General features: G+C 55.1%; 6 protein-coding genes across 21 annotated transcripts; 4 read left to right on the top strand and 2 right to left on the bottom strand.

Annotated features, from left to right (window-relative positions):
* The first annotated feature begins 6,650 nt into the window (after nucleotides 1–6,650).
* PAX4 (paired box 4) lies at nucleotides 6,651–14,426 on the top strand. The gene is made up of 5 exons (XM_032221023.1): nucleotides 6,651–6,875; nucleotides 8,112–8,190; nucleotides 10,824–10,906; nucleotides 11,034–11,121; nucleotides 14,359–14,426. The coding sequence occupies exons 1-5, from the start codon at nucleotides 6,651–6,653 to the stop codon at nucleotides 14,424–14,426; spliced, it is 543 nt and encodes a 180-aa protein (XP_032076914.1).
* A 1,313-nt stretch (nucleotides 14,427–15,739) lies between these two features.
* On the bottom strand, nucleotides 15,740–21,700 carry FSCN3 (fascin actin-bundling protein 3). Its single transcript, XM_032220762.1, has 6 exons — nucleotides 21,602–21,700; nucleotides 20,320–21,016; nucleotides 19,282–19,400; nucleotides 18,389–18,548; nucleotides 16,198–16,368; nucleotides 15,740–15,945 (listed from the first exon to the last, which is right to left on the bottom strand). The coding sequence occupies exons 1-6, from the start codon at nucleotides 21,698–21,700 to the stop codon at nucleotides 15,740–15,742; spliced, it is 1,452 nt and encodes a 483-aa protein (XP_032076653.1).
* Nucleotides 21,701–24,434: 2,734 nt separating this feature from the next.
* Nucleotides 24,435–26,763, top strand: GCC1 (GRIP and coiled-coil domain containing 1). The gene is made up of 2 exons (XM_032221022.1): nucleotides 24,435–25,028; nucleotides 25,127–26,763. The coding sequence occupies exons 1-2, from the start codon at nucleotides 24,435–24,437 to the stop codon at nucleotides 26,453–26,455; spliced, it is 1,923 nt and encodes a 640-aa protein (XP_032076913.1). The 3' UTR covers nucleotides 26,456–26,763.
* Nucleotides 26,764–26,864: 101 nt separating this feature from the next.
* On the top strand, nucleotides 26,865–38,140 carry LOC116511820. The gene is made up of 9 exons (XM_032222044.1): nucleotides 26,865–30,977; nucleotides 31,285–31,368; nucleotides 31,844–31,899; nucleotides 31,996–32,127; nucleotides 32,216–32,258; nucleotides 36,026–36,127; nucleotides 36,761–36,887; nucleotides 37,004–37,074; nucleotides 37,165–38,140. The coding sequence occupies exons 1-9, from the start codon at nucleotides 30,900–30,902 to the stop codon at nucleotides 37,318–37,320; spliced, it is 849 nt and encodes a 282-aa protein (XP_032077935.1). The 5' UTR covers nucleotides 26,865–30,899; the 3' UTR covers nucleotides 37,321–38,140.
* Nucleotides 38,141–38,210: 70 nt separating this feature from the next.
* On the bottom strand, nucleotides 38,211–55,627 carry DENND6B (DENN domain containing 6B). Of its 3 annotated transcripts, XM_032222040.1 has the most exons (20): nucleotides 55,476–55,627; nucleotides 55,367–55,405; nucleotides 55,225–55,267; nucleotides 55,024–55,133; nucleotides 54,833–54,913; nucleotides 54,551–54,656; nucleotides 54,274–54,353; nucleotides 54,125–54,187; nucleotides 53,278–53,333; nucleotides 52,878–53,000; nucleotides 52,621–52,716; nucleotides 52,441–52,535; nucleotides 52,180–52,245; nucleotides 51,957–52,021; nucleotides 51,425–51,514; nucleotides 51,246–51,299; nucleotides 39,633–39,742; nucleotides 39,215–39,317; nucleotides 38,912–38,986; nucleotides 38,211–38,560 (listed from the first exon to the last, which is right to left on the bottom strand). In XM_032222040.1, exons 1-20 carry the CDS (start codon nucleotides 55,617–55,619, stop codon nucleotides 38,420–38,422), a joined length of 1,740 nt encoding a protein of 579 aa, XP_032077931.1. In that variant the 5' UTR covers nucleotides 55,620–55,627; the 3' UTR covers nucleotides 38,211–38,419. The 3 variants fall into 3 exon arrangements, with proteins under 3 accessions (XP_032077931.1, XP_032077933.1, XP_032077932.1); XM_032222042.1 differs by lacking the exon at nucleotides 51,425–51,514; XM_032222041.1 differs by lacking the exon at nucleotides 54,833–54,913.
* Nucleotides 55,628–55,699: 72 nt separating this feature from the next.
* PPP6R2 (protein phosphatase 6 regulatory subunit 2) lies at nucleotides 55,700–107,082 on the top strand. Of its 14 annotated transcripts, none has more exons than XM_032222023.1 (23): nucleotides 55,700–55,782; nucleotides 64,974–65,226; nucleotides 68,845–69,031; nucleotides 70,034–70,171; nucleotides 70,778–70,843; nucleotides 71,588–71,700; nucleotides 72,598–72,711; nucleotides 74,635–74,761; nucleotides 76,465–76,617; nucleotides 76,844–77,038; nucleotides 78,412–78,476; nucleotides 79,018–79,133; nucleotides 81,051–81,136; nucleotides 81,282–81,362; nucleotides 82,380–82,477; nucleotides 82,991–83,048; nucleotides 84,477–84,616; nucleotides 86,645–86,814; nucleotides 88,234–88,396; nucleotides 89,285–89,373; nucleotides 89,940–90,147; nucleotides 96,949–97,062; nucleotides 98,762–107,082. In XM_032222023.1, exons 2-23 carry the CDS (start codon nucleotides 65,000–65,002, stop codon nucleotides 98,811–98,813), a joined length of 2,760 nt encoding a protein of 919 aa, XP_032077914.1. In that variant the 5' UTR covers nucleotides 55,700–55,782; nucleotides 64,974–64,999; the 3' UTR covers nucleotides 98,814–107,082. The 14 variants fall into 14 exon arrangements, with proteins under 14 accessions (XP_032077914.1, XP_032077918.1, XP_032077917.1 ...); XM_032222034.1 differs by having other exon boundaries at nucleotides 55,701–55,782; nucleotides 64,978–65,226; XM_032222025.1 differs by having other exon boundaries at nucleotides 55,719–55,782; nucleotides 64,970–65,226.
* The last annotated feature ends 1,376 nt before the right edge of the window (nucleotides 107,083–108,458 follow it).

Here is a 108,458-nt window from a genome sequence, read left to right as displayed (position 1 = left end):
CGGGTCACCCTGCCAGAAGGACACGTAGGCACAGAGCAGCACGTGGGAGACGGGCCACGTGGGAGGCGCGCCTGCGCCAAAGCCGGCCGGAGGGAGAGGAGGGTCCCGGCGCTGCACGTGGCTAGCGGGGGTGGGGAGGGGGAGGGGGGGTTGGCTCGCTTCCCCTTCACGGCGGAGGCTGCCCTGGGGGGGGCGGCGAGGAAGGGCGGGGAGCCGCCCCCACCCGCTTCCCGAAGGCCCCGCCCTGGAGACTCCGCCCCTCCCTGTTGGCCCTGCGGCGCCCCGAGGAGGAAGGGGGCCAAAGAGATCGCTATGGGGGCGAGGCGAGGAGGGTCTCCGGGGGTCCCCATCGCGCCTGGACTCGACGCATCGCAACCCTCCCCGCCGCCTGTTTCCGAGGGCGGCTCGAGGGTTCTCCTTCCATCCACCTGGAAAGCCCTGAACGGCACAACTCCAGGCTACCCGCTGGCGGTTGGGGGCGCCATCCTCCCGCGGGTGATGCCGTCGGCCAAAGAAGTCCGAGTGTGCGGGATGCAGAAGAAGCGCCTCCCCTGGGAACATCCTCTCCTGGAAGTGGGGGGGGGGTTGTCTGCTCTGCCAGTTGGCCTAGGGACCGAGGTTGGAGGGGGGGAGGGGATTTCCACCCTGGAGGTGGCTGCTGAATTGACAGGAGCCTCCCCCTCTCTCGCTCTCTGTGCTCCACCCACCCATCTTTTAGTCCTATTGATATTTGCTTTCTATCTCATTCTTTAATCTATTACTTTACTACTGTTTTTGTCTTTTAATTGATTCCTTTTTATTGTAAGCCATATATAGTAGCCCCACGGGGACCTAGGCACAAATAAACATAACAAATAAATGAACCTCTTGGCTGAAGAGGCTTCTCTTGTATAGAGGCATGCTGAGTTCAAAGGCTCTTCCCCAGTTCTTAAGCCAATGCAAATAAGCAATAGCAGTTAGACTTATATACCGCTTCATAGGGCTTTCAGCCCTCTCTAAGCGGTTTACAGAGTCAGCATATCGCCCCCAACAACAAACTGGGTCCTCATTTTACCCACCTCGGAAGGATGGAAGGCTGAGTCAACCCTGAGCCGGTGAGATTTGAACTACAGAACTGCAGTCAGCTGAAGTAGCCTGCAGTGCTGCATTTAACCACTGCATCACCTCGGCTCTATTGGGACCAGTATTGCTTCAAGAGGCAGCCCCCACAATGCAGTCTAGGACCGGCATGGTGGTCTTGTTCCCAACAGTAAATCTCTGTAGCCCAAATTGACATGTGGAATCCTGGGTGCTCTCTTCAAGCCATTTTCTTACCCAACTAGGTAACATCATCAGTGTTCTGCAAGCCACTAGCAGCATAGAGGACACCACAGGTGTCCTGCCCCTCCTTTCAAATGCCACCAGCCTGCAGAAACGTCGGGGGGGGGGGCTGGGACATGGAGTGGGTAGAGCCTAGGCTTTTCACAGGAGCCTGATACTGGCTCACTAGCTCCGTTGGGGCGAGACTGGCACCATTCGCTCATCTGGGGATCATATCTGGGAGAGAACTGGCTGGAATTTCCGGCATCAGCCCCAGAAAGCTTTCGGGGAGCCCCTTTCCTGCCCCCCCCCCCACTCCCAAAGGCTGATTCCTAGTCTAAGGCAATCTCCTAAACGCTCCAGTGGCTGGGGAGGCAAAGGCTGCTGACCAGGGAGGCCAGGCTGTGCCCCAGGGAGTAGGAGGACTGCTGCTGTGCCCTTCTTTCGTGGTCTCTCGCCGGCGCAGGAAGAGCAACGGTTGGGATGTCCTCTCCGTCCATCGGGCTCCCCGCTGCCCGCACTCCCTGCTGCGGCCACGGAAGCCACTTGGGGAGCCCGCGCGCTCCTTCAACTTTCTTCCTTCGTGCCGAAGCGCCTCTGAGGAACAATCCCGAGTGACTCCTCCAAACGAGCCTGCTGCCTTCGGGGTCGGAGAGGGGGGCGCTGGCCGAGAGCATCGGGGGGGAGCCGAAGGACTGCAGCGCAGAGCGCAGGACGCTTTGCCCGGACTCGCCTCCTTCCTTGGAGTCCAACCGCCTCCGTGGCTGCTGGGCTGGGATGAAGACCGGCGTCCACCGCAAGGTCCCGGGCTGGAGTCCGGCGACGCCAAATGGAAAAGCGGCTGGTCCTAGGAATCGCGCCCCAGGCTGGGAAACGTGAGCCGCAGATCGGACAGGATTCTCTGGCTTCTTGTCCAGTTCAGCGGGTCCCATCGGGTCGGGGAAGCTGGAGGACAGGCTGGAGCGGATTGAAAGGGGGTCGGCTTAGAAATCCCCACCTCCAAAACTGTGGCTCCCAAGAGAACTGGTGGTGGTGGTGATGGGCGGGAACAGCTGTGGAGCTGAAAAGGAGGCGCAAGACGATCCCGGCCCAACAGAAAGGAGTGTTTATATAGGCAGCGCAAGTGGGTCTAGCAGGATATCCCCCCCCCCCAGCCAGTTTTGACAGTGCGGAAAGAGGAAGGCTGAGGGGTGTCTGGGTACACTCTTGTTTCCCCTCTCCTGGGTCCAGGGCAACGGCAGCTGGCACGACAGGGCCAGAGGAAGGAAGGGGAGCTGTCCCCGCAGCTCCACTGAGACAATTGGGAATTCTTCCATTCTGGCTTTCGGGGGGCCAAGGGGCAGCGCTCAGGTGAGACTCTGCCCAGAACTGGGGGCAGCCATTCCCCCCTCCCCAGCACAGATCAACCAGAGCGTAGCTGCACCGATCCTCTTCCGTTCTTCCTTGCGCAGCTCCAGCGCTTTATAATACAGCGCGAACCACCCCCACTCCCCCACCTGGCGCCCAAAGAGCTTCCGAGGAGGCTAGACGGGAGGAAGGCTCAGTTGTGCTGAAATGGTATCCTCCGGGCAAGTTTCTCCTCTCCCAGCGGCCAGGAAGTGCCTCCAAGGAGGGCAAGCGAGCCACCCGCCGCTTCACTTGGGTACCGGCTGCTGACGCTGGAGGGGGAGGCTCGTCTGACTGTTGCAAGGAAGAGCAACAGCATCTGGACCAGATTTGCAGACTAAGGAAAAGTTTTCCCGCTAGGAAGATCTGTCCAATGACGCAGCTTCTCTCTGGGGAGGCGATGGGTCCTCTGTCCCGGGAGGCTTTTAAGGAGGGCTAGGCAATCCCTCCCTGGGGTGGTGTGATTTTCCCGCATACTGCAAATTGAATTACCTTTTGCGGTGATTTCAAGTGTGCCACTGGATGAAAGTAAGAGATCAGGGGTTCCTTCTGATTCGGTGTCCCCTGGAAGCCCAAAAGCAGGGACTCCAGTCGTTCACGTTACCCAGTCAATGGGAAGTCTCCACAGAGAGTGAATCACTTGGAGGGTAGCTTCCCCCCCCCCCCGAGCTTACTGGCCTTTCCTACCGCTTGTGGTGGCAAAGTGTGAGTCTCCACCAGGGTGAAAGAATCGCCTTCCCAGTATCTGCCCTTGATCTCCCCATGGGAATCCCCCCACTCCCCAACAGCACAGGCTCCGTTTCCTCAGGAAGACCCCAAAATGCAGAATTGCAGCTGTATGCACTGTGCCAAACAGAAGGGAAGGGTCTCTTCTTTCCTCAATCAGAGAATATCCCTTGGGTCTCCACTTGCCCTGCTCGCCCCCTTCCCAAGACCCTGGATTCAGTCCTCCGCCTCTTGCTGTTCTTAGCCCGCCCGCCTTCCTTCCTTCCTTCCTTCCTTCCTACCTTCCTTTCTTTTGGCTCCCGGACTCCCCCTCACTTCTCTGCCGGTTTCCCGTGCTTCACTCTGCCTGCCAGCTTCCGCCCACTTTCCCCTGCCAGGAATCCTCCAGGAGAGCCACCCATCCGAGTTTGCTTACAGAGCGGATCTTTCCCCCACTGCTGTCTAAAGAGGCGGGCAGAAGGAGAGCTGAGCCGCAGCCTAAGGGGGAAAGGCTGCCTGAGGCGAGGGCCTTGTCTTTTAGGTGTGGGTTTTACGTCAGCTTTGCTGAGCCCAGAGAGAGAGAAGCAGGGAGGCGCCTCCTGCTGTGCGCCCTAGAGACGCCTCAACTCCGGCCCGCCCGCGATTTTAGATCCCACCCTAGGAGAGGGGATGCTCCCAGCCCCATCTCAGGTTTGGATGCGGCGCAGGCTCAGCTCCTCTAAGGGAGGCCACGGGGGCCTAAGGACAGAGCAACCTGGTCCTCCGACAGGCGAGGGAGAAGCCGCTCCAGGCGGTTGCCAACTATACTGGGCATCCTTGCGCGCACTGGGCTCCCACGCTGTGCGGCTCCTCCGCTGCCCCCTCGGCAAAAGAAGTGTGGGAGCTCCGAAGCTCGAGGGTGGTTGGGCCTACAACCTCCCCCCCCCCTCCGCACTCGTGTGGGTCCCAGGCGAGATAGAGACTGGAAGGTGCTGCGACTCTCGGCGGCCGTTGGGGATGGCGAGGCGGGAGGGCTCCATGGTTAATGTGTAATTGGGGCCAGATGGTCGCCTGGGAGGCAGCCTGTTCGGTGGAGATCCCTGGCGGGAGGGGCGGGGGGGGGCAGTAATGAGGGTCAATTGCTGGGCACCCGGGGCCGCAAAAGAGACTCCTGGCCCCACTATTTGCTCATCAAATATTTTCTCGGCCGGCTTGGCAGCGAGTTGATCCGTCGGCCGAGCCCGAAGCCATCTGGGCAAGTTCAACGGGGGCAGGACGCCCCCGCCCCCGAGCCAAATCAAAATCACCTCTGTTTGCACAAAGCAGCCGCGGGTAGAGCTCGACAATAAAGGAACCTCGTCTTGGCTCTCCTGGGCCACCGCCGCGTCGAGGTCTCCGCCACGGTGTGGGGTGGCGCGGGTGAGTGCAGAGGGGGAGCCCTCCCTCTCGGCCACCCCAAGGGAGCGCACGCCGGAAGGTGGGTAAGGGCCAAAGGGCTGGCATCTTCTGGTGGGCTCTCTGGGTCTTTGGCAGGCGAGGGGAGGCCGGAGGAAGGCCGCCTCCAGAAGCGGCTGCTCCTGCCCAGCTGAGGCCCTCGGCCCTCGGGAGAAGGAAAGCCGCTGCGGCCGCAGCGCCTCAAAGAGCCGCGGATAAAGATGACGGCGGGCCGGGAAGGAGAAGGCGGCGGGGTTGCTGTCCGAGCCGCGCTGGTGCTGAAATGCCAACCGCCGCTCGGCCGGCGAAGCACCTCTGGGTGGCAGCAGGAGAGCCGTCTGGAGGCTTGGCGCAGAGCAGGAGGGAGGGAGGGAGGGAGGGAGGGAGGGAGGGAGGGAGGGGGCGCCTGGGGGCTTGAGGCGGCGGAGGCGCTCCACTCGCCTTCATCCAGAGGGAAGGCTCACCAACCGAATTCCCAGGGCCTCATCCTGTGAGGTGGGGAGGTCAAACTTTGCTCAGGATGGTGCCTCTCCACCTGCCTCTCCGCGTCCCTGTTTTCTTCTCCAGGGACTTCAGAGGCTCCCATCCCCAGCAGACGCTCCGCCAAGTGTCTCCCTTGGCTCCGTGGGGGGTTCAGAAAGGACCAGCACAGGTCAGTGGGCACGGGGGGGGGGGGGAGATAAAAGTGCAAAGCTGGTGGAGACTATGGGCGACAGTGGTGCCCAACTGGTATCCAGGTGCCACACCAGGAAAAGGCAAGAGGGGCACCAGTTTCTCGGTGCCCTCACCCTCAGACTCCTGGCAGCATGTGGGGACATGGCTGGAGTGCTGATTCACCCTTCCTCTTGAAGGCCCAGCACCGATGGCCCAGTGGCGTCTGGATGCCGTCCCACCCTGTGGTAAGCAACGCTTCTCAGACCAGTTGAAGCCCTTTGCTGTGCAGAAGAATGGGGAGACCGCCTTGGCCTCCGGTGGGAGCAGCAGGGCTGATGCTCATGGCAGCCAGGAGGCAGATCAGGGAGCGGGGCTTTGAGACAGGTGGCTTCTCCCATCATTTCTCCACCCAGCGGTGAGTTTACTTTCTGGAGGAAGGATAGAGCAAGCAAGAATAGATAAATATCAAGGGTTGGTAGAGGAAACAGCTCTCCGAGGTCTCTCAGGGCAGGACCTTCCCAAACCTGGCCGGACAATGGAGAGGAGCAGCTTGTCACCACAGCTGGGGCTTCAGGGGGGACGGATTCAGCTGCAGATTGCACTGGCCTTTAGGGACAGGTCCAACGCTGACCCCACAGCAACATAGCTCCATTCTCCGGGGGAAAGGCAAAGAACCCAGCCTGAACTGCCATGCTTCAGTAGGCAGAGGAGAGCGTGGGAGAGGCCTGCATTTGGCTCTGGGCGTCCTCTGAGCTGGGCAGCATCCTTGGCCCAGGCGGGCTGGGGGTGTGGTCTGACCTGGCTCTTCCGCTGCTTGCAGAGCTCAGGAGGGTGAATCAGCTGGGTGGAGTCTTTGTGACCGGGTGCCCTCTGCCTGATGCCAAGAGGAGGAAGATTGTGGAACTGGCCCTCTGTGGGCTGCGGGCTGCTGACATCTCACACCAGCTGAAGGTAGCACCATGTGAGGGTGGGGGGGGAGGTCCAGGGTCCTCATGGGGGGTGGGGGAGGCAGTGCAGACCTAAAGGAGAGAAGAGGCTGCAGAGAACACGAGGGCCAGATGGGCAGCAACGGAGGAGGGGTACAACCCTCCTCTCTTCTGCCTGGTCCGAGTCTTCCTCCCCATTTCCTTCCTCTGACCTTCCCAACATGCCTCGGGGCAAAGGAACACCCAGGCCCTCCTCCTTCTCTTGACATGATCCAGGTCTCCAATGGGTGTGTCAGCAAGATTCTCACCCGCTACTACAAGGTGGGCATTGTCCAGCCAAAGACAAGGGCAGGCAGCCGGCCCCAGATCTCCACTCCGCAGCTGGTAGCTGGGATTGCCAAGCTGAAGCAGCAGCGCCCGTCGCTCTTTGCCCGGGAGATCAGGGAAAAGCTGGAGGCAACAGGCACCTGCGCTGCAAGCGGAATACCCAGTGTGAGTTGTGGAGGGTGCATTGCTAACACTCCCCCCCCTCTCTGTGTGTGTGTGTGTGTGTGTGCGCGCGCAAGAGCAGGCATATGCAGTCATGTATCTATTTTGGGCAAAGAGAGAGAGAGCTGAACCCAGCTGCCTTTTTCTCCCTAGAAAACTTGCTTCACCTTCTCCCACCCATCACAGGCGCTGTCCTCCCCTCCCTCCTTCCATGCACTGCTGAAGCCAAGGTTGCTCCTGGGTGACAGCTCCTTTTGCCAGCACTGCCTGGGTGCCTCTTTCGCTGGTCTTGCTCTCCACTGAAGGGGGAGCCCCCTCCCTTTCCGGAACAAGCTGATTGCTTTTAAGGAAATGGGGGCGAGAGAGCAATGCTGGGAGTGACAGAGCCTGCCTGGAGCGTGGAAAGTGCCCACCCGGTGGAGGCTCAGTGCCTCTGCCAGGGTCTGCCTGGCTGCAACTTGTCCTCAAGGAGGGTCTTTGTCTGATGAGCCCCATGAGGCTTCCTGAGCCCCAGAGAATTCAGCGAGTGGTTTGCAGCCAAGTAGAATTCTCTCCCTGGAGACCCCAACACACTTGGCAACACGGGGGGGGCGGGGGGGGGGTTTGTTACAAAGAAATGCCTCAACCATTTATGGCCATTTCCTTCCTTCCTTCCTTCCATCTCCCTTTCTTTTCCCTTCTCTTTCACTCACTCACTGACTCCATCCTTCCTTTCCATCCCCCCATCCACATTCATTTTCAGATATTCATTGCCTTTAAAATCCACCAATGTACTGGAAGACACACACGCGCACACACACACAGAGACACACACAGAGACACATACACACAAACACCCACCCACACGCATTCACACAATATCCTTCCCATCCTTATTGCCAACATTTCTTCCTTCCCCAGAAGGAAACTGGACTTTGCGGGCAACTTAGGACACTAGGCTGGATGAGAGTGACAGTACAACCCCACTCCCACATTTCCCCAGAGGCTCCTCCTTTCACTCCAGCCCCACCCCATCCATCAAAGGGATCTGCGGGGGGGGGCGGGGGAGCGGCCTTTCTGAGCTCTGAGTCCAGGCCTTCCGCTCGGGCTGCCTGGAGTGGGGCCCCATCACTCTGGGTGCAGCAGCCCCCTACTGCCAGCTCCTGCTAAAGGGCTCCAAAGTAAATTCCAGCAGCCACCAGCACCGGCCTTAACAGAACCTGGGTTTGTTATCCACTCCGTTTTCTTCTGCTCCTCCAGGTCTCTTCCATCAACCGCATCCTCAGACGCCTGGAAGCCCCAGGTGGGTCTCCCTTCCTGATGAAGCTCCCACAGCCAGGTAAGAGGGGGGAGGCTTTGTTTGGGGGAGGAGTCTTCTTTATCCCCCCTATTCAAAGGAGACTGTGTCTCCTCCTCCTCCTCCACCACCCCCCCATGACAGCCCTGGGGGGGCACTGTCTCCCTGTGGGATCTGCTCCACAACCCAACCTGGAGGAGCTCCTGCTGGTCTTGAGGGACAGGAGCACTGGGAATCCTCCCGCCTTGAACTGCCCCACTGGGTCCTACCAAACCTCTTGAGCCTCTTATTTGGAGTGGCAAGGAAACGTGGGCCCCACTTCATGAGTCACTGGGGGGGGGCACAGAGGCTATGAGGACCTACAGTAAATGATGGAATGGCTGAGTCCTGAAGGCATCTGTCCCTAGGGCTAAAATCCCCCTTCCAGGAGCTCCCAGTCTGGACTCTCCCTCCCTCCCTCCCGCTTTGAGTGAGCAGCCTGGAGGCCCCCTGGCTGCCACCGCTTTCTGCCTGGTCAGCGGCAGAGAGAGAATGTTGGCTGGCTCCTGGCAAGGGGAAGGCAGATTTACATTGCAAATTCCTTCCCCGTGTGGCTTTCAGGTGTGGGATGACTGTTTCTCCCATTCTCACGGGACTAATCTCACCAGAGAGGAGCAAATGCAAACTGTGTCAGAGAAAAACTTTTTTTTTCAATCTTGCACATTCAGAGGCAAATTTTCCATCTTACATTAGACACTAAAATGCAAAACTGCTGATAATCAGCAATGAAATCACCACTAAAAAACCCAGAAATTTTGTTTTGCTCCAGACCAGCCACAAGGTGGTACTGATCTGCTATAGATCAGAGGGGAAAACTCCTTTTAAAGAAATGGGGATGGAATTCAAACTATCGCCATAAACTACAAGATTCTAGGGAAATATTGTAACTTTATGAATACTGAGAAATATACCGTAAGACAGAGTTGATCCCAGCAGAATAAACATAAAATGTTTATAGCAAGCTGTTTCAGGAAACAACTGGCTGCCTCAGGGACTCTGGGTTTCCCCCCATTCGTACCCCGTTCTTCCCATGGTGCCTCCAGAGCCCTCCTTTGCCTTTAAAAGTCTCCAAACTCCACCCCCCCCACAATGGCTGGGATTCTTCAGGGGGGTTGTGACAAGATGCTGAAGAGGCAATTTTGCCAATTCCTGGGCAGATCCATCCTTTGCAGCCACACAAACATACACACACACCCCCATCACCAGATCCACCTGTGTCCTCATCCTATGGAATCCATGGGTGGAACCAGGGCCATGGCCATGCACCTGAAGCATTATTGCCTGTGATAAGCGGAGGGTGCGTTTCCCTGGTTGTAAAGGCCCAGGGCACCCTCTGCTGCCCTGCCTCCCCCCACCACAGATCCCCTCTTGGCAGGAGAAAGGGAGAGGAGGGATGCGGCAGAGGCTCCCACCTGCCCATCTTCCTCCCGGTCAGCAGGAGCGGCTGGGCTTTCCAAAACTCGGAGTAGGACTGTCTTCTCTAAGGAGCAGCTGGAGGCCATGGAGAGTGGTGAGTCAGAAAGGCATCGAAATTCCAGATAGCTTATGACTGAAAAAGCAAGGAATGATTTAATTTGTTTATACTTAGCTTAACAAAAGAGGAGTTAAAGCACATATGATGGACGAAGCCAAGTTTCTTTTAGTTTATTTTAGAATATGATTTTTTTTAATATAAATTTTTATTTTTATTACATTATGATACTTAAAGATTTATACCCTGTATTTGCTCTGGGAAGTCGGGTGTGTGTGTGTGTGGAGGTTGGGGGGGGGAGATGGGCTCAGGTGAGGAGGGTTGGGGAGGGAGGTAAATATTTATAAAAGCTTTTTAAAATTTTCAATAAAAAAAAGAAAGGCATCGAAGGAGGGGGATCCAGGGAGGTGGCGAAGGTTTGAGGAGAGCACTTTAGAAAACCATCTTCTTTTGCTTGATTTCTAACGTTGCCATAGAAGCTCTCCCATAATAGGTAACAAAACACAGCAGATTAAAAGAAGGAAATTGATTACTGCAAAGCCACAAAATAAAAGTCATTAAAATAATGGCTTTAGGCTAGATTAAAAGAAATGTCCTGATGCCCTCTGACAACCCCCCACCAAAGAACTGGGTCCTCTCACCTGGAGGCAAAGGCTTCTTTGATAAAGGCTCTTTCCACATGCCCAGGTGCTTCTGGAGATGGGGGAAGAAGATCTGGCAGCGACTCTCAAACCAGATTAGTTGAATTTTGGGGAAGGGCACTTGGTCATCCAGAAGCATCACCTCAAAGGCAATTTTGGTCCTGTCATCTCAGGAAGAGCTTCATAGACATGTCAAATAGAGCAGCAGCCCTGAGTTCATTTAAGGCAGGGGGTCTCCAAGCATGGCAGCTTTAAGACTTGAAGATTGGCTGGGAGTCCACAAGCCTTACGGTGGCGAAGCTTGGAGACCCCCTGCCTTTAAGGCATGGAGGATGCATGGGTGATGCAGATGGGAGAGAAGGAAGCTTGCAAGGGATGCCATCACATCACATTTCTGTGGGGCCAAGAGTGATGTGGCGTCCGCAAACCTCTGGCCTTGGCCTTTGCAGCCACTGGGCAGGACAAGGGCCCCTGGCTTGCTCGGGCCCCTGGCTGTCCTTTGACCTGCTCGCTCCCTCTTCCAGCTTTCCAGAGAAGCCAATACCCGGAAGCAGCCGCCCGGGCAGAACTGGCTGGGCAGTCTGGATTGCCTGAAGCCACCCTGAGGGTGAGTCAAGGGAGGCCCCTCCTGCCCTGCTGAGCTGGACAAGGCTCTCCTTCGGTTTGGGGGTGGGGGCACATTTCCCAAGCAGGAAGAAGCCCTCACTGACCCCCTTTGTCTTTATTTGGATTAGGTTTGGTTCTCCAATCGGAGAGCGAGATGGCGACGGGAAGCCACACGGGCACGGCAGGCTGGCTCTGGGCTGACACCTGCGGCCCCAGGTACTTACTTAGGATTGCAGCAAAGACCCCCCCCCCCAATCCTAGAAAGAGGCTGGTGCAGGACCCTACCCATAGGCCTGTGCCCCTGTCTGGAAAGAGAAGGTGGCACATGGACCGGGGACATGTCAGTTGCCACCAGCTGGCCCCACGGCCAACAGCAACTGTTGGGAGCCTTAATGCCCACCCCAGGTGCTGCCACTGTCTGAGTCAATGCCCGCCTTGGAGGACAGTGGGTGGGAGGCCGCTTTTACTCTTTGCCCCATCACAGCCTTCAGGGGGACAGCACAGCTCCTCCTCCTCCTCCTCCTCCTCCTCCTCCTCCTCCTCCCTCTCTTCCCAGGGGCTGCGTGTGGATGGAGGCTGCCCACCTGGACACCAAATCTGCAGCCTCCTTGTAGCCCTCTGTGGCTAAGTAGCTGGGCACGAGCCACACCTGCTCCTCCAGCTGTGGATTGCTGACCCTGACGGGGCTGCCCTGGCACCCTCCCACCGATGGTCCTGGGCAAAAGCCCCGGCCCCCTTTCCCTGCCCGCCCTTCCGGCCGCTGCGAGGAGGTCCGGCCAAAGAAGAGGGAAGCGAGCCTCTGTTGGGTGCCGTGGAACGAAAGAGCGACGCGGAGCAACCGAAAGGCCGACCGTCGGAGAGGCGGTGGAGTTGAGGCGGGAGAGCGGCGAGGGGCCTGAGCAAGTTTTGGGGAAGCGAGGCGGGGTTAAAAGGGAGGAGCATTTCTACGCCTGCAGCGGACGGAGGTGCCCGGCTTCCACCAGCTGCCATCCGTGGTGGAGCGGGCGATCAACGGCGGCGCGCTCCAGTAGAGGGAAGAGCCGCGCGAGAGCCGCAACCTCCCGGCGCCCGTCTCAGCTCCGGCTCTCCGTCCGCGACAAGGAGCCAGCCGCCGTCCTCCGCCGCCCGAGCAGGGGAAGCCCCGCGAAGGGGCCGCAAAGCGCAGCGCTCCGCCGCCTTCTCTCCCGGAAGCAGCAGCCAGCCCAACGCCGCGGGGAGCCTTCGCACCTCCTGGACTGAGCGCGAAGCTGGGCGGGGTCCCGCCTTCCCAGACCGCCCGCAGCCGCTCCCGGGAAAGCCCCCGCACGCGGATCCCCGCAGCGTCTCCCCGCTGGGGCGCCTGAAGCGTTGGCATTCCAGCAGCTCGCTTCCTTCCTTCCAAAAGGAGGCCGGGAGCGCGTCCCGAGGGCCGACCTGCGCGCGGCGTCGCCCCTCCGGGCTGGGGGGAAGCGGCGGCCTTGGCGCGCGGGGTCTCTCCGCCGGCCTCGCGTCCTCCCTGCAAGGGGCTTCGGTGGGCAGGTCCTCCCAGGGCAGTCTTTTTTCATCTTTTATTTTTAAAACAAACAAAACCAAAACAACACATACAAAAAACTTTCCTCAATTTCGTCAAGCATGGCGTTTGTTTACAAGCTTTTGTGCATCAGTTTTTACAATTAGAAATAAGATCACTGGTTATCCATCAAACATAACTAAATGCATCTCTATCATTGAGCATTATGTGTTCAGGTTACTATTAATCATCCATAGAGAATACAATACTTATAATGTGGCATATTCAATTCCAGAGATAGTTTTCCACTGTTAATCCAAATAGTTATTGAATATTTCAATTCATGTAGGTATCAATTATTTATTACATCATCATTAGTCCATTTGACATATAAAAATCTTTCCAGTATAACATGATCACTACTTACATTTATGCATAGAATTCAAATCATCCCACTCTTATACATTACATTATTGTCCTTTATATATCATGTGATCAAGCACTCTTATTTCATAGGAAAAAACTTTCATAGCAATGACTATAACTTTCTGGTAGTACATAAACAATTTCATTTCCAGGGTTTTTTTGTCTAACCTTATAAAATTGCTCATCCTCCTGTTCTCTAATTTCAAATGTAAGTTTACTCATTTCGGCACATTCCATTATTTTCCGAATAGTTTCCTCCTGTGTTTGTATTTTCTCATTTTTCCAATTTTTTGCAAATACAATTCTAACAGCTGTTAAGACATTTACAATCAAATATTTCAAGTCTTTATTGTATGTTTCTGGTATGATTCCCAATAAACAAAGTTCTGGTTTTAAGTCTATGGGTTTATGTATCATTTTCTCCAACCACATGTGGATTTTAGTCCAATATCTTTTAGCTTCAGTACAAGTCCACCATATGTGGTAGTATGAGCCCGGTATCTGGTGACATTTCCAACATTTTTCCGATTTGTTCTTAGACGTGCCACTTGCAAAACATAAGTGCCACTTGCAAAACGTCTTACACAACTTCTCTTTATATGCAGTTGACATTGTCATTTTATAGTTTTGAGCCACAGTTTTTGCCATTTTTCTAGGTCAATCCCAGGCCCAATCCACCCCCAAGCTAACATAGTTTCTTTAACTTGTTCTTCCTGTAGTTTAACCTCTAATAGGTAGCCATAAAGTTTTTTAATTACTTTTTCATCAGTACCTGTTAAGATTTTATCTAATTCAGTCATTTTATCATAAAACCCTCCATTTTTCGATCTTCGTTGTATCTAGAATGTATTTGCACATATGAATACCAATTAATTTCAATTCCTTCCTGTTTCAAGTCTTGAATGGATTTAAGTTCACCCTCTGTATTTAATAGTCCAGCATATCTAACTGTTTGTTCCTTTTTGTATATTATTGAGTATGAAAAGGCTTCAGTGGTTGATATCCAGACTGGAATTTTTAAATAATGTAATTTCTTAACCTTCTCCCAGTTTAATAGCAGAGCCTCTCTTATATAATGTCTTCTAAAGTAACCGTGTGCTTTGGTTCCCTTATACCATAGGAATGCAGGCCATCCCAGCAGCAAGTTGTGACCCAGGGCAGTCTTGACCCGAAGGGAGCCGCTTGGGTTTCTAAGGGATGGAATGAAAAAGCCAAAGACTTCCCTCCTCAGGCAGGGAAAGCAAGCCCATCCCAAGAGACCCTCCGGGACAAAAAGCCCTCAACATTCTTTGATTTTGAAGGCCTGAAGGAACATTTGCAGGAAGGTAAAATTGTAGGTTAATTTGAGTGCATACAGCAGAGGTGGGTTCCTACCAGTTTGCACCTATTCGGTAGAACCGGTTCGTCAAATCTACTGAACCGGTTAGAAGAGGTTCCACCAGTGGACCCGGAAAGCCAGCCACACTTACAGAAAAGGATCCAAAATTTTTTGAAACCCACCACTGACATACGGAATGATGTTTTCTGCTTCCCAACAGCTTATAATGCAGAAAAGGCCATTTGGTCACCGGAATATGCCAGAATGAGTAAGAATGGGGACTCTTGAATGAATGTTCACTTAGAAAAGGGCTATCTGCAGTTCAAGCGTGAAGTCCAGTTATGCCCAACTAAAATTCTGCCTGATGGGGTTTTCCCAAAAGAGGGAGCCCAAGGTGGGGCTGGCGGTTGCTGTGCAGTGTCCAGAAGGGGATTGGGGGGAGATGAAGGGGGGAGGAGGAAAGGAGGCAGGGCCATTGGAAGAGAAGTAGGGGGAGGCCCATCCAAAGGAGCCCAGAGGGACAGAGGGAGGGTGGGGCATGGAGAGGCAGGGAAAGAGGTTGGAGGGGCCTGAGGAAAGATAAAAACAGGGAGACCCCCCAGAGGGAGGAGAGCAACCCAGAGGGAATGAAAGGCCTGGGCGGGGCTGCTGGGAAGGAAAAGACAGGGGGGGGGGGGTTCCTTAAGGCATGGAAATTGAGGGTGGGGAGGATCAGATTCTGCCAAACAGAAAAAAACAAGCTAAAGGATGGGGGAGGGGAGGGGGGGAGTGTACAACTGCCCTTAATCCCCTTCCCATGGGAAAAGGGGGAGAAAATTGGCCCCGCCCTTTCCAATAGCCCTCCACCCTCCTTCCCAGGTCAGGAGAGAGGCCCAGCGGCTTCCTGGATGCCCTTCTGCCCCCCCCCTCCCCGGCAGTGCTGGGGAAGGCAAAGCCTCTGGGTAGAAGGCAGGGGGCCCTGCCCACACACAGCCCAGGGCTTTCCAAGGCTCAGATGGGATTCTTCCTTCCCAAGCAGGCCATAAAGCTGGGCTGGGAAGCACAAGGCCCCTCTCCCTTCAGACCCCCTGGGGGCTTCTCAGGCAGAGCAACCAGCCTGGTTTGAATTCCTTTACAGCTCCCTGGAAGCCCCCCCCCCCCCCGTAACCCCGGGGCGGAGTCCTCTGCCCCCCTTCCCAAAGTCAGGAGGCGAAAAATAAAGCACGACAGGGGCCCAAAAGGGGGGAAGCCACTTCATTGGTGCAAAGAGCTGACAAGTGGCTCCCCAGGGGATTCCGGGGGCGCATGGAGGGCCCCCCTTTGGCTCACGGGGAGAGCAGCAAGCTCCTCCTCAGCCGCCAGGCAGCCTCCACCGAAGCACCGGGACAAATAGTGGCGGAGCGCCTAGAGGGTGTGTCCAGATAGACCGACAGCCGCTCGGCCGGGGCTCTTCTTTCAGGCAAGGCCTGTGGACAAGGAGGGAAAGTTAGCAATGCCCCATGGGTGAGGGGAGCTGCCCCGGAGGCCCCCAAGAGCACGGTGGGCAGGCCACCCCTTCCTCTCCCTCCACCCCCCACCCCCCCGTCCCAGGAACGTCCCTGGCCTTCCTTACCTTTCCTAGGCTAGAACTCCCAAAGGCAGTCAGGGGCGACCTGCTCACTGTCAGCCACCAGGCAGCCGCCCCGGTCTCCCCGCACGTAGTAGCCGTTGGGGGCCACGATGGCCAGCAGGTTGTTCCCCTGGATCTCCAGGTAGAAGTTGAAGGCAAACTTCCCCCAGGGGCTGAAGGTCCTTTCTGGGGTCAGGGACCAGAAGCTCTTTCCTCGGCCTGTGGGAGAGAGGTGGGGGGAGGGAGGGGAAGGGGCTGGTCTCCTGCCTCCCCCATCCGCAGCAGCAGCCTCCGGCTTCAAGGTGGGGGAGGCGGCAGGAGGGAGGGCATTTCTGCTCCAAAGGAAGCCAGGGGGGCTTCTGATCAGCCGGGAGCAGCCAGGGAGAAGGGAGCCCCGCTGGCCTGGCTTCTTTGGGAGGAAGCCCCCGAGGGTCTCCCTGTGAAGCGGAGGGGGGACCCACCCCCACTTACTCTGGAGGTGGTAGACGCCGTGCTTGCAAGGCAGGATCTCCACAGGCTCCGGCTCCAGAAGGTTGCCCTGCAGGGTCTCTCGGCAGGGGGAGCTGCCCACGTAGCCGTAGTGCCCCCGCAGCACCAGGAAGGAGCGGTTGGCAAAGCGCAGCACAAACTCCTCGTTGGGCCCTGCGGCAGAAAAGGACTGCGGAGGCTCCCCCTGGCCTTGGGGGGGGGAACGGGAGGGGGCTGGCACGGTGCCCGGTGGGGGGGGGGAAGCTCCCACCAGCTCAGCTGCTGGTGCTGCATGTGGGCATCAAACACCCCCCCCCCCCGGCCTACACAGACCCCCCCCCCCTCTCAGAAGACGGCTTCAAAGTTTGCTAATGGAACAATCACTTTATGGGCAGCAAAGTGGGTGGCATATCAATTTAATAAAGACAAACATTGTAAAAAAAAACCCCATTTCTTGTGCTGATGTTTGATTCTGCTTTCTCAATGTATATCTGAATTTTTAATACGGGCAGTCCTCGACCTACGACCACAACTGAGCCCAAATTACCACTGTTAAGGGAGACAGTCATTCAATGTGAGGTTTGCCCCACTTTACAACCTTTTTGTCACAGTTGTTAAGTGAATCATTGCAGTTTTTAAGTTAGTAACCTGGTTGTTAAGTGAATCTGACTTTCCCCAAGGACTTTGCTTGTCAGGAGGTCACAGAAGGGAATCAAGTGACCCCGGGGACACGGCGACCGTCATATATGCGAGTAGCTGCCCGAGATTCCCGTTAAGAGATTCAAATCCAGAGGGCACAGCGGTGGTTGATTGATGGCTGCTGCGTGAGGCGATCTGTGCTGTGATTGGCCGCTGCGGGTGTGGAGGGGGCGGTTCCGTGTTTTCCCGCCTTTTTACCACAGGGCGCTCGCCAGGCTCCTCCGCTGCCGCTGCCGCTGCCGCTGCGGGCGTGGCGGGATGGAAGACCTGCTTATTCGGGCAAAGCTAGGAGTTCCTGTCAGCGCCTCTGCCCTCCCTTGGATGCCAGCTGCCCAAATTCCCTGGCCCCTCTGAAGTTTGACCCCGCGACCCTTGAGATGCAGCAGTGCTTGTCGGGATGGGGGGAGGGTCATAAGCCTCTCTTTTCTGTGCTGTTATAACTTTGAACGGTCACTAAACAAGCTATCGTAAGTCGAGGACTAACTTCCCAAGTCCATTAGAAGACGCTCAGGTGTGGCTGAAGCCACCTGGCAAGCAGAGAGCCTGGAAATGGCGAGGCCGGAGGGGGGGGACGGGGGGGGACGGACGATTCACAATGAAAGCGGGAGGGGAGAATCCTTTATTCATATAAACTGCAAGAAATATTAAAATAGGATAGATGATACCATTAAGATATGTCACTATTTAATAGATTTACAATGATGTGACAGATAGTTAGCATATACATACAGCATATTGTTGTATTGTTTTATATATTCCCCCTCCCTTTTTTTTATTGTAAGCCGCCAGGAGTCTTCCGAGAGTGGGCGGCATACAAAACTAATAAACTACAACTAACTAACTACATGAATTTAATCTTCAGAGTGCATGTTCAAAAGGAAGAAATCATAGGAGTCAATTGAATATATGATTTACAGTGATAATCAGCGTGTTAACCTATATTGGGCTGATAACTACTGATTCTACATGTAATTGAAAGCGGTGATGCACAAATGTTTGTGACCAAAGGACCTGCTAAATAGATATGTAACTGATGATTTTTCTAATGTATATTTTTGTTTTAAAATAAAAACTTTATTAAAAAAAGGAAGAAAGCGGGAGGGGATTCCTCTCCTTCCTGCCTCCCCCTTCAACTGAATCCCACCCGGGTAAGGCCAGGCGGCACCCTACCAGCTCCCCAGACGGGTCAGAGGAAAAATGCGGGGGGGGGAAAGGCTGGGGGGCGCTGAGGGTGCCAAGGGCGAGAGGGGTGGAATTGGCCGCGGAGGCTGTGAGAGAAGCAGGTTGGGGAGGGTGAGCTGAGGGGGGCGGGCAGGGGGGAGGGAGGGAGTGGGGCTGGGGCTGCTGGACCCGGAGGGAGTTCAGGGGCCTTCGGGCAGGAGGAAAGACCTTCCCTGGCCAAATCCTCCCCTCCAAGGCCAAGAGGGGCCCCGGGTGCAGCAGCCGGAAGGGCCATGCAGGTCTGGGCTTGCTTCAAGGCACAGGTCCTCCTTACCTGGGTGCGTGGCTCGAGCTACCAGCAGCCCCACCGGCAGAGTCCCCAGGTAGCGGCCCCCGGGAGCCCTCAGGAAGACTCTCCCGTAATGCCAGAGCACCTGGAACCTGGTCTCGGCCTCCTTGGCCGCCCCGTTGGCCAGCACGCTCCGGAAGGGTCTCTGGGGAGGGGAAAGGCCACGGTCAGGAGGGGCCATGCTTACCGAAAGCTTTCCAGCAGCCCTGCCCCACTGGAGGGCAGCAGGCAGGATCATGCTCTCCCTCGGAGGGTGGCACCCGAGGACTCGTTCCTGGGCCTGGCCTGGGCCAGGCAGGGCAAGTCCCACTGTGTGAGCAGAGGGAGGGAGAAATTAACCCCCCCCCCACCCCGTGCCCAGCCAGCAAGAGAAGCCTCTTCCTATCCAGGGAAGCCAGGGGAGGCTTCTCCACAGATGGGCCAAGTGCTGAGTGGGGGCAGAAGCCACCCCATGGGGGCCAGGCAGGCTCTCCCACAGCTGGCCTCAAAGGTCAGGAACGGTTCCTCCCACCTCCCCTTAAGACGGCCAAGGAGAGGCCGGAAACAGCCGGGATTATCCTCAGGTTGCTCAGCGTCAGGCCCAAGCAGGGCCCTCCAGCTCTAGTCCAGCTGGGAGGCCCCTCTGCCCTGGGCGGACGATGTCTGCTGCTCTGCTCTCCCTTCTCAGCCCAGCCCAGCTCCCCCCCCCCCGCATGACCCAGGCTGACTCCCCAGGGTGTCGCAAGTGGGGACGTTTCCCACTTCCTGGGAAAGTTTGGTGGGTGGCTGCCCAGAGCCCAGTGCTGGATCTCCCTGCTCATCCCCCTCCCTGGGGGTTTCACCCTGACCTCCCACTTGCTGTGGGGATGGGGCAGCCGGGGGGGGGCAAGGGGACTGACCTGAGCCAGGTACTTGTGATGGACACCTTTTAACTGCACCGTTTGGGTGCTGGGGTCCATTTCAAAGAGGAAGGTGGACATTGGGCTCAGCTGCTTAGGACCAGCGTAGACCTCGGAGTCTGAGGGGAGAGCGAGAGTGAATGAGAATCGTAAGGGGAAGGAGGAGCTTTGCTAAACTTTTGTTCCAAAAGCAGCTGGGAACCTCTGTGTGAGAAGCTCCCCTCCTCCTCAGGAAAAACGCTGGGGCCAGTTCAGAGAATGGGGCCAGAATAGCTTTCCTTACTCATTTGTTTATTACATTTCCATGCTGCCCACCTCACTGATAAGAGCTGCACTGGGTGGCTTACAATATAATGTTAACAAGGGCTAAAAGAAAACCCCAATTAGGACAACTGGATAGATAAGTTAAAAGTTAAAAACTAAGATGACGGGCAGCCTGTGGGTGCAATTCTCCTCTATCCCAATATAGCAGACTTCTGATAGGGCCCCAGGCCAGATTTTCAGGCTCTTCCAGAAGGACAGGGGTGCGGAGGTGGACCTCCCCTCTGATGGAAGAATATTCCAAAGGATGGGGGCCACAGCAGAAAAGGCCCTTCTCCCGGACCCTGCCAACTGAAATTCCTTGGCCAATGGAATCCAAAGTAGGCCCTTTCTGCCAGTGCAGGAGGCGACCCCGTTGGATGAGGGAGTTTCTCAGACAGCCTGGGTTTGATGAGCAGTGGTGTCACATGGGCCATCCGAGAGGCCCCATGAAACGCCCACCTCGCTGCATTCTCTACCAGCTGCAGCTGCCAAACCCTCCTCACGGGCAGCTCCCCTGCATGCAGGGAGGCAATGATGATAGCCGAGATATTTCTGAGGTCCCAGCAGCCAAACCCAAGGCAGAGCCTTTGGGGGCAGGAGAGCCCTCCTCCTATCCTCACCTGAATTCTGAAGGGGCTCAGGTTTGTAGTGACCTGGCCAGGTAAGGGTGGGACGAGTCTCTGTTCTCCGGGCAGCTGTTTATTTCCTGGGCTGGAAAAGCAGGGATTTACTTGCCAGAAATGATGCTGACGAATCTATTGGCTCTCGTTCTCAGACTGACCCATGGTGGGCACCGCTTGATGACAAACCACTCCTCGTCCTCCTCTGGGTGGTCCCCAAGGCAGAGGAGCCCCCGGCTGCCCTGCGGGTATAGGATGTGGCCCTCCATGTCCGTGAGGGAGGCCAGGCAGCCGGGCTTCAGGTTCAGGTGGAAGGCCGTCTCCGTGGAGGGCACCGTGGCCAGCTTCTCTGCCCTGGAGACAAACTGGTGGGTGGAGGTCTCCAAGTGGCAGGTCCCCTTCCGGAACCGCAGGAGGAAGCCGCATTCCTCCAGATAGGGCACGGGCGCATCCACCCAGACCCGATTCAGTTCCGGGTCGGTCCGGGCGTAGAGCTGGCTGCTGGGGTTGAAGAGGACCACGTGCATGTGCTCAGCCAGCTGGGGCATCCACAGGTGGTGAGCAGTCAGCCTGCGGGCCACACAGAAGACGTCCTCCCCATCAGACTCCAGGAACTTCTGGCTCTCCAGCTGCTGGAGGGTCCAGGCCCCACTCGGATGGACCTCCAGCAGAAACCGGCTCTGTTTCTGGGCCACAGGCTGTCCACAACGCACCGTGCCATCCGCTTCCGCCAGGAGGGGCTGCCCTTGGTGCCCAACCAGTGCCACCACGTCCTGCTTCCCTTGCTCTGTGGTCACCCACAGCTTCCAGGTCTGGGAGAGCAAAAGTGGCCAGTCACCGGCCCCGCTGAGCAGCCGGGCAAAGCCCAATCGCTCTCCCCTTGTGGGTCTGCTTTTGGGGGGGGGGGGACAAGCAGGCGGGTGAGCTGGCTCCTCCTCCCAACCAGCTCAGCTCCACGGAAGCCCAGAGGGAGGGTCCCCTTCCCTGCAGCTCCTTGGGGAAGCCGGCCTCACGGTGCTGCTTGGGTGGGACTCTTCCAGCTCTACACCCCAAAATTGGCCCAGGAGCCTCCAGGGTCTTCTGCGGAGCCCCTCTGCCTGTTCAGAGGCCTGCCAGCAGCAAGGCTCTCCCTACCGTGAGGGTGGGGGGGGAGGGACAAACTTCAAGGCATCCATAGGAAGTTCCTAAGGAGTGGAAAGCAGCCGTCTCCTCCCAATTCAAACTAATTAAATTCGACCAATGCAAACAAACCACCCCCTTTTAATTCCCCCGGTGGACGTTGGAGGAAAAGGGGCCACTGCCAGGCAGGGAGCAAGCACTGCTGCCAGGGAGGCTGCCCTCCCACTGGCTGAAGGAGCTCAGTCCTTCCCTCTGCCCCCAATTCCTTCACTCCGTACCTGCTTCTTTCCCAGCGAGCTCCCCAAGACGCTGACACCATCCCCATAGCACTCGCAGGTGAGGTACCCCCCGGTCCAGTTGACGAGCCCAATCTGCATGAGGGAGAGCCGAGCAGGAATGGCAGATTCCCCTCCCACCCCCGTCCCCGGGTCTCACTTGGTGCAGGCTCTGGTGCTCCGGGTCGCCCTTCCCAGCGTTCCAGGGCTAGAAGCCCCTGGCAGCTCTGCCCTTTGTGACCCCCTGGTTACCTCACAATGCGGGCACTGAAGAACCGCCTGGCTTCCCACTGCCCTCCTCCGCACTCCCAAACGGGATGCCCTCCCTCCCAGTGGAGCCCCTCCCCCCTCCCCAGAACCCCCAGGCTCATTAGCCGGCTTGCACTCTTGGGGGGCGGCCGTGGGGCCGAGGTGGCAGGGCAGCATCATTCGGTGATTCTGCTCTGGGTCAGGGGGCAAATCGGCAGTTGTGGCCAGGCGGCCCTGGGGGCCTGGAATGGAACCCAAAGATCCTGGATGCTTGCAGAGAAGGCCTGAGCTCTCTCACGGGAGTCTGGCAGGCTGCCCAACTGACCCTCCCACTTGGGGCTCTCTGGGAATTCAGAAAATGGGCAAACTCAGCAACTGGACGGGGTGGAGTGGTGGTGAGCGATGCGCCCAGGAGGCTTCCTTTTTTTTCTGCAAATTTTTTATTTTATTTTTAAACATAAAGAAAAGCAACATAAATCCCCCCCCCCCATCCATTACATACAGCATGTCGTTTGGTTACAACTGTTTTTGCATCCATATTCTCAATTACATTTACAATCACAGATTTTCCATCTACTATAACTAAATACCTCACTTTCATTGTGCAGCGTATATTCAATTACGATTAATATTTTTTTCTTTTCAATAATCCCAATTCCCTTACATTCTTGATAGTCTGTTTAATAACAATATACCTTTATATAATCCCTTATGCCATTCTGAATATTTTTACAATATAAAAAAGATTTACCAACTATTTATATTTATATATCACTGTTTTCAATTGTGTATAATCCCACCAATCATCTATCGAGTATGCTTATGTTCATTATTGTCTTTGTACATCATATATTCGAACAAAGATGTTATTCCTTCATTTTTCAACAAGGTATTCTAAATAATCACTTCATATATATATATATATATATATATATATATATATATATATATATATATATATATATATATATATATACATACATACATACATACATACATACATACATACACACACCAATTTTTAATTACTTCCTTATTAAACTTATTTATCAATAACAAGATATCTTTATAATATATACTTAGAGTTATACATTATATCACCAATCCTCTATCAAGTATACATTGTTATACTTATCCATTTTAATACAAAAAGTTCTAAATTATTCAATATATATATATATATATATATATATATATATATATATATATATATATATATCAGTCTTTCATTGTATCGTTATTGATCTATTTTACAGCATAATTGTATTATCACTTAACTCCTTCAATTAAAATATAAGTAAAACATGCCATTCCAACAGTAAATCATGACCCCCTAATTCAATAATCTAGAGTTTTTTAGTGTTATCCACTCCTTAATCCACATCAAATTTGCTGCTTGGTAATGTAACTCCCAATCAGGTAAGACCAATCCTCCTCTAGTTCTAGCACATCTTGTAACAATTTGAGTTTTATTCTTGCTTTTTTCCCTTGCCAAATAAACTTCAAGACTATTTTATTTAGGTCTTGAAAAAAGTCCTTACCCAATCTGATTGGGGTTGTCTGGAACAGGTATAAAATTCTGGGTAAAATGTTCATTTTAATTGTAGAGATTCTTCCTATCATTGATAGTTGTGGGTTTTCCCATTTCATCAAGTCAGTCTCCCAATTGGTTGATTTAGTCTAGTATAGTTGTCCTCCTTGAGGGTGCTGCAATCTAGGTGATAAATGAATCCCCCGATATTTAACCTTGCTTGCAGCCTTGCCAGGGGGCTTCTGGGGAGACACGCGGGTCCTTTTCTCGCTGGAACTTCCGCAGCTATCCCGCCTGGCGGCCCTTCGACTACCTGAAGCTGGCGACGGGGTCCCCTCCGAAGGCTCTCCGGCGCTGCTTCAGCCAGCCCTGCGCTTCCAGCCTTCCTCGTCCTCAGCTTCCATTCCCACCGTGGGATCCCCCGAGACCCCCACGCCTACTTCCCACCTCCTGCCCCCCAGGAGAGCCGCCCGAGCCCCGGAATCCCAGCTCCCTCGGCCCTTCTGCGCCCGCAGCGATGCTGCCCAGGCTCCGGCGCCTTCTCCGTCCTCCTGGCCCCCGCAGCGCCTCGGAGGGGGACTCTCTGCGGGTCACACTCCGGCTCGCCCGGGGCTCCCTGGAAGGTCGGACGCAACACCGGAGGGAGAAGCGCTGGCGCAGCCGGGAGCGCGTCTCCTGGGTCTCCTGCAGCTGCTGCCTCCCCTTCGGGCTCACGAGATGCCCGGGACCTCCTTGGCCGCTTCGCCGGCTCCCATCGCGCACCCGGTTCTTCCCGGCCTCTGCTCTGCTGCCCGGCGTCGCCTCGCGGAAGGGACGGGGACGGGGAGGGGGGGGGGGGGGCCCGCTGCGCCCCGCGAGCCGGGATGGGCGCCTCCCCCCCCTCCTCCTCCCCCCCCCCCCCGCTGGCTCCCTGCCCGAAGGCGGCTGGGAGGCGGAGCCAGCGGAGGGGCGGGGCGTCCCGTATCCCCGGTTACGTCACCGGCCTCACCGCGCCCCATTCCCTCCCGGCGGCCACCGCGCGCCAGGAGGCGGGCCCGCGCAGGCGCGTGAGGGCCGATGGAGGCGATGGAGGCGGCGGCGGCGGAGGGTCCGGGGCGGCGGGAGCTGCTGGCGACGGTGGCGGCGCAGGAGGAGCAGCTGCGCGAGTACCGGGCGCGGCTGCGGGACCTCGTCCGCGCCCACAAGGGGCTGCTGGCGGAGCGGGCGGCGCTGGAGGCCGGCCTGGCGGCGCTGGCGGGGGAAGCGGCGGCGGCGGCCGAGGGCCCAGCGGCGGCGGGGGAGGCGGCGGCGGCGGCGGCGGGCGGCCCCGAGGCGCGGCTGGGGGCGGCGCTGGCCACGCTGGCGCGGGAGAAGGCGCGGCTGGAGGCCAGCTGGCAGGCGGAGCGGCGCGCGGCGCGGGCGGAGCGGGAGCGGCTGGAGGCCGAGGCGCGGGAGGCGCGGGGGCGGCTGGCGGCGCAGCAGCGGGACCGGGCGCAGGAGCAGGCCGACCACGCCGACATGCTCCGGGAGCTCCAGCGGCTGCTGCAGGACGAGCGGGCGCGGCGGCGCGAGGCGGAGCTGGGCCTGGAGGCGGAGCCGCGGGAGCTGCGGGCCGAGCTGGAGCGCCTGCGGGGCCACTTCCAGGCGCAGCTGCTGCAGGAGGCCGGCAAGGTGGGGGGGGGGGCGCGCGCGGCGGGGACCCCCTTCCCTCCCCCCTTCCCCCCCCCCGGGCGGGCGGGAGTGACCGCCTCTCCTCCTTGCCCCTCCAGGCCGCCCAAGCCGACGAGCACCTCCGGATGGGAGAGCAGCGCGGAGCCGCCCTGGAGGCCCGGATCTCGGAGATGTCTGAGCTGCTGGGCGCCTACGAGAAGGCCAGGCAGAAGGACCAGGCTGCCGTCCGGAAACTGAAGGACCGCCTTGTCCAGCTGGACCTGGAGAACAAGACCCTGGCCGTGGCTGCCTCCGGCCACGCCGCCGTGGGCCTGGCCCTGCAGGACGGCCACCTGGACGCCAACGTGCTGAGCGACAAGGTGGAGAAGCTGGCGGAGCTGGCGCGAGTGGCCGCTGGGCGTGCCCCCTCTCTCGCCGGGGGGGAGGACGTCGAGGCTCTCTGCCCGGCTCAGCCCCCGAAGGATGCGGAGTCTGGGGACGGGGAGAAGGCCGCCACCGTGGCCTATTACCAGCAGGAGCTGAAGCAGCTGAAGGAGGAGTTTGAGAGGTACAAGGTCAGGGTGCAGGTGGTCCTGAAGGGCAAATCGGCCAAGGATGGGAACCTGGCCAAGGAGCTGGAGGAGAGCCAGGAGCAGCTGTCGGAGCTGAAGGAGAAGTACGTTGCCCTCCGCCTGTCCTGTGAAGCGGAGGCCAAGCGGCACCAGGAGCAGCTGGAGGCCAAGAGGCGAGAGGCGGCTCTCCTCCAGCAGCTGCACCGCCAGGAGCTGGAGCAGTGCCTGTCGGAGGGCCGGGAGAAGGCCCTCCGGCTGGAGGAAGAGATGCACAAGCAGCGCGAACGGGCCCTGGCCATCCTGGCAGAAAAGGACCAGGAGCTGCAGCAACTGAGGCTCCTGGCCTTGCCCTTAGGGCTGCAGGCTCCCAAGGCAGCCGCAGGGTGGCCGGTTAACGGTGGCAGCGGCAGCAGCGGCAGTGCCCACAGTGACAGTGGGGTGGGTGATGATGCTTTGGAGCCCCTGGCCCTGCCCCTCCCTGCCCCCAACGAGCCCACCTTCCTGCTGTACACGGAGCAGCTGGCCCGGAAGGAGGTGGAGGTCCTGGCCCTGAAGAAGCAGAAGCACCAGCTGGAGACGGAGGCTCACCAGTTGCAGGAGAAGCTGCTGGAGGAAGGAGAGAAGCACCGAGAGGAGGTCTCTCTGCTCCAGGGACACATTCAGAAGACCTTCAGGGACCGGAGCAGGGAGGGGGCTAACCTGGAGTATCTCAAGAACATTTTCTACAGGTTCCTGACTTTGACAGATTTGCTGGGACGCCAGCAAACCCTGACAGCCATACTGACTATTTTGCATTTCAGCCCAGAAGAGAGACAGGCTGTCCTGAGCCAGGTGGGAGGAGGAAGCAGCAGCTGGTGGCTGTCAGGGAAGAGATGAACCCCCCCCACCCCACCCCCAGTGCGAGGGTTGGGTGGGGTTGGGGTCATAGTGAGGCTGGCTTTCCCATTCTGGCCTCGGAGCAAGCAGGGGCCGTTCCTAGCCACAGGACCAGCCAGGGCTCCCAGATCAGATCCCAGCCTGAATGTAGGGCCTCCCTGGGGGCTGCAGGGGTTCAGTTTGAGGTCTTTGTTCTTTTTTAAAGGGCTCCCTTCGGGAGTCTGGCCAGGGTTTGTTTCAATGTTTGTGCCAAATGTGACGGGGGGGATTAGACTCTGGAGCTGGCCAATAAAGCATCAGCAGTTGAAGCCCCTCCTGTGAGTGCTTGAAACAGATCCCGGCCTTTAGACGGAGGCCCCCGTGTTCCCTCAAGCACTGCTGTCCACCTTGGGGCATGGAGATGCCACAGTCCCTGGGGGTTGGTGAGCTGCTCCGGCCGTTCTGGGCCAGAAGATGCTAAGATTTCACATGACCTCAAGTGTGGGGCTAGGAGCGGAGCTGGGGGGGGGGGGGGAGAAGGGAGGGGAAACGATCCAGAATCCCAGCCCTGCCTGCTTTCCCTGCCCCCCCCCCATGCTCTCCCACCACCAGGCAGAGGTTTCCAGCATGAAACCCCCACACCTCCCCCTGGGAGTGGCTTGTGCTTGGGTAGCCCTTCCCAATGCTGCAGCCTGCCCTGCCGTCATCCCTCCCCGTCACCCGCCAGAGTGGAGCTGCTGCTAAGGCGCTCAGACGAAGCAGGACCGCCGCTCGGCTGGTGGGCCTGTGTTGAAGGGCAACTGGTGCCCTTGTGGCTGAGCGGCCGAGAGGGGTCGCTTGGGGAAGGGGCCTCCTGGGGGAGGAGGGTGGGGCTTAGGCTAACAGCACAGATCTCGGGGCCCCTTCTGATTGGCTCAGTTCGCGTCAGGTATTTTCCTTAAATCATCACTTCCCGGCTTTGCTCCACGCTGGCCGCATCTGCCGAAAGGCCTAGCGGTGAATGTGCCTGAATGGGCCGGTGGAAGACCCGACGCTGGTTACGCCGCACCAAGCCGACCTGTGGCTGAAGAAGCGACCCATTGAGAGGGAGGGGCTGGCAGACTCCCCTCTCACCCATTGTGCTCAGGGGCCAAATGTGGGCACCGTTTCGCTCTCCCTCCCATTGTGCGGCTTTTTAACTAGACGGTTTAGCGCCAAAGGTGGGCCGGGCTGCAGCCTTGATCCAGAGGGCAGCTTGCCGGGCGTGTTCTGCTTCGTGGGACCAAACCGTGCCGAGGCCAGGCAGGGAGCCAGCCAGAGAGAGGCCGGAGTGTCTGCTGGAAAGAGGGGAGCCAGAGGGTCAGCAGGGCGAGGGAGCTGAAGGCCGCAGGGAAGCCTTGAGCAGCCCACCCCTCCCCTTGCGTACACTCAGGGATGTGGCCAGGTGAGGCCTCAGGGGAGGGGCAAGCTGTCATCAGGTGCCCTTGGGGCAGTCTGGGGGGGGGGTGGGCTTGCGCAAAGCAGCTCAGCTGACAGGGAGTGTCCGAGGACAGGGGAAGGTCAGTAGCTGAAGCAGCAGCAGCAGCAGCCCCATGGCTGGGGAAAGCAAGGGTGGTTTGGCCCTGCCGGCTGACCAGGTATGCCCTCCGGGGACTCAGCCCGTTCCTAGGGAGAGGCAGCGGTTTGGGGGAGGGCAGAGGGCACCCATTTTGCCAAGCCTGGATGGTGCTGGCTTGGCCAAAGAAAGCCTGAGAACCGTGTGGATCTGTGCCTTTAGGGTGTCTGGGATGCAGGTCACTCCACCCACCCAGGAGTTGGATGGGGAGCCAGGCTGGCCTAGGCAGGGCACCCCTCACCTTGCTGAGCTCCAAGACCTGCCCCGTCCCCTGCGGGCAGGCAAGAGCTCCTCCTCCCCCCTTTCATTCACACTGCCTTTTCTCAGGCCCACTCGCCCCGCAGCTCCCTCCCTTTGGCTGCCAAGGACAGCCAGGAGCCCACATCTGCCCTGGCACTGCACGGGTGGGGGGGTGGGGTTCTTCCAGGGCAGTCAGCCGGCCTCGCTGATTTGCTGTGCCCAAGAGTGGAGGGGCTCTGGGGAAGGCAGGACCACCTTTCCTAAACAGCTGCCGCCTGCTGCTCCCTGCTCTCCACCAGCTTCCGAACCTCCCAAAAAACCCGGGACCGTAAGAGCCAGGTAGCCGTGGGCCTCCAAAACAAGGCAAGCTTTATTGCAGATCAGCTTGGCTTTGCCAGCAACACATTTTTGCAAACTAACCTGAATTTTTTTCCTTTTAATTGGCTAAACTGCCTTGTAGAGTATTGAAGTAGACTCTGGAAGTGTTTGGTGGAGCACCCCGTGAGGTGCTGCTTAGCTAGCCGATCGAGGGCACTGGTCATTAAGCAGAAAGCGTGGCTGACTCCGGAGCCCTAAGCGCCCCTCCCTCTGCTTCCCCCCCCTTGGGAAAAGGCGCCGTCTCTTTCCACGGAGGAGGACTGGGAGGGAAGGGCGGGGAAAGGCTCATCTGCTGGTGATGCAGAACTGAGAGAGAGAGAGAGAGAGCTCCCTAAAATGCAATACTCAAAATGAGGTTCACAGGTTGCAGATAGGAACCCAATGCCAGATTTATTTGAGGAAATGCCAAATTCTACAGAAACCATCCCTGGCGCAGGTGAGGGAAACCCTGGTGGTGGCATTTCAGAAGCCATGAATTGGAAGTGGCTCCAGAGAGGGAAAGTGCAGTTTTAGGTGGCACCTTCATCAGTGGGAGCCCACCGCCTCCTCGTGCAAGTCCGAATTCTTTACCAAGAGCCAGAAATGGGAAGAGGGTTTCCAAAGCCAGGATGATGATCCAGGCCCTAGGAACGTGCTCCTGTGGGGAGACAGGGTGGCTGTGCAGCCTTGGGAAAGGCTTGCCAGGGTCGGTGGAGCCAGCAGACTTTGGGGAGAGGCAAACCGGATGATCCCAGCCTGTTCTCTGCCCGTCCTGAAGGGAGGGGGAAGGAGGTGCTGAGGGGAACTCCCTGGGGCGCACCTGGCCCAGTTCTGGGGGGGGGGGCTCTCTTCTGGGGGGCTCTGGTTTGGACTGGATGGCCCCTCCCTGAACTTTCTGCTTCTTCCCAAGATCCTGGTTCTGGTGTGCATCTACCTGGTGACCCTCTCCCTCAGGTGAGCAGAGGGGCTGGCTAAACTCCCCTGCCGGACTCCCAGGGGACAGGCTTCCCCGTCTCCAGCAGCCTCGAGGACCAATAAACCCCGGGTCTGGCTCTGGCCTGGTCCTGCCTTCTGTGGGGGAAGCAGGAGACAAATTGTCTCTCCTTCATCTGGCTCCCCTGCGAAGGAGGGTGGGGGCCTGGGCCTGAGCCAGCCAGCAGGGGCTTCCTGCTGTGGGAGGAGTGCCCAGCAGGGTCTAAGGCATGGGCTGCAGGGCAGGGTTGGGAAGGAGTCTCCTCCCGTCACTTGTGGATGGCCCCACCCTTCCTGTGGGGTCTGTATCTGGGTGGGCCTCCTGGGGTGCAGGGCCAGAGGGAGGGGGTGGTTGATAGTTGCTAAATGGGGGCGGAGGAGGGGACTTCTGCCTGCTCCCAAGGCAAACTTTACGGGGGAGCAGAGGGAGGGAAAAGCCCCACCTTGGGTGGATCTGTGGCGGCAGTCGGGCCCACTTGATCCCGTTGGGTCTCTCTTTCAGCCTGCTGGGCAGTGGCTCCATTCTGGCCATGGCCGTCCGCCGAAGACAATGCTGCTGTGACCAGGTTTGATGGGTGACCCCCAATGGCCGCCCAGGGTTTGGTAACCTGCCTTATAGTCCACTCTTTCTCTGGGTCCCCACAGGGCACCGAACTAGAAGACAAGCGGGCTGGGTTGATACCAGATGTTAAGACACACACACACACACACACACACACACATACCAGCCCTGACAGGCTGAGGCTGCTGGCCCAAGCTGAGTGGCGTGGCAGCCCTGGTCTCTTGCTAAAAGGCTGGCACAGCTGGCTAGGACAGACACGGGGGGGGGGGCTCCTTGAAAAAGCGGGGAGGCATTTTCCCTTGAGAAAGGCGTAAGGTGTAAGGACTCCTGCCTTGGCCTGGGGGTGGACTAGAAGGCCACCAGGGTCCCTTCCAGCCCTAGGGGAGTAGGGCAGGCTCCCCTGCAGACGTTTGCCTTTTCCAAACGGGGCTGCATTCGGCTCCCCCCTCCCGAGTGATCAGGGTTCTGCAGAGATTGAAAGGGAAGCTCCGGCCATCCAGTCTGCCTGGGAGGCTCCCTCGGCTGTGGGAAAAGGCTGGAGCAGCTGGGGAAGCCCCGCTTTGGATGCCAAGAGAGCCGCCCCCGGACAGAAGCTGTGCTGCAGGGGGCACCGAAAGGAGGGCAGCTCTGCCTGCTGGTTGGCTGGAGGTGGCTGCTGACCTGCTGCTTGTCCACAGCTCCGTCCTCTCGTCGTCCTCTCACTCGCTGACTTCCTGGGCGCTGCGGTGCTGATCCCCACCATGGCCATCCACCTCCTCCCCGCCCAGCCCTTTGGGGTGGCCCACCGCTTCTGCCCGTATGGGCGGATGTTTGGCATGGTAACTCTGGGGTGGCAGAGTTGGGGTGGCAGGTCTGTGCGTGGGGGGGGGGGGTGGATTCTCTGCTGGCTGAGCCCAGTCCGTGTTGGAGAGGGTGGCTGGTGGGTCAGTACAGGGGTCCCCCAGCCGGGCAGAGGGAAGATCCTTTTGCCTCCTCGTACTGGGGCTGGACGGGTGCGCTGGGGGATTTGGGGCTGCTCCCTCCTCTCCTCTTTGGCCCCACCTAAGAGCCCGAAGCCCAGGGGACAGAGGGTTCCGCAGGGGGAGCCGCCTCTGTTGCAGCCCTCGTCTGCCTCCTGCCCCTCAGATGTTCTACGCCATCTCTCTGCTGATGGTGCTGGTCTACGCCTGTGAAGTGAACCGGGCGGTCAGAGGCTGGAGAGTGACTCAGGTATGGGGGTCTCTGGGGTGCAGCCGCAGTCCCCTTCTCCCCCCCCCACTGCCTTTGCCCTGCTGCTGGAGGCTGTGCCATCTTGCTGCCTGAGGATGTGCGTGGGCAGAGGCTGGAGAGGGAGTTTGAGAGCAGATCTCTGCCCCCCCCCCAACCTCATCCCCATAGGGCAGCCCAGGCAGGAGGGGGACCCCGCCAGTCAGCTCCACCCTTGGGCAAAAGCCCTTGTGGCACCTGGGCTCCCTGCATCTCCAGTTCTCAAGTCCCCATTAAGGGTGTCTGTCTGTCTGTCTGTGTACACGCATGCACGCGTGTCCCCGAGGAACTGCCTGAGCCCCGCTGGTGGGACTGTGCCTGGCATTCCAGTTTAACTGGGAGCTGCCTCTGCCGCCTTTTCCCAAGGGCAACGCTCCTCTCCGCCAGGCTCACAAGAGCATCCTTCTGTTGGTGCTCCAAACCTATTTCTCTTTCCCAGGAGAGCAGCTCCTGCTGCCCCAGGTTCCAGCTGGTTCTGCCCTACACCCTGGCTTGGTAGGTAGAGTGCAAGGGATCCTGCGGATGGCCAGGGGGTGGTGGTGTCCCCGGCCCTCCAGGGCCCCTCCCCAGAGATTTCCCTTTGCCTCCCAGGTTGCTCCCTTGCCTGGTTGTTCTGGCCCTGATGGTCCTAAGCAGAGGGCCCCTGAGTAGCGAGGCCCTCCTCCAGCCTTTGCCCCAGGCAGGCCAGGACCCCTCAGGGGCCTCCAACGTCTCCTGTTCCAGGTGGGCTTCTTCCCCTCCCCTGGGTCCCAGAGGGTTAGGGTGGGTCCTGGGCTGGGGACCCTTCTCACCTTCCTCCTTCCCCTTGCAGCTGCCTGATTCTCATCCACCTCTGCCACAACTCCTGCTCTAAGGTATGTCAGCCTTGGGCCAGCTGCGTCCTCCACTCTCCCTCTGTGTTGAGCCGGGGTGGGGGTCTCAAAGCATCCCTGGCCAATGATGGCCAGAGAAGGGGCAGCCTCCATTGCCCCAGGCAGTTGCGTCACTGGTTGGTTGCTGTTATGAGCTGGAAATGCCTCCTCCTCCTCCTCCTGGGACTTCTAAGTAAAACGGAGGCTGGGACTGATGGCAGGGGAGTGAGCAGCGGATGAGTAGACCCGTAGACCCCTGTTTTTTGTCATTCCTCTCCGAGATGCCCCTCAGGGGGTCCAGGCAGTTGCAAGGCGAGAGTCTCCAAGGGGCGACCCCCATGCTCAGGTTGCGGCTGTTGCCTTTAAAAGGATGCTAGGTCTGCTTGCTTCCTTTCCTGCTCCCTTCCTTTGGGAAATGGCTCACTGCCTTTTAGCCATTGCAAACCTTTGCATCAACCAATCCCAGAGCCCTGGGAAAATCCCCCCCCCCCATACTTAGCAAAAGGAGGTTTAAAGGCAATTTTGAGGAAGTAAAATGTATAGGTTAACATAGGTGGGTTGTTATTTCCCATTACCCTCAATGGTGACATTGGGTCTGAAATGAGGAGGAGGGGTCCGTTTGTGGAAAAGAGATGGGAGGACGAAGGGGTTGCTTGTTCTGCTTTAAGAATGAGGAGTAAAATACTGAGGGCATACTTGGGATACGGGGAATATAAGGGTGTGTATGTAGATAGATGGATAGATAGATATAGATATATACGCACACATGTACACACACACGTGTAGATTTTCACAGGTGGTAGGTATGAAGGTCTTGGCGTATTCAGGTCTTTTCCCGTGTAAGATTGACAGTATCTTGGCGACGTTTCGATGAGGTCCCACTCGTCATCTTCAGGCTGGTGCCTTTGGCTTCGTGCTTGTGCGAGCAAAGCGTGATCGGAGCTGCCGTTTTTCTATAAATATAGGTGTGTGGGTGTGTGGAATGTTGGCTTTGTTGCTTTAAACGGATTGGTTGGCTGTGTTGTCACATCTTGATTGGTTGATGGAATTGATGTTTGGTGAGGGTGATTGGTGATGGTGTCCTGTGTTGTTCTGGGTCCGGTGTCGGTTTTTTTGGCTGGGACTCGTTTGTTGACTAGGGCTGGTTTCCAGATGTCTGGTAGGCGGGAGGTATCATCACGTTAATTCATGTTGTGGGGGTGTTTCTCTATTTCGATGGCTTCCATAATTATTCTCTTATTGAAGTGTTCAGTTTTGGAGAGTAATTTGGTTCCTTCAAAATCAATTTCATGTCCTGTTGCTTTAAGGTTCTGAAAAAGGAAGTTTTTTTTTTCTTTTCTGACTGCGTTCTGCCATGCGTGCATTTATTCTCCTCTTCGTTTGTCCAATGTATGTGGCAGGGCAGATTTTGCATGGTATTTCATAGACTCCTTGGTTTTCTAGCTGGATCTTGTCTTTGGGGTTTCGTAAGATGATGGCTATAGAAACCTCCCACAAGACAGACACACACACCCCAACAAACTCCACAGACTAGAAAAACGCCAGAAGCCCAACCTCCCTCCACAGCAACTCATGAAACGGTACATAGCATATCAGACAGGACCCTCACCACAGCAGAAACCAAGGTCCTTTCCAAAGGATTCAACTTTGCAGTCGCCCCCAAACGCCTCCCCACTGAAGACATCATATGCGGAGTTGAAGCTACCCTAACCAATATATCAACCCAGATGAAGCCAATAAAATCAGACTTGAAGTCACCAACGTCCTCTGCTCCACCAATCCACCCAGAAGAAACTTACATAAAGAAGAACCAAAAACACTCACCAACCTGAGGAAAGACAACATAACCATTCTCCCAGCAGACAAAGGTAACGCCCCACATCTGACTACCAAGCTAAACTATCCAACCTACTCCAAGACCCCGCTTACAAACCTCTCAACACAGACCCCACCACCTACCTGGAAAAAACCACCAGATCCAAAATAAAAGCCTCTCCCATCAGTGAAGAGATCCAGGAAAGAATCATCCCCAGGGAGAAATCTTCCCCAAACTCTATGGCCTCCCCGAGATACACGAAGAAGGAGCACCACTCAGAACCATAGTCAGCTCCAAAGGCTCACCTCCACAGAATCTTGGCAAATTTCTTGCCAAACAACTTCAGCCCTACACAGAATCCATCACCTCACACGTACAAAACTCTCTCCACTTCATAAAAAACAATAAACAAAACGTACAATCCAGCGACCTTCTCGTGAGCTTCGATGTCATATCCCTCTTCACCCAAGTGCCAATTAAAGAAGCCTTGAAAGCTATCCAGGACAAACACGACCCCCCCTAAACACATCCTGGACCTGACCAACTACTGCCTAACCAACACATACTTCATCCATAATGGACAAAGATACAAACAGATAGAAGGAGCGCCCATGGGATCAGCCCTCTCACCTGTCACCACAAACTTATACATGGAACATTTTGAAACTAACGCCTTAGATAAATCTGAACACAAACCCAAACTCTGGCTTAGATATCTTGATGACACTTTCGTGATTTGGCCTCACGGGAAAGAAAAACTGGACAACTTCCTCACAGATCTCAACAGCCTACACCCCAAAATACAATTCACCATGGAAATAGAAGCAAACAACCAACTTCCCTTTCTGGACGTCCTAATCTACAAAAAATCCCAACGGCTCCCTAGGACACACCATCTACCGGAAAAACACACACAACCGCTACTTAAACGCACAATCCCATCACCCCCCTGCACAGATCAACTCTGTAGCCAAGACCCTCATCTCCAGAACCAAACGCCTAGCCGACAAAGACCACCTGGACACTGAATTACACACACTCACAAATGTATTAATCTCCAACGGATTCCAAAGAAAAACAATTACCAACCTAATCCAAAGGGAGACCCCCCCCAAAAAAACCGAGACACAGAACAGGACAACGGCATCGCCCTCCTCCCTTACATCAAAGGCACCACAGATAAAATCAGCAAAAATCTCCACAAACACAATATCAAGACAGCCTCCAACACTGACCAAAAAATAGCCAACATCTTAAGAAACCCCAAAGACAAAATCCAGCTAGAAAACCAAGGAGTCTACGAAATACCACGCAAAATCTGCCCTGCCACATACATAGGACAAACGAACAGAGAATAAATGTACCCATCGCAGAACACAAGAAGGCAGTCAGAACAGAAGAAAAAACTTCCTCCCTTTTCCAGCACCTTAAAGGACATGAAATTAATTTTGAAGGAACCAGGTTAATCTCCAAAACTAAACACTTCAACAAGAGAATAATTATGGAAGCCATCGAAATAGAGAAACACCCCCACAACATGAATAAACGTGACAATACCTCCCCCGCCTACCAGACGTCTGGAAACCACCCCGTCAACAAACGAGCCCCACCCAACGCCCAGGCCGTTACAACACTAAACAACAACAGACACACAGCCAGCACCCATCAGCACCAATCTACCAATCATGATACAACCACACAACCAATCATTCCACCTACTGAAACAAAGCCAGCACTCCCCACCAATATTTATAGAAAGATGGCAGCTCCGATCACACTTTAAGCCCAAAACCCAGCCTGAAAATGGCGAGTGAGACCTCGCTGAAGCGTTGCCAAGACAATCTCAATCTTAAACAGGAAAAGACCCGAACACACACACACATGCACACACAGAGGAGGAAAGCCATTTCTTGATGTATATTTTTCTTTACTATATTCCAATGCTGCTGCCCAGGCCCCCAGGAGCCCAGGCCCCCCTCTCACCCCTCAGCACTCCAGCAAGGAAAGCAGCATCATGTTCCTGGCGTTTGTGGCCTTGGTTGTGTCTGCTTGTGTGGTAAGTGAGGCATGAGGCTGTTCCGTGGACCTCGGGGGTGGGAGAAACAAGGTGGCAGATAGATTGGGGAAGGGGCTTGCGTATCCAGCTAGAATCTGCCCAGCCCCAACAAAGACAGTGAAGGGCACGAGAACAAAGAGAGCAAGAGGCTTTGCTTCTCCTGAAGCTCCAGGGGCCAACCAGAAGGGGCTGGATCCAGGGGCTGGGTTGAAACATCTGGCTGAGGCAGGGCTCGCCCTCCTGTAAAGGGCTGCTGGGAGGCCAGGCCAGCTCACCCGCCAACCCTCCCTCCCTGAGCCCAAACCAAGCCAGTGGCAAAAGAGCTGCCACCTTGTGGCTGGCTTTATTCCAGGGCCAACGAAAACGTCCCTGGTGCCAAGAAACTCGAGTCTATTGTGCTTCAACTGTTACTGCCTGGACTTAAACTTTGAGTTTGTTTTAGGGTGCAGCTTTCCAATCCGTGGCAGAGCTCTGTCTGCAAGGGAGGTGGCTTTGTGGGGGACATCCTCCCTCTCCCCACATTGGCTGCCAGGGCGGGCATGGAGGCTCCCCAAAGGCCCCACAGAGGTTGCCCTCTGCTCCCCCAGGATTGGATGTGGCCGTCCTGATGCCGCTGCCCTCCTCCCTGGGCAGGTTCTCTACTGCAGGGTGAAGAGGTGGCAATGCCGGGACCGGCACGGGCTGCAGAGCGAGGGTCTTGCCGGCAGAAGCCGTGTCATCCACAGCTTCCAGCTGGTCCTCGTGCTCTGCTGGTTGCCAGGTCAGTGGCCCGTACCCGTTTTCCAGCTGGCCTTCTGAGCCCAGCCTGCCTGCGGCCAAGCGCTTCACCCACCAGGCTGAGCAGAGGCAGTGACCGGCCGGCTTTCTTGTCCACAGCTTGCCTCCTTGTGGTGCTATCGTTCACCGGCCTGCAGCTCTCCACCCTTTTCCCTCTCTTGGTGGCCACGGTGAGTAGCGGGAGGGGAGGAGGGACCTCCTCTGGTGGTCAGCAGAGACCCCTGCAGGGGAATCACGACAAACTTCTCTGCCCTGCCCAGGCCCTGACTGCCCCCCTCCAGGGCTTCCTGCACAGCCTGGTCTATGGCTGGTTGAGGGGCAGCTTCCGCCAGGAGGTTGCGGGCGAGCGGCTCCCACTGTATTGCTCGCCGGATCTGAAGGCCTCCTTCGATGACTCCTTGGCTGCGTCTGGCTAGCCCCGAAAGCCTCTCTGGCTCCAGCTGCGCACGAGAGAGCACCCCTTGAATAACAGAGCCGGAAGGGGCCTCGGAGGTCTTCTACTCCAACCCCCTGCTTCAGCAGGAGACCCTGTATCCTTTCAGGCAAACGGCTCTCCTCCTGCTCAATAAAATGTGTACGGAGCTTCACCCCACGGCCTCCCTTCAATGGGGGTGGGGGGCAGCCCTCTAGTTTTGAATCATGGCTGCAAAGTCTCGGGGCTGCTTGGCTCCAGCCAGCCAGGTTCCCCTCTGAGGACAAAGAGTGCAGCCTGTTGGGGCCCCGAATGTGCCTTCCGCCCAGCACCACCCAGACCCTGAGGGTCCATGGAGCCCAGGTCCTCCCGTAACTTCAGACCTGTGGGCAGAGCCCAGCCTCCCCTCCGCCTTGAGGGGTGTCCTGCTGCCTCTGACCCTTAAAAGGGCTTGAGGAGGTGGGAGAGCATTGACCCAGCCCCCCCCCGCTGCCCCCCTTGTTCCAAGCCCTTGCTCCCTCCTGGCCTCTTGGGGGCCAGAACGAATCTTCGTGGTCAAGGCTGGGGGACGGGGTCCTTTTCCACCCCTGGCGGCTCAGCCAAGCAGCTGAAAGGCAGGGGCGGGGGGACGCTGAGGGCGATTCCTCCCGCAGAGGCCCTGGGGTCTCCCAGTTGCCCACGTGGGCTGGAGACGGGGAGAAAGAAAAACTCTTTGTGTCGCACAAGCATCCGCTCCGGGCTTCCATCTGGCGAGCTTTCATTAGCCGACTCCCTGCTGACCCCCAGGCTTTCCCTGGGCCCTTGCAGAGACGGTTCTGCTGCCCTTCTCTGAACGGACGGATTCCAGGAGTAGGAAATGGGCGGAATCTCCAAAGGAAGCTCAGCGGAGGCCCCTGCTGATAATTCAGCTTTATTAGCTCCTCTGGAGGACACACAACCACTGTCCATCGCACAGCCACGCACGTCAACTGCGCCGTTCTGCTTCCACCCAGGCTTGGCACCTTCTCCATTCGAGTCCCAGGACCGATCCTCTGCTATAAAGGCCCCAAAGGGCCCTCTCCTCCCTGAATTGCCTCCCCCCGGCCCCCGGTGAGCTGCCCCCTTCAGCTGGCACTGGCTGTTTCCTGGCCACACAGAATGGCTCGCAGGTCCTCGGGCAGCGACTGGGCCACAAGGGCAACGTGCTGACCCACTCGCTGGAGCGTCTCCTCTCTGGCAGGGAGGCCTCGGCTCCTGGCTTGGACCTGCATGGAGGAACCAACCGGACAGCCAGGCCCCTCCTCCCAGGCAGCGGTCCTGGCTGGAGCCCCTCTGGGCAGAGGTCGGCTGGAAAGGCTTCCCAACACTCTTGCCCCTCCCTCCCCAGAAGGGGAAGCCCCACCCAGCTGCTTTCCAGGCAACGGCTGCAGTTGCCTGGGGTGTGTGTGTGTGTGTGTGTGTGTGTGGTCATCATAGGTGGGGCTAGTGTGTCCATTCCCGGAACGGCTGAGATGCCACACCTTGCGCCCCCCCCCCTTTCTGGCTCCCCTGCAGAGTGACCGGGGGTTGGGGGTGGCAGTGGGGTAGCTGGGTGGGGCTGAGGGGAAGCCGCTTACCAGCTTCTCTTGGAGCTTCAGCACCAGGTCCACGGCCTCGGCCTCTGACTTGTCCATCATCCAGGCCCCGACATCCTAAAGGGAGAGGAGCAGAGAAGGGGCCACTCCTGCTCTTGCTCTGCCCGGGGGGGGGGGGACCAAGCAGGAGCGCCTGGATTGAGACCGTTGAGACTGGGGCGCTTCACCTCCCCCCCCCGGCTGCTCTGGAGCGTTTCCCTACAGCGAGTGGACAGAGACCGGGGGAGAGGCCCCCCTCACCCATTCAAGTGCCAGCCCCCCCCCCCCGGTCGTCTTCCCACCCACCGCTTCAGCAATGGCCTCCAGGTGGAGAGCTTCCAGCTTATGCCGCATCTCTCGGTGCCTCTGACGAAACCAGCCATCGAAGTTGGGTGACTTAAAGAACCGCCTGTTGGGGGGAGGCGAGGACAGGAGGGGGGGGTCAGTCCAGAGGAGCCTCACACTGGACAAGCTTGGCAGGAGCCGACTTGGGCCAATTTGAAACGCCTGGGGACCCCCTTGGGCCTCAGAGTCTGGCTCTTCCCTGGCGCAAGACCTTCGCTGAAGACGTGTGAATGCCGCCAGCGGAGCTTCTGTCTTCCTGTCCCAGGCAGAGGTGGGGATCAGGGGGCAAGGCGGGGTGGGGGCGTCCCATCTCTGGGGGGAATCTCCCGGATGGAGAGGGGGGGGGTTGGCCTCTTTGACCCAGAGGAGGAGGGGCTACCTGTAGAGGGCAAGCCAGTCGCCCTTGAGCACGCAGGTGAGCTGGGGCCCAGCCTCTTCCAAGCTCCTCAGGAAGTCCTCCTGGTGGAAAGGGCGGATCCGAGGGGGAGTCTGGGGATGGGAAAGAAAGAAAGAGGAGGATGGAGAGAAGGCGGGGCTTAGCAGTGAGAAGACGGACTTTCAGGCATTTCCTGAATGACCATCTATACCGGAGTCTTTTTTGGAGGATTCTTTTGAATCTAAGCTGTCCCGAAGAGACAGTGACGTGGGAGGAACTCCATGGTCCCAGAGATGTTCGCAAAATCTCTGGGAACCTAAGGAAAGCCTTCCTAATCCAGTGACTTCCGGATCGGCTCAATGCCGACTGCAACTGCAAAGACCCAGAGAGAGAGAGCTGAATATGAGCATGCCGTTTGAGGTGAGTTTTAAATCCTTTTTTTTGTTGGAAAGAGAACACCCTAAATTTGGAAACTTAGTTTAAAATAAGGCTGATAAGTGAGAAAAGCGGCGGTGATAAATGTTTGCCATTTGGAAGTTTATTTTTCTGTTCCTTTTTTTTTAATTCCTGGGAGCCGGGCTGGACTTTCCTGTAATTTGAATCGGCTTTTTGCGTTCCTTCTCTTTGTTGTCGACACCTTTAACTTTGAATCTATTGGGGCACTAAATCTTAAACTTAAAGTGCTTTGAAGATCTGGTTCTTTTTTTGGTTTGTTTTTCTTCGTTGCCTTTTAGCCCTTTTGATGTTTGTCTTTTTTTTTTTTAACAATTAGTAATTAACAAACGGAACGGACTAAAACAAGCTGTAAATTACAAACTACAAGCCAACACTGCCATCTTGTGGACTCGAACTTTGTCATTAAAATCCCCCCTTGTAATGCACTTGATTTACGTGTTTACGCAGCTGGGAACCTGTGAGATAAAACAGCAAAGCTGAGCGTGACCTTGAAGAGACTCTTATCTTAGGGGGGGGGGGGGGAAAGAGTCCGGAAAAAATCATTTGTTTTAGCTTGTTGGCATCCTTTCATCTCCCAACACCATTCTCATATTACCGGCTGTGGAGATAGCGACACCGAGTTTTTCTTTTTTGATCATCACCATCGACCTTTTGATCTTTTACATTTTTTTCTTCTTCTCTGTTTTGATTATTCTTTTTAACCTTTGGATCACCTCTTGACTATTTACATTTTTTCTGCTTCTTTCTTTTCTCACTTGTAACTGAAGCACCCCTTCTCCCCTTTTTGGAGGGGGGGTATCTTCCTTTTTTTTTTTATTACTATTTCATACTCTCTTACTTATATATATATATTATTGTATTCTACTGCATTTCATCTTTGAAACAAAAAAAAAAAGTTTCCTCTTCTTTCCTTCCTTTTCTCTCCCTTCTCTCTTTTCCCCCCTTTCTTATCTCCCCCCCCTCTCCTCTGTGTACTTTACGTACTTAATCCACCATACTTATAACCCCCCACCCTCTAATACTAATTGGCTATGAGTAGAAAAGCAGCTGCCTCTGGCTTTACATCAACCCCTGCCCCCTCACCTGCGGGAGGCCAGAGGACAACACAGACAATGTCCCATCAGGAAAAAGAGAAGGAAGCCAACTTTGAAATACTTATGCAAATGATGCAGAAAATGCAAGCAGGAAACGATACCCTTGTAAAAAAAAATGGAGGCAATGGAACAACAAAACCAAAGCATAGTGCAAAAAGTTGATAATATGGAAGGGAAAGTAGAAAGTATACACAACTGGATGCTGAAATATGAAAATAGGATTCAAAAAATTGAAAATAAGATTCAAGAAGGAGAGAAGAAAACTGAAAAGCTAGAGATCAGACTAAGTGATGTAGAAAGAGAGAGCAGTGGAATATTAAGATGGGAGATGGACAGGTCTGAATTTTTTTTAAGATTCCAAAACATAGAAGAAGAAAAAGGAGAGGACTTAGTTCAGATAATTTCAAATATTTTGATAGATGTTCTGGGGATGTCCCAGGACCAAATAAAAGAAACAATCGATGAGACTTTTAGAGTATACACAAGGTATGCAATGAGAAATGCTCTTCCAAGGGAAGTGCATGTAAGATTTACTAAGAAAACAATTAAATCACAAATACTACAGAAAATGAGAGATAGAAAATTAGAATATAAAGGAAAGGAGATTGTAGTACTCAAACAAATCCCAAGAGAGGTGAGAGAGAGGAGAAGAGAATATCAATTTCTGACCAAAGTATTGATAAAAAAAGGTGTTAACTACAGATGGCTCATACCGGAAGGTTTATTATGTACTTGGCAAGGACAAAGACACAGGATAGATACAACTGAGAAGGCAGAAGCTTTCTACGAAGAATACTTTAGAGAAACGGCGGAGAAAGCTGGGAAAGACGATGCAGTGATACAAATACTGGAACCACCTGTAACCGCGACCGAAAAAATAGAAGGAGCAGTAGGTGGAAGTGAGAAAGAAGGGGAGATAGGGAATGGGAGCCGCAAAGAAAAACGAGAACCTAGATCCACTAGAGCGATAAACCCTGTATATAAAGTATAAACATGGAAGAAAGAAAAATGATTACAATTAACATTAATGGACTCAATTCGGTAACTAAAAGGAAGAAAGTATTCCATAAATTAGAGAAGTTACAACTTGACATAATCTGTCTGCAAGAAGTACATATTCAAAAGAAATATGAACATTTACTAACTCAACCAAAGCTTGGGAAAATATTTTCATCATTGGCAAATTGTAAGAAAAGAGGAGTGGTCTTCTATATTAAAGGCAACATCCCAACAAAAGTAGTATATGCAGAGGAAGAGGGAAGAATTTTGATGGTGGAAATTATGGATACCAAAAAGACACTCCTAATTGGAATCTACGCCCCTAATGAAAAACAAGATGAATTCTACAAAAAACTACACAAAAAAGTTTTGGAACTAGACTATGCTGATATTTGTATGATGGGAGACTTTAATGGCATTGTGAATCAAAATATGGACTATAAAACACATAAAACAAAAAAATTAAATAGGAAGCCTCTGCCGAAATCTTTTTTTAGGATGACAGATGAACTAAATTTAAAAGATATATGGAGAGAAAGAAACGTTAAAAAAGAACAATATACCTTCTACTCAAATAGACATTCTTCACTCTCTAGAATAGATATGATATGGGTCTCAGCGGAGTTGAGCTCCAACATAAAAGAAATTGAGATCGAAGCAAGTACCTGGGCGGACCACAATCCAATTTTAATTAAATGGAAAGGCCAAAGGGCAAGATCTAGATGGACACTAAATAACACTATATTGAAAGAAAAGGAGTTTGTACAAAAAAATGGAAAAAGAGCTAGTCCTTTTCCTTAAAGAAAATAGGAAAGAAGATACGTCGTTGCAGAATCTCTGGGACACAATGAAGGCTGTTATCAGAGGTTTGACAATAGACTACACAAGGAAGAGAAACTCAAAGAAAAGACAAATACATAAAGCTCTAGACAATGACTATAAAATACTTGAAAGAGAACTACAGAGAGCACCACAAAAAAAAGATGTTAAAATAAAGATGGACATAATTAAACACAAAATGGACCTATTAGAAAAGGAAGAACTGGCACAAAAAATTAGAGGTGCCAAACAGAATTATTTTGAAAATGCGAACAAGCCAGGCAGGTGGTTAGCATATAAGATGAAAAAAGAGAGAGAAACAAAGAAAATACTACAACTAAGAGACAAACAAGGAGAAATTCAATATGGAAATACCGAAAAAAAAAATATTATACATGACTACTACGTTAAACTCTATGAACAAGAGAAGGTGGAGGAGGGACGAGTCAAAAAGTATCTATAAGATGCCAACCTCCCCCAGGTACCAGACGAAACTAGAACAATGTTAGAAAGTAAAATAACAATGATGGAGCTAACAGAGGCACTTAAAAAACAAAACAATGGGAAAGTCCCAGGACCAGATGGACTACCCGTGGAATTCTACAGAACATTTGAAGAAATATTGACCCTCCCACTCTTACAAGTCATGAATGAAGTGATGACTGAGAACCAAATACCGAAGTCATGGTCAGAAGTGTATATCACATTACTACCCAAGGAAGAGACTGATTCAACACAAATCAAGAATTATAGACCAATTTCTTTATTAAACTCAGACTACAAGCTATTTGCATCTATACTAGCTGAGAGACTTAAAAAATACTTAAATGGCTTCATCCATTCAGATCAAAATGGCTTTTTACCTAAAAGACAAATCAAAGACAATATGAGAATAATTTTGAATACCTTGGAATACTATGAGGCCCACCCAGAAAAACAATTGGCACTGATGTTCCTCGATGCGCAGAAGGCCTTTGATAATGTGAATTGGCAGTTTATGTTTTTGCAACTGGAGCAGATGAACTTTGGCAAGAAATTCACTCAAACTATACGAATGATATACCAGAAACAAGCAGCAAAGATAATGGTAAATGGAGAACTAACAGAACCGATTGAAATAAAGAGAGGCACAAGACAAGGCTGCCCACTATCACCGCTACTCTTTGTCCTAACACTAGAGGTCTTAAATAGAAAGATCAGAGAAGGAGAAGAAATAAGAGGAATGAAAATTAAGAGAGAAGAGTATAAACTGCAAGCGTTCGCAGACGACTTAGTTTTCATTCTTGAAGATCCATTAGAAACCGCACCCAAATTGTTAGAAAGAATAGAGGAATATGGAGAAGTAGCAGGCTTGAAAATAAACAAAGATAAAACAAAGATCATGACAAAGAATATCCCAGCTACACAAAAGGATCAGTTGTCAGAAATGTTGCAGATTCAAAACACAAGTAAGATTAAATATTTGGGGATACATTTATCACCTAGATGTAGCACTCTTAAAGAGGATAATTATACCAGATTAAAACGACAAATAACAATCGATTTGGAGAAATGGGGAAACTTGCATTTATCAATGATGGGAAGAATTTCCACAATTAAAATGAACATTCTACCTAGAATTCTATATCTGTTTCAGACAATCCCAATTAGACTGGGTAAGGATTTTTTTCTAGACTTAAATAAAATAGTTTTGAAATTTATTTGGCAAGGGAAAAAAGCTAGAATAAAGCTTAAATTACTACAAGATGTTAGATCAAGAGGAGGTTTTGGTTTACCCGATTGGGAGCTATACTATCAGGCAGCAAACCTGATGTGGATTAAGGAGTGGATATCATTAAAAAACTCTAGATTATTGAACGTAGAAGGTCACGATTTGCTGTTGGGATGGCATGCTTTCTTATGGTATAAGGGAACTAAACCACATGGTTATTTTAGAAGACATTATATAAGGGAGGCGTTGTTGTTAAATTGGGAAAAGATTAAAAAATTACATTAATTAAAAATTCCAGTCTGGACATCAACAATTGAAGCATTCTCGTATCCGATAATACATAAAAAGGAACAAACAGTTAGATATATAGAATTATTGAATGCAGAGGGTGAGCTCAAATCTAGTCAAGAGTTGAAACAAGAAGGGATGGAAATGAACTGGTATTCATATGTACAGATACAATCTAGATATAATGAAGATAGAAAAACTAAAGGTCTCTATAATAAAATGACTGAGCTAGACAAAATTCTAACAGGTACCGATGAAAAAGTAATTAAAAAACTATATGGATATTTATTGGAGTTTAAATTGCATGAAGAACAAGTTAAAGAAACTATGATTGCTTGGGGGAAAAATTTTAAGTATGGGATTGATTTAGAGAATTGGCAGAAATTGTGGTCTCAAAATTACAAAATGACAATGTCTACTGCATATAGAGAAAACTTGTATAAGATGTTTTACAGGTGGCATCTACCCCCGACCAGAATCGCAAGAATGTTCAAGAATAAATCAGAAAAGTGTTGGAAATGTCACCAGATACCTGGCTCATATTACCACATGTGGTGGACTTGCACTGAAGCCAAAAGATACTGGACTAAAATCCACATGTGGTTGGAGAAAATGATACACAAACAAATAGACTTTAAACCAGAGGTCTTTTTATTGGGAATTTTACCAGAAACCTACAACAAAGACTTAAAATATTTGATTGTAAATGTTGTAACAGCAGCCAGAATTGTATTTGCAAAAAACTGGAAAAATGAAACAATACCAAAAGAGGAAGAAATCATTCGAAAAATAATGGACTGTGCCGAAATGAGTAAATTGACATTTGAAATTAGAGAGCAAGAGGATGAACAATTTTATAAGATATGGGACTTGTTTTATCAATGGCTAAGGGAAAAAAAAACAAAATTTTGGAAATGAAAAATGATTCACTCATGCCCTAATTGGAAAAAGTAAATGATGATATAATTATGCTGTGAAATAATTCAACAATGATATAAGGAAGTACTAATATAAGGTCTGGTGATATAATGTATAAGGTTAAGAAATAATTTAGCCAACGCCTTGGCGGAAGGAATTTTGTGGCAAGGCACGAAATGAACTTGCTTGGAAAACAAATCAGTGACCACCCAGATGACGGTGTGCCCCTGGCTCTCGGGGAGGTCAACAATAAAGTCCATAGAAATCTCCTTCCAAGGTGCAACCGGGCGGGCGACAGACTGTAGAAGTCCCTGCGGTTTCCCCGGCGGCTTTTTGGCGGCAGCGCAAACTGGGCAACTGGCCACATAAAGTTCAATGTCCTTTTTTAAAGAAGGCCACCAGAATTGTCTTTTCACAAGGTGCAAAGTCTTTACGAATCCAAAATGACCCGCCATCCTGGAGTCATGAGCGCGACGAAGGACGACAAGTCGTAGGGAAGCGGGGACGTATAATTTAGCACCTATCCACGGTAGATCGTCTCTCATGGTGCACTCGTCCCGATGGGTCAGGAACCAGTCGTCTTGAGGAAGAGCCGCTTTGAGGTCAGAAAGGAGATCGTGAGGCACTACCTCCTGAGCTTTGGTCTGCTGACGTGTGAGTACCGGAGCTGCCAAGAGCGGTTGGACGATACTCAGTTTGGAACAATTATACTGAGGTAATCGGGACAAAGCATCGGCCATGAAGTTTTTTCCGCCCGGGATATACTTGAGAGTGAAATTGAAACGGTTAAAATATTGGGCCCACCGCATCTGTTTGGGGGAGAGACGACGAGGTGTGCGTAACGCTTCCAAGTTCTTGTGGTCAGTCCACACTTCAAATGGGTGTTTAGAGCCTTCGAGAAAATGGCGCCAAGTGGCGAGGGCCCAACGGACCGCAAAAGCCTCCTTCTCCCAAACCGCCCAGCGCCGTTCTGTGTCAGTGAGTTTACGTGAGGTGTACGCGCAAGGCTGTAAGTTACCTTGGTCATTGGCTTGTAGCAGAACAGCCCCAACAGCGACATCACTGGCATCCGCCTGGACGACGAAAGGCTGGTTGAGATCAGGATGTTTAAGAACTGGTTCAGCGGCAAAAAGGCGTTTAAGTTTTTCGAATGCCGCCTGGCATTCCATGGTCCAGTCCAAAGGCTTATTGGGTTTAGGCTTCGGGTCGCCTTTAGTCTTGAGTAAATTAGTGATAGGGAGAGCAATGTTGGCAAAAGAGGGAATAAATTGACGGTAAAAATTAGCGAAACCCAAAAATTTTTGCAACTGTTTACGAGTTTTGGGAGCGTCCCACTCAGTGACCGCCTTCACTTTTTCAGGGTCCATTTCAACGCCATTCGAGGAGATACGGTAGCCCAGATAGTCAATAGTCGTTTGGTGAAACTCGCACTTAGACAATTTGGCATATAGGTTGGCAGCACGGAGTTTTTTCAAGACAGTGCGCACCAGATTGACGTGGTGGTCGTAAGAGCGAGTATAAATGAGGATATCGTCTAGATAGACGATAACGCCCTTATAGAGATGATCGTGGAGGATCTCATTAATGAATTGCATGAACACAGCAGGAGCCCCCTGTAGGCCAAAAGGCATAACCCGGAACTGGAAACAACCAAGAGGGCAGTTGAATGCGGTCTTCCATTCGTCCCCTTCCTTAATGCGTACTCTATAGTAAGCTTCCCGCAGGTCCAATTTAGTGAAGATGCGGCCCTTCCCCAGTTGCGCTAACAAGTCCTTCATCAGTGGTAGTGGGTAGAGGTTTTGAGTACAGATAGCGTTAAGGTTGCGAAAGTCACAGCATAAACGAAGAGACCCATCTTTCTTTTCACGAAATAGGACAGGGGCAGCCACTTTGGGTCGAGCCGGTTCAATGAACCCACGTTTCAAATTTTTGTCAATGAAAGAACGCATCTCCTCCATTTCCCTGGGTGACATGGAGTAAATGCGGGGTTTTGGGAGTTTGACCCCGGGTAAAATGTCAATGGAGCAATCAGTAGGCCTGTGGGGGGGTAGATTGTCCGAAGATCGCTCGCTGAAGACGTCCCTAAGATCCAAATATTCTTTAGGGATTTTTTCCTGTCCTGCAATCCTCTCCTGCCCTCTAGCGGCCACTTCAGGAACATCAGTGACGTTAGGTTGGTCCGGAGAGCCCTCCCCCACTGGAGGAATCTTCGAGCGAACACGCAGGCGGCCTGTCCGCCAATTTATGTGAGGGTTCCACTTCCGGAGCCATGGGATGCCCAAAATGAGTGGTCTGTCCATGCCAGGTGCGACCACAAAAGAGATTAATTCAGTGTGGGTACCCATCTTCATTTCCAAAGGCTCAGTAAAAAAATGGGCGGGGCCCCCCCCCGCAATCGAGCCATCTATTTGGCAAAACACAATTGGGGTTTTCAAAGTGCGCAATTTGATGCCCAATTTTTCCACCATGGCGGGATTGATCATGGACCGGGAACAGCCAGAATCAAGTAAAGCTAGGAGGGTGGCAGGGGTCCCCTCAGGAGGAACTTTTAATTCAATAGGGATGAGAAGGGGCCCCTTGTTTGAACTCACCCAGCGAGGCGATGTGTCGTCATCAGAGTCCTCAGAAGAAGAGGAGTTAGCATCTGCGTCACCCTCTAAAGGCTGGGCAAAAGGAGGGGGGTTGGTTTCCCCAGCGAACGCTGTCTCCTTCTTCTTCTTATCAGGGCCTCTGGCAGGCCTGTCCTCACGTCTGGGAGGGGGTTGGGCAGAGAGAGGCAGTTTTGCCCGGCATTCGGGGGCGGTGTGTCCAAGCTTGCCACAACGAAAGCATGTTAACGGTCTGGAGGAGCCAGAAGGGGGCCCTCTTGCGTCGCCTCGTCGTTTGGAGAACGATTGCGTAGTAGGAGGGGGGAGGGACCGGGCAGCTTTCTCCTTCCGCTTCCTTCTTTCCTCAGTGGCATAACGCAGACGGATTAAGTCAAGCTCGGCGTCTGCAGCATGCTCAAACCACGTGATTAAGCGTCTTGGCAGGTTACGATTGACACATTGTTGATAAATGTCTGCGTTCAACCCTTCGGCAAATCTGTCCAGAAGGGCGTCCTCCCCCCATCCTCTCATGTATTGTGAGAGACACTGAAATTCCTGGATGTATTGGGCGACAGGTCTATCGTCTTGGTCGAAGGTTAAAAACTTCAATTTGTTCCGCTTCTCAGTTAATGGGTCATCAAAACGTTGACGGAAAGCCTCCATAAAACGGTTGAAATTCCCCAAGAGGGGAGATCCAGACATGTGCAAAGCAGTCGACCACGTAGCCGCTTCACCATCCAAAGATAAAAGAATCATTCTGACCCTTAACGTGTCAGATTCAAAGTCCCGCCCATATATTTCCATGTAGTTAAAGACTTGCATAAGAAAGGAGGGAAGGCTAGAAGAATCCCCCTTAAAACGTACAGGCAAGGGAGGGATTTTAGCCATTCGATGTCTTCGGGGGGGAGGCTGGGGGGGAGGTCCTCTTTGATCAGCGAAACCTCTAGCCGCAGGGGGAGATGCGGGCCGAGGGGGGGGGGGAATCCTGGCGTGGGTAACGTTGCCAGTTTCTCCAGTCTCTTTCCTCCTCCCCCCTTCTCTCTTCCAAAAATGTTTGACCCCAATAATCAGGCAATTCACTCCGCTGGGGTTTTCTCATCGGGCCCCGGTACTGATAGCCTCTCCATTCTCCTTCATCGCCCCCTCTGCTTTCCCCACAGTACCTTTGGCTCCAATAGTCAGGGACTTCACTCGCCTGAATTTTGCTCACAGCACCTGGCTCCAGCGAAGTTTGTGGAGGTGGTCTTTGGGTGAGCCCAGCATTCCAGCTTGTCTCTATCTCTCTTTGCCCCGCTGAAATTGACCAACGGGGTGGGGGGGAAGGTTCAGGCTGACTGGAAATTTGCAGTTGAAATAAATCTTCGTGCAAAGGTCGGTCAGACGGGCTGGGCTGGTGTAAAGAAAGGTCGGGAGGTCCTAGTTCACTGGAATCCCCTCCAGCTGCGCCCTCCTCCTCTTTGGTCGGAGAAGACATTCTTTCCCTTCACGGTAGACGTAAATCTCCTGGAAAGGGATACATTCAGATCTTGCTTCTTGTCAGGGCCCACTCCACTCCATAATTAGGAAAGAAGACTAAGAGACTCCATGGGTTGGAAATCCAAAGTACTTTTACTAATTATAAATGGTAAGCGAGCAATAGTGAAGCAAGATCTGAATAATATGGCGCGAAAGCAATTGATATATAGGCAAACCCGTTCCCCCCCCTTAGGATCAAAGCTCCAGTCCAATCATAAGTCCTTCAAATGTCAGGTGTGAGATAACTTCAAAAAGACAGGCCGAAGATGGAATGTGTAGGCCGTTGATGCAGGCGGGAAACACGTACGCATGCGTAATCCCAACGACTGGTACATCCTAGAACATTCCTCCAGCACATCAATTAAATCCCTCCCACATACACGCCCCCCCTCCCCGTTTCATGGCAGCTGAAGCAACAGCAAAGCAGAAGCTGACAATAATGATATTTCGCTGCTGATAAAGCAATTCTAATAGGGGAACAAATGAAAACTGGTATATATAGGCAGCGATGCCTTGTTGAACAATGAAGGAATAAGATCTCTGTTTGAAGGTATGAAATGCAAGGTTAACAATGAATAGAAGTATATTCCCTGGGGGAAAACAATGCTAATGTTAACTGAATATATATGGTAGAAGGAAAATGAGGCCTTTAGTTACATTAGAGGAAATATCTGAGATGGTAAACATTATTTGAAGATGTAGATGGTAAAACAACCGTAATCAAACGACATGCGGCATGTGATGATGGTTTTTTTCTTTTCTGTTTTTGTTTTTGTTTTTCCCCCTTTCCTTCTTGGACCTTTTTTTTGTCCTTTTTGGCCTCCCCCCCTCCCCCCACCCTTTTTTTTTTCTTCCTCTCTCCCTTGTCTTATTTTGTTGTTTTTTGTTTTTTAAACCCTAGCTTATTGTGGTGCTTATTAAATATACAATAGAGAGATACGGGATGCATAAACTTAGTAGGGATGCACCTGTGATTAAACGACATATTGTATGTGAAGATGGGTTTCCCCTCCCCCCCCTTTTTTCTCTCCATCCTCTCCCTTTCCCATTGTTGTCTATGTAACAAAAAATAAAAATAATTTATAAAAAAAAAAAAAGAAAGAAAGAAAGAAAGAGGAGGAGAAGCAGTCCTGCCGGGCAGCCAGAAAGCGAGTCCCACCCCAGCACAGGCAGCCGTTGCCTACGACCAGGGCTGTCCCTGGGACAGGGGAGCCGGGAAAGGCCTTACCTTCCATGGGGTGATGGTCCTCTGCAGAGGCATCAGGCTTGCCATGTAGTGCTCCTAGGGAGGAGGAGGAGGAGGAGGCAGGTGGGGGTGGAGTTTCTCACGGGACAGAGGGGAGCTGTTCCTCCCTATTGCCTTGGCTCCTCCCAGCCACAGCCAGCCCCCTCCCCCCCCCCACTTACCAGGGGGATGATGAAGCTCTGGGTGAGCTCCAAGAGCTGGCGCCTCAGCAGGGCGTTCTGGGCCTCCGACGGGCGCTGCTTCTGGATGCCCTGTGGAGCATGGCAGGGCTCAGCCAAGATTCACCTGCCCTGCCCTGCCCACGGGGCGCCCAGGGTGGCTTCTCTTGCTCACTGGTTCAGAAACACCAGGGAGGGGGAAACCATCCAGGCCCCGCCTGTCCAGGGAGGGAGGGAATGGCCTGAGGAGCGGATGCTGCAAGGCAGGGAGGGCCAGCCCTACCCCTCCTTTCAGGCCAGGCCGGGAAAGGCTCTGCTGGGAACCCTCCGCCCCTCCCCCACCACCTTTGTTCCTGCGGAGTTGCTGGGGGGGGGGAGCCTTGAGCCCGAGGGGGCTGCGGGGGCCGACTGTCCCTAGAGGAAAGGGGAGCAGGTGTCCCCTCCCCACCCCCGTGCCTCCGGCAGGGCAGCCCCCCCTGCCCCTTATGATTTCCTTGGGACTCTGCCCAAATTTCAGAATTCGGCTCTGACTCACTTTCAGGAGGGTCTTGATCAGCGTCTTGTCCTTGTGCAAAAATGCTTTGTAAGATGTGTAAAGTCCTGAAATGGGGCCAGAAGAGCCAGCCAATCAGAGGAGAGACGAAGCTGCAAGGGGGGGGGCACCCTCCAAGCCAGCTGCTTGGCTGAGGCCCCCGCCTGGGCCTCCCTATCCAGCGGCTGGGGCAACTGGGGAGAAAGAGGGTCAGCCGGAGGCTCACCTGTCTTGGTGTCCAAGGTCTTCAGCTTGGCAGGTTTCTTCAGCTTCACCTGCTTGGGCAAGTCCCCTGCACGGGAGTATCAAGACAGGGCAGTGCCAGGCTGGGCTGCCAATGCCGGACCCCTGCCCAGGCCCAAAGTGGCAGCTTCCTGCCTGGCAGTGGAGAAGCCATTCCTCCTCCCGCCTCAGGCTCAGCTGCCTCTCATGCCCACGCCACGGGCAAGCTCGGCACCCCCACCCAGAGGGCCCAGCCCTGCCTTACCAGCCATCCGGAGCTCCCCCAGGCGGAGGATGTGGGGCCAGTGCTGCAGCACCTTGATAAAGAAGGGGTTCGTGACGCCCAGGAGGACACTGGGGCTGAGGGGAGCAAGCGGAGGGGTGAGGGAGGGCTTCCTCCCTGGAGGCCCAAGAGGCACCCTGGGTGGTGTGGGGGGAGACTCACGGGCCCTGGCGACGCGTCGTGTACTCTCTGAACTCACTGTCGTGAATAGTGAAGTATGGGCGGAAATCGCAGCAGTACTTCAAGGGTGCCAGGCAGCTGTTGGGAGGGGGGTGTTTGAAGAAAACAATTCCTGCTTGAGAGCAGCCAGAGCTGGGTTGGGCTGTGGGGAGGAGGCAGGGCTGCCTGGAGAGGGTCCCTTGGCCTCCCTATCGGCCCCCGGGAGCAAGCAGGGGACCGGCCGCGTGAGAGTCTGGTACCTGGCTAGGGCAAGGACCACCTCGGAGGACATGGCGGGGGAAGGGGCCACCACCACCAGGGGCTCCCCAAGCAGGACAAGCTCCCACAGCAGCTGAATGTGGACCAGCACCGACTGAAAGCACCTGTTCCAAGAGCAGGAGAGGGAGAGGGCACAGCTGGGCATTGGGCACACGAAAGGCTGCCCTCCAGCACTGCACGCAGCCCCCTCTTGGGTCAGGTCCTAGGAACCTCACAAGTGTCCAGCCCCTCAGGGTGTGGGGGGAACCCCGTCTGGAGTGCCCACAGTCTCCCCTCCTCCTTTGTGTTTCCGTGGCCGAGGCTTTGCCCAGGCTGGTCCGAGCGGCTGGCCAGGCAGGTATCCTCCCCACCCCACGGGACAGCAGGGAGAGCCCTCCTCACCTGAAGAGGTCCAGTTCAGCAACACTGGGCAGGATGAGGGGAGCTGGCAGGAGGTTCTGGGCAGGAGAAAAGAGAAGGGGAGAAGGAGGAAGGCAAAGCTGCCCCATCCCACACGCTAGGAAGGCCTCCCCAAAGAAAAGGCTCAGACTCCGTCTGGGGAGAGCCCAATCCGGCCTCTTCGGGTGGCCTGGACGGAGAGGAGCATCCAGAAGGTCGGCCCCAGAGGGACATTCTGGCTATTTTTGAGCAGAAGCAAGGATGCACTACCCCCCCCCACCCCCCCGGGCAGAACATCCTCTCCGCACCACAGAACGCAGAGACCAGGGTTTGTGGGCTGTCTGAACAATGGGCTTCCTGGAGGCCACAACCTTAAAACCAGACAGCCGCCACCTGTCAAGCACAGGGGCCTCCCTGGGAAGGGGGGCCAGAGGGCTTGGTCAGCCACGGCAGGTCTTCAAGCGGGGTCTTTCCAAAGGCCCATCTGGTCCATGGGCAAGCCCAGGGGGCAGCCGTCCAGCCCCTGCAGGCTCAACTTTACAGCCGCTGGGTGCTCAGGGCAAAAGCCGGAAGAGGGTGAGCTAGGAGGGAGGACCTCCCAGCAGTGCTGCCAGCAGAAAGACGCGCCAGCCTTCCTGGGGAAGCTCCACAGGAGATGCGGCCAGAGAAGCAGCTTCTACTCTGGTGTAACGAACAGGATCTTGCCAATCAGCAGGCACAAACGGTCTGGCCATGAGGTTCTTCCCCTGACCGCTGAGTCCCTGGGGGCCCCTCCTCTGAACAGCCACTTTCCCCTCCTCGCCCCAAGGTCACCCGCAGGGGCCACTGCAGGAAGCCCGCTGTCCCTCACCTCCCAAATCAGCGGCTTGGCAGGGCAGGAGTCGGGCTTGTCCACCTGGGAAGGAATCTTCACCTGCACCACAAAGAGCAGAGGACCAAATGGAGGCCCCTCCCTCAACACAGCTGCGCTCCAGGCAGGAAGCTCCCCCCCCCCCATACCTGAATCACCACCCCCATCACCGGCAGGTTCAGCGTCTGGCCAGGCACTGGGGGCGGCCACTGGTCGATCTCGCTGCAGACTGGAGGAAGCACAAAGGGAAGGGCGGCTGAGTGGGTTGGGTGGGTGCTGGGACTCTTTCCTTGCTTGCCCCCTCAGGCCCAGGAGCCCAGAAACACGGGGGTGGGGTGGGGGGGAGACCCCGCAGCTTTCCCTCCCAAAGGGCCCCAGGCGGTGCACAGGCAGCCAGAGGGGTCCCAGCCCCCGGGTGATCCTCACCTGCCTCCAGGCAGGGGTCCAGCTTTTCGAAGTACTCGGGGGCGACCAGGTGCAGCAGCGAGTGGAAGAGGGTCACGTAGGGCAGCCGAGTCACCAGGACCAGCGACTGGAGCGAAAGGCAGAGACCCTGAAGCTTCCCCCCCCCCCCACCGGGGCGGACCCTCCCTCCCTCCCTCCCTCCCTCCCCACAAGGGGGGCAGCGCTCCTTCCAGGAGGGGAGGGGGCGTAGGAGCCCCCTGGGTGGGGCAGCCCCCCTCCCCCCCTCCCCCCCCCACCGCTGACCTTCTGGAAGTAGCCCCTCTGCACGGAGCGGTCGCGGACTTGCCGGAAGAAGACGTAGCCGAAGAGGTGCGCGGGCTCCGGCTGGGGAGAAGCAGGGCAGCCCCCTCACCTCCGCCCCGGCAGGGAAAGCGCCGGCGGAGCCCCCCGCCCTCCCCGCCCTCCCGGACGAGGCCTCCCCCCCCCCGACCCACCTGCAGGCCCGGCGGGGCTTCCGGGCTGCACCGCCACTCGCCCGCCGCCTCCCGTCTTCGCCCCGCCGACCGTCGGAAGCGGAAGGTGAACTGCGTGTCCCCGAGGCTCCCTGGAGGCGCAAGCGGCGGTGGGGAGGGTCAGCGAGGGGCCGCTCCAGCCCCTCCCCAGCCCCCCCCCCCCGGACCGGCTGGCGGACTCACCGGAGTAGGAGTCGGGGAAGGCCAGGTAGCAGACGCTCGTCCTCTGCGGGGGGGGGGAGAGGGGAGGGGGGGCAGAAGGAGGTCAGGGGGGGCGAGGGGGGGGGTCGCCCGCCCCCTCCCCGCCCCTCCCCCCCTCCCGTACCTCCTTCTCGGTCAGGCGACCCTCCGGCGGGTAGATGCGCTGCGGGAGGAGCAGAGCGGCCGTCAGTTCCCTCCCCGGACAGGAGGGACCCCCAACCCCCGCGACCCACCTCTAGGGCCTGCCCCAGCTCCAGGTCGAAGGTCACCGCGCAGACGCACTCCAGCCAGGCCGACAGCCGCCCCCACGGCAGTAACGCCGGCGGGGAAGAGCCGCCGCCGCCCGGGGCCGCCATCACCGCCGGCGGGGCGCGCATGCGCAGATTGGGCTGGCGGCCCCCTCGGTAGGCCGTCCCGCGCGTGCGCGCTTAACACACACCTCCCATCCAGGCCGCCATCTTGCTTCCGGAGCGGCGGCGGCGGCGGGGAAGGAGCGAGCGAGGCGGCCGGTCCGTCAGCGCTGAAGGAGCCGCCTGGCCGGTGAGGGCGCGTCCCTGGCCCCTGTTTGCCCCGGCTTCCCCGGCCTCGTGCAGGGAAGACTGGGTGGGGTGGAGGCCGCCTTCCCCGCGGGCCTCGGAGGGAGGGAGGGAGGCCGGAGCCCCCGTGCCCCGCTCTCCCTGGCCTGCCTCCCGCTCGGCGGCTTTGCTTTCCGGCCGGCGTGAGAGGAGGCAGCCGCGGCTGGGGCTTCCGTGGCCCTCCCGGGGGAGCCCGGCTCTGCGCCCGTCCCGCCGAGTCCGTTGGCAGAGGGAGGCCTCCCGTGGGGGGGGGTGGGGGGGAGGGCCGCCCCGTTGGACCCCCCCCTCCCTCCCCCGAGGGAAAGCGCTGCTCCTGGCGCGGCCTCTGGGTGGTGGCGGGGTGCCTGGTGGTGGGGTTGACGGGGGCGACGCCGGTTCGGGTTGGGCCGCCTGGGTGCCTCCCCCCCCCCCATCCCCTTTCTCTTTATCCCCCCCCCCCCCAGTCCCCCTCTGGCAGCCTCCGCCCTCCCCGCCCCCCTTTCCCTCCCCCACTTCCTTCCATGTCCCAGGAGAGGATAAGAGCCCCCCCCCCTACGCCCCCCTCTCCCCCCCCCCCCAAGGCAAGCTCTCTGCCGAAGCGGGGAGACCCAAATGTGTCCCTCTGCCTGCAGCAGAGGCCCGCCTGGAAAGACAAAGGCTGCTCTGGATGAGTCCGTGAAGCGCTTGGGCGATTTAGGTGGCCAAAGACACCCCCCCCCCCCCCCCGCCATGCTCGGGCAGGAGAAGGGGGCCCCCCTCCTCCGCCTTGTGTTATCATCGCCTGGGGTCCTAGGAGAACCGACCTCTTGACCCTGAGTTTGAGGAAGCGGAGGGCTTCTCTGGGGAGCCATGGCCGGAGGCTGAGCGTGGGCTTCCTCCACTTCCAAGGCCTTCCTTTTGGTAATCGTGGAAATTGGAAGCTGGGATGTGTTTAGGTGGAAATGCTGGAGTGGTGCTTTTGTAGATTTTGGGCCGTAGGTCGCCATAAAGGAGTCGTGTTGCCTGCTTTGTTTTCTTAGGCTGGTTACAATTTAGAACTTCCATTCGGTCTGTTTGCAGTTGCAGAGGCGACTTTGAAATAGATAGAAAAATCAAAGGTTCTTGAGCAATACCGGAATTTCCTTTTGGTCTAAATGGGAACCTGATTTTGTCCTCAGTGGGACAAAAGTACCGTATTTTTCAGAGTATATCTAGATGCACCTAGATTTTAGAGGAGGAAAACAAGGAGAAAAGTATTCTGAACCAAATAGTGTAGTAATGTATTATTTGATAAAATGCCAGTATAGCAGAATTTTTACAACCATGTATACTTTTTAAAACAATGTATACTTTTTGCAATTCTGTAAAGGCCACAGCAGTATTAAGAACCATCATCACCGTCATTAACAAAAGAGGAGACTTGAAGATTCAAGCACTCCTCTAATTTTCTGGAAACCCCAAGAACTCTTCGTCGTCGCTGGTGTCAGAATTTAGGAAGCTCAGTTGCTCACAATCACTTTCTTCTTCGCTGCCTTCATAAATGATATCATCTTCAGTTCCATCTAAGGCATTGCTAATGCCACATTTTTTGAAGGATTGTGTAGCAGTTTCATCCTTCACTGAGCTCCATGAGGTTTTCACCCATTCACAAACTTGAGTGATAATGAGCCGCCTCATTAATCCAGAGGGTGTCAAGAGCATGATTTCCAGCAGCCATCCGTTTGTTCTACTCTTCTCGCATGTAAACTTTGAATGGCTTGTTGATGGAAACATCAAGAGGTTGCAACTGGCTGCTGAGACCCCCCAGGAATGACAGCTAGATTGGTCTTCGCTTCTTTGAAACTTTTCTTAGTGTTGTCAGTAAATATGTGCTTAAACTGGTCAAACACTAATAAAGCTGGTTTATTTCAGAAGCCCTCCAGGACGCTTGGACCACACTTTTTCAATCCGTACTTTCATGCCATGCTCAGCCATCCACTCTTTTTCATGGGCATGCACAACAACACCACTTTTTGGAATCACTTCTTTTGGGAAGGTTTTCCTTTTAAATATTAACATTGGTGCCAATTTGGTGCCATCAGCACAGCAGGACAACACAACTGTGTAATGTGTCTTCTCATGTCCTGTAGTTTTTACAGTTATGCTTTGGGCACCTTTGACATCAACACTCCTGTTTGATGGCACATCAAAAGTTAGCAGGACTTCATCCATATTCCCAGTCTGGCCAGTCTCAAAATTATTTCTCCTCCTGGAATCTATCACAAAAGTATGAAGAGACAGAATCTTAGCCTCATACTCTTTTGGCATTCTTTGCACAATTCTAGTTTTGGTGCGCATAGCAAGGCCATATCGCCTCATAAATCTGACGCACCACGATGGTGTTCCACTAAAATCCTGAATGCCGTGTAGCAATGCGTTTGGCTTCATACATCACCATTTTTGTGGTGACTGTGAAGCCACTGTTCTGGTGACCTGTGAGATCCAGTCTCTCATTTCCTCCTCTAACTGTGGCCACTTTGCCGGAAGCCCACGAAAGTTGTGCTTGCTTTTATCTTTTACCTTTTGCAGCTTATCCACCTGTTTCTTCCACTCTCTTATCGTCTTTTCAGTTGGAGGCGGTCCAAAATGTTTCTCTGCTGCTCTGTTTCCATGCTCCTCAGCATATTTCAAGACTTCCAGCTTGAAAGAGATTGTACATGCCTGCCTTTTGGGCTTTGACATTTTTCTGCAAGAAAGAACAATAATGTGTCATTTATAACAATACAGTGCACTGTAGCTGAAACCACATTCATACACACACATTAGATCATTACACTCTCCCCCTAAATACCATATGCCTTAGCCTTAACCCTAACCCCAACCTGCAAAAAGGCAATAAGCCTTAAACCTTAAAACAATAAGCCATTGCAAAAGTGCTGACAGCTTTTAAGACCTGTGGATTCCAACTCCCAGAATTCTTCCTTCGGTCATGTTACACCTCAGGATTGCTGGAACATACCTGTAAAGTCCACAAGTCTTACCGCTGCCACGTTTGAAGACCCTTGCCACCCCTAACCAGTGCTTACCTGTGTGGTGTCTCAGGAGCAGGTGGCAGGCTTCTCCAGGCAGCGTCGTCTGGGGCAGGAAGCAGGTGAAGCAGGCGGCTTATCCAGGCAGCGGTGGGGCAGTGGCTTTGATTTTGCCCAGGAGCAGGTCAGGCTCCTGGGGAAGCAGCGAGGCGGCGGTAGCGGCGGCTGGGACTTTCGATTTTGCCCAGGAACAGGTCAGGCTCCTCGGGCAATAGCGAGGCAGCAGTGGCGGTGGCAACGGTGGCTTTAATTTTGCCCAGGAGCGGCGGGGCAGCATCCTACCTACTTTTGCCATCGATTGCCACCGTTGCCGCCATTGCTGCCACTGCTGCCACCATACCTCTCACTCCCCCCTCCCATCAAGTATGGCTCACGCTACATTCAGAGTATAAGACGTACCCAGATTTTCAGCCTCTTTTTGGAGGCAAAAAGGTGCGTCTTATACTCCGAAAAATACGGTAATTACAAAAATGAAAGGACAAGAGGAGAAAAGGAAAGGAAAAAAACATAAGTCTTACATTTGGGGTTAATGATCCATGCGTAATTTAAAGAGACAGAAAATATTTTGAACATCTGTATCCCATAGCCCTATCAATTGTACATTTTTAACAAACTGTCTCTGGATATGTCTCAAAAAGGCAGTTTGTATTTGCTTGGACAATATCATTAATTAAACATTACTTTAGGACTCTTTGTTTCTTTATTAATTTTTTAGTCCAGTGCTGTTTTGCAAACTTATAAATATAATTTGTCCAAAACAAGATAGCTTTTTTGCTATTCAATCTACCCGGTAACCAAACGACTGAAGTTATAACACAGAATAACTTCAGAATAAGAGTTGGAAGGGCTCTGGGAGTCCTCTAGTCCAGCCCCCTGGTCTTATGGCACATCATTTTGTTAGTCTTGGGAAATGCGGGCCATAGATTTACAATGAATTTCATAAAGAAAGGTTTTTAAACCAGTCCTCCAATTTTCTCAAAAATTGACCCAGATAAAGGACAGACATTCTGATTCAGAGAATATTTACCAGTGGGATGTCCCAGCAGGTGAGCGGTCTTCAAAAGTTAAGTATAATGCTATTTCATAAAATTAAACTAGTTTTACAATGTTTATTAAATATTTTCTTGCAGATTTAAAAATACAAAAAAATAATAGAAAAGTGAAAAGTTACAGAAAGAAAAAATAACGGAATAAGGGGAGAGAAGATGAACATATAGAGCCAGGAAAAGGGGTAGCTAAAGAAGGTGTCCTCCAATCTTCTTTGCAGCAGTTGCAAACAATAATACAGATTTTGCCCTCCCAAATAACACAGCAGTTCTCTTCTTCTCCTTCTACAAGTAGCCCTTGACGAAGGACCCTTCGTCGTTCGAAGATACGCAACAGTGCTAAAAAAACCAACAACCCTGACTTAACAGACCCAGCCTCTGAACAGCCGTCGCAGTGGGACACATTTGCAGTGATCCTCACGGCATCTCGTAACAGTTGCTGCTCCTCCTCAGCTGGCTCCCTGCCAGCACAGTCAGTGAGTGGGGAAGGTTGCAAGTGGGGGTCACGTGATGCGTCTTTCCCCCCCCCCCCCTAATTTTATTTATTATATTAAACAGATAAAGCTAAATACATATATGGATGTATACATACCCACCTATATGAAAAAGTGCAAAAAAATAAAAATAATCGCCCCACCCACAAAAGAGATAGAAAATGAACCTTCATCTCCGACAACATTAAGCATTTATTGCTGTTTCTTAAATTGCAACCAGTTACAACTTCATTCCATGTGTCACCACTTTTTCTAAATCTCATCTCTAAATCTTTAGCTCTCGACGCTGATCAACAAAGATCCAATAAAAATTAATGTAATACATAAATTAAAAGCAAAATTACACAAAAGGGGCTATAGAGCCAAGCTATGAGAATGTGAACCAAATGTGTGATACCTTTCTACCGTGACTTGAAAACGCTGCCGCAGTTTCAAAACCAGGGCCGGAAGTAGAAGAGTTGCATGAAAAGTGAGGCCAAGTGGATGGGGCGGCGTACGGAGGAGCGTAGAGGGGTGCTTCTTTTCAAGCGTCTCCTCCATGTGGGGTAGCTGGAGCCAAGCCCTGCTTGGCAGGAAGAGCCCAGATGGAGGAGGACCCTTTCCGTGTGACCAGGAACCTTCCCTGGGTGGGAAGGAGGAACGGGCCTCTGGCTGGGCGGTTGCTCTGATCCGGCCAGTGGCTCTTCTTACTCTTCTTGAAGGGCTAAGGGCCTGTCAGATTATCTTCCTCGTTTATTTATTTATCTTTGCAACCCACCAGCTCTCCCCAGTTTAGCAGCCTGTTGATTTCTTTGCTGTGTGTGGGAAAGTCTGAGTGTATCTCCCACCTGTATTGTTAGAAGGATCAGTTTCGGCCCCAGTTTCTTGGGCTGTTTAGGGGATTCAAAGTCAGAGGGAGAAGGCGGCCACTCTGGAGCTTTTTGTGAGTCCCCGCCTTGAGAGTTGTCCCTCAGTCCAGTGGAACAACCTGGGAGAGCGGAGTGCAGAGGATAGACGGTTGCCTATCTTCACCTGATCGCGGCTGTTCCCCAGGGCTTGTCTTGCTTTTGTCTCTGCTGGTGGTCTTCCTTTCAAGACGTCTTATCCACTGGGTTTTATTGTTGACTTTACAGTTTTTCTATACGTTCAGCTGCTCAGAGTCATTTGAAGTTGGAAAACCTAGAAATTTGATTAATAAATAAATGCTGCACTACAAAACAAGACTTCCATGGCCCATTATTAATCAATTTTGCAATTTTCAGCTGAAAAGATAAAAAAAACGAATCATAGAGATAATAAATTTTTGTTTATTATAATTCATCTATGTATATTTGAACAGTCTTATTTCCAGAGTAGTTTGGCAGGTGGGTGGCCATATAGAATGAGTTAATCAATCAATCAATGAGAATATTTGTAGCTCAGGGTTGATAGGAGGGCTTGGTCTCTGAGCTTGGTTGTTTTCTTGCAGACATTTCATTACCCAAACTAGGTAACATCATCAGGACTAGTGACTGAGGTCCAGTTGCATATAATTTTTAAAGGATGACCCCTGGAAACAACAGATAGTTTAAATGTTCAATGTCTTTTTTTTCCCGTTCTCGACTGGGAAGCCATGGCTAATTGCTAATTGGCTGGGAGCTGGCAGTGGAGCGGCAGGGGGGGGATATTGGCAGGCTGGGTGCCATCTGCAGGGCAGTCTCAACTCAAGCGTGAAAGGATGAATGGGTGCTGTGTCCAAAGGGATGCCTCCTTCGCTGGGGATTCATAAGAGTGTGCCTAATCCTGCGAAATGACTGTGGACCTGGGGGAAGCAGGGGACATTGGAAGGGTGCCCCAAGCATCTCCAAAAGAGCAAGGTCCTTCCAGAGTCTTCCTGGAGCAGATTAAACGGGGGTTCGGCATGCAATTTATCTCTAGGCTCGGGAAGGTGGAAGTCCGGCTGGTTCCCTTGATGCTCTGGGAAGGTAGCTGCTCTCCTGGTGAAGGAGAAACGCGTAGATGTTCTGCAAACCTCTTCCTGCCCATCCCTGAGAAGCCCATCAGATCCACCAAGTGGAGATGGAGATAAAAGCATCTGGAGAGATGGCTTGCCCATCTTCAGCTTTACCCCTCTAGTGGAAGGGGCTTTGCCGCTGCTGAGGAATTCCTGCTTTTAACCTTTTGTCAAGTGTTGGAAAGGAAAATCCCAGCCTTGGGACTCAAACCCATCGTCCCGTCCTTGAGAAGAGCAGAGAAGAGCAGGGCTTGAGTTGTGCGATGTTGGCAAGTTGAAACGTTCTTCATTCCTTCCGTTTTGTTTTGTACGGTTGGGTTCCTGATCTCCTGATGATGATTCTTACTGCTTTTCACTCAAAAGCAGACTATTAATTAATGGATTAAGGAAAAAGGTTTCCCCTGTCCAGGTGTGACCCATTCTAGGCTAGCAGGGGGTGTTCATCTCCGTTTCTTGCCAAGGGAGCCACGTTGTCGGCACGCCCTTCTCTAGTCATGTGGCCAGCAAGGCTGTACGCCAAGTCCCACGGAATGCCTTTATTTATGTCCTGTTTTTCTTATTTTTACAAACAACTTCAAAGTGGCAAACTTCTCCAATATACCTCCTTCCTCTTTCCCCTACAACCATAACCCTGGGAGCTGAATTGAGTTGAGGGGTGATGAGTGGCCCAAGGTCACCCCGCTGTCTTTCAGGGCCAAGGCAGGAGTTGAAATCCCAGCCTTCAGCTTACCATAGGTGCAAGTTAATAAACCAATGGCATCACTTCAAACTCCAAGGGGCTTCTGGGATGGTTCAGTATTTAATAATGTAAGTAAGGTGATTGAATTTGGAATTCAATAGGACAGCGAAGGCCTCTTTCCCCCTCCCATCTTAGCGGGGAACTGTTAGCCCTTTCGGCCAGGAAGTAAAATTCAGCAGGTTTGAAACCAGTTGGACTGTCCTGCAAAGCCCCACCCTAAAGGACTTTAGAACCCACCCTTTGAATTGCCCTTAGGAGCCCCTGGGAATTCCCCTTCCGGACCGCTTCCTGAGGGGTTTTCCTGTCCGTTTAGCAGGGAGGACTTGGTACAAATTCATCTTTTGTACCAGTTGCACCCTGGGGTGTGGTGTGGTGTGTCCAGACTGTCACTCCCACCCTCCTGATCTTTGAAGACCACCACTTGGGAGCCAAAGCCTCTCCTCAGACATCCGCATGGCTACAATGGCTTTGCTATTTTTGAGAAGCCTTTGAAAATGCAGCTTCCACCCCCCTGCCCCAGGGTGAGGGTGAGGCCCATTTCTCTTCTCCTCCTTTCAGCTTTTACTGTGTTGAATGTTGTGCGCTGCCCAGGACCGCCTTATGCAGCCGGAGAAATCTCCCCATTCAGTCAGTCAGTGTGAAGTGGAGTAGCACCGGGGGTCCTTTCACCCAAGAATGTGGGGCCCTTTTGCAGGCTCATATATTGTATTCAGGTGAGAGAGACAGAGACAGAGAGAGAGACAGAAGAGAGACAGGGATGAGAGATGGAGAGAGAGAGAGAACATCATCTTATGTTATAAGCCGTTATCACTTGCTATATATGTTACCCTGGTCAGTTTGGTTGTGATTTGTGACTTCTTTTTATTTGTACAAGATCTTTTTTGTGCCATGGTTATCAAATTGCAAAAGGTTTAGTGGATTTGGAAGTTAGCGCTGTCCCAGAATATCTTTCAGAGTTTTTTTTTATTCTAAAACTCTCCCCAATGTGTTGAGTGGTGGGAAAAGTCTGTCTTAAGTGATAGAAGAAGAAGGCGAGGGGGCTGCTGCCATCTGCGGAGCAGAACCTGCTCTAGGCCAGGAAGAAGCCTTGATTCTTCCACATTCATTTCAGGCGACAAACTGGAATCCCCTTGTAAAGAGAGCCCCGCCCCCTGCCTGAGGACCCAGCCCCTCCTCCCCCCTGCAACAGGCAGGCTGCCCCCCCCACCGCCCCCCCCCTCCACCAGGCCCTGGGCTGAGGGCAGCTGAGCCCCCCTTCCCGGCCGGGAGCCCCTCTCAGCAGCACTGATTTACTAGGGGCACCTTGATTTACAGTGCTTCATTTAGCGACCGTTACAAAGTTACAACGGCACTGAAAAAAGTGACTAATGATGGTTTTTCACTATCCCCGTGCTCATGGGATCCAAATTCAGATGCTCCGCAACCGATTCATACTTATGGCCGTCGCCGTGTTCCAGGGTCATGTGATCACGTGATTTGCAACCTCCTTTCATTAAAATCGATGGGGAAACCGCGTTCACTTAACACCCTGGTTACTGACTCATCAACTGAAGCGATTCGCCTAACAGCTCTGGCAAGAAATGTCGTAAAATGGGGCAAAGCTCAGATAACAAATGTCTCACTTAACAGCAGAAACTTTGGGTTCAATTGCGGTCATAAACCCCCAGCTGCTTTGTTCTCAGTAATCCGAGCGGGGGATGCGCTGGGCTCCTGCCCAATTAGCCAGAGATGGAGTTTTTCCAGGGATAAATCCGTCTGTTCCACCCAGCGCTTCCTGTCAGAAGGCAGAAGGCAGCGGGGAGCGTCAGGGGATGCGTTGGTGTGTCGGCAGAGCAGGGATAACGCCGTGTCCTTCTCCCCCTCCCCCCCCCCCGGCCAGGTAGGTGCAGGCCCATCCCCATCATCATGTTTTGGAAGTTCGATCTGAACACAACGTCCCACGTGGACAAACTGCTGGAGAAAGAGGATGTGACCCTGCGTGAGTTGATGGAGGAAGACGATGTCCTGCAGGAGTGCAAAGCCCAGAACCGGAAGCTGGTGGACTTCCTCTGCCGGCAGGCGTGCATGGAGGAGCTGGTGCAGCTGATCACCCGCCAGCCTCCGCTGGACGTGGATGAGAAGGTTCGCTTCAAGTACGTATCCCCCTTCCGGCCAGTCCGAGTTAGAGGCGCGTGGTGGCTGGCCACTTCTGCAGGGAGGCCCAGCAGGCCGTCCCTCCTCTGAAGTGCTCCGAAGGCGCCTCTTGACCTCTGAGAAGGGTTAGAAAGGACCCCCCCCCCCCTGGTCATACGGAAAAGGAAGGACCCCCTCCCCCCCCTCCCCGGTGAAACCTTTGCCTTTACAACATGCCTCACTGGGCAGAAATCTGATCCTTTCACAATAGGGACAGGTAATGGGATATGATAAGTATCAGGCACTTTTTACACTTGGCATTCTATTGGGTAATTTAAACATAAATGCAGATTTTGCATGTGGACAAAAGAAGGACGCCCTGGTCTCCTCAGCCCCTCTGGCAGAAATGACCTCAGGGAGGCCTTCCTTACGCTGTCTCCACTTCCCTGAGGTCGATGGAGGCCCCGCTTCAGCTGGGGGGGGGGGGCTTGAGGCTTCCCCCCCCCAATCTTGATGGGACTCAGATCTGGGCTTTGAGCACCCCCCACTCCCCAGCTGCTCCAAGGCCTTCCATTTCTCCCTCTCTTTTCTCAGCCATTCCTTGGTGGGCTTACTGGAATCTTTTGCTCACAGTCGTTTTGCAAGGTCCAAGCTTCCGCCTTCTGGCAGGCGGCCTCAGGTTCTCCTCCAGACCCCCTCTGGTCCAGGCAAGGGCGCGTCCTGATTTCTGTGAGCTGCCCAGAGGCAGCGAAGCAGCTCCAAACCCTTAACATTCCCCTCCCCAGGCTTTGCAGGGGCTTCCCTGGTGAGATGCCCTGGGGTGTTTGCCAAACGTTGCCTTGGCCTTGTGTGTCGGGGCACACTGTCCGGACTGCCCTGGTCTTTGACTCGGGAGGAGTGGTGGTGTCATCGCTGGACCGCTAAGGGATCCTCCTTGAAGAGCATTGGGAGACTTCAACTTGTCCAGAATGCAGCCGCGCGAGCAATTGTGGGTGTACCTCGATGCACCCACGTTACACCTATCCTCCGCGAGCTGCACTGGTTACCGATCGGTCTCCGGATACGCTTCAAGGTGCTAGTTATTACTTATAAAGCCCTTCATGGTATTGGACCTGGGTACTTGAGAGACCGCCTGCTGCCAATTACCTCCCACAGACCCATTAGATCTCACAGGGCTGGCCTCCTCCGGGTTCCATCCACCAGCCAATGCCATCTGGCTACGACCCGGGGGAGGGCCTTCTCTGTGGCAGCTCCGGCCCTTTGGAACGAACTCCCCGCGGAGATTCGGACCCTCACCTCTCTCCTGGCTTTCCGAAAAGCCGTTAAGACCTGGCTGTGCCGGCAGGCCTGGGGTCGATGAGTTCCCTTCCCCTCTTGACAGGTGTGGTTGTTGGTTATTTTAAAAGTCTATTTTGTATTTGCATGTTCCCCTTCCCGTTGGAGTTGTTCGCCGCCCTGAGTCCCTTTTAGGGAATAGGGCGGCATATAAATAAAATGAAACTTCAAACTTCAAACTCCTGGCACCCCTCCGGCGTGGATCTGGCCTGTGCAGCTTCTTTCTAATGGCCGAGTCTGCCCTTTGACCTCGGTCATGGCATGAACTATCTGTGGGTCACGGGGCGAAATTCAGAGACTCTTCTGGCATCCTGGCTTCTGCTCTCGGGTGGGCCTCGCTGGGATGGCCTGGGCCATCTGGCAGTTGTTCTCCATGTCTAGCAAATCTCCCAGTGGGCGGCTAGGCGTTTCCCAACCCCTTGCCGGGCCTTCTTTCCCAGGCCTCGCTCTAGGCACACGGGGGCGGCAGCCACTTCAACCACAAAGAGCAGACCAAGCTGAGCGCCTGCGATTCCTCTCCTAGATCCTCTCCCTTAGTGGTCGACCCTGAGCCGTTTGAGCCATTGACCGACCAAGGGGATTCCGCACTGATGTTGTACTCAAATGACCGAAGGGGCTGCAAAATGAAAACGGTGCCTGGTACTCCTTTCCTCCTCCTGTCCATGCTGTGGAAGATCCCTGGGGATATCCGCGTGTTGAGAGCTGCCTTGGAGAAGTCAGGGGCTTCAGTGGGGAGAGCTTCCTCTCCGCCCCCCCTGCCCCCGTGCTCAGGGGTATAAAGAGGCGGGGAGCCCAGCTGGGAAGGGGAGAAGGGCGGAGAAGGTTCTGAAGGAGGAAGCAAAGAAAGCGGACGAGAGATTTTGACAGGTCGCTTAGCAAGCCTTGCAAAATGTACTTGTGACCCAGTTCTGAAGCCCCCGCAGAGCCACGGCTGCCTTTTCAGCCCCTGGCAACCAGCAGCTGCATTGAGGGCCTTTTCCAGCTCAACCACGGCCACAAGTTATGACCTTTTGCTGCTTTGTGACTTGTCTTCGCTTAACAACTCTGGCAAAGGAGGTTGTAGAGTGCATCCAGTCACATGGCAGTTGCTCTACACCATTATGACTTACAACCAAAACGGGCAGGCTCCATGATGGTCATAAGTGGAGGACTGTCTCTGCTCTTTCCATTTTTTCAACCCGTCCTTCCTTCTGTGGGGTCCTTGGGGTCCCCTGAGGTTGGTTGGTTTTTTATGGACATTTCATTACCAGGCTGGGTGACGGCATCAGTCTCGCTCTTGGTGTTCTTCCTCTCTGAGCATCTCGAATCTCTCTCGCTTTTTTTCTCCGTCTCCCTGAACTGGAGGATATTCCATCCATGGAATCTCTTCCATCCCTTTGCTTATTGAGGTCCAGTCTCTTGAAATCTCGAACCCTGAGCTGGCTCTGAGGAGGTCCCGTTCCGATTGCAGGCGAACGGAGCCTCCGCCCTGCAGCGCAAGGCCCCCCCCCCCGACCCCCTTTTTCTGCGGGAACCGTTTGATGTTATCCGGAGCTGTTCCGGAAGCCCCAAAGGCCTTGGGTCCAAATGGAGAGGCGCCTCGTCTCTCCAGCAATTCAGGCACGAAAGAGTTAAGGAAAGGTGGGGGGGGAGTGTGGGGGGGGCGGTCAGCCCAGGTATCGGAGCCTGGAGGGAAAAAGAAAAGCAGGTGGAGAGGTTGGGGCAGCCTCCCCCCCTTCCGCCTGGCTCAGGAGGGCGCAGGGGGGTCTCGGTCCCAATCAGGCTGGGGTCTGTTTCATAGGCCAATCGGAGCGGTTGGGAATCCTCCTCTCTCTGTGTGTGTGTGTCTGTGTGTCTGTGTGTGTGTGAGAGGGAGAGATGGAAGGAAGAAGCAGCCACAGCTGAAGGAAGGTCTTTCAAATTGGTTCCTTTTTTCCCCCCTTTTTAATCCTGGATATGTCTAAGCATTTTCCTTCCCTTCAGTCGGCTTGTTCTCAAAATATTCTCCTCTTCTTAAAACCTCCTGCTGAGAGAGAAATCCCCACCCCCAGTGACTGACTGGGAAGGATTACGAGACACCCCGCGCGCCCCCCCCCCCAATTCTCCCCACGCCTGGCACTGGTGTCCACAAATGCCCCCTCACCAGAACTCAGTGCCGCCTCCTCTGCGTGGCCCGAGCGTGTTCTTGCCATGATCCCTGCGGCCTTTGAGCCCGTGGGTAGTGGGCCTCGGCAGCCCCCCCCCCCCCCCCAGCCGCTGTTAGGGAGACCAGGCGAGGCCCCGCTTCTGACCTCAGCCTCTCGGCTTTGCTTCTGCCCCTGCAGGTACCCAAACACGGCCTGTGAGCTGCTGACCTCGGACGTGCCCCAGATCAGTGACCGGCTGGGGGGAGACGAGGCCCTGTGGGACGTCCTCTACGGCTTCTTGGACCAGGAGCCTCCCTTGAACCCCTTGCTGGCCAGTTTCTTCAGCAAGACCATCGGCAGCCTCATCGCTAGGAAAGCGGAGCAGGTGAGGGGCTCCTTCCTCCCCCACACCGGCTCCCTTTTAAGAGCCCCCCTCCCCCTGAACCTCTGGAGAGGTGGATGAGGGTGTGAAGGAAGGCCCCTGCACCCATGGCATTCACCCCAGTGGCCTCTGCTTCTCTCTCGCTGCCCTCTGCAGGCTGGGCTGGAGGGAGGGAGGGGGAGGGAGGGGAAGCGCCTGGGGCAGGGAGGCTGCCTCCCTCTGCTCTGCTGGTGCTTCTCCTGAAAGGCCCTGCCGGCCGGTCGCCCCGTGTGGCCGATTTGAAAAAGGAACAACCGCACAACCGGACTGGATCAGATCCAAAGGAGCTGGGGTGGGGGGTGGGGGGGTGCAGGAGGTTCTGCCTCTGCCGCTTTCCCTGCCAATCCCCGGGAACCGCCTGGAGCTGCTGGAGCGGAGGAGGCAGGCAGGGCCCTTCGGCCTGGGAGCTCAGCTGCCGCCCCCCCCCCCCTTCAGCTCCCGGGGGTTGAAGCCCCCCCCCAGAGGTGGTGTGGTGGGAGTGGGCTCCAGTGGGAGGGAAGGCTTCCTTGAGAGGGGGGGGCTCTTTGCTTTGCCCCCTCCTCCTCAAGAAGCCTGGACCATTTCTGTCTGCTTCCTGGTTGAGAAAGAGATGGCGCTGCTGTCAGACGACAGTGCCCACCCCCCAACCCACCCCGGTTGCACGTTTGGATGCTCTCTAGCAAGGCGGGGTGGAGATTGTGCTTCTACGCTTGCACCACTTGACCTTTTGGTAGCTTTCGATACCGTCGCCCCAGGATCCGCCCAGAGGACCGGGGGGGGGGGGGGGAACGACAGGGTGGGCTGCTTCGCCTCCTCCTCCTCCTGGTGCAGATTCCGGCTGATGGGGGTTCCAGCCATTGGCCGGGGGTGGGGGTGGGGGTGGGGCGGGGGGCTGCGGATCCTCTGTGAACAATGTTAGCTGGAAGGTGCACCTGCTTAAAATCAGGAGCTTTAATGAGGCCCGGCTGTCGTGGTGGTTTTCCCCAGGTGATTTCATTCCTCAGGAAGAAAGCCGAGTTTGTCGATCTGGTGCTGAAGCATCTTGAGACGTCCGCCATGATGGACCTGCTGTTGCGACTGGTCAGCTGCGTGGAGCCGGCTCCCCTTCGCCAGGAAGTGCTGCAGGTCAGGCCTGCTCCTCCTCTGCTTTCCCTTCGCTTGAGGGCCCATGGAGTCTGTGTCTGGGCCGGGGCCCAGAGGCCGGCGTTGGGAGGCTGCCCCCTTGAAAGCGGCCGTGCCCCTGCTCTGTGCCCCGGCAGGCCTGGGTGGGCTGGGTGCTGGGGGATCTTCCCCTCTGGCGCTCAGGAGGGCACAGGACCCCTTGGGGCTTTGACTTGGACGGAGGAGATGGGACCGGAGGGGGGCTTTCTCCGTGTGGGGTGATTCCCCTTGGCTGGCCGCCTTCAGCCCGATTGCTGGCAGTGGCTGTCTGTGTGTGTGTGTGTGTGTGTGTTGGCTTTCTTGCAGGGCTCAGTGTGAGTTGCTGAGAAGGGAGGCTGTTCTGGGAGCCCCTTTTCTCCCAGCAGATCAGGGGACTTGGCTGGAGATGGCTTGGCTGGGGCTGGGGGTGGGGGGGGCAGGGAGAGGGGGGGGGGCTTCTTTGGCTGCTGCTCTTATGTGGGGCCTCTGGGAAGAACGCCTGCGAGGGCTCGGTGGCCGTGGGGGTTAAGGTGGGGCCTCAGGAAAGGGGTTGCGCTTACTTGTTCTTTCTCCCCTCCTTTTGTCCGGCAGTGGCTGAACGACGCAAAGCTTGTCCAGAGGCTGCTGGAGCTGATCCGCCCTCACCAGGATGAAGATGTGAGTGTCCCTTAGACCAGCGGTCAAGGAAGGAGACTGGCCCCGTGGCCCTCTCTCCAGAAGAGAGGTGGGAGGCCAGCCTTCTGGGAGAGACCCCAGGGAGCCTCATTCCCCCCACTCTGACCCCGAGGGCTCCTTCACAGGGGGTCCTGCTCGGTAGAGCCTCTGGGCCGTGGGTGGGGGTTGAAAGGCTGCCGGGACTCCAGCTCCTGCCCTGGCCGGGTGCCTCTCTTCTTCCCCCGGGCCTCGAGAGGCGGCCCCTGGTCTTCTTTGGCTGCCGCTTTCCCTTCTCACACGGAAGCATTCCTGGTCTTACAGCGGCTTGCTGAACAAGCCCACATCAGCTTGGTTCACGCAACAAAGGACGGCTGTTATTGAGCTTAAATACTTCCGTTGTATAATAAGGAGATACCAATTAATTAATACAGAAATGCGAAATTGACATATTTAAAAGGCAGGTGTAAGGAAATGGTAGAATACCAACCGGTGTTCTACTGCAGTAGAGAAATGCACCAGAGGCTACAATTCATAGTTAAATCCATCAGAATGAACTAAGGGCCAATAGGGCCAATTCAGAAGGGAGCCTCCTGTTGGTCAAAGGGGTGAGGATTTGGGTGCAACTCTGGAGGGGACCTGCTGCTCCCCCCCCCACCCGCCTCCCATTGCCAAGGGGTTGGGGGGGGGGAATTGCTCAGGCCTTTGAGGGACCCTCTTGCCAGGAATGACTTCTTGCCCGGTTTGCAGAGACAATCCAATGCTTCTCAAACCTTGTGTGATATCATCAGGCTGAGCAGAGATCAGACCAACCAGCTGCAGGAGGTGGCTGACCTGGACCCTCTGCTGGCATCCCTCGAGTCGTGAGTTCCTGAGAAGGCGGCAGCGGCTGGGCAGGAGGGGGAACGGGGGAGGGGGCTGCAGCTGGGCTAAGGGGGGCCTTCTGGGATGAGTTGGGAGGGAGCTTTGGTGCTGTGTGACGTGGGTTTGGGGTTGGTGTTGATACCATACCTTGCCTGAGCCAGCCTCGCCACACCAGGGGGTTGTGGGGCGGGGGGAGGGGGAGGAGGGGAAGGCCTTGGAGCTCCTGGGGAGAAAGGCGGTGCCAGAGATGGACAGGGAGGGAGGGGGGGTGGGGGTGGGGGTGGGGCTATGTCTCGGGTGTGGACGGCCTGTCCAAGCACCTTCCCGCTCCACAGAGCCAGCCGGGGCTGGAAGCCAAGGCGATGGAAGTCGACAGGGTGGGGGTGGGATGGGATTGATTGCTGGGAGACTGTGGAAAATAAACTTCCATCCATTCAGCAGGCTGCCTGCACCCAGATTACAGGAAGTCCTCCATTTACAACCATTCAAAATTGTGACAATGCCGGGAGGAAGGGACTTGTACCCCTTGTACCAGAGGTCGCAGCCTGGGCATGGCGTCACTTAGCAGTGGAACCTCTGGCCCCATCTGAGCTCCTAAGGCCAGGGCCGCCTGGGGCACCTGTTACTAGCCGTGGAGGCGTCGCAGCATCCCACAGTCGTGCGATCACAATTTGCGGCCCTCACTGCTGGATTCCGAGAAGTGCGGTTGCCAGTGGCCATTGTGTGGCCATTGTGTGGCCATTGTGGGATGCTGCGGCCTCTCGGGGGTTCCAGCTGGGTGTGCCACCGCGGCCGTCCCGAGTTGGCGTGATCACAAGGCATCATCTGTGTCATTTAGCTACAGAGTGGGCGGCCCCAATTTCTCCCGTGGTGCTGACTCGCATTTGGTGTCTCAGGCAGGAGTGCGTGGAGCAGCTTCTGAAGAACATGTTTGATGAGGGATTGACGGAGACCTGCCTTGTGAACGGGACCCAGGTTTTGCTGACGCTGCTGGAGCCGAGGAGAGCTGGGTAAGCGGAAGGGCTCTCTGCAAGGCTCCACTGGGCTCCTTCCGGTCCGACTGGCTTTGTGGTCGACCCCTTCCTTCCTTCCTTCCTTCCTTCCATTGGGCCCAATGCCACCTGACGAAGCCCTGAGGGGGATTCCTTGCTTGCGTTACGTGTGAGCGCAACAGTCAAGTTCTGCTGGGTTCCGTTTAGGGGGAAGGCCTCTGGTGGGAGCCAAGGCTTTGGGTCCTGCAGGGCCATAGGGAAAGGAGGAGGAATTTCCTGACAGAGGAGTTAATCAGTGGAACAGCTTCCCTTCCGGAGTTGTGGTTGCTCCATCGCTGGAGGGTTTCACGAATAGACCGGACAGCTGTTTGTCTGGGATGGTATAAGGACTCCTGCCTTGGGCCGCAGGATGGACTAGAAGATCTCCCAGGTCCCTTTCAGCTGTGATTCTAGGCGCAGGCATCCCTGTTGGAATCCAGTGGCCTTATTCCCTGGAACCCTTGGCAGCCTTGAGCTGCTGCACTTCTTTCATGGATCCTCAAGAAGCCCCTGGGAGCCCCCCCAAATGGCGCGGGGGTGGAGGCTGCACAGAAAAGGAATAGGAGGCAGGCAGGCAGGCAGTTGTATGTCTGGGAGGAGCCCAGCCTGTTGGGTGACCACCGTTTCCTCTTTTACTCCCCTCCAACGGATGGTCCACCCCAGAGGGCCTGGCCTTGCTCAGACCGGCCCTTCCGGGCTGCTTAGGCCACAGTCGTAGAGAGGAGCGGCTGAAACCAGGGCTGCCGCCTCTGGGCTACTGGCTATATTTGGTCTCAGGGGATCCGTGAATTGGAGGAGGTCCTTTGGGCTACCCTCCTCCTCCTCCTCTCCATTGCCCCTGGCTTTCTCTGTGGGCCTAGCCGGCTGGCCTCCAAGGCAGCTCTGGGCTCTCCTGTGGTTGATCGGCCGCCCTCGGGTGCGGCTTTCCCCTCTGCCCAAAGGAGCACCTTCATTGGATGGCAGGGAAACACCGTGGCTGGTTTGACACCGTATTTTCATTGATGAAGTTGTCTTTAGCTCCACCCAAAAGGTGGGAAGGAAGGCAGGGCCTGGTGCAATGGGGAAAAGTAGGCATCTCCTGGGTAGAAAGGGGCCATGGGCCTCCCTTCAAAGGCTGGGACCTGTTGGGGCAAAGGGTGGACTTTTCCGGCAGAGCAGGGTCTGGAAGAAGCACTGCAGAGGAAACGGGAAGACCTGAACTTGTTCTGACCCCCTTCCTCCGTCCAGAAACGAAAGCCACAAGCAAACATAAATAAGAATACTTTTAATCAGTCCAGACTCTCGTTGGCTGCAAGCCCAAAATAAACAACGAGATAAGCACTCTGACAGTAATTCTTACAAACCTAGACAATGTAAACGAGCTCTCACAGCAAACCACTTTTCCAAGTTGGTTTCTCTGACTTGTGAACGTTGACTCCTGCAAACAGGGTGTGGCACAAACAGTCTCTTTTATAATCAGGAGAGGATCTTAATCAGCATCAGCTAAGCGCAATCGTCTCCTACAATTACGCAGTTGTTCCTTCCCCAGTAGCCCTTCGACAGGTTGCATCCTGAAACAACTCACAAGTGTTTTCCTGAACACTCCTTCTGATCCAATGCTCTGCCGCCACCTGGTGGCCAACCAGTCTCTCCTCGCCCTGCTCGGAGTCGACACCCTGTCCAGGGTCCTCCAGGGCCGACTCATAAGACCCCTCGCTGTCGGAGTCTGGCGGCAGCTCCAATGGCTCCTGCCGGGCCACAATAAAACCTCTCTCTGTTTCTGCTTTCCTGTTTCTCCTTTTAATTATCCTGCACCCCTAGGTGAGAAATTGAACTACACCTCCTTGGGACACTGAAGCAGGCCTGTTCTCAAGCACCAGAACATGATTTGTTTGTGATGTTGGCTTATTTTTCTACCCACAGCTTGGAGTCACTTTCTGACTCCTTCTCCCAGGGGTTTGAAAAATTCCACCCTGTCAGTAGCAGCATCTTGCAGGGCATCGAGCCACGCCTGAAGGACTTCCACCAGCTGCTGCTTCAGCCCCCCAAGGTAAGGGGATTCCCCTCCTCTTTCTCTCTCTCTCTCTCTCTCTCTCTCTCTCTCTCTCTCTCTCTCTCTCGGCTAATTCCTGCACGCTGGCCTGGATACGGGGACAGGGAGCACTCAGCAAGGGGGTGGGGGGGGTGGAAGGGCGGGCACCAGGATCCAGAAGGAAGGGGGTGAGGAAGAGGATGGGAAAAAAGAGATGGATAGACAGAAGGAAGAGGAGAAATCCTAGCTGACAGAGAAATATTGGAGAATAAAGGAATAAATGATTATAAGAGATTTATATTTGGATTTATCAAATAAGTTTTATTGAGATGGGAGAAAATTTGTATTCAATACTATGAGAACAGCTTGAAGAATTAAAGATTGTTAGACGTAAAAGAAAAGAACTTCAAGTTGCCTTGTTTGATCAGGGTTAAAATATAGAACATCGTTATAAAATTAACCCTTTATGGACCTTTGAACGACCTTTGGGGAGAAAGGACCATAGTTGTTGTCTCTCTGAAGGGGTGAGGTGGGGGGAGTGGCAGGCATGGGGAAGGGTGCCTGCAGGGGCTTTCATAAGGGGGGGAGGGAGGGGGAGAGGGAGGGGAACGGTTGCTTTGCCTGTGGTTGTGTTGGAAGAGAAGGAACCATTTTTTAAAAAAAAAATCTTTTTCTCTTTTTTTCCTTCTCCTTTTTGCATGTCGTGTTTCTTTTCTCTATTATTTTCTCTTTTTCCTGGCCAGAATTAGCTGTTAGGATTATAGAGTTCCTTAATTAAACAAAAGCTCCTAATTTTTGAAAAAGGAAGCCGACTGGCTCTAGGTGATTATTGTGCCAGGGCTGAGGCCAATTGTGGAGAAGCGGAGGGAGGTTGGTCATGTTGTGGCCCGGCAGTGGCCAGCAGGCCCGGCAGCAGATTCGGACAGTGAGGAGGTGGGGAGGAGCAAGGGGCCAGTCCTGGAGTCTGGGGAAGGCTCTGAATGAGGGCTCTGTGTTGGAGGCAGAGAGGGGGACAGGGCCGTCTGACAGTTACAAGCTGCCTTCAGACATTAGCGAGGCAGAAGAACAGCTGGAGCCTGTTCCCAGTGTGCGCATGCGCAGAGTTGCCAGGCGAAGGGAACAGCTAAAGAACAGCGGTCGACTTGGGAGTGAGGCCACAGGTGGACAATGAATGGCCCCTCCCAGAGGAAATAAAAGAGGAGCGAAAGGGGAGTGGAGTTTGCAGGAGACAAAATCAGTTCGCTTCATTGGTTCGTGACTCTCCGAGGCTCCTTGCCAGGTTCTGCAGATCTCAGCCTGTCAGCTTTCCAAGCCAGAGACAGTCTGTGACTATAAGTCCTCCCTCGAAAGTCTTTGCTGGAGGTGAAGGAGCAGAATTCACAGGAAATTAATAGAAGGGGGTTTTGTCGGGAGCAGGAGTTGCTTCAAGCTGTTGGGAAGCCTCGGTCAGGACAGGTCAGGAGGGTCTTTCCCAGGGGTTTTTGCTGGTGTGTCTCGTAGAGCCGTCTGCAGTGCAGGCTGCTCTCCTGCCATAGGGATAACGGTGGCTGGCTCGGCTCATGGGACAGGTCCCATTGAGAACGGGGCCTGCCTCTCGGGCGGTGGTCTTCCGCAGCCCCCTTGGCAGCGGGCGGCAGGGGAAAGGAGGCGCCGGCGCTCTCTGTCCGGGCTTTGTGGGGAGCCAGCTTGAAACGCTGGTTTTCCTGTCTCGACGGTGGCAGGTGGCTCCTATCCTGACGACCATCGGGATCCTGGAGGAGCCCCTCGGCAATGCTCGTCTTCATGGCACCCGCTTGGTTGCCGCCCTGCTTCACACCAACACGCCCAGCGTTAATCAGGAGCTGTGCCGGCTTAACACTATGGACCTGCTGCTGGTGAGTGAGTGGGCGGCTGGGCCTGCCACCGGGGCACCTAGAAAGTGGGTTTTCTGGGGATGTCAGCCGGCCTTTGTTTTCCTACCGGAGAAAGCGTAGCAGCAGGCCTGGGGGAGTCCTGGGGTGCTTGCTGAACCTTGAAAAGGAGGCTCCGTGTGCCTCCGTTGCCCTGGCATGACGGCTTACGACTGATGGGAATGAAGCTCCCTCCTCTGCCTTGTTTCAGGACCTGTTTTTCAAATACACGTGGAATAACTTCTTGCATTTCCAAGTGGAGCTGTGTATCACGGCCATCCTGATGCACGCCGTGCCCGGAACCAAGCTGCTCACGGAAAACGAGGAGGAGGAGGAGGAGGAGGAGGAGGAGGGAAACGTCTCCTGGGAAAATGCAGAAGCGCCAGAGCCCCTCCTACTGACTCACGTAAGCGTCCTCGGGTCTTGACGGAGTCTTCTGAAGGGAGGCGGTAGCTGCTGCAGCCACGGGAACCAGCCGTGCGCCAAGGAGGCAGCTCTCCAGGCCCTCAGTCAGCCTCTGGTCCTTGGCAAAGAGCGACGGAAGAAGCTGCCGGAGGGGCGTTTCTAGTCCTCCTTGGGGCTTCTGGCTCCCTGCCCGTCCTTGGAAGTGCTAAGGGGGAATCGGGGGATTGGGGGCTCTCCTTCTCAGGTGCCCCCCGGGGCTTCCCCTGGCAGCCCCGTCTCAGTGGGTGACGATGAAGGCAGGCAAAGCCAGGCCAAGGGGGAGGAAGGAGCTTAAGCTTCTCGCTCTGCCTTGGCTTGAGAGGAGCCAAAATCTAAATTGTGCTTTTTCAGTGATAAAAGGCGTTCTTGTCAGAAATGTCAACATTGAGAGTGACCGTTTTGTGGCAAAACGTTATTAAATGTTATACAACCCCCTTATAGCCCGAAGTCTTAATTCATCGCTGCTCTGTAGGCCGTGTGGATGGCAGAGCTGGCCCAGAAACTCCCCCCCTCCCCTCCCCCCTCTTTTCTGGTTGAAATCCGGCTTCTTCCTGGAGGTTCTCTGGCGTCCCGGCAGTCACCGGAGGACAGGAGAGGCTCAGGGGTTCATGGTGGCAGCAGCCGCAGCAGCCGCCCAGGAGGAGGAGCAGCTCCTTTGGCCCCACTGCTTTGCTCTCAGAAGGGGAAGCTCCCCCCTGGGCCTTGGGCTGCTCCCTCGTCTGCCCCAGGGCTTCCTCCCACCTGTGCCCTGTGGCTCTCCCAGAACTCTCCTCATTAGCCACCCCGGCTGTGAAATCTGCCCGCCTAGAAGACTGAGGAAGAGGGGGGGGGTGTGATCTGGAAGGAGGAGCTGGGAAAGGGACTCCAGGCCTGACTGCGGGGGGGGGGGGGAGAAGGGGGCCCCAGCGCTGGCCTGCCGGGTCTTTGGACAGGCAGCGACCATTGGGTGCCCCCTCTCGGGAGCTGTAACTGGGAGCTTAAACCCTGCAGCCCAGCGGGGGCCAAACCGGCCTCAGTCCCCGTGGGAGGCTGAAGCAAATGCCCCGCCCACTCTCTGCCACCCCCAAATTTGTGTTGCCCCCTTTGGTCTTAGGGTGTCTTTCTTTTTTAAATGGAGAGCTGCACTTGAGGGGAGGGTTTTTTGTCATTCTTCAGTATGAATGAGCCTCGTGGAAGTGTCAACCCATTGAGGCCAACTTTGGTCTCACTCTGGGATTTGGCTGCTCCCCCCGCCCCCCCCCCCCCCCCCGGGCCTCCCGGTCTCATTCTTCTGTCCACGCTAGAAAGACGTTTCCCCTACTGGCCCTGAGACGCTTCTCCTGCTTCCTCCTCCAGCTCTTTCAAAAGTGCTGCTTGGTCCAGAGGATCCTGGATGCCTGGGAGACCAACGACCAAATCCAGTGAGTCTCTGAGCCCCCCCCCCCCCCCCCCCCCGGCTCACCTCCGCTTCCCCAGGCCTTCCCTGCACAGGTTGGGCTCACTTGAGTGGGGAAGGACAGGCAAGCAGAAGGGATCCGGATCGCTTGATCTCCTCTCAGCATTCCCAGCCTCTCCTCTTTTCCTTGCTCAGTTCTGCTGCTGATTTCCGGCTGGCTCTTTTGGGGAGCGATAGAGAGGAGCGGGGAGCTGGAGAAAGGGGATGGCTGGCAGGGGCCCCAAGCCCTCCTGTCCTCTCTTAGAGCCTGGCTTGGAGGGAGACGCCTTTCTCCTGAGTCAAGCAGCACTGGGGACCTTCTGCTGACAGCTGGGGCTCCCCCCCCCCCCCCCCGCACCGGCCAGCTGCGGTTCCTCCGTGCTGTGGCCTGATCTGACCTGAGGTCGCCCCCCCCCCCCCCCCCTAAGCAGAGACCAGAGGCGAGCCAGGCCAGCATCCTCCCGGGTGAATGAATGGCACTTGGGCTTCGGTTTTTCAGTGGCTGCTCCTCGCTTTGGCTTTTTCAGGGCAGAAGGAGGAATGAGGCGTGGCAACATGGGCCACCTGACCCGAATCGCCAACACCGTTGTGCAAACCGTGGAGAAAGGTCCCGGGCAGAGCCGGATCAGGGAGTTCATCAGAGGTAGGAGTGCTCCTGGCCCGTCCTCTGCTCGGCCCAAGCCAGGAGGGGCAGCAGGAGGCCCCAGGTGCCTGAGTAGGGAGAGGGATGGCGCCTCCTCTCGGGTGAGGCCTTTGGGCAGGGAGGGCCTGGGCGGGAGGCATGTTCTGTCTGTGTGTGGGTGGGGGGGAAATGCTGCCCTTGCCACCCAGGCCCCCATGTCTTTGCTGGGCCTTCCTCAGAGGCCTTTTGTTAGGGGTCCAGGCTTGGCTGGCAGCCTCTGGGAGACTCCCAGGCTGGGGCTGACAGACGGCTTTCCACTCCCTCAGTCCCAGCATTAGGAAGGAAAACACACACACACACACACACGTGTTCATCAAGGCACAACCGGGGTTTGCTGCAGCGAGTAGGTGGAGCAAAAACGTAGCATTGATTGATAATTCAGTCCCCCGAGCCCTGGTCATCTCATGTCTGGACTACTGCAATGTGCTCCATACGGGGCTCCCCTGGCGCAGAGTGCAAGGAGGAGGGCAGTTCTTGTGGGGGGCCCCCAGGATGGCCGGGGTTACAGCCACTCAAGGTGTGAGCTTTGAAGCCCTGCAGGGGGGCCCTGGGTCCAGGTGCCCTGGGGAACTTTCTCACCCCACTCGTCCCGGCAGAGGAAGCCTCCTGCGGGTCCCGCCAATCCGGGGATTTCAGCTGGAGGAGTTGGGACGGAGGATAAGGGCCTTCTCTGCTGTAGCTCCTGCCCTTTGGAACATCCCCCCCCCCCCCCCCGTGAGATGCCCCCCCCCCTCCTGAGCTTCCGGAAGGGCCTGGAGAGCCTCTGCCAGGGGGAGCCCCAAGTGTGGGAGTGCCAGCCTCTGTTTTGCTTGCTACGCTTGCTTGCTATCGGCTGCCATAGGAACGGGGAGGGTGGGGGTGGGGGGGGCGCTAGTCTTGGGGAAGGGAATGATATTGTACTGGAGGAGCCTTGTTCTCACCACCTTCTGCCCATGCTGGAGGCTGACGTGTGGACTTGGTCAAGGCCAACCGTTCCGCACACCAACCTGATGAGGCTGTTTGGAGATGCACCCCAGGTGACACACCTTAGGGAGCTGCAGATTGGACTGTGGGTTGGGGGATTGGGGGGGGGGGTGGGTAAACGTTTGGTACGTAGATGTTCCCGCCTTTCTGGCTCAGATCTTGCTTTCCCTTTCACTGCTTTCCCTTCATGTCTCGTAAAAGTACTTTATTCACATGGAGTTGAGTTTTTCCTTTCTTGGATATTGGAGGAGGGGGCATGCTTGACAGGGAGCTTCCCACTTGGGGTGGTTGACGGATGAAGAGAAATCCCCCCTCTCCCCCATCCCCACGCATGCTCTTCTCTCCTTCCTCATTTGTTATTTGCAACTGGAGTTGGGTTGTAATTCTATTTTGCTATTGTTTTAGAATTATTTATTTTATGTGGTTTTATTGCTTTTACTATTGTAAGATGACCAGAGTTGCTTCGAAGAAAGATGGGTGGAAAATTAATTTAACAAATAAGTAAGGGGGAGAGGGAGGTGTCTGGATGTCAGCCAGCAACTGGGGGAAGCAGAATCCTCTTCGGGTGGGTTGGTCTCGTGCCTGACCCGAGTGCCCAGACTCCCCTGCTCTGAGTCGGCCAGAGGGCTGGATGTAAGCGACTCGGGAGCTTTCAGCGCCTCTGAGCAGCCAGCCGGTCCTGGCTAAACCAGAGCGCCCAGAGGCAGGATCCTGGAGGTTAAACCCAGGTGCCCGGACGGCTGCAGAGCGTTGGCACCCCTGTGCACCTCAGGGCCAGCCGGCTTCTCTCTGGTCTCCCCCTCCACGCTTTCTTCCCAAGAGCAGGTGCTGCTGCCCCCCCCCACCCACGCAGCCGCTCCGGTCCTGACCCCCCTGAGGCTCTGAGGCCTGCGGCCTCTGCTTCCTTCCTTGCAGGTCTCCCTGAAGATTGCAGAGGCCGCTGGGAGAGCTTCGTGGAGGAGACTCTGGTGGAAGCCAACCGAAGGAACACGGTGGATTTGGTGAGACGCTCTGGTCTTCTGTCATTTTGAACCGGGCGAGGGAGATGAGGAAATGTAATGGAAGCCGCCCCAAGAGGTGGCGAGAGAAGGAAGAGGCGGCCCAAAGGGACATTGGGAGTCCATCCATGGTTTCTCCTCTGCGCAGGTGACGGCTCACCACCTGCACTCCTCCAGCGAAGACGAGGAGGCCAAGGCCGCCTTCCCCAGCGAAGTCTCTCTCCAGCAGGTAGGCCTCCCTGGGGCTGCAGGCTCCCTTGGCCGGTTTCTCTGGCTGGCTGGCTGGCTCCTTAGGCCCCTTCGGGGGAGCCCTAGTTAAATGTTAGTTAATGGCTTTGTGAAGAGCGGGCGGGAGGAAGGGTCAGGAGGAAGGCTGTTCCGCAGGAGGCTGCCAGTGGCTGCTTGGAAGGTTTAGTGAGTCAGTCCGTGTGTGGAAGGTAAACGATTGGGGAGGTGGGAGGGGGAGACAGGGGGACCAGGGGGCTCATCCTGGGCCCCTTGTGATCCACCAAAGCCTGGGGTGTGACCCCTGCAGCATCATCCCCACCGCCCCTTCAAGGTCACTTGCACCCTTTCGAAGGGGGTGGGTGGGGGGGATTGAGCTGAACTGGTGAGGTTCTCCCGTTTGCTGGGGACGGGCTGCCTCTGGGGCTGAGCCTAGAGAAGTGGGGCCTTTGGAAGCAGGGGGGGCACCTTGCACGGAGGGCGCCCCTCACTTTAGGCTTGACCCATGGATGGATTTGGTGGTTGATTGACGCCTCTTTGAGGAAGGGCAAGGCGGTGGGGGGGGGGAGGATGGCCTCCAGCTGCTTTAGACGGTGGATGTCTCTGTTCTTCCCTCCATGGGGGAGATTTTAGGGAAGGTGAGGGGGCTCCCATCCCCCCTTCTGGTCTGGATTCCATCCTAGGCATGGGAGGGAGGCAGGGGGCAGGGCCTCATCCCACAGAAACGACAGCTGCTTCAGCAAGACTCCCCCACTGCTGTAATTTTGTTCCTTTGCTTCCTGCCTTTCTTGTCCGCCCTTCAGAGGCCCCCAACCCTCTGCTGTGCCAGCCTCGTGGGGTGCTTGGGATGCCCGTTTGTGCCTAGTTCATGGGGGGAGGCGGGGTTGGAACTCCACCAGGCGATTCTGTTGGGGCTGGATGGAAGGGCCCGGGTGGCTTCCTACCAGCAGACCCATCGCCTGTCTCGGTGAGTGCAAATCGGTCACCGGTTCTCCTCCTCCTCCTCCTCCTCCTGTCTCAGGCATTCTCCGAGTACCAGGTTCAGCAGATGACGGCCATTTTCATGGATCAGTTCGGCTTTAACGACGAAGAGTTTGCTGATCAGGACGACAACATCAAGTGAATCTCTCCCCCCCTTTCCCCCCTCCCCCTTTGAGCAGGATCCTCCTCTGAGCTCCCTTGACCTCATCCGGGAAGCTCCCTTTGGCCCCTTCTGTGCCTGCTCCCTCATCCGGGTCATGGGACCCTCTCCTTCGCTCTTGTGAGGATAAGCACGCATGACCTTCCCCTGGAGAGAGGGGGCTGGGCACCCGCAGGGCCATCATCATTCCCCAGCGAGTGTTAAGGCCCGTTGTCAGAAAAACCTCCCTCCAGAGCCCGGTCGATGCCCAAGAGAACCGTCCACTGGGAAAATGGAGAGTTCCCCGTCTTTGGGAGCGCTGCCTTGAGGCCGGATGGGTGCGATTGTCATTGACTGGCGCTTTGGAGGAAGGGGGAGCAGGAGACTGCCGTGGCCTCTTCCCCCTTCCCAGCCCTCCTACGGTTCTCCGTGGAGCTTCCTCCCTCGTCACGGGCTTCTCACGGGCACTTCCGGAAGCAGCCCTTCACGGCCTTCTTTCCCATCTCTTCCAGCACCCCTTTTGACCGGATCGCAGAGATAAACTTCAGCACTGATGTAGAGGATGACAGCGTAAGTAGTCCAGCAGGCCAGCCACGTGGGGGTTTCAGATGCTGGCCGAGAGGCACAAAAGCGGCACCGACCTATGTTAAGACCCCTTCGACTCCAGGGAAGGAGCTGGGAGGCAGCAGCCTGGAGGTCGAGCAGAAATAGCAATAGCAGTTAGACTTATATACCGCTTCATAGGGCTTTCAGCCCTCTCTAAGCGGTTTACAGAGTCAGCATATTGCCCCCAACAACAATCCGGGTCCTCATTTTACCCACCTCGGGAGGATGGAAGGCTGAGTCAACCTTGAGCCGGTGAGATTTGAACAGCCGAACTGCAGAACTGCAATCAGCTGAAGTAGCCTGCAGTGCTGCATTTAACCACTGCGCCACCTCGGCTCGGCTTGCCTCCTCGTGCTCCCTGTTTGCGGCCCTTCTATTCCTGAGGGGTTGAGTGGGCTTCCTTTCCTCAGTGGATCCGGAAGTGAGAAAGCCCATTGCCCCCCTCCCCACCGCCTTGTAGAGTGGTGGAAGGAGTGGCATATTGTTAATCCTGACCAAAAAGGGAGGGGTGGGGGTTCCCTGTCTGAGCCCACTTGCTCAGGGTTGTTCATACACGAAGGAAACAGGCCCAACCTCTGGCGGCTACTCTGGGCAGTGCGCAGCAAAAGATGCCAGGGCCACACAGGGAAGACTGCTCTCTTCTTCTGGGCAGAGCCTTGAAGGAGAGAACTAGCTCTCAAAGTTGCCAAAACCCACATAGAATATCTGCTAGGTTGCTCTTGGCACACTTGGCCTCTTGAAATGATTCTCAAAGGGGAGAGTACAGGTAGCCCACAGCTTTTGATCAGGGACCGCTCCAAGTTCTTACGGTAGCCCTGGACAAATGGTGTCCGAGGGAGTCCCAGCCCCTCCCAGCACTCTGGCACTCAGCTGAGGGTGCCCCTTCACAGGTATGGCTGAGTATCACGTGATAATCACCATTTGCAAGCTTCCTCGTTGCTTCCAGCCACCTAAAAATATTCCGCAGGCGTCTCCCATGGACGTGCTCCGCTCTTAGTCTCCAGTCGAGAGCAGAGCAGAGCGGTTTTGTGCGACGGGTGCACCGAGAATTCTTTGGTGCAGCCCTGAAGATAAACTTTTATAGAGTCCCCGCAGATGGCACCGGACACAGCAAGAGCAGAGAAAGGACCAGCGTTTTGGCTGCTCATTTTCCTGCTGCGAAACCGATGACTGATTGGCTTCGTCCCTCCTCTTCCTCCGGGGAGGCCTTAGGCGTCTCTTGGCCATTTTCAGCTCCCCTGAGAACTAGGGGGAGCCGTGGGGCAAGAGAGGCGGCAGGGGCTCGATCTTCTCCAGGATCTCCAGCACCTCTGTGTCCCAGGCCGGGTCTGCCCTCAGTTGCTGCCAAGGGAAAGATCTCCCGGTCTGAGCTGGGGCTCGTCTTTGCTCTAGGCCAGCGCATCCCTCTTTGAAACCTGCTGCAGCGAACACATCCAGCAATTCGATGACAGTGAGGAGGAGGAGGAAGAGGAGGAGGATATTTGGGAGGAGAACGACACAAACTACGCCGCCCAAGCCAAGTCACGGTCGCGGTAAGATGGAAACTCCCGATTGCCCCGTGCCAGCTGGAAGAAGAGAAGGGGGCCTTTGGGCCTTGGGGGAGAGGGGAGGGGTTGCTTGGTAGAGCCTGCCCGTCTCCCTGCAGCAACTCGGGGTGTGTGTGTGTGTGTGTGTGTGTTTAGAATTGAAAACATAAGAACCATGTAAAAATGATGGCATTTCACTAAAAGGCAGTTATGCCAAGGATAGAAGAATTAAAGGCTAAAAAACAGGTGGGGAAGAGGCCTCGTGGGCACTAAAAAGCCCCAGGAGAGTCGGCAGAACCAGGTCTTCAAACTCTGCTGGGAGAGCGGGTGGGATGGACGGAGAAGAGAGGCTCCCTTCCTGGATCCAGTGGGGTCCGAACTCTTCAGCCGGTGTGATCTGCAGCCCCCCCTCCCCTGCCTGATCGAGTGGGGCAAAGCAACGTCCCCGTGTAAATGTCAATCAGATGAACACTGGGAGGTGATTTGGCCCCGTGAAGGGGGTGAATGGAAGAGAAAAGAAGCTGGTTGAGAGGAAAGAGAAGGGCGAAAAGGCTCTGACAGGGGGAGGTGGAATGAGATCCTAAGAGAGGAGATGTCGGAAATGTTCCTTTAAACCGCTCGGGGTCCCTTCGCCCTAGGCAGGTCCCTTGCAGGCCCCAGGACAGGGGAGCCCACGCCCGTTTCTGCCCTTTGGGGAAAACCTTGAGGGGGTGTTAAAGAAAGCTGCCTTTGGCTGCCCCCCTTCCAACTGTGGAGCTCTGCAGCCCTGCCTCTCTTTCTGCGGCTTCTGAGCGGACCCCACCCCCCGTTGCTCTGGCCGATCTGTGGGTTGAAAACTCGAGACGTAAGCAGGGAGCTGGAGGCCCCTAGCCGTGCTTGTCCACAGAAAAGAATGGAATAGGAATAGAATAAAAGAGTTGAAAGGGCCCTTGGAGGTCTTCTAGTCCAACCCCTCCACTCAGGCAAGAAACCCTATACCCGTGAGGGTGAACCTCTATGGCATGCGTGCTAGAGGTGGCACACAGTGCCCTCTGATGGCGTGCGAGCCGTCGCCCCAGTTTAGCTCCACCGCACAGGTGCTTGCGCCTCCCTCCCTCTCGCCAGCCAGCTGTTCTCTGCTTCACGTGTGCAGGGTGTGAGGGGCATGCTGGGGGGGGGGGTGTGTGTGCATGCGTGGGAGGTGAGTGTATGCAGGTGGCCGCACATGCATGAGGGGGCACATGAGGGGCTTCGCGTGTGCGTGGCACATGTGCGGGGGCACACGCACATTGCATTTAGGTGGTTCATGCACGCTTTAGGCACTTGGTCCCTCCTGCCCTAGGCCATGTCAGGCCAATGGCTGCCCAATCTCCTCTCCAAGGCTTCCAGCGATGGAGCATTCACAGCTTCTGGAAGCAAGACGTTCCTTCCACTGGATTCATTGTTCTCTCTGACGGGAAGTTTCTTCCTAGAAATTTTCAGATTGCTTTTCTCCATTAGTTTCCACCCATTGCTTCTTGTCCTGCCCTGAGTTGCTTTGGAGAATAGCTTGACTCCCACGTCTTTGGGGGCAGCCTCTGAGATAAGGGAACGCTGCAATTATGTCACCCCTCGTCCTTCCTGTCATGAAATTAGAGATACCCAGTTCCAGTTCTTTATGATTTGGCCTCCAGTTCCCCAGCGTTGCTCTTCTTTGCACTCCTCCTTTTAGGGTCTCAACATCTTGTTTACCTTGTGGTGACCACCGTTTCCACCGCTGAATTTCATTTTGTTAGCTAGCGCCCAATATCCAGGTTTGCCTAAATCCTTCTGTATCTGAAGCCTTAAGTCTTCCGGAGTGTTGGCTATTCCTGCCAGATTGATGTTGTCTGCAAATTTGATGAGTTCCCCATTTATCCCCTCGTCGAAATCATTGATGAAGATGTTGAAGAGTACCAGGCCTAAAACAAAGCCTTGGGCTGCTCCGTTGCATGCCTTCCCTCTGTGTGGATGCAGTTCCAAACACGCCCGTGTGCAGCTCCTTCTTGTTGTCCTTTTGTTTCCGGGTGACTTTAGCTTTGGAGGACTTCGTTCCGTGGAAGGTTCAAGCAAAGGTAGCCTAGAAAACGGGGAACACGATGATGGCTGCATGGACTCTGGGGAAGAGGAGGCCGAGAAGGAGACAGCTGCCCATTCCGAGGACCCCTGGAAGGCAGAAAACCCGGCCACAGATCCCTCCTCTGAAGGTAATGAGGTTTTCAGGATCGTAGGCAGATCTCCTGGCGTTTGCTACACACTCAAAATGATCCTTACTGTGGCTGTACAGGACTCCTGTTCCTCGGGGTTGCCAGGTTGAAGGCTTTTGAGGATGGGATCCCAGAACTCTCCACTGTCGAGCAAGGCGAGACCCCCCCCCCCCCTCTCCCTGCCTTCGTTCAGTTCCTCTGAATTCCCCAGGCTTTCCGCTTATTGTGCCAGGATGGGAGGCCAGTGGAGACTGGTGCAGGGATTTGTGCACGCAGCCCCCCCCCCCCCCGGCCCTCGATAGGAGATGCCGGCCCCTTGCAGTCCCTAGGCGGGAGCCTCGGGGGGTTTGTCTGCGCTGGCCTGCCCGTTCAGCATGGGGGCCGCTTCCTCACCAGTCAGCGGGCAACAGTTGATCCCTAGCGGTCGGTGGCCCTGGAGTGTTGTGCCCGTCCGCCTCGAAAAGTGGGAGTCCCTTTCTGCCAGCGGGAAGCCTGGGCTTGGCCTTAATTGTGGGGCGCTTTCTAAGGAAGAGCGAAGCCAAGAGCTGCCAAAAGAAGCAGATGGTTTTCAGGATCCCAGAAGTGCTTTTCCAAAAGGCAACTGGACTCTCTCGGTTTTTTCCTTTGAAAAGGTTTCGCTTCTCATCCGAGAACCACTGAGGAAGCTTCCAGAATGAGAAGGGAAACGTCTTCAAGGAAAGAAACCAAGACCCTCCCGATGACTTTGGGAAAATCACCTTTGGGGCCAGCCTGACCCGGATGAGGGAGGATTTGGCCCTGGGCCCTTTGCCACGAAGGCCCTTCCAGCGGTTTTCAAGGCGTTTGTTATGAACCCTAAGAAAGTCGCTGTGTAAAACACATCCAGCCTGGCCTCACCACTGAGCCCTTTGCCCGCCCCTTGTTCACGATGGCCCAGATGGGGCTGCTGTCTTGAGGTGAGCATGGAGGAGGAGGAGGAGGAGGCCCTTGGCCAGAGTCTTGGGAGCCAGGCAGGGGGGTCACATCCTGGCCAAAGAGCATCCCGAGGGACGGGCTCCAGCCGGCACCAGAGAGCGCATGAACTGAACGGCCCGAAAGGCTGCACAGACCAGCGGGGGGAGAAGAGAGAGGCAAGAGGCCTGCAAAGGGGCTCAGCTGGGGGAGCCTCTGCTTCTGTCTCAGCGTTTGAAAGTAGCCAGATAAAGGCCCCAGTTGGGTTCTTGGGGGGGGGGGGGGCATCTCCCATCCAGCAGTGCCAGAGGAGAAAAGTGCAGGAGGGCCGTCTCGGGAGCCCCCTCCGTGAACCTCCTCGCCTGCTTCCTTCTCCCTCTCGCCTGACAGCTGCTGGGTCTGTGGGAAGGCCGCTGTGGGCGGAGGGAGGGGGGCCCTTTCTGGCAATGAGCCCCTGCATGGCAGCCCTGCGGCCTTTGTGTCTTGCAGGGTCTGGGTGGAGAACGGCCGCTGAGCCCGTGAAGTCCAAGCCTCCGGCCGCTTGGGTGGCCACAGACGTTGGCTCCAGCATGTGGGATTCCGTAGTGCCCGGCACAAAGGCTCCCGAAGAGCGGGGCTGGGCCAAGTTCCCGGACTTCCAACCCTTCTGCTGGTAAGCGCCCAGGAGGACCCCCGCTTGGCAGGCCCCGGAGGCTCAGGCCGGGAGGGTCCGAGGGGCTCAGAGGTTTGTCCTCCGAAAGGAATCCAGGGGTGCTCCGAACTGAGGAGGGGTACGGTGTGGAGGCCCCTCCCTCCTCCTTTGTGGCAGCCCAGACGGGGCGTCGTATTCTGAAACGTTGGGCGGCTCTGGGTGTTAGCTAAGAAACGGCACCTTCGTGGCCAACCCTGGCCGGGATCTGTTTCGTGGGGGCTTCTGAGAGCCTGGAGGCAGCTAGAAGACGAATCCCCTTTGGGCTGCTCTTCCTGTGGCATTGGGGCAGCCGATGATTCAAAGGAAGGGTGAGCCAATGTGTGCCCCCCCTGCCCCCAATTAAGAAACGCCTCCACCCATTTCTAGTCTTCGCCCCTCCCGACCGCCCCCCCCCCCCCCCCCCGTGGCTTTCTCTCCCCTCCCTCTGGGCATTTCCCTCCACGCACGGGGGGGGGGGGCAGGGCAGTCTCGGGGACTGGATTTCAGCAGCTGTTCAGGCAAGGGAGGAAGCGTGAACTGGCGTGCCTTGTCACCCGGGGGCGCTCCTTTCCTCTCTGGATGGGGCAGGTGAGGGCAGCTGGGACAAAGAGGGGAGGAGGGGGCTGAAGGTGTGGAAGCAAGCACAGCCCCATTGCTCTCGTAGGGGGCTTCCTGATAGAGACCCCTAGCTGAGGGCCCTTCCCTTCCAGTGGCTGCCCTGTCAGCAGACTCTCTCTTGGGGCAAATCAGCCAGGGAAGGGGGCTGCCCAGAGGGCCTCACCCGGAGCTGCTGCCGGGTTGGGGCCAAGAGGGCCGTGCGCAGGGCTAGAAACCCTCAGCCCGAGTGAGAGACCGGCTTTTCCCTTCCAGCTCCGAAGCGGCTCCCAGGTGCACCTCCCCTGTGGACAAGGAGAGCCAGGATTGCGAGGGAAGGGCCAGGCAGAGCCAGGAAGAGAACTGTAAGTGGCCAGCAAGGAGGGAAGGGGGATTCTGGTGCCTTCTGGACTTGGGAAAGGCCCTGCTTCCCTCCCTCCCTCCCTCCCTCCTTCCCCACCGCCAGCTTTGCCCGCCGCCGGCCAGCCTTTCTCCCCCGGCCCTGTTGCCTGTGGCAGGAGGCAAGGGCCCTACCTGAGCTCTCAGCCCTTTGCCTTCCCCAGCTGGCAGCTCAGGAATTGGAGCCATATTTTGGAACACTGATGTAGATTTAATCAAGGCGTGGCAGAAATTTAGGCCTCTGCCCGGGTCCCCCGGGAAAGGCCTCCGTGGAGTGGAAGGGAAGGGCTTGGAAAGAAGGCACCCAGCTTGCCTCAGCCTCACCGAGACGGCTCCCTTACGGCTGTCGACGCTGCTGGCCCTGTCGTCTCTCTCTGAGGCTCAAGCGCCCCCGTTTCTTCGGAGGTTTTGCCAGCTGGCAAAGGGGCCTCCTTCATCTTAAGGCCCTGGGCACAAGCGGCCTGCTGGTGCGCTGACCTGCTGCGGGAGAAAGGCCCGCATGACGGGGCCTTGCGTGCTTCTCCTTGTATAGCAAGCGCTGCCCCCCCCTGCGCCTGGGACGTCCGCCTGGCACGGAAGGCCCCCTTGGTCGCCTCAGACAGCAGCTCCTCTGGCAGCTCAGACAGCGGGGAAGAGGAAGGGGCGGCCAGTGTGGTCACAGACACCGCCGGCACGGGTCCAGGCCAGGAAACCCTCCTGCCCACCGTGGACGCTAAGGGCGAAAAGGCCCTCTTCACCAGGTGCGGAAGCGATCGGCAGGGGACCGGGTACGAGTGGCCAAGGATGCCCTCCGGGTGCCTGGGCAGTGGCACAGAGAAGCCAGGGAGGGCGGGGGTAGGCAGGCCCTCCAGAGCAGGAGGAGGAGGGGAGGGTGCCTTCGGGGGGGGGGGGGAGGTCGCCCAGCAGCCTCAATGCTTCTCAAAGTCATTTGTGACCCTGGAAGGAAACTCCATTTCTTCCCCTGACCTTTCATACATAAAATACCTACAACTAGGAGGAGATGCGCAGACGGTTCTCAGGCCCAAAGTGGAGGTGGACCCCCAGGAGGATATGGAGAAGCCCCCCCCTCCCCCCCCGTCTAACCTCCCTTCCATCCTTCCTCTCCGCAGGGAGCGTTGCCATGGCTCTTCCTGGAGGAAGGAGGTGGCCACGTGGATGGGTGGGGGGCATCCCTGGAGAAGAGCCGGATGAAAAGGGCTTTGAAGGGAGGAAGCCATCAGGCCGTGGATCCTTTGGGGGCTGCAGTTGGGGGGAGGCCATTCAGTGGCTCTGCTTCTCATGGGCCCCAAAAGAGGAAGGGGCTTCTGGGGAGGACCGGTTGACCTCCTGAGCTTCCTTGGCAAGGACAGAGCCGGCCCTGCTCTGATCTCCTGGCTCAAGAGGGCTTGTAGGCGGCCTCTGGGCCAGCCCAGGCGGGGCAGTCAGGCCAGGAAGGGGGAGGGAAAAGAGCCCCCATAATGTGGGGGGGGGGGCAGGAGCAGGTCTTCCTTCTGTTGAGTGTCGCCTGGCCTGTCAGTCGGAGGGAGAGAGGGTGGGGGAGGAGAGGGAGGGGGCCCTTCTGTTGGATGCTGAACCGGGAGCTTTTCCTTGGGGGCCTGGGGGCCGTCTCCACCCCCCACCCCCCCCCGGCAGACCTTCCCTCACAGAAGGCCCCCTTTCCAGGATGGGCTCCCGTATCTGAAGAGGCCAGAAATGGGGCTTTGCGGCCTCAGAGGGCATGGATGCTGCCCACTCAGCAGGCTCCCAAACACCCGCTTGGCAGTGCCCCCCCCTCCTCCAATGGCCAGGATTAATGGCGGTGGTGGCTGAAACCCTCAGTGCCCGGTGCTCTTGGGCATTGGCAGACGGAGCAGCCTGTGGCAGGCAGGACGCATCCGTGCCCCCTTGGCCATGTGCCTGCAGCCCATGGGTGGAATTGTCTCCCTGCTTCACCTGTATTTTTTCTGATTTTACCTGTGAAAACAAGTTGTTAAGAGGAGAATAGATTTAAACTTCCCAGTAGTCTGCTCTGGTTAGAATGCTTCCTTCCCTGTGAAACCAGTGGGAGTCCGTCTCCCATTCCCTTCGGCTGGAAGGGACTGGGGTGCTTTGCAGAGCATGTGCCCCCCCTCCCCCCGTCCTCCTCTTAGGGTGACCCCACCCTGGTGGATCTCGGCTGTTTCCCTTCTTTTCTCTCTCCCACCCATCCCCCCCCCCTGGCATCACCTAAATGGCAGAAGGCCATTATTCATGCTGAAGGTTTCTCTCCCTCCCCTCCCCTCCTCTGGAGACGTTGGCCAGAGCGGCCCATAAAGTGATTGGCCTCAAAGCAGGTGGCCTGGACAGAGGCTGCTTCTCTAGGGACAGATGCCCAGCGCCCACCCTCCCCGTCTTGGCTCCCCCCCAAGTGAATTGAGCTGCGAGGTGTGGGGTGGGGGGGGAATGGAGGCACCGAGGTCTGCCTTCCTGAGCTGAGCCTCAAGGCACTTCCTGTGGAGCGATCTACCCGCAGAGATCCGGACCCTCCCCACTCTCCCGGCCTTCCGTAAAGCCACCAAGACCTGGCTGTTCCGGCAGGCCTGGGGCTGTTGATCGATATCCAGCCCCACTTAGACAGAACGGATGCTGTGTTAATTTTAACAATTGTATCTTTTATCTTAAATTTTTAAGTGCTTCTTTTATCTTGCCTGTGAGCCGCCCAGAGTCCCAAGGGAGTGGGCAGCATACAGATTTTATTACATTGAAAATTGGAAAAAATAAAATTCCTGGGGAGCCAGTCAATTCCGCGAGCGAGGGATGCCCAGCCCCCACCACCACCCGGCACCTCCCCCAAAGACCCGCAAGGGACCAGGCAGAGCCAAAGAAGCAGACCAGCAACTCTCCCCCCCCCCCCGATGGTTCTTCTGAGAGTTCGCTTCCCACCAGCTTCTTAGGAGGTTAGGAGGCCTCAAGGCCTCCGAGCTGCTTGGCCCCATGGATGGCCATGACACCCGCCATGCGTTGCCTCCTCCTCCTCCTCCTCCTCCTCAGAACATGCAGCAATGGGGGCAGAATTGGGGTCTCTGGAGCAATGAAGGGAGACACCCCTTCCCCCCTGGCTGTCCTTCCTCCCATCTTTCTATGTATTGGTTTTTAGTAATCCAGCCTGTCTCACTACGGTGGTGACTCTGGGCAAATGGCCTCGGCCCCTCCCTGGCGGGGGCCTCTGCTGGGGAGCGGAATAGATCAGGACTGCCGGCATCAGAGGAATAAAAAGGCCGCCATCGGGCGGCAGAATGCTCCTCCTCCTCCTCGCGGGGTCTTCCTCACTACCACCTCGGATGCCACAGGCACCGTTACTCTGGGGGAAAGGATGGGGAGCCGCCGCCCTGTGGGTGGGGGGCTAAGGCAGACCTCATTGCCCTGCTTAGCCCGGCTGTAGTGCAGGATTCTCGCCAGCCGTACCTCATTCCGTCCATTGGTCTCGCAACGGCGCAAAGGAGCCCGAGTCGGCCTGCAGTGTCCTCCTGGCTGGTCACAAGAGGCAAGGAATTCTGTGAGGCGGTGCCCATCCTGAATCCGAAGCGAGCGTGTGACGCCAGATGGGGATCTGAGATCCATTCTAGGAAGCTTCCAGGAAAAAGATTCTCTCAGGAGCCTCAGTGGTTCAATGCTCCCCCAATCCCCCCTCCCGGACATTCCGACTGTCTCCACATCTGGACTCTCACAGATGAAGATCCTCCCGTTCTGTCAATCCTCAAACTATTCATGGAGACGATGGTGCGGGGGGCATCTTGGATCCGAGGGATCTCCTGGATCAAGTAAGGAAGAAGGGTGACAGCCCCGCAAGGGAAGGCTTCTGTGGACCCGGGGTGGTTGAGGAACGCAAAGGCCCCCTCCAACCCACACAGAGGTTATAAGACCTCGGCGCCCTCCCAGACACGGGGAGTGGCCTGGTCTCCATGCAGCTCTCCTCAGAATTCCAGACCGGACACTCGGAGGCCCTGATTCTCACCCCGTCTCCAGCCCCAATGCTTTGGCCTCTTGCTTCCTGCTTCACCAGTGTCTCTGACAGATGACCCTTCAGCCTGTTTGAAGAGGTCCAGAACATCCCCCCCTCCCCGGCCCCTACTCAAGACAGCAAACATCCCAATATGTCTCCCTCCTCCTCCTATTTTCCCCACAACCACCGCCCTGAGAGGTGAGCTGTCACCAAGGTGGGCTACCTAAGGCAGAACTAGAAATCCCCCTCTCTACCCTCACAAGCCCAACACCCATTCTGAAAACGGCAGGCCTTCCGCTGGTCTCTGTGGGCTGACAGCGTCCTCCACCGCCTCTCCTAGACTTTGGTTGCCGCTTGAGTGCCTTCCGGTCGATGCGTCTCCCCTTCTTCCGGAGCTCAGTCGCCTCGGATTTCTTGAGTTTGACGGTCTGGATTTACCAGATGAGCCTCCTAAGCAGCTTCCTTCCCAGTGACCCCTGGAGGGTTTTCCCAAGTGCTGGGACCTGTGCTCCTCCTTCGACCCCGTCCATGCCAGTGTGAGGAGGGGAGGGGGGCATGGTCTGGGCCGAGGGAAGAAGGAGGGCTCCCCAAAATCATACAACCGAGCAGCACGTCAAGATGTCCTCACTCAGCCCCCCCGGCCCTCCAGGGCCCACATCCAGAGGAAGCTCCCCGAGGGAAGTGAGGAAGGAAGGAGGCAGGCAGGCTGCTGTGCTGGGCCAAGCAAAACGTAACGGGTCTGGGGAACCAGCGCATGGTTGTATTGGCCCAGCTGAAACCACCTGGAGCCTCGGCGTTTGGAAGACCAGCAGTGAACCGGCCAGAAGGTGAAACCACATCCGGTTTCCCAACCTATGGGGCAGAGGAGGCAGCAGATACGCTCAGGGCCACCCGGCTGCCAGATGTCTTTTCCCCTTCCTCCCCTTCCATCTCCTGCAAGGACAGGGAGGGCGTCTGATTCTGACAGGATCCCGTTCCCTCCGAGGTCTGTGGCTTGGACCCACCAACCTCTCGGCATCCCCAGAGCTGCTCGGCCACCGGATCTCAGCCTTATCAACCCTCCCAGGAGGAAGGAGGGCTGTCCCTCCCCTCCCTTTGCTCCTTCTGGAGAGCTCTGTCAAGAGAAGGGGCCGCCTGGGAGGGAGCCCTCCTGGGGAAAGGAGTAGGGGGCTTCTGGTTCATCACTTGGGTTGCTGAACTGGCCCCTGACCTTTGGGGCTCGAGTTTTAGGGGAACCCCGCGTGGCATTTGGGCACCCATCGCATCCTCCCAGCCAGGGCATCATTCTGCTGCGTCTGCTGTGGGCAGAACTGCCCCCCCCCCCGCCGTGCCTTGGCTGAGACGAGAGGGCTGGATTGCCCCCGTGGGTGTTTGGAGCCACCTTCCGTGCCTCCTCCTCCTCCCTGTCCCTGACGGCTTCCAGATGCCCGCCTGCCTGCCTGCCTGCTCTTCCTCCTCCTGCCTGCCCCTGCAGGAGGAAAGCCTGCCTCCGGTGCCCCCTTTTGACTTCGGCTCTGGGCTCTAGCAGGGCCGTTGAAGGGGGAGAATCTCTGGGGATCCAAAGGGGCCAGACGGACTATCTTGGTTTTTTCCTCGGAGACGTTTTGCTTCTCATCCAAGAAGCTTCCTCGGCTCATCTTGGAGGAGAGCTGAAGAATCTGCTTGGATGAGAAGCAAAACGTCTTCAGAGAAAAACCAAGGAAGTCCAGCTGCCTCTCGAAAAAGCCCCTTTGGGGCTGAATGGGGCACGGAGGGGTATGGAAGGCGGTCCTGAGCGGACAGAGGCCGCTTCTCTTCCGGGGAGCCTTTGGCTGGAGGGCAGGGCGAGCCCAACGGGCAGGGAGCGGTGACCCTCTGTGGGCGCTTAAGCCTGGCTTGAAAGCCTCGGCCCAGGGCGGAGCAGTTTCAGTTTCAGTTTAATAAAATTTGTATGCCGCTCACTCCCATTGGGACTCTGGGCGGCTCACAAGCAAGATAAAAGGATTTTAAAAAGTTAAAAAAAAATACAATTATTAAAAATTAATACACCATCCGTTCAGTCTAAGTGGGGCTGGATATCGATCAACAGCCCCAGGCCTGCTGGAACAGCCAGGTCTTGGTGGCTTTACGGAAGGCCGGGAGAGTGGGAAGGGTCCGGATCTCAACAGGTAGATCGTTCCATAAGGCCGATGCAGCTACAGAGAAGGCCCTCCCCCGAGGGGCCGCCAGCCGGCATTGTCCGGTCGACGGCACCCGGAGGAGGCCCAACCTGTGCGATCTTATTGGTCGTTGGGAGGTGAATGGCAGGAGGCGGTCTCTCAGGTAGCCAGGTCCAATACCATGTAGGGCTTTAAAAGTAACGACTAGCACCTTGAAGCGCGTCCGGAGGCCAATGGGGAGCCAGTGCAGCTCACGGAGGATAGGTGTAACATGGGTGTATCTAGGTACACCCATTTATTTATTTATTTATTAGACTTATATACCGCTTCATAGGGCTTTCAGCCCTCTCTAAGCGGTTATTATCGCTCGCGTGGCTGCATTCTGGACCAACTGTAGTCTCCGAACACTCTTCAGGGGCAGCCCCATGTAGAGCGCGTTACAGTAATCCAGTCTTGAGGTGACGAGGGCATGAGTGACCATTCGAAGTGCCTCCCGGTCCAGGTAGGGAAGCAACTGGTGCACCAGGCGAACCTGGGCAAAAGCCCCCCTGGTCACAGCCGACAGACGGTGTTCTAACGTCAGCTGTGGATCCAGGAGGACACCCAAATTGGGGGCCCTCTCTGAGGGGTGTATAATTTCACCCCCCAGGCTAAGAGGTGGAATGTCTGGACTAACCGTGGGAGGCAGCATCAATAGCCACTCGGTCTTGTCTGGATTGAGTGCAAGCTTGGCTTGTGGCAAGGGGCTGGATTGCATCTGAAGCCCCGTGATCCCCCCTCCCCCCCTTGCTCTGCAAAACTCTCCTCTGTTCCTGGTACTTCCTCCTCCTCCTCCTCCTCCTCCTCCTCCTCCTCCCCCCCTCCCTTGGCAGGGAAAGCCCTGTAAATCCGCTCTGTCAGGGGCAGCCCTCTCCTCCCAGGAGCCCCTCCTGGTATAAATGCCTTCCTTGGTTTCCATGGTGTTGTCCCCCCCCCCTCTAGTCACTTGTTCGTTTCTGCTCTTCTCCCCCCCCCCCCGGCCTCTTCCAAGGGAGCCCTGAGGAAAGGGCCAGCTGTGCCTCAGGCACCCAAGGCCCCGCTCTGGCTGGGCCACCCTTCCTCCCCGATGAGGGGGCGGGCGTCCATTCCCCTTTCTCCTCGATCAGTCTCGGGGCCGTGGGGAGTGATGAGTGGAGAGTCTTCCCTTCTCCCTGGGCTGCCCTTCCGGCTGTCTTGGCTCTTGATGGGAGGGCGTAGACCTTCCCTCCTGCCCTTCCCCTGAGCGGGTCCAGCCTTTGGCTTCCGGCAGTGGCCAATCAGGGTGACAACCAGGGCTGGGGACCTGAGCTTGCAGACCCCCCTTGCCCCGGGCTCCCCTCCCCCGCTTCACCAGGCGCTCCAGTGGAGGGGGGGGTTGGGGGCAACAGTTGGCCCTTTAACAAGCTTCGGTTCTCCTCACCCAGCGGTAACAACGCCGTGACGGTTGAGACGGTTCCTCTGACAAGTGAAGCCGCACTCCAGATCCCTCCACGTTCTTCTGCTGCGGCTGCCACATTGGAGGCCAAGAGGGATGGCAGGTGAGGGCAGAAGCGAGTACTGGTTAAAGCCGGGCGCTTGGCTGCTTTCCGGCTGTCCCCAGGGATGGAGGCCAGCCCCTCTTCTGAGTGGGGTTCTGCTCTTTCAGTTTCAGGCGGGGCAGGGCAGGGCAAGGAGTCCCCGTTCAATTCCAGCACTTCTCTTTCTCCCTCCCTCCCTCCTTCTCTCCCTCCCTCCCTCCCTCCTTCTCTCCCTCCCGCTCCCTCCCTCCCTCTCCCTCGTGAGCTTTAATTTTTATAGTCCATTTCTCTCCAAAGGAGTTTGTTCATCTTTGATACCACGATGAGTTTGAACGCTCTTTGCCAGCCCCCAGACCAGATCTCCCTTCTGGAGGGACCCTCGTGTGCTCCAGCCATCGGCTACCGGAGGCTGGTTTTGCACGGCAGTGTAAACAAAAGAGGCGTTTCCCTCCAGAGGCCCCTCCCTTTCAGCCACACTCCCAAAGCCTTCCTCTTTGAAGCCTTGGCTGAGTGTATTGCAAAAGCTCCCCTCCGGCCCAGAGAGCTTTCAAAGCTGAAAAGGCGCTGGGTGAAAAGGCAAAAGGAAGCTTGTAGGCGTGATGATCCCCAGGGTTTTTCTATCTCAGAGGCAGCAAGAAAGAAAGGAAAAACTCCAAGGTGACTGGAGGGGGGGGGGGAGTTGGGGAAGGCTGGAGTCCACAAGGCTCCCCTTGACAACTCAGGGCACGTCAGGACTCAGGACTCCAGCCAGCCACAAGCGGCTGTGGGAATCGGGGCTTCTGCTGCTGCCGCCGCTGCCCCTCTCGGAGGTCCCTGGGGGGGAACGGCAGCCTCCGCATCCCAGGCTCTTCCAGGGAGAGTTTGGGCAGCTTTGATCTCACAGGCTGCCGCCTGTTGGGTTGCAATGCCTCTGGAGCTGGCACAGAGCCTGCCCTCACTGGAGGCCGAGGGTCTTCCTGTCACCTTTCATCTGCATCGGAGTAAGCGGTGGGTCAAGCCCATTCCCTTCCCTCCGGGAGCTGTCCCTGTGGCCTCTTCGGACAGGCCCCGGGGGAGGCCCCGAGTCCTTCCCCAGGGGCCGGCAGCCTTGTGAATTCCAGTGCTGACCCTGAGAGGCCCCAGGGGGCTTCTGGAGGGCTCTGGCAAGGCCCTGGCGGTCAGGAGACGGGAAGCTTCTCAGGGTGGTCCGGTTCCACACCTGGGCATCCCTGGGAGCGAGAGAGGCCCTCCCTGAGCTGAAGGCTGGAGTGGTGGCCGGGTGTGAATTTCAGGCAGGGCTCTGTCCGCCTCCTCCCCCAGAGGGTCAGTGCCTGGTGTGGCTTCTGCGTCAAGCTTGTGTTTCGCTGCACGTGAGAAAGTTATGGTCTTGTCTTGGATCAAAGAGTTGGGTCTGCAGGAAGAGAAACAACTGGCTCGTTCGGAAGCGTTGGGTCTTAGCCAGGGGACCGTTTCCTTGGAGAGGAGAGGAGGGGAGGCTTGGTCTGGGCTATCAGTCCTGATCTCCAGAGGCTCGGTGGCTGCCCCTGCCGGCCCAGAAAAGACCTGGGCGTCCCCATCCTGGTTCTGGCCAGCTGGCTTCATCCGTTCGTTCTCAAGGCACCCAGAAAACCAGCTCCCCCTTCCCTTCTTCCAGGAGGCTCCAGGATGATTTGGACTGACGGAGGAGAGCCACCTTGGCAGCAACTGTTAACCTGTCCCCCCCCTTCCCCCTTCTCTGCAGGAATGAGGAGCCCCACCTGGGAACAGAGGCCCCGCTGAAAGGCCCCACTTGACGGGGGACAGCCCGAAGAGTGCCTGGCTGCAGCTGGGCTGCCCAGGTGTCCATTGCAATCCAGGCTGCCTTTGCAGAGGAGAGAGTGCGGAGGAGAGCAGGTCCCTCTTCAGCCGTGGCTTGAGTGCAGCATGCGCTCCTCTTCCTCCAGCCCCTCCCCCCCAGCTCCAGCCACGACTGACCTGCACCGGTGCCCATTCTTGGCTTGGCTCTTGCGGGCAGAAGGGATGGACGGGCCGTGATCTCCCAGCCTTGCATCCGGGACCTTCTGCTCTCCAGGAAAACCCTGGACTGGCCCAGTGGGGTTGGGACTCCTCTGCCAGCTCTTTATCAAGCAATATCAAGCCTTATCAGGAATGCGGCTGCTGCAACGTGGGAAGGTTTGGAGAGGGGAGCATCGGCAGCTGGTCTCCCGAAGGACAGAATTTCTTGCCACTCTTGGCAGGAAGGAAAGGAAGGAAGGCAGGCCAGGGGAGGGACTTAGGTCAGCCAGCATCACCCCTGGGGACAAAAGTGACCTTGCAAGGAAGGAGGTCCCGGAGCGTTTCTGGGGTGGGGTCTCTGGAGACTTCCCTTTCACGTAGAGTTTGATTTCTCCTTTGGTTCGTTTAATTTTGTAAAAATTTTAATAGAAGCAAGAACTGCAACACTTTGCACTTTGGATCTCATGCCAACCTTGAAAGTTGGAAGAGACATTTGCGGAAGCCATGCCAGTATGGCCTGGCAATGCCTGAGGAGCACGAGCCGTGCCCTAGACGAGATGTGGACTCTAGGGCAGCCCAAAAGGCTCCGTGGGGTGGGGCAGCCTCCCTCCGTCCCCCAGCACAACAATCAGCTGCTGCAGAATCGAGACTGTGAATTTGGCCCTGAGCCGTTGGATGGAATGGGCTCCTTTTGCCCCTCCTGGTGTTCCCAGGCTCCGTGCAGCCACCAGATCTTCGCCAAACCTCAGTGGGACTTGCTGATGCTCATCAGTGGCATATGAAGAGGGGTGGGGATCAGATACTTTGGAATCAAAATCTTTTCTGGAGCAGGTGAAGAAAACTGGTTTAAATCTGGCACAGTTACAGTCACCCACCCCCAAACATAACAGTGCTCTTTGTTTTTAGAAAAAACTCAACCGTGTCTCTGTGGTCCCATGTCTTCTGCAAATTAAAGCGTTGGCCAGAAGCCTTTGAGGAGCAAGGCCAGCCCACTTTCCTCCCACTGTGTGAGCTGTGTGGTTTGTGGTCAGGGAACTGATGAGCGGAGGCCATATCCTGGGTGTCATTTACTGGGGTGAAAATTAATTTTTGGACTGCTTTTTCAGTGAGGGGTTTGAAAAATGTGTGTTTTTACACCAAGCATTCAAATCTGCTGTTATTTTTGCAATTGCACAAGATTTAGCTTGATCTGGTATAAATCCACCTCTGATCATACAAAAGTATTTTGTAACCCAAATACTATTAACTTTATCTTCTCAAAATTACACTTTGTGCTAGAAAAGTTAAGGATTTTTTCTGCATGAATCTTACCTAGCTAAGCAAAAAAAGTAATCCATGCAATCACAAACTAACAGAAAGGAATTATCTGTGTTACAAAATTTTTTAAGTGAGTTTCATCCAGCCGTGTTTTGATCCATTTGACCTCAGCCACTGACTTGCTTCTTAGCCTCTGATGTAAGCCTCGTGTTTCTCCTGTGTCTGCCCTCTGCTTGCTGCCTCTGTGACCTGTTACCACATCCCTGTGTTGATTGGGTTTGATGGGGCCACTGTGGCACTTGAATTGGTTTAGCTCTGTAAACTGTTGTCAGTTTGTACATCATATTCACCTTCAGACCAACCGATCGGCTCCAGCAGAGTGGATCCCCTGGCTTTGATTAAAGGCGTTTTTCTTGCCCGTTCAGAAAAATCTCCCATCGCCCTGGCGTCTGCACCCCTCAAATCAATGATCTTTTGCACACCAGCTTTCCTCTCTTGGATGTCATCTGAACACAAGAGTGCCTGAATTATCACTTCACTGAAAGAGAACCATACCGAGCGCTGAACGGTTGGCAAAACAGCAGCTACTACAGCCGCCATTCGCAATCTGACTTGCTGCAGCTGGAACAACATACGACACAGGCCGCCTTCAATCCAGGAACGTTTTACTTCGATGTTGAATCAGCAACAACTTATTCCACTACCTGTCATGATCCCGACTAACGAACCCAAACAAATCAGAACTCTGAAGCTGAGGACTTCCTCTAAGGGCTTCTTTATTGGGTACATCATTGGCACGATCAAATGGAAAACCAACTCTGTTTCCCGCGGTTTCAGTATAATTACAACAGGAAATAACTCCCCCCAAAAGTCACAGGTCATGGCCAATTAGGTAAATTGGTGGGCTCTCCAGGCACCCCTCCTCATCTCTATTCACCACCTGTAGAGATGACTTTGGTTCCCACGAGAAAGTTCTGTGTTTTGTCTAGCAATGTATTTTGTTTTCCTCCCCCCCCCCTCCCCCATGTGGCAACTGAGTAGTAGAAAAAATAGCTTCTGCCAGGTTGGATTCAAAGTTGGCACTACCATTCTTAAGTTTTAGAGAGTTTTGCATTTAAAGGCATGTTTTGAAACCCATAATCGAAAAAAGCCTATTTTCAGTTCAGTTCTATTTTCAACCAGTGTGGTTTATGGGACCAATTTTCAGAAGAGCCAGATCTGTGGTAAGTTCTCCTGTCGTTGTTGTTGCCTGTGTGATCCTATGTGTGTACACTCAATCAGTAGAGAGATCCTTTACAACACTCGCTCAGTGAAACGAGAGGCTCACCAGTTGAAACTGATGAATGAAGGATCAGTGTCAAGTCCTGTTGCCTAGCCTGTTGCCAGTTTTACCAGCCCATTTGCTGTTGCACAAGGTCTTCCCATCCAATTTTGGGCTTGTCATAGAGGTAACTCCTTGCTGTGGAGTGCACACCAGCAACCAGACCAACTTCCGGTCAGCTTGACCTCTGTCCAGGGCATGGCGCCGCCTTCACAGGCAGTATTTAACATTTGTAGAATCTCCCCCAGTGGCCTTCAAGCTTTTGTCAATGCCTGCCTTCTTCATGAAATGCGCCAGAATATCTGCCATCACTTGAGCAGGTTTTCCTAGTTTTGAGCCTTTATCTGGACTGAAATGATAAAAATTCCACCCAGCTCAATGCTCACAGAATAATCTTTGATGGTCCTGGAGAATTGCTGGTCTGAATTGTGTGCTTTCAGCACAACTCTAGTTGCATCTGTACAGCCATAGGAGAAGATGCATTCTATTTTGCCTTCTTGCAGAGCTTATCAAATTGATCTAAGGAACTTCATAATTTTTTCCTGGCCTCTTGACTTTATTGTGGTCAACTGCAAGTCTCTGGTCTTCTCCGGTGATGAAGCCAGGAAAGTGGCTGTGGCAATGGCAGTAGACCAACACGGTGTCTTATGCTGTCTACTAATCGGGCATATGGATGTGAAAACATTTGATATTTCTAACCTACTGTATTCTGTCCTTACTTTTGGAATTGAAGGCACTTGTGTTTGGTCTAAGACCTCTTCGTAACTTCCATCACATTCCTCTTCTTTGGTCATCTGTCCATTTTCATCGTAACAGATATTTCATTTGTCAGTATCAAAATGTCTGGAACACTCTGCTTATATGGCTCATCGTCTTGCTGCTTTTGCCGTGCTGTTTCTGCTTGGGCCCATCTGGCAAACTAATCTAGTGTGATTCAATCTTGTCTCTCTGACCTTTAACGAAAGCCAAGTTCCTTTGTCTCCTTAAGGCTGGTACAGTTAATGGGAGCTTTTTTGCAGCAAGCAGGGCGGCCAAATTCAGAATACAGAACAAGTTGGCACTTGCAGTTGAGGATGTCAAACAGTTTGTCAAGTTTCACAGTGAAAGTCTCTTTGACATCTAGCTTTCCTCTACCAAGAGGTATGTTTTTGGCTTGATCCCAGCTCTCTTGGATCTTGTTGAAGAGTGTCACCTAATACCTGAGGATATTAGGAGCCAGATCCTTCTCTAAACCGTCCTGGAGAAATTCCAACACCTGCGGCGCTGAAGCAGAGGCTGGGTCTACCTGGGCTGCCCTGCACCAGCTTACGAAGGAACTCCAGGTCGCATCATAAATGCTCGTGGCCGACTTCCATCGTGAAGCTTCGATGGTCCTGATCACCCTGGTTGAGAACTGGGCCTCCCTCAATTGCTCCCAGTCAAGTGCCAAGCGGTTATCTGGAGCCATTCCGGATCTGGATGCTCCAGACTCCCCTGGTACAGAGCTACTACCCCCCCCCCCCGGGAATCCTCCAATGAAGTTGGACCGAGAGGTCCACCAGGTCCAGGAACCATGGCCGTTGTGGCCAATGGGGCGCTACCAGAACCAATTCTGCCCCCTCTATCACTAGCTTCCGCAGAACCCCAGAAAGGAGAGGAAGGGGGGAAAAGGCATAAAGTCCGGGCGGTCATCTGCAGCGAAGGACCTCGACATCTACTGCTCCCCGAACCGGGAACTGCGAGATGAATCTCGGAACTTGGGCGTTCGACAGGGTGGCAGAGATCCACAGTCAACCAACCGAACCTTTGACAGATCTGCTCGAATATGCTGGGATGTAACTGCCACTTCCCGGGTCCACCATCCCTGCTGAGCCAATCCGCCTGCCTGTTGTCCACCCCGGAGATGTGTTCCGCCCGAATTGATAGGAGGTTCTGTTCCGCCCAGTTGCCCAGCCAGATTGCTTTGTTGTGTAGTGCCAATGAGTGCATACCTCCCTGCTTGTTTACATGGGCCTTGGCCGCCATGTTGTCCGTCAAAACCAGAATGTGCTGACCAACCGCCGCTTCCTTGAAGTACCGAAGCACCAGATGAATTGCCCTGAGCTTCAGCCAGTTGATGTTCATCCTCAAATCCGTGGGGGTCCATCTTCCCTGCACTATCTGGGACTGCAGATGTGCCCCCCATCTGAACAGAATCGCGTCTGTGGTCAGGACCAACCTGTCCAGCTCCCTGAAGAGGGAACCCTTGGTCAGAGCTGAGGACGTCAACCAATGGAAGCAGAGAAACACCTGGGGTGGGACCAGAACCTTGAAGATGGCATTGCATGTCCTGTCTCTCTGGTGAGGAGATGAACTTGCCCAGGAGCCTGGAGAGAAGGACTACGGGAACAGAAAGTGTCTTGCGTATTTCCTGGATCAACTCCAAAATACTGTCCTTACGCCCCTGTGACAAAAACACCTCACACACCATCGAGTCAATGATTGCCCCTAAATGCTGGAGTCTAGTGCTAGGGGTCAGATAGCTCTTATCTTGATTAATCGAGAACCTCAGGGTGTGCAAGGTGTCAATGGTGAGATTCAAATCCCTCTTACCTCGGCCTGCTGAACTGGCCAGGACAAGGATATCATCAAGATAACAATGTAGCCGGACAGGGAAGGATCTAAGGTGACCTGCAGCTACGGCTAAAACTTTGGTGAAGGTTCGAGGGGCAGATGTCAAACCAAATGGGAGGGCCCTGTATTGGTAGTGCTCTCCCCCATAGGTGCATCTGAGAAATTTATGATGGGCCGGAGCGATCATATGAAGGTAGGCCTCCGTGAGCTCAATGGAGGCTAAAATCTCACCCTGCCTGATGCCCTCCAAAATGGACTTGAGAGAAGCCATCTTAAACTTGTGGTATACCAGTTTGGGATTTAACAATTTAAAATCTAGGATGGCCCTCCAGCCCCCGGAACTCTTGGGAACTAGAAACAGGTTGGAATAAAAACCTAGAGCCTTCTCTGTTTCCGGAACCAATTCTACTGCCCTGATGTCAAGCAAGTGTCGAATGGCCTTACGCATACGGGAACGTTTCTCTGGAATCCTCGAGGAAGGGAAGAGACAGGACCTATTCGGGGGTTGGGAACAAAACTCTTAACAGTAACCCAAACTCAATTGTGTGAAGAACCCAAACATCAGGAGTCATGTGCTTCCAGTGATCCGCAAACAAGGTAAGGCGGCTGCCTATGGGGTGATCCTGCCCTGAATCACTTATTTCTGCGGAAGGGACACCCTCCCCCCCCCCCCCGAAAGGGATGCCTACTGGATTGTTGATACCTGTATCTGTCCCTAGAAAAATTCCTACCCCCCTGCCTGGGATATCCAGGAGCAGAGTCCCTCGACTGTTGGAAATCCTGTTCAGGGGGTCAATATGAAGACCTCCTGGGGCAGGGCGTGGGGCGCTGGTCATGGAGGGGAAGACCTTGTGCTTATTCTTATCCTTAATCAGGATAAGGACAAGGGATGCACCAAACAGCTTGTCTCCCATGTATTCCGCCCCCGCCAAGTGCCACTTTGCCCGTGATTCTGCCTGTCAGTTGTGCAGCCAGAGGAGTTGCCTGGAAGCTACCGAGGAGAATAGGGCCCTGGAAGAATACTTGACTGCATCCAGCGTGGCATCATCTGAAAACTGAGTGGCTGCCATCAGCTTCTTGATGTCCTGCAGCAGCCGCACGTCAGAAGCGGGGGTTCTGCATTGAAGCTGCTCCAGCCAAAGCAGAGGGGATCTGTTAAAAAAGGAAGCGGCAGCCGCTGCCCTGATTGCCCACGTTACGGCCCGAAAGGTCTTGCGTAGGACGATTTCCGCTTTCTTATCCTCTGCTTTGAGACAGTAAGAAATGTCACCGGTAACCACCGCAGAGGCCAGCCACTGGGACATCTATGGATGGAACCTGCAGTGCTTGAGCAAGATTAAGATGTTAAAATCTGCGATCATTACTGCCTGGGGGTGGGGGTGGGGGTGGAAGGTGCCGGGTTTTGCCCATTGAGTTTTGAGCACCTCCATAAATAGATCAGGTGTAGGAATCGCCTCTTTTTCCACTTGTGGTTTATAAAAGGGACCCTTCTTGGTTCCCCCCCCCCGCACTGGAGGTAGGTGTAGCTGTTTGAGGGGGAGCTGGAGTAAAATCCAGGTCTGCAGTAGCTCTGGCCTTGCAAAGAATGGAACCAAACAAGGCGGGCGGAAACAAGCCTGTAATAGGAGGAGCCTCAGGAACCTGGGAATCCTCGTCCTCAGAGAATGCTACATCCTTCTGCCCTTCCTCTTCTAACCCCGACCCCTCACTATCTATGGAGGGGGAATCCAATCTGCGTCTCTAGATGTAGAAGATTGGGGTTGATCTGGATGACCTCGTGGGGTCCCGTGGGAAGACTTATTTTCTAGAGGATTGAAATTGATGCTATATACCTGATGAGATGCCCTGAGCAATGGCCCTGAACAATGGCCCAGGCAATCACATTTTGAAAATCCTCAGAAAGCTCTGGGTAAGCTTGAGAGAGGCTGGGAGGCTCAGCGGACTGAGGAGCCAAGCATGGCCTGGAAGAATCCGTTGTTTTGTGGCCAAAGGGGTCTCCTCGATGTCCTGAGGACTGGGCCGGAGACAGAGGCGGGGATAAAGGGATAACCTCCCTCTCTGAACTACGGGAAGATTCTGGGGAGCCCGGTCGCACCCTTAGCGGTGGTAATGGTCGAGGAGGAGAACGTGATCTGGATGGAGAAGGACTGACCTCCCTAAGCCTTCTGTTTGACGCCCTGGTAATGCGTAGCTCTTTGCTAGGAACTCTCCTCCTAGCAGATTTAGAGGTGGCCTTCTTAGATGTGGGTCACCCCATCGGTACAGGGATTCCGCTCCGGACGGGCTCCTCTCTTGGATCCGAAACCCCTGGTGATCTAGGGGCAGCTGCCTCCCCACTCCTTGATAGCCTCCGCCGTCGCTTTTACTTACGGATATTGCCTTCCCACCGCCTCTCTATTCCAACCGGCTCAGCTCCTGTGTACAGTCCGAAGCTCCTTCGGACTTGTGCAATCTGCTGCCTCGCCGCCGATCCGTGGGTCGAATAAGCCGGCTCACCACCGATCGAAAGGTCCTCCCCGGATTACCGGCAAAGCACAGGCCTTCTGGGTGCTTGCAGCGGCTGGAAACGAGCACACCAATCCTTGCACCCCTCCACATGTGTCCCAATATGGCCTCCTCCTCACAAAATGGCGACCCCTGACCATGCGGTCCGATGCTGAGCCGGCTCTGACTGAGCTGCTTGCCCCGAGTCCCTAGGGCTGATCTGCGAGCCCTACCGATGGGCTTAGGGGTCACACTGTGCTGCGCTCTCCGGCGCGCGACCTGGAGCCTCGCCTTTAACCGGCCAGCGGTTCAGGAATTCCCTGAATGCAACAAGCCTGACTTGTGGATAAAACAAAAACTTTAGACAATACAGAGATGCAAGGAGAGAGGTAGGAGGAATCACAGATGGAAGAATACAAGGTATAAAGAATAAAAACTTCTGAGACCAAATGGAGAGTCAAAAAGTTACTCTTTCTGGGCCAAAGACTGAGGTTAATCTGGGGAGTCACGAGGACGAAGCAGAGGGAGTGGCTTCAAATTTACCTCAGTCTCCGGGCAAATGGGCCGTGTTAATACCCACATGTGACTCCTCCCACGCCTTGCTTGGAGACCTTGCCTGTTATTCCGGTTATCGTTTGGCTTCCCACTTTAGTATTCCAATTCCCCATGATGATAAGGAGATCATTTCTAGTGTTAATTCTAGAATGTGTTGTAGAGCTTCATAGAACCGCTCAACTTCCTCCTCTTCAGCACCAGTGGTTGAGGCATAGACTTGGGACTACTGTGATGTTGAATGGTTTGCCTTGGAATCGAACGGGAGATCATTCTGTCATTTTGGGGATTGTGTCCCAGTACTGCTTTTCCGGCTCTTTTAATGACTATGCAGTCTACTCATAGGGATTCTTGCCCTCAGTAGTATACCTGATAGTCATCTGAATTAAATTCACTCATTCCTGTCCATTTTAGTTCACTGATTCCTAAGTGGTCGATGTTCAGTCTTGTCATCTTGTTTGACCATGTCCAGCTTGCCTTAATTCATGGATCTTACATTCTAGGTTCCTATAATCTTTACCGCATCGGACTTTCCTTTCACCACCAGATACATCCACAGCTGAGTGTCCTTTCAGCTTTGGCCCAACTGCTTCTCTCTTTCTGGCGCTGCTACTACTACTACTAGCCCTCTGCTCTTCCCCAGTAGCATATTGGATACTGTCCGACCTGAGGGGCTCATCTTTTTGCCTTTTGGTGCTGTCCAGGGGGTTTTCATGGCACAGATACTGGAGTGGGTTGCCATTTCCTTTTCCAGTGGATCACATCTTGTCAGAGCGCTCTGCTATGACCTGTCTGCCTTGGGTGGCCTTGCATAGCTCGTAGTTTCATTGCGCTTTGCAAGCCCCTTCCCCACGACAAGGCAATGGATCCATGAAGGGGCTGCTCTTCTTATAGGAAGGGGCAATTCAAAAAAGTTAAACCCACAGAGAATAGAACCCCAAGCCCCAACGAGCATCACCTTGAGTGCAACCCTAGAAGAAGAAGCTCACTAAACAGAGGGTGCCACACGAGTGCTTCAAGATATGCTCATAACATTTACCTGACGTCTGGAACAGCTGCTGTAGCATCAGGTGGTGTTGAAGGTCAGAGCACATCAGAACAAGAATCCAACAAGAAATGGTGAAAGCATGAGTGATGGTCAGTCTGCCGGTCCAGGAAAGAGCACAACTGGTATGTGGGGAGGAATCTCTACCATTTGATCTTTTAGGAAGAATCCAGAAAGACTACCCCAAAAACT

The sequence above is a fragment of the Thamnophis elegans genome, chromosome 7 (genome assembly GCF_009769535.1).
Source record: "Thamnophis elegans isolate rThaEle1 chromosome 7, rThaEle1.pri, whole genome shotgun sequence".
NCBI classification, from domain to species: domain Eukaryota; kingdom Metazoa; phylum Chordata; class Lepidosauria; order Squamata; family Colubridae; genus Thamnophis; species Thamnophis elegans.
Note: the sequence above shows the minus strand (reverse complement) of the source record. Positions and strands in the feature narration are given on the sequence as shown.

What these genes read in the sequence shown, in the direction of transcription:
- GCC1 (XM_032221022.1), top strand. Translation starts at nt 24,435, where the DNA reads ATGGAGGCGATGGAGGCGGCGGCGGCGGAGGGTCCGGGGCGGCGGGAG. An exon ending in TGCTGCAGGAGGCCGGCAAG is followed by an intron (nt 25,029 to 25,126) that starts GTGGGGGGGGGG and finishes TTGCCCCTCCAG; the next exon opens with GCCGCCCAAGCCGACGAGCA.
- PAX4 (XM_032221023.1), top strand. Translation starts at nt 6,651, where the DNA reads ATGATCCAGGTCTCCAATGGGTGTGTCAGCAAGATTCTCACCCGCTAC. An exon ending in GATGAAGCTCCCACAGCCAG is followed by an intron (nt 8,191 to 10,823) that starts GTAAGAGGGGGG and finishes TCCCTCTTCCAG; the next exon opens with CTTTCCAGAGAAGCCAATAC. An exon ending in TGCCTGAAGCCACCCTGAGG is followed by an intron (nt 10,907 to 11,033) that starts GTGAGTCAAGGG and finishes TATTTGGATTAG; the next exon opens with GTTTGGTTCTCCAATCGGAG.
- LOC116511820 (XM_032222044.1), top strand. Translation starts at nt 30,900, where the DNA reads ATGGCCATCCACCTCCTCCCCGCCCAGCCCTTTGGGGTGGCCCACCGC. An exon ending in ATGGGCGGATGTTTGGCATG is followed by an intron (nt 30,978 to 31,284) that starts GTAACTCTGGGG and finishes CCTGCCCCTCAG; the next exon opens with ATGTTCTACGCCATCTCTCT. An exon ending in TGGTTGTGTCTGCTTGTGTG is followed by an intron (nt 36,128 to 36,760) that starts GTAAGTGAGGCA and finishes CTCCCTGGGCAG; the next exon opens with GTTCTCTACTGCAGGGTGAA.
- FSCN3 (XM_032220762.1), bottom strand. Translation starts at nt 21,700, where the DNA reads ATGCAGATTGGGCTCGTCAACTGGACCGGGGGGTACCTCACCTGCGAG. An exon ending in AGCTCGAGCCACGCACCCAG is followed by an intron (nt 16,369 to 18,388) that starts GTAAGGAGGACC and finishes TTTCTGCCGCAG; the next exon opens with GGCCCAACGAGGAGTTTGTG. An exon ending in CGGCGTCTACCACCTCCAGA is followed by an intron (nt 15,946 to 16,197) that starts GTAAGTGGGGGT and finishes TCTCTCCCACAG; the next exon opens with GCCGAGGAAAGAGCTTCTGG.
- DENND6B (XM_032222040.1), bottom strand. Translation starts at nt 55,619, where the DNA reads ATGCGCGCCCCGCCGGCGGTGATGGCGGCCCCGGGCGGCGGCGGCTCT. An exon ending in GTCGCCTGACCGAGAAGGAG is followed by an intron (nt 55,268 to 55,366) that starts GTACGGGAGGGG and finishes CCCCCCCCGCAG; the next exon opens with AGGACGAGCGTCTGCTACCT. An exon ending in GGACCCCTGCCTGGAGGCAG is followed by an intron (nt 54,354 to 54,550) that starts GTGAGGATCACC and finishes TGCTTCCTCCAG; the next exon opens with TCTGCAGCGAGATCGACCAG.
- PPP6R2 (XM_032222023.1), top strand. Translation starts at nt 65,000, where the DNA reads ATGTTTTGGAAGTTCGATCTGAACACAACGTCCCACGTGGACAAACTG. An exon ending in CTGGAGCCGAGGAGAGCTGG is followed by an intron (nt 72,712 to 74,634) that starts GTAAGCGGAAGG and finishes TTCTACCCACAG; the next exon opens with CTTGGAGTCACTTTCTGACT. An exon ending in CAAGCCAAGTCACGGTCGCG is followed by an intron (nt 84,617 to 86,644) that starts GTAAGATGGAAA and finishes GGGTGACTTTAG; the next exon opens with CTTTGGAGGACTTCGTTCCG.